This window comes from Triticum dicoccoides, chromosome 4B (genome assembly GCF_002162155.2).
Source record: "Triticum dicoccoides isolate Atlit2015 ecotype Zavitan chromosome 4B, WEW_v2.0, whole genome shotgun sequence".
Classification (NCBI taxonomy): Eukaryota; Viridiplantae; Streptophyta; class Magnoliopsida; order Poales; family Poaceae; genus Triticum; species Triticum dicoccoides.
This window is the reverse complement of record NC_041387.1, coordinates 285697305-285841483: the sequence shown is the minus strand read 5'-3', so window position 1 is coordinate 285841483 and position 144179 is coordinate 285697305. Positions and strand designations below refer to the sequence as shown.

The window sequence follows — 144179 nt, the reverse complement described above, 5'->3', positions numbered from 1 at the left end:
AGCTTCGGGCTCCGTCCCGGCTGCTCCTCCCCGGCGAGTGGGGTGGTGTGGCGACCCCCTTCCCACTTCCTGGAGTTTCGCCCCTGCGCGGTCATCCCGGTGACCATGGCGGGCGGCAGTGAAGCGGATGAGCCCAGTGGTGGTTCCTGTCGCCACGGCGCGGTTGCTATGCAGGGGTATGCGGGCCAGCTTCGGTCGGCTGGGTGAGGGTGTTCGTCAGATCTGCTCCGAGTGCAAGCGTTGCCCGACTTTGGCCGGCCGGCGGTAGCGGCGTATACGGGCGTCGTTCCCCTTCTTGAAGGCACCGCCGTGGAGTTCTTCAACCCGCTCCATCCTCGGATCTTGTCCTTCAGGCGAAAGCCTAGACCCATCTGGGTCGGGCAACGACGTCGTCTCAGCGTCGTTTTCGCCTTTGGGGCGTCGCTTTGAAGACCGGTGATCCTACCCCATGCTTCCCTTGGCCTGGACGTGCACGGCATCACGGTTGGCAGGTGCCCAACCTGTGATGCGAGTGGTTGGCGTTGCGACTTGTGTGGTGACGACGATGATGGCCTGCAAAGCTGGGTCGCGCCTTGTCCTTCTAATGTCGACGGTCCGGTTCGCCAACGAGTGTGCCTATGCTTGTTTCTCACCGTGTGACAGAGAAGTCAGAGCTACGTGCGGGAGGGCCCGTGCGACAACGATGACTCCATGAGGGTGGTTTGAGAGGATGGTGCTCTCCGGAGGTTGCGTTGGGTTAGGTTGGTGCGAGGCGTGCAACTTTCTCCTGTGAAGCGCATCAGCAAAATCATAGCTGCCGGTCCTCGACGTCTTCGGTCGATTGTTTGGCTTTGGCTGGCAAGGTCGTCATGTGTCGTTCGTTCGAAGGGGTCTTGACGGGCCATATGCGGCGAAGTCGGAGTCGCCTGCTTGGGGGGAGGTGATGACAATGACAATGCATGCAGCCTCAACGGTGTCCTCTTGGCGGTGTGTGTGGTCTTGTTGGTGCCAGGTCGGCCGGGTGCCCTTTCTTGAGGGCGTGTTGTAACGGTTTTCGCCTCGGTTTCCGTAAATTAACCGGGCAACTCTATTCTACATTTTTTAATGAATCGGGCCCGAAGGGATCGCGTTTCAAAAAATATATATTCAGATATCAATTGTAAGGTTCAATGAGCGTCTCTCAGCAGCATCTGCTATCAATACCAATCTAGAGCTGAAGGGCTACTTGGTATGTGACCAAATTTACAGTCTTAAGCAAATGCACAAAAACTGAAACAATACCATAGAACAGAAACTTTATCACAAAAGATTGAAAAGGAAATGACAATCTTGGAGCAATAGCTTAAATAACTTTAAGTAAAGAGTGGTATCATTTTCACGTGACAAACCTAAACAGTTACATGCATATTAGTGGTAAAGCTTTAAAGTGTTGATTGTGTGCTTTCTAGGTTATCTATTTTGGACTGGAAATGGTAATACTTTGATCCCAGATTGGATTGTTCTTATTCATTAATGCCTTCTCCAAAATCTATGTATTCTCGAACATTTTATGGCATGGCAGCCTAGGTCAGCACATATATAGCAGGACATATTCAGATAGGAAAATTGATAAATGAATTACAAAGTTCAAGGTGCACAAAATGAGTGTAATATCCGTGAAAAAAGGTCTAGCAGTGTTTCATTTGCACAAAAAAATATGTACTTTGGTGTTTCCAGTACCAATGAATACATTTCTAACTAAGCTGAAAGGGCTTTCCATAAGTATGGAGTACAAAAACTGATATATATTTTTAATGAAAGAGTCTATATTTACTTTGATATCTTCAGCCATCCTCTCACTGGTAGTAAGTTGCACTCCTCTCTTCAAAGCAATTTTTGCAATGGAACTTCTCTCCCATAACTTCACCATAGCAGCTGCTAATCCTTGGAGTTGTCTGCTTCGCCCTAACATTCATCAGTAAGGGGAAACATCACCAAATGATAGTAGAACTTGAGGAAGAAAAATAAGGAGCTAACTAAAACAACAAAGGTACCGAGAGAAAAGTGAGGAGGCAGTCCCCGACCAAGACGCCGCAAATTGGTAGTGTCCTTTCGGCTGAGTGACCGCCGTACTCCATATGGCAGAACTCTGAAAGGGGGTTTGTAACCAGGTACAGTTGAGGGAAGCAAATCTGCATCTACTGGTAATGGATTGGATCCAGGCCAGTCGCTGTATCTAGGGCCAAGCTCATCCAACAACCTGTCAATTTCTTCTTCATATTTGATTTCTGGAACTGTTTCAATTGTTTCCTCTTTCTCAGTATTAGATACCAAGCCTCCATTGCTATCTTGCATGCTATTAGCTTTCTCGTTAGGTAGCGAGGAAGGGATAGGAGGCCCTTTTATTGAGGACTTCATACCAACATCCTGCCAAGTCCTATTTGTTCCCTTAGTGGTCTCAGGCACGTCATAGGCTACTCCCCTGTACAGAGAAACAGAAGTTCCTGACCTCCATATTACCAATCCCCCTGTTTTTCTCTAATTAGGATCAAACAAAAGAAAACAGTTATTGCATTGGCAAGAACTACAACCCTAAAAATGTATTCACCAGAACTAGTAGGTCATGTGTAGAGATAACAAGTGAAGCTTTAGGCAAACTGTGGCACGAAGAAAACTAATCAACATACTGAATAAACATATGCTGCCTTCTCTACTTGCACTTCTTAACAGGTCCTAATTGACCATTGATTTGGTAAATCTTCTGGTAGTGAAATAACTGATTTTCTGTGCAATGAATTATTGGAGTTATATTATTGCACCAAAAGGAAAATATTTAATATCGCGTCTTCATTTGGACATAAATCAAACTCGACTTTGAACTCGTTAGCTAGCTTTTAACTCAGTTTAGTTCTACAAGTGACTTCACTCTAAGCTCAAGATTCAGGAAGTTTGGAAGCTTCTGCATGATTCTGGCAAAGAACAATTATTGTGCCCTAAAACTGATGTGATCGTTAAGTTACTTATTATGCCTTTTCTGAATAATATTATTAATAATTTTCAGTAAGTTTTTCCTACCGATTTTTCTCAACCAGGCTAGTATTTAACAAAGTTCTGGGACAGAAGTAAAATAAGTGAATAACAGTATCAATAACAAACACATCACAGGAATCAATAATGATAATTACTCTAAATATCCCAATACTAATTTGTCTTAGAAATGGCTTTTAAAGGATAGCTAGCACAACTAAGTAGTACTCCTATTACTTAGGGACAACTGCCGAGTGAAACACATATAAGATTCCAAGTCACATTTTGCAGCTAAACCTACAGCTCAAGTTTCGAACCAACACAGTTCAAAATACACACAACATTGTTAAGAATTCTACCAACAATCCCATCCTAAAACTAATTCACCTTGCAGTTGATACAAGTTACAAGCCGCAACCCGCCTCAAGCGTGAAGGAACTACTAAATTGGTAAGAACAGTACTAGTAATCCAGCATTTCCACCAATAAGAAACTAAACTAAACTACTGGAGTACCAAAGAAGCTTGATGCAAGCTAAGCTATTCTGTAAAAATCCAATACACACCTCTAGTATCTCGTGGAAGAGGCGCATGTTGAGCGCAGGTGTGCCGTTGACCTTGACCCTGACCACCTCATCCGTCCTCCACTTCTCCTTGATTTTTGCCACGATTTCCCGCGTCACCCCAGCGCCGCCCACCTGGGTCTTGGACTTGATCCTCATCGCCGCGTGCCGAAGGCGCCTAAGCTCGGGTTCAGGGAGCGTAAGCTCCGCCATCCACGCCGGCGACCTCGCGGCCCGCGCAGCCGCCTCGGGCGGTGGCATCGGCCGCTCCCACGGGAACCGCGCGTCCACGAGCGAGGACTCCGCGTCATCGTCGAATCCCCCGCGCGCGTTGGGAAGCACACCATCGTCCGCGCGGAACACGTCCTCCACGGAGCCCCGCCGCGGGTGCTGAGAGACGGTGGAGGGGGCGGTTTGGGCCTCGGGTGAATAGCCCGCGCGCTTGAGGCGGCGGAGAATGAGAGACATGGTCGAGCGTCCGGAATGGCGGCTAGTTCCTACGGCGTCCTCGTCGTCGGAGTCGGAGGTGGGGGAGGGCTCCGGGCGGAGGTCGAGAGCAGGGGCTGGCGGTCGGAGGCCGCGGAGGGGGCGGGACCAGGCGGAGAGCCATGGGTATTGAGCGCAGGAGGAGGACGGAAGAGGGTTGGAGGAGAGGAGGAGGTGATGGAGGCGAGGCGGGTGGTGGAGGTGGAGAGCGGGGGAGAAGGCCATGGAGGTGTGGTGGATGTGGGGAGTGCGGATTGTACAGGGAGGGTTTAGGGTAGTCCTGGCCATCTCACGCCCGATCCTGTCGGCCCACCCAGGCCCGGCCCTGAAATCCAGGGCCTAGGTCCGATGGACTTGCTTGTGGGCCGGGCTTGGGCCTAAGTTTTGAGCCCACCAACAGGGCCTGAACGGGCTTGGGCTTGGCATATTGGCATTTTAAGGAAGAGGTCCGGCCCACGGCCCTAAGCTCTAAGGGCTTTTGAGGCCTTTTAACCAGATGGGCCGGGCTTGGGCTTGAAAAATAGACCCGATGGTAGGATCCGGGAGGGCCTGAGCCTCAGTTTTCTGCCGTGGGCTTTTTTAGGCCCGGTCCGGCCCATGCCCAGATATAGTTTAGGGGATTGGTGGTATTTTTGCCCAGTCGACGTGTGTCTCGGTTTTTTCGACCATCGGATGAGATATGGACGCTTTTGATCACATGATCAATCTAATTTGTATAAGCGCATCTCTAGCCCTTCTCCAAATGTATTAATCTTCAAAAAATAATTGGTTTGGGCACCTAGCCCTTCCAGAAAACCACCAATAGGAGTACCTTTGTCAACTATAGGTAATGGCACATGCGGCATATTCTAAGAGCAACTTCAATGGGCGATCCATTTTGTTCGCCTGCGTCCGTTTGAGTCGGTGCGGACAAAAGTGAAGGCCCAACGCGACGACTCAAACCCAAATCGCGTCCGCCTAGCGTCCGCGCCGACCCATTTTCGGCCCAAAATTGCGCCTGAAATGCGTCGGCGCGGACGCGACGCTTCGCGTCTCCTCGGTGTTCGCCGCCGCCCCATTTGTAGGCCACCCAACTACCGCCCATCGTCTAATTTATGACGACCACTGACAGCAGGCCCACTAGTCAGCCAGTGGAAGCGCCCTTTTTAACCACGCGTACGGCGGGGGGCGGCCTCATCCACTTCCATCCACATCTGGGCCCCCCCCCACCCCTTGTGCTTCCTCATCGGTGACACCACCAAACCCTAGCAAGCAATGGGCCTCTTCGGCAGCAGCGGCGGCAAGGGCAAGTGCACCCCCGGCGCCTCATCCTCCCGTGCTCCTCCTCCCCCTCCTCCACCGTCGGCGTGTGTCCGCCAAGGTCGTCGGCGTCTGCACATCCCGATGCACCAAGCGCGGTGGCATTGGGAGTACAGGCAGTCGCTGCCCTACCCCGACGTCACGCTGACGCACCACTGGCACATGGATCCGCACCGGATCCCAGCGCCGGCGGTTCCGCGGACCCAGCGGGCGCACGAGGAGGAGGTGCGCAGGCGCCGGGCGCAGCTCACACCAGCGCAGCGGCGGATACCCGAGTACGCCGCCGACTCTCCCAACTGGAAGACTTGGTTTGCCCTCGAACACGAGGAGCAACAACGGCTAGGCGTCGACGCCAACCCGCCGCCGTTTCCATCGCCGCCCCCGCGGGTAGAGCCGGAGGAGATGAAGGCGGAGGCGGAGTACCAAGCCGCCCTCGAGGAGGCCCTGCAGCACGCGCTGGCGGCTGGCCGACTCGAGGAGGACGCACATTGGGATGGGGTGGAGCAAGCCCTTGCATTGTCGGCGGCGGGGGACTCCGTCCACACCCCGCTCTTCGTCCCGCCACCGCCTGTCCTCGAGCCCAAGCCGGATCCGGAGCCGATGCGGAAGCGCTCCCCGCCTCCACCCACTTGGTCGGAGGAGGCCTACACATGGACCGGCCAGTACCGCGAGTGGGTGAGTGCGCCTCCAATCCACTACGCCGCGACGCCGGAGCAGGAGGCGGCCCACCTTGAGCGCTGGAAGGCGCACTGGCTCACCCAGGAGGAGGCCGACGGCAGATGCGCTACGAGCAGCTACTGCAACGCGAGGTGGAGACACTACGGCTTGAGGAGGAGGAGCGCGCCCGGCGAGCCGCAATGTCGTCGCCCCAGCAGACGCTGGAGGAGGTTGCCCTGGCAGCATACCAAGCGGCGTTCTGGTGGGCTGGCCCTGCTCCCATCTTCATCGACCTCACCAGTGGCGATGGCGATGGCAACGTCAAGGGCAAGGGCAAGGCCGACGACGTCTAGGGTAGCGCGCAGACTTTTTTATGTTTTAATTAATGTTTAACTAGGTTTATGGACTTTGGATGACGATTGACCGGTCACTTAATGTTTAATTATGCTTATTTTTACGAGCTGTTTTTTTCTACACCGGCAGATTTGGGTCTGCCTTCCGTTGGGCGATCAAGCCGACCCATTTGAGAATGCGGACGCGCACGTCCGCCTGGCCGACCCAAACGGACGAAAAGCGGACAAAGCACGCGTCCGTTTGGGTCGCCCTATTTGAGTTGCTCTAATGGCTCAATCTCAATCGTGTCTAACATATACTAGAAGGGTTGGGCGCACTTTGTTGTGCCATTGGCGTAGTTGAGATTCTGAAGAGAAAAATTACTCTTAAAATATCAAGTGTATCACTTTTTTAAAAGTCCAACCTCTTTAAGTTTGATCAAATTTATGAAGAAATATATCAGAATTCTTAATATCAAATTGGTGTTATTAGATTCATAATGAAATGAATTTTCATAATTTTTTGGCTTAATATTTTGGGTGTCGATATTTTTGGCTCTAAACTTGGTCAAAGTTTAAAAAATGACTTTTGAAAGAACCAATACCCTTGTATTTTGGAACTGGTGGAATATTTAGTTTGGCGGATAGGGGAGACGATGGAGTGTGTCTTATGTTTATTTATAATACGGTTATTTGATGGGCTTTTCATGGTGTGATTCTATGTTATGTGCTAATCAACTCATATTTTTGTGGATAATTTTTTGCATCGGTGGCTACATATACTATATTGATTCTATAATATCACCACATGGTAGCGCTTCTTATTTCTAGGTGGGAAGAGGATGCACGGGGTTGATTGTTTTACTAGCCTGTTGGTGTTGATTGCTTTGAAAAATCGTTGACCCGATCAAAATCGTAAACTAAATTCAGAATTGAATATCTCAATCGAATAAAAGAGTTTCAAAATTAGGGAATATGGGGAATTAAAATAATTAAATGGGAGAGCTCCTTTAAAAATTATTGACCCAGTAAAAATCAGGTGACCAAGTTCTAAACTGAAGACCTCAATGAATTGTGAGGACTTAAAAATTAGGAAGTATAGTGTATAGTGTATAGTGTATAGTATAAAAGAATTGAATGAGAGCTTTAAGAAATTGTTGCCTTGATCAAAATTGGGTGACCCAATTCCAATTGAACACCTCAGTTGATTGTGAGGCTTTTTACCCCTAAGGAGTTTAGTGATATAGTAGATTTTTAGGATTCTCGTGCATAATAAGTGGAGGTATCAAGATTGACTCTTTTCTTATACGGTTATAAAGCAATTTTCTTTGTCATCCATCCACCATCTCCAAATTTAAACTCAAACACTTTTTTATTACACATCTCGTGCGCACTTTCACTTTCAAATCTCTCTCTCTCCCCCTTTGACATTGGAGAAGGGGACATACATGGATGTCGAGCTTGTCTAATGGGTCTGATTGGTGGGATCGAGAGGGGAATCGAGTACAAGAGTTATAGCAAGCCCGCCAGCTCCCTTAGTAGCTTCCAAGAATCCATATACAATTGTCACAAGGAAATAATGAATTTTGTTGGAACCTACACGTGAGTGGTAAATTCACGGTGGACTATATGTATAGAGCTATTACCCAGTCAGAGATACCAGTTGATAACAATAAAAAGATTTGAAAGATGAAGATGCCGCTTAAGAATAAAATATTTCAGTGGTACCTTCGTCGAGGAGTCATTCTTACCAAGGATAACTTTATTAAGAGGAATTGGCATGGCAGTCCAGAATGTGCTTTTTGTCATCAAGACGAAAGAACAAAACACTTGTTTTGCCAATGCAAATTTGCTTGTTCTATATGGTCAGTCATCCAAGTAGCTTCTGGCTTGTATCCTTCACGTAGTGTTGCTAATATATTTGGCATACGTGGGATTGATCACAGGTTTAGAATTATTCTCAAGGTGGGAGCGCTTGTTGTTATTTGGTCGTTTTGCTTATGTAGTAACGATAAGATTTTTAACAATAAAGTACTTGTCCTATGTAGGTTATCTACAGATGTACAAGTGCGCTCCACTTATGGTCATCTTTACAACGTGTGAAGAATCGAGACCTGTTTATGAAGATTTCTACATGCTTGGAGAACACGAGGAGGGATATTTTCCCCGACATGGATAGCAGCATGATCTTAGGATTGGCCCTCCCAAGGGTTAGGCGTCATATAGTCTTCATGATTACTTGTAGTTTGCCTTTTATTGTTTGAGGTTGGACTTGATTTGGCTGTGTGCATCTTAATTATGCAGAGGCTGGGTGTAATACTTAAAACTTTTAAGTAATAAAGCACCCTTTATCAAAAATATACATTAGACTTGTAGGAATGAAGTATGTCCATCAGAGGGGTGAAATGGGAAATTTAAATTTTCTTTCGGAAACTTCAAATCTCTCGGATCCCAATAGCAGAATGAAAGTAAACAGTGAACAGAGTCCGAATGAGAAATAGAGCATGCATCGAGAACAATCACTTGACCGAATTTAACATACAACATGCGGCCGACTATAAATTGAGTATAGAGGTAACCAGTGATGCTCGATGGGGTAGAGGATTTGGTAGACCAGTTTGCCCTTCTGCAAAACGACTATATCTGGTTAGAGGGACTTGTGATTGAACACAGAAGATAAACTCTCTTTGCCCTATTCTCCTTGACAACTAATTCGTCAATCTGTGTCGATCACTCGTGGTAGATGTTTGAGGTGATCTTCGAACCTTTACAGACTTTGTCTTTGTGAACCATAATTACTCTTGGTCACTGAAAGACTTGACACCTAATCGTCTAGGGAGTTCGCAACTCTCAAAAGTAATAGGCGAAGCATACTGGACTTAGATTCTAGTGATGCTAAACCACTATCTAATTTTTCGGCTTTAGTGTTTTTCTTTCGGTGGATTTTAAACTCAAATCACTCGGGGAAGAGGAGGCTCACACAATCTTCTCGGAATCACACGGAGCAGCCAACGGTGGACATTGGATGGGGTGGGCTATTTATAGTTGTGGTCTTCTCGAAGGGAAAAGACCATTTTGGACATGACCACTAACCAATGTCCAACCGACACGTATGTAAATGTTGGATTTCTGAGCACAATGGTGATGCGAAGCAAGTAGTGCTAACTCATTGGCCCGAATCAAATCTCTCGCAGCGAAGAAGAACCTTGTGTCTTGTTGGCAAGTATTTATTCTGAACACAAAGATATATCACCATAAGCTTCGAACATTGTACCCCTCTCAATAGTATGGTGGTCCTATGTATGACTCAAGAAAGAGAAACAAGAACAACGAAACAAATGCTACGTCTTCGCTTCGTCTTCAAACTTCTCGTTTGTAGTCAATTTTCTTCAGATAGTGACTGAATCAATTGCTTTAGGTCAACAATTTGGGAGGATGGGCTCACTTTCGACACACATAATCTTCAATGATAATCCTCACTGCTTTGCAGGAAATTATCTTCAGAAACGCCATATGACTTCAGGAAATTGTCACTCTGTGTGCACTACCAAACAAAGTAGTTCCACACTGTTTATGTCAACAATCTTCAAAACACAAGGAAGCAAATCATTGCACCAATAATCTCCTCCCTTTTGGATGATTATTGACAAATGGATAATCATCAAAGTAAGGATAGATAACTCAACAGAAGAAATCAAAAGTGAACAAGTGTTACTTGTCTCGAAGATTAAATGGGATCCCCCTAATGTATGCTGGTATATAAGAATTGAAGTTCAATTTCTTGCATGTGTTAGAATAAATTTGATGGAGAGACCATATCTTCCAGGATAATAAGTTTGCACCGATGAATAATTTCCAGTGGTAGTGCAGTGCAATCATTCAAAAACTTCTGATAAAATTTCCACTTGCAAAATAGATTCTTGAGAGACATATAATACAACATGAGGGGTTATTAACATTACATACCAGAAGTTTACGAGAGTTTTACAATAGAGTGAGTGTCAAAACAAAAGGTAAGTGTTGCAAGCTCGAGATAAAACACAATCAGACAAAAATCAAACAAGCAAATCTATCAGAACTCAATGTAATTCTCCCCCTTTTTGTCAACAAGTGGCAAAAAGGTGACGAATAATAGGAGTTAGGCAAGAGGCGTAGACGAATCAGAAGCATTTCCCAAAGTGTCTTCGCGGGAGCTTTTGGAATCATTTCACTAGCGCACTGGTGTATCCACACCCAAATCCTTCAAGTAGATGGCATTCGGATGAGGAGTGGTGTTCACATGTTGTTGCATGGTCACAGTGGTTGATGGAATCTTGCGAAGCTTTAGTTTCAGCGGGGCCTGAGGGGGAATGGGAACCCTCAAATTTGGCACAACAATTGATGTGGTGACATTAACATAATCGCACACATCAGCATCAACTTCTTCCTGTCGACAAGGAGGATCATCATCATCTGACTGATTTTCAGGGTCAAAATAGTCAATGGGTTGTTTCTTCTTACTGGGTGCGAGCTTCCTCTATTGGGAAACGTAGTAGAAAGCAAAAAATTGCCCTACTATCACCCAGGAACAATATGAAGATGCATAAAGTGTTTGGATCAACAATCGTTACCGACTCCGGAGTTGCAGCGGAATTAGACGGTCGGTGTAGATCATACTTGGAGTCCCTCGAACCGTTTATGATGATCCCGCAAACTGCCCTCAAATGATCCCTAGAACAGAAGACCAAAAGCACGTCTTCTCTACTTGGTTGCAAACGTACGGTCTTCACGATCTAGCAGCGCTTTGCCGTCCAGAGCTAATCATTGTTGGAGAATTAGAGGGAGGAGATTAGAACCACACTGGGCTTCTAATTATGATGATTAGAGGAACCAGGACAAGCTCTAATTATTCAACTAGGACCAACTAGAACTAGGGCTAGATGAACTAGAAATGGCTCCAAAACTTGTGTCTTCAAAGGGCCAAAGTCCTCAAGTATATATAGGTTGGAGGGAGGAGGAGAGGGGGCGCCACAAGAGAGGAAATCCTCTCCATTTGGCCGGCTAAGGAGAGGGAATCCCCCTCCAAATTCAGCATCCCCTTTCCTTCTACAAGGAGGAAGGGAGCGCCTTGATGACCAACAAGCATAGGGGATCAATCGTAGTCCTTTCGATAAGTAATAGTGTCAAACCCAACGAGGAGCAGAAGGAAATGGTAAGCGGTTTTCAGCAAGGTATTCTCTGTAAGTACTGAAAGTAGCGGTAACAGATAGTTTCGTAGCAAGATAATTCGTAACAAGTAGCAATAGTAACAAAGGAGCATCAAGATGGCCCAATCCTTTTTATAGCAAAGGACAAGCCGGAACGTTCTCTGGTACTAAGCAAATCGTTCTCGAGGATACATGGGAATTGTCGTCTAATCACGTTCATCATGTTTATTTGATTCATGTTCGTTACTTTGATAATTTGATATATGGGTGGACCGGTGCTTGGGTGTTGTCCTTACTTGAACAAGCATCCCACTTATGATTATCCCCTCTTGCAAGCATCCGCAACTACTATCAGCGTTCTGGGATCGGGGGTACCCAAACTTGCCTGCCTGCGACCAAGCGCATGGCCCCACCGACGGCCCGGTACGGCCTAGCTACAAGACCCCGAAGGGGAGACTGTCGCAAGGGCCCCAGCCTTGCAAGGCGAACGACACCAGACCTCCCGAGGAGCAGCTTCCCGAACCTGCCTCACAAGGAGCGGAGATCTCTATGCACGTACCCCACCTCACGAGGCTCGCGATGACGTGAGCCTTGACGACCAAGGCCAGGCGGGCGCCAGCAGGCGCAGAGGAGGATAGTTTCCTCTTTGGTGGTAAGGAGGCAAGGACGTACGCAAGTTCCCAAGGCATCCCCCAAAGGTTTGCATTCTGGTTCAACGATACCAAGACGAGGCCTCGGCAGGACGGAGGTCATCGCCGAGCCCACAACTGCGTCATGGCCAGAAGCTTTGCAGGCGAAGACCACCTTTTGTCAGGATAAGATGTACCTCATGTCCCCTTTCAAATTTGCCGTTGTGGGTTCCCTTCCTGCATAAGCTATGAGGGAAGAGGACCAAGGCCACAATAAATATAGGCTAGTCTCCACCATAGAGAGCGGTCGATTCATTCTCTCCTCTGAGCCCTCATGAGGCAACTCACGCATTGTACTAGTTCATCCTCATCCTCCTCACGAGGCAATCCACCACAAAGCAGGAGTAGGATTTTACACCGCAAGTGAAGGAAATATGCCCTAGAGGCAATAATAAAGTTATTATTTATTTCCTTATTTCATGATAAATGTTTATTATTCATGCTAGAATTGTATTAACCGGAAACTTAGTACATGTGTGAATACATAGACAAAATAAAGTGTCCCTAGTATGCCTCTACTAGACTAGCTTGTTAATCAAAGATGGTTATGTTTCCTAACCATAGACATGTGTTGTCATTTGATGAACGAGGTCACATCATTAGGAGAATGATGTGATGGACATGACCCATCCGTTAGCTTAGCATTATGATCGTTACAGTTTCATTGCTACTGCTTTCTTCATGACTTATACATGTTCCTCAGACTATGAGATTATGCAACTCCCCAATATCGGAGGAACACCTTGTGTGCTATAAAACGTCACAACGTAAATGGGTGATTATAAATATGCTCTACAGGTGTCTTCGAAGGTGTTTGTTGGGTTGGCATAGATCAAGATTAGGATTTGTCACTTCGTGTTTCGGAGAGATATCTCTGGGCCCTCTCGGTAATGCTCATCACTATAAGTCTTGCAAGCAATGTGACTAACGAGTTAGGTGCAGGATGTAGTATTACAGAATGAGTAAAGAGACTTGCTAACAAGATTGAACTAGGTATGATGATACCGATGATCGAATCTCGGGCAAGTAACATACCAATGACAAAGGGAACAACGTATGTGGTTATGCGGTTTGACCGATAAAGATCTTCGTAGAATATGTAGGAGCCAATATGAGCATCCAGGTTCCGCTATTGGTTATTGACCAGAGATGTGTCTCAGTCATGTCTACATAATTCTCGAACCCGTAGGGTCCGCACGCTTAACTTTCGATGACGATATGTATTATGAGTTATGTGTTTTTGATGACCAAAGTTTGTTCGGAGTCCCGAATGAGATCACAGACGTGACGGGGAGTCTCTAAATGGTCGAGACATAAAGATTGATATATTGGACCATGTTATTCGGACACAGGAAGTGTTCCAGATAGTTTCGGGTAAAAACGGAGTGCCGGAGGGGTTACCGGAACCCCGGGGGAACTAATGGGCCACCATGGGCCTTAGTGGAGAGAGAGGAGAGCCGCCTGAAGGAAATATGCCCTAGAGGCAATAATAAAGTTATTATTTATTTCCATATTTCATGATAAATGTTTATTATTCATGCTAGAATTGTATTAACCGGAAACATAATACATGTGTGAATACATAGACAAACAAAGTGTCACTAGTATGCCTCTACTTGACTAGCTCATTAATCAAAGATGGTTATGTTTCCTAACCATAGACATGAGTTGTCATTTGATTAACGGGATCGCATTATTAGTAGAATGATATGATTGACATGACCCATTCCGTTAGCTTAGCACTTGATCGTTTAGTATGTTGATACTGCTTTCTTCATGACTTATACATGTTCCTACAACTATGAGATTATGCAACTCCCGTTTACCGGAGGAACACTTTGTGTGCTACCAAATGTCACAACGTAACTGAGTGATTATAAAGGAGCTCTACAGATGTCTCCAAAGGTACATGTTGAGTTGGCGTATTTCAAGATTAGGATTTGTCACTCCGATTGTCGGAGAGGTATCTCTGGACCCTCTCAGTAATGCACATCACTATAAGCCTTGCAAGCAATGTGACTAATGAGTTAGTTATGGCATGATGCATTGCATAACGAGTAAAGAGACTTGCCGGTAACGAGATTAAACTAGGTATTGAGACACCGACGATCGAATCTCGGGCAAATAACATACCGATGACAAAGGGAACAACGTATGTTGTTATGTGGTTTGACCGATAAAGATCTTCCTAGAATATGTAGGAGCCAATATGAGCATCCAGGTTCCGCATTTGGTTATTGACCGGAGATGTGTCTCGGTCATGTCTACATTGTTCTCGAACCTATAGGGTCCGCACGCTTAAGGTTTCGATGACAGTTATATTATGAGTTTATGAGTTTTGATGTACCGAAGGAGTTCGGAGTCCTGGATGAGATCGGGGACATGACGAGGAGTCTCGAAATGGTCGAGACGTAAAGATCAATATATTGGACGACTATATTCGGACATCGGATGGGTTCCGAGTGATTCGGGTATTTTCGGGGGTATCGGGGAGTTACGGGAATACGAGGAAGAAGCAATGGGCCTCATGGGCCAAGTGGTGGAAGAGAGGAGGCAGGGCGCGCGGCCACCCTAGCCCAAACTGAATTGGACTAGGGGGCCAACCCCCCTTTCCTCCTTTTCCTCCCTCTCCTTCCTTCTCCTTCTCCTCCCCTTCCCCTCTCCTACTTGGACTAGGAAAGAGGGGGGGAATCCTACTTGGAGTAGGATTGCCCCCCTTGGGTGCACCTCCTCCCCTTGGCCGGCCCTCTCCTCCTCCCCCCCTTTATATACGGAGGGGGGGGCACCCCATAGACACAACAATTGATCTCTAGATCTCTTAACCGTGTGCGGTGCCCTCCTCCACCATAATCCTCCTCGATAATATTGTAGCGGTGCTTAGGCGAAGCCCTGCGACGGTAGAACATCAAGATCGTCACCACGCCGTTGTGTTGACGAAACTCTCCCTCGACACTCGGCTGGATCGTAGTTCGAGGGACGTCATCGAGCTGAACGTGTGCTAGAACTCGGAGGTGCAGTAGTTTCGGTGCTTGATCGGTCGGGCCGTGAAGACGTACGACTACATCAACCGCGTTGTTCTAACGCTTCTGCTTTCAGTCTACGAGGGTACGTGGACAACACTCTCCCCTCTCGTTGATATGCATCACCATGATCTTGTGTGTGCGTAGGAAAATTTTGAAATTACTACGTTACCCAACAGTGGCATCCGAGCCTGGTTTTATGCGTAGATGTTATATGCACGAGTAGAACACAAGTGAGTTGTGGGTGATACAAGTCATACTGCTTACCAACATGTCATACTTTGGTTCGGCGGTATTGTAGGATGAAGCGGCCCGGACCGACATTACGCGTACGCTTACGGGAGACTGGTTCTACCGACGTGCTTTGCACATAGGTGGCTGGCGGGTGTCTGTTTCTCTAACTTTAGTTGAACCGAGTGTGGCTACACCCGATCCTTGCGAAGATTAAAACATCACTAACTTGACAAACTATCATTGTGGTTTTGATGCGTAGGTAAGAACGGTTCTTGCTCAGCCCGTAGCAGCCACGTAAAATTTGAAACAACAAAGTAGAGGACGTCTAACTTGTTTTTGCAGGGCATGTTGTGATGTGATATGGTCAAGACGTGATGCTATATTTTATTGTATGAGATGATCATGTTTTGTAACCGAAGTTATCGGCAACTGGCAGGAGCCATATGGTTGTCGCTTTATTGTATGAAATGCAAACGCCCTGTAATTGCTTTACTTTATCACTAAGCGGTAGCAATAGTCATAGAAGCAATAGATAGCGTAACCACAATGATGCTACGATGGAGATCAAGGTGTCGCGCCGGTGACGATGGTGATCACGACGGTGCTTCGGAGATGAAGATCAAAAGCACAAAATGATAATGGCCATATCATATCACTTATATTGATTGCATGTTATGTTTATCCTTTATGCATCTTATCTTGATTTGATTGATGGTAGCATTTTAAGATGATCTCTCACTAATTATCAAGAAGTGTTCTCCCTGAGTATGCACCCTTGCGAAAGTTCTTCGTGCTAAGACACCACGTGATGATCGGGTGTGATAGGCTCTACGTTCAAATACAACGGGTGCAAAATAGTTGCACACGCGGAATACTCAGGTTAAACTTGACAAGCCTAGCATATACAGATATGGCCTCGGAACACGGAGACCGAAAGGTCGAGCGTGAATCATATAGTAGATATGATCAACATAGTGATGTTCACCATTGAAAACTACTCCATCTCACGTGATGATCGGACATGGTTTAGTTGATTTGGATCACGTGATCACTTAGACGACTAGAGAGATGTCTATATAAGTGGGAGTTCTTAAGTAATATGATTAATTGAACTTAAATTTATCATGAACTTAGTCCTGGTAGTATTTTGCAAATTATGTTGTAGATCAATAGCTCGCGTTGTTGCTTTCATATGTTTATTTTGATATGTTCCTAGAGAAAACTATGTTGAAAGATGTTAGTAGCAATGATGCGGATTGGATCCGTGATCTGAGGTTTATCCTCATTGCTGCATAGAAGAATTTTGTCCTTGATGCACCACTAGGTGACAAACCTATTACAGGAGCAGATGCAGACGTTATGAACGTTTGGCTAGCTCAAAATGGTGACTACTTGATAGTTTAGTGCACCATGCTTAAACGGCTTAGAATCGGGACTTCAAAGACGTTTTGAACGTCATGGACCATATGAGATGTTCCAGGAGTTGAAGTTAATATTTCCAACAAATACCCGAGTTGAGAGATATGAAGTCTTCAACAAGTTCTATAGCTAAAAGATGGAGGAGAATCGCTCAACTAGTGAGCATGTGCTCAGACTGTCTGGGTACTTCAATCGCTTGAATCAAGTGGGAGTTAATCTTCCAGATAAGATAGTGATTGACAGAATTCTCTAGTCACCATCACTAAGTTATTAGAACTTCATGATGAACTATAGCATGCAAGGGATGACGAAAAAGATTCCCGAGCTCTTCGTGATGTTGAAATCAACGAACGTAGAAATCAAGAAAGAGCATCAAGTGTTGATGATTGACAAGACCACTAGTTTCAAGAAAATGGCAAAGGGAAAGAAAGGGAAACTTCAAGTAGACTGGCAAACAACTTGTCACTCCCGTGAAGAAGACCAAAGCTGTACCAAATCCTAAAACTGAGTGCTTACACTGCAAAGGAAATGGTCACTGAAAGCGGAAATGCCCTGAATATTTGGTGGATAAGAAGGATGGCAAAGTGAACAAGGGTATATTTGATATACAGGTTATTGATGTGTACCTTACTGGTGTTTATAGTAGCCCCTGAGTATTTGATACTTGTTCAGTTGCTAAGATTAGTAACTCGAAACAGGAGTTACAGAATAAACAGAGACTAGTTGAAGGGGAAGTGACGATGAGTGTTGGAAGTAGTTCCAAGATTGATATGATCATCATCGCACACTCCCTATACTTTTGGGATTAGTGTTAAACCTAAATAAATGTTATTTGGCGTTTGCGTTGAGCATGAATATGATTTGATCATGTTTATTGCAATATGGTTATTCATTTAAAGTCAGAGATTAATTGTTGTTCTGTTTACATGAATAAAACCTTCAAATGGTCATACACCCAATGAAAATAGTTTGTTGGATCTCGATCGTAGTGATACACATATTCATAATATTGATGAAAAAAGATGCAAAGATAATAATGATAGTGCAACTTATTTGTGGCACTGCCGTTTGGGTCATATCGGTGTAAAGTGCATGAAGAAACTCCATAAAGATGGATTTTCAAAATCACTTGGTTATAAATCATTTGATGCTTGCGAACCGTGCCTTTTGGGCAAGATGACTAAAACTCCGTTCCCCGGAACAATGGAACAAGCTACTGACTTATTGGAAATAATACATACTGATGTATGCGATCCGATGAGTGTTAAGGCTCGTGGTGTGTATCATTATTTTCTGACCTTCACAGATGATTTGAGCAGATATGGGTATATCTACTTGATGAAACATAAGTCTGAAACATTTGAAAAGTTCAAAGAATTTCAGAGTGAAGTGGAAAATCATCGTAACAAGAAAAATAAAGTTTCTAAGATCTGATCGTGGAGACGAATATTTGAGTTACGAGTTTGGTCTTCATTTGAAACAATGTGAAATAGTTTCGCAACTCACGCCACCTGGAACACCACAATGTAATGGTGTGTCTGAACGTCGTAATCGTACTTTACTAGATATGGTGCGATCTATGATGTCTCTTATCAGTTTACCACTATCGTTTTGGGGTTATGCATGAGAGACAGCTGCATTCACGTTTAATAGGGCACCATCTAAATCCGTTGAGACGACACCGTATGAACTATGGTTTAGCAGTAAACCTAAGCTATTGTTTCTTAAAGTTTGGAGTTGTGATGCTTATATGAAAAAGGTTTTCAACCTGATAAGCTCGAACCCAAATTGGAGAAGTGCGTCTTCATAAAATACCCATAGGAAACTGTTGGGTACACCTTCTATCACAGATCTGAAGGCAAAACATTCGTTGCTAAGAATGGATCCTTTCTAGAGAAGGAGTTTCTCTCGAAAAGAAGTGAGTGGGAGGAAAGTAGAGCTTGATAAGGTAATTTGTACCTTCTCCCGAATTGGAAAGTAGTTCATCACAGAAATTAGTTCCAGTGATTCCTACACCAATTAGTGAGGAAGCTAATGATGATGATCATGAAACTTCAGATCAAGTTACTACAAAACCTCGTAGGTCTTCCAAAGTACAGTCCGCACCAGAGTGGTACGGTAATCTTGTTTTGAAAGTCATGTTACTAGACCATGATGAACCTACGAACTATGAGGAAGCGATGATGAGCCCAGATTCCATGAAATGGCTTGAGGCCATGAAATCTGAGATGGGATCCATGTATGAGAACAAAGTGTGGACTTTGGTGGAGTTGCCCGATGATCGGCAAGCCATATTGTATAAATGGATCTTCAAGAGGACGATAGATGCTGATAGTAGTGTTACTATCTACAAAGCTCGACTTGTCGCAAAAAGGTTTTCGACAAGTTCAATGTGTTGACTACAATGAGATTTTCTCAACTATAGCGATGCTTAAGTCTGTCCGAATCATGTTAGCAATTGCCACATTTTATGAAATCTGGCAAATGAATGTCAAAACTGCATTCCTTAATGGTTTTCTTAAAGAAGAGTTGTATATGATGCAACCAGAAGGTTTTGTCAATCCTAAAGGTGCTAACAAAATGTGCAAGCTCTAGTGATCCATCTATGGACTAGTGCAAGCATCTCGGAGTTGGAATATACGCTTTGATGAGTTGATCAAAGCATATAGTTTTATACAGACTTGCGGTGAAGCCTGTATTTACAATAAAGTGAGTGGGAGCACTACCGCCTTTCTGATAAATATATGTGAGTAACATATTGATCAAAAATGATGTAGAATTTTTTTGGAAAGCATAAAGGAGTATTTGAAAGGAGTTATTTAAAAGAAAGACCTCAGTAAAGCTACTTACATATTGAGCATCAAAATCTATTGAGATAGATCAAGACGCTTGATAAGTTTTTCAATAAGTACATACCTTGTCAAGTTTTTGAAGTAGTTCAAAATGGAATAGTCAAAGAAAGAGATCATGCCTGTGTTGCAAAGGTGTGAAATTGAGTAAGACTCAAATCCCGACCACGGCAGAAAATAGAAGACAGAATGAAAGTCATTCCCTATGCCTCAGTCATAGGTTCTATAAAGTATGCTATGCGATGTACCAGACCTATTGTATACCTTGTTCTGAATTTGGTAAGGGAATACAATAGTGATCTAGGAGTAGATCACTGGACATTGGTCAAGAATATCGTTAGTGAGGACTAAGGAAATATTTCTTGATTATGGAGGTGATAAAAGAGCCCGTCATAAAGAGTTACATCGGTGCAAGCTTTTACACCGATCCAGATGACTCTAAGTCTCAATCTGGATACATATTGAAAGTGGGAGCAATTAGCTAGAGTAGCTCCGTGTAGAGCATTGTAGACATAGAATATTTGCAAAATACATACGGCTCTGAATGTGACAGACCCGTTGACTAAGCTTCTCTCACGAGCAAAACATGATCACACCTTAGTACTCTTTGGGTGTTAATCACATAGCAATGTGAACCAGATTATTGACTCTAGTAAACTATTTGGGTGTTGGTCACATGACGATGTGAACTATGGTTGTTAATCATATACAGATATGAATATTGGTGTTAAATCACGTCGCGATATGAACTAGATTATTGACTCTAGTGCAAGTGGGAGACTGAAGGAAATATGCCCTAGAGGCAATAATAAAGTTATTATTTATTTCCTTATTTCATGATAAATGTTTATTATTCATGCTAGAATTGTATTAACCGGAAACATAATACATGTGTGAATACATAGACAAACAAAGTGTCACTAGTATGCCTCTACTTGACTAGCTCATTAATCAAAGATGGTTATGTTTCCTAACCATAGACATGAGTTGTCATTTGATTAACGGGATCACATCATTAGTAGAATGATGTGATTGACATGACCCATTCCGTTAGCTTAGCACTTGATCGTTTAGTATGTTGCTATTGCTTTCTTCATGACTTATACATGTTCCTACAACTATGAGATTATGCAACTCTCGTTTATCGGAGGAACACTTTGTGTGCTACCAAACGTCACAACGTAACTGGGTGATTATAAAGGAGCTCTACAGGTGTCTCCAAAGGTACATGTTGAGTTGGCGTATTTCAAGATTAGGATTTGTCACTCCGATTGTCGGAGAGGTATCTCTGGGCCCTCACGGTAATGCACATCACTATAAGCCTTGCAAGCAATGTGACTAATGAGTTAGTTACGGGATGATGCATTGCATAACGAGTAAAGAGACTTGCCGGTAACGAGATTGAACTAGGTATTGAGATACCGACGATTGAATCTCGGGCAAGTAACATACCGATGGCAAAGGGAACAACGTATGTTGTTATGCGGTTTGACCGATAAAGATCTTCGTAGAATATGTAGGAGCCAATATGAGCATCCAGGTTTCACTATTGGTTATTGACCGGAGACGTGTCTCGGTCATGTCTACATTGTTCTCGAACCCGTAGGGTCCGCACGCTTAAGGTTTCGATGAAAGTTATATTATGAGTTTATGAGTTTTGATGTACTGAAGGAGTTCAGAGTCCCGGATGAGATCGGGGACATGACGAGGAGTCTCGAAATGGTCAAGACGTAAAGATCGATATATTGGATGACTATATTCGGACATCGGATGGGTTCCGAGTGATTCGGATATTTTCGAGGGTACCGGGGAGTTACGGGAATACGAGGAAGATGCAATGGGCCTCATGGGCCAAGTGGTGGAAGAGAGGAGGCAGGGCGCGCGCCCCCCCTAGCCAAAACCGAATTGGACTAGGGGGCCAGCGCCCCTTTCCTCGTTTTCCTCCCTCTCCTTCCTTCTCCTTCTCCTTCCCTTCCTTCGCCTCTCCTACTTGGACTAGGAAAGAGGGGGGGAATCCTACTTGGAGTAGGGTTGCCCCCCTTGGGCGCACCTCCTCCCCTTGGCCGGCCCTCTCCTCCTCCCCCCCTTTATATACGGAGGAGGGGGGCACCCCATAGACACAACAATTGATCTCTATATCTCTTAACCGTGTGCGGTGCCCTCCTCCACCATAATCATCTTCGATAATATTGTAGCGGTGCTTAGGCGAAGCCCTGCGATGGTAGAACATCAAGATCGTCACCACGCCGTCGTGCTGACGAAACTCTCCGTCGACACTCGGCTGGATCGCAGTTCGAGGGACGTCATCGAGCTGAATGTGTGCTAGAACTCGGAGGTGCCGTAGTTTCGGTGCTTGATCGGTCGGGCCGTGAAGACGTACGACTACATCAACCGCGTTGTTCTAACGCTTCCGCTTTCGGTCTATGAGGGTACGTGGACAACACTCTCCCCTCTCGTTGATATGCATCACCATGATCTTGCGTGTGCGTAGGAAATTTTTGAAATTACTACGTTACCCAATAGTGGCATCCGAGCCTGGTTTTATGTGTAGATGTTATATGCACGAGTAGAACACAAGTGAGTTGTGGGCGATACAAGTCATACTGCTTACCAGCATGTCATACTTGATTCGGCGGTATTGTTGGATGAAGCGGCCCGGACCGACATTACGCGTACGCTTACGCGAGACTGGTTCTACCGACGTGCTTTGCAGACAGGTGGCTGGCGGGTATCTATTTCTCCAACTTTAGTTGAACCGAGTGTGGCTACGCCCGGTCCTTGCGAAGATTAAAACATCACTAACTTGACGAACTATCGTTGTGGTTTTGATGCGTAGGTAAGAACGGTTCTTGCTCAGCCCGTAGCAGCCACGTAAAATTTGCAACAACAAAGTAGAGGACGTCTAACTTGTTTTTGCAGGGCATGTTGTGATGTGATATGGTCAAGACGTGATGCTATATTTTATTGTATGAGATGATCATGTTTTGTAACCAAAGTTATCGGCAACTGGCAGGAGCCATATGGTTGTCGCTTTATTGTATGAAATGCAAATGCCCTGTAATTGCTTTACTTTATCACTAAGCGGTAGCGATAGTCGTAGAAGCAATAGATGGCGTAACGACAGCAATGCTATGATGGAGATCAAGGTGTCGCACCGGTGACGATGGTGATCACGAGGTGCTTCGGAGATGGAGATCAAAAGCACAAGATGATGATGGCCATATCATATCACTTATATTGTTTGCATGTGATGTTTATCCTTTATGCATCTTATCTTGCTTTGATTGATGGTAGCATTTTAACATGATCTCTCACTTATTATCAAGAAGTGTTCTCCCTGAGTATGCATCGTTGTGAAAGTTCTTCGTGCTGAGACACCACGTGATGATAGGGTGTGATAGGCTCTACATTCAAATACAATGGGTGCAAAACAGTTGCACACGCGGAATACTTAGGTTAAACTTGACAAGCCTAGCATATACAGATATGGCCTCGGAACACGGAGACCGAAAGGTCGAGCGTGAATCATATAGTAGATATGATCAACATAGTGATGTTCACCATTGAAAACTACTCCATCTCACGTGATGATCGGACATGGTTTAGTTGATTTGGATCATGTGATCACTTAGATGACTAGAGAGATGTCTGTCGAAGTGGGAGTTCTTAAGTAATATGATTAATTGAACTTAAATTTATCATGAACTTAGACCTAGTAGTATTTTGCAAATTATGTTGTAGATCAATAGCTCACGTTGTTGCTTTCATATGTTTATTTTGATATGTTCCTAGAGAAAACTATGTTGAAAGATGTTAGTAGCAATGATGCGGATTGGATCCATGATCTGAGGTTTATCCTCATTGCTGCACAGAAGAATTATGTCCTTGATGTACCGCTAGGTGACAAACCTATTGCAGGAGCAGATGCAGACGTTATGAACATTTGGCTAGCTCAAAATGATGACTACTTGATAGTTTAGTGCACCATGCTTAAACGGCTTAGAATCGGGACTTCAAAGACGTTTTGAACGTCATGGATGAGATGTTCCAGGAGTTGAAGTTAATATTTCCAACAAATACCCGAGTTGAGAGATATGAAGTCTCCAACAAGTTCTATAGCTAAAAGATGGAGGAGAATCGCTTAACTAGTGAGCATATGCTCAGATTGTCTGGGTACTTCAATTGCTTGAATCAAGTGGGAGTTAATCTTCCAGATAAGATAGTGATTGACAGAATTCTCTAGTCACCATCACTAAGTTATTAGAACTTCGTGATGAACTATAGCATGCAAGGGATGACGAAAACGATTCCCGAGCTCTTCGTGATGTTGAAATCAACGAACGTAGAAATCAAGAAAGAGCATCAAGTGTTGATGATTGACAAGACCACTAGTTTCAAGAAAAGGGCAAAGGGAAAGAAAGGGAAACTTCGAGTAGAATGGCAAACAACTTGTCACTCCCGTGAAGAAGACCAAAGCTGGACCAAAGCTTGAAACTGAGTGCTTACAATGCAAAGGAAATGGTCACTGAAAGCGGAAATGCCCTGAATATTTGGTGGATAAGAAGGATGGCAAAGTGAACAAGGGTACATTTGATATACAGGTTATTGATGTGTACCTTACTGGTGTTTATAGTAGCCCCTGAGTATTTGATACTTTTTCGGTTGCTAAGATTAGTAACTCGAAACAGGAGTTACAGAATAAACAGAGACTAGTTGAAGGGGAAGTGACGATGAGTGTTGGAAGTAGTTCCAAGATTAATATGATCATCATCGCACACTCCCTATACTTTTGGGATTAGTGTTAAACCTAAATAAATGTTATTTGGCATTTGCGTTGAGCATGAATATGATTTGATCATGTTTATTGCAATACGGTTATTCATTTAAAGTTAGAGATTAATTGTTGTTCTGTTTACATGAATAAAACCTTCAAATGGTCATACACCCAATGAAAATAGTTTGTTGGATCTCGATCGTAGTGGTACACATATTCATAATATTGATGACAAAAGATGCAAAGTTAATAATGATAGTGCAACTTATTTGTGGCACTGCTGTTTGGGTCATATCGGTGTAAAGCGCATGAAGAAACTCCATAAAGATGGATTTTTGGAATCACTTGGTTATGAATCATTTGATGCTTGCGAACCGTGCCTTTTGGGCAAGATGACTAAAACTCCGTTCCCTGGAACAATGGAACAAGCTACCGACTTATTGGAAATAATACATACCGATGTATGCGATCCAATGAGTATTAAGGCTCGCGGCATGTATCATTATTTTCTGACCTTCACAGATGATTGAGAAGATATGGGTATATCTACTTGATGAAACATAAGTCTGAAACATTTGAAAAGTTCAAAGAATTTCAGAGTGAAGTGGAAAATCATCGTAACAAGAAAAATAAAGTTTCTACGATCTGATCGTGGAGACGAATATTTGAGTTACGAGTTTGGTCTTCATTTGAAACAATGTGAAATAGTTTCGCAATTCACGCCACGTGGAACACCACAATGTAATGGTGTGTCTGAATGTCATAATCGTACTTTACTAGATATGGTGCGATCTATGATGTCTCTTATCAGTTTACCACTATCGTTTTGGGGTTATGCATTAGAGACAGCTGCATTCACGTTTAATAGGGCACCATCTAAATCCGTTGAGATGACACCATATGAACTATGGTTTAGCAGTAAACCTAAGCCGTTGTTTCTTAAAGTTTGGAGTTGCGATGCTTATATGAAAAAGGTTTTCAACCTGATAAGCTCGAACCCAAATCGGAGAAGTGCGTCTTCATAGAATACCCAAAGGAAACTGTTGGGTACACCTTCTATCACAGATCTGAAGGCAAAACATTCATTGCTAAGAATGGATCCTTTCTAGAGAAGGAGTTTCTCTCGAAAAGAAGTGAGTGGCAGGAAAGTAGAGCTTGATAAGGTAATTTGTACCTTCTCCCGAATTGGAAAGTAGTTCATCACAGAAATCAGTTCCAGTGATTCCTGCACCAATTAGTGAGGAAGCTAATGATGATGATCATGAAACTTCAGATCAAGTTACTACAAAACCTCGTAGGTCTTCCAAAGTACAGTTTGCACCAGAGTGGTACGGTAATCCTGTTCTGCAAGTCATGTTACTAGACCATGATGAACCTACGAACTATGAGGAAGCGATGATGAGCCCAGATTCCGCGAAATGGCTTGAGGCCATGAAATCTGAGATGGGATCCATGTATGAGAACAAAGTGTGGAATTTGGTGGAGTTGCCCGATGATCGGCAAGCCATATTGTATAAATGGATCTTCAAGAGGAAGACAGATGCTGATAGTAGTGTTACTATCTACAAAGCTCGACTTGTCGCAAAAAGGTTTTTGACAAGTTCAAGGTGTTGACTACAATGAGATTTTCTCAACTGTGGCGATGCTGAAGTCTGTCCGAATCATGTTAGCAATTGCCACATTTTATGAAATCTGGCAAATGGATGTCAAAACTGCATTCCTTAATGGTTTTCTTAAAGAAGAGTTGTATATGATGCAACCAGAAAGTTTTGTCAATCCTAAAGGTGCTAACAAAATGTGCAAGCTCTAGTGATCCATCTATGGACTAGTGCAAGCATCTCGGAGTTGGAATATACGCTTTGATGAGTTGATCAAAGCATATAGTTTTATACAGACTTGCGGTGAAGCCTGTATTTACAATAAAGTGAGTGGGAGCACTACCGCCTTTCTGATAAATATATGTGAGTAACATATTGATCAGAGATGATGTAGAATTTTTCTGGAAAGCATAAAGGAGTATTTGAAAGGAGTTATTTAAAACAAAGACCTTAGTAAAGCTACTTAGATATTGAGCATCAAAATCTATTGAGATAGATCAAGACGCTTGATAAGTTTTTCAATAAGTACATACCTTGTCAAGTTTTTGAAGTAGGTCAAAATGGAACAGTCAAAGAAAGAGTTCTTGCCTGTGTTGCAAAGGTGTGAAATTGAGTAAGACTCAAATCCCGACCACGACGGAAAATAGAAAAGAGAATGAAAGTCATTCCCTATGCCTCAATCATAGGTTCTATAAAGTATGCTATGCTATGTACCAGACCTATTGTATACCTTGTTCTGAATTTGGTAAAGGAATACAAAAGTGATCTAGGAGTAGATCACTGGACATTGGTCAAGAATATCCTTAGTGAGGACTAAGGAAATATTTCTCGATTATGGAGGTGATAAAAGAGCCTGTCGTAAAGAGTTACATCGGTGCAAGCTTTTACACCGATCCAGATGACTCTAAGTCTCAATCTGGATACATATTGAAAGTGGGAGCAATTAGCTAGAGTAGCTCCGTGTAGAGCATTGTAGACATAGAATATTTGCAAAATACATACGACTCTGAATGTGACAGACCCGTTGACTAAGCTTCTCTCACGAGCAAAACATGATCACACCTTAGTACTCTTTGGGTGTTAATCACATAGCGATGTGAACTAGATTATTGACTCTAGTAAACCATTTGGGTGTTGGTCACATGACGATGTGAACTATGAGTGTTAATCATATACAGATATGAATATTGGTGTTAAATCACATGGCGATATGAACTAGATTATTGACTCTAGTGCAAGTGGGAGACTGAAGGAAATATGCCCTAGAGGCAATAATAAAGTTATTATTTATTTCCTTATTTCATGATAAATGTTTATTATTCATGCTAGAATTGTATTAACCGGAAAAATAATACATGTGTGAACACATAGACAAACAAAGTGTCACTAGTATGCCTCTACTTGACTAGCTCATTAATCAAAGATGGTTATGTTTCCTAACCATAGACATGAGTTGTCATTTGACTAACGGGATCACATCATTAGTAGAATGATGTGATTGATATGACCCATTCAGTTAGCTTAGCACTTGATCGTTTAGTATGTTGCTATTGCTTTCTTCATGACTTATACATGTTCCTACAACTATGAGATTATGCAACTCTCGTTTATCGGAGGAACACTTTGTGTGCTACCAAACGTCACAACGTAACTGGGTGATTATAAAGGAGCTCTATAGGTGTCTCCAAAGGTACATGTTGAGTTGGCGTATTTCAAGATTAGGATTTGTCACTCCGATTGTCGGAGAGGTATCTCTGGGCCCTCTCGGTAATGCACATCACTATAAGCCTTGCAAGCAATGTGACTAATGAGTTAGTTACGGGATGACGCATTGCATAACGAGTAAAGAGACTTGCCGGTAACGAGATTGAACTAGGTATTGAGATACCGACGATTGAATCTCGGGCAAGTAACATACCGATGACAAAGGGAACAACGTATGTTGTTATGCGGTTTGACTGATAAAGATCTTCGTAGAATATGTAGGAGCCAATATGAGCATCCAGGTTCCGCTATTGGTTATTGACCGGATACGTGTCTCGGTCATGTCTACATTGTTCTCCAAGCCGTAGGGTCCGCACGCTTAAGGTTTCCATGACAGTTATATTATGAGTTTATGAGTTTTGATGTACCGAAGGAGTTCAGAGTCCCGGATGAGATCGGGGAGATGACGAGGAGTCTCGAAATGGTCGAGACGTAAAGATCGATATATTGGATGACTATATTCGGACATCGGAAGGGTTCCGAGGGATTCAGGTATTTTCGGGGGTACCGGGGAGTTACAGGAATACGAGGAAGAAGCAATGGGCCTCATGGGCCAAGTGGTGGAAGAGAGGAGGCAGGGCGCGCGACCCCCTAGCCCAAACCGAATTGGACTAGGGGGCCAGCCCCCCTTTCCTCCTTTTCCTCCCTCTCCTTCCTTCTCCTTCTCCTTCCCTTCCTTCCCCTCTCCTACTTGGACTAGGAAAGGGGGGGGGATCCTACTTGGAGTAGGATTGCCCCCCTTGGGCGCGCCTCCTCCCCTTGGCCGACCCTCTCCTCCTCCCCCCTTTATATACGGAGGAGGGGGGCACCCCATAGACACAACAATTGATTTCTAGAACTCTTAACCGTGTGCGGTGCCCTCCTCCACCATAATCCTCCTCGATAATATTGTAGCGGTGCTTAGGCAAAGCCCTACAACGGTAGAACATCAAGATCGTCATTACGCCGTCGTGCTGATGAAACTCTCCCTCGACACTCGGCTGGATCGGAGTTCGAGGGACGTCATCGAGCTGAACGTGTGCTAGAACTCGGAGGTGCCTTAGTTTCAGTGCTTGATCAGTCGAGCCGTGAAGACGTATGACTACATCAACGGCGTTATTCTAACGCTTCCGCTTTCGGTTTATGAGGGTACGTGGACAACACTCTCCCCTCTCGTTGCTATGCATCACCATGATCTTGCATGTGCGTAGGATTTTTTTTTAAATTACTACGTTACCCAACACCGCCAGGGCAGGCCCCCCCCCCTTAGCAGTCAGAATTGGACAAGGGAAGGGGGCGGCGCACCCTTTCCTACTCCCTCTCCCTCTCCTTCCTTCCCCCTCTCTTCCTTGTAGGAGAATCCTGCTAGGACTAGTAGTCCTAGTAGGACTCCTCCTCTTGGGTGCGCCCCCTAGGGCCTGCCTGCCTCCCCCTCCCTCCTTTATATACGGGGGCAGGGGGTCACCCTAGAAGATACAAGTTTCTCTTAACCGTGTGTGGTCCCCCCCTTCACAGTTAAACACCTTGATCATACCATCGTAGTGCTTAGGCGAAGCCCTGCGCTGGTAACATCATCATCACCGTTGCCACACCATCATGCTAATGGAACTCACCCTCGTCCTCAACTAGATCAAGAGCACGAGGGACGTCACTGAGCTGAACGTGTGCTAAACGCAGAGGTGCCGTACGTTCGGTACTTGGATCGGTTGGATCACGAAGAAGTTCGACTACATCAACCGCGTTACTAAACGCTTCCGCTTTTGGTATACGAGGGTACGTGGACTCACTCTCCCCTCTCGTTGTTATGCATCTCCTAGATAGATCTTGCGTGACCGTAGGATTATTTTTTTTGAAATTACCGCGTTCCCCAACAGCAAGGTGGCCTGAACCTGGGTAAACTGTTGTGTCCCCCTTTTCCCCCGCTCGCACGAACTCAACGAGGCCAAGCCCTGAGGTGTTGATCTTGAGGCTGTAGCTAGGTTGGATCTTCACACACGCCCCGGAGTTTGAACCTTTCTCGGGTCCGCGAAGCCCCGATTCCGACATTTGGCGAGCCAGGTAGGGGCATGTCAAGGTCCTTCCCTCTCTTCCCTCCTTCCCGCTTCATCACCTTCATGGCCGATGTCGTCCGCCTTCCGGCTCGACCTGTCGCCCCCAACATTGCTGCGGGTTGCCTGGCTTTCACTCCCGACCTACGCCGGGTCCGGTGGTCGAAGAGGTTTAGGCAAGCATTGCCCCCGCGATGTGACAGCATGGCCGACCCGGAGGAGTTCCTCCAGTTGTATGCCCAAGGTATCTTGGCGGCATGTGGTAACAACAAGGCCATGGCGAACTGGCTCCCTCCAGCCCTCACACAAGCCTCACGTTCATGGATGCACAGCCTCCCAGAGGCATTGGTGTCCTCCTAGGAGGAGCTCCGTGGCCAGTTCGTCGCACACTTCATGGTTCCAGGGCCCTAGGCAGTCGTGTGCATCCCCGGTGGGTCTCAAGCGCCTGTGTCCGATCGCCACACCAATCAGCTCTTCCGCCAGGCGAACGCCGCTCAGCTTCAGCCTGCGACCTCGCGGAGCCGTGCACGGCACGAGGTTGCCATCACCTTCGACTCCAGAGATCACCCTGAGTCTGTGGCCGCCGCTGGCGCGCTCCCCATGCTATGCACGCCCACCATCAACAACGTCTTCATCACCAAGACTCTTATCGATGGTAGCGCTGGTCTCAGTGTGCTCTTTGTCGATGTGACAACCCAAGACCGATGCTCCAGATGCCTTCCATGTATTTCGAGTTTTGCTGTGTGATTTATTTGTTTGTCACATTCATCATTGCATCATGCGTATTGCATCCACATGTTTTCATAAAACTTGCATCCGCTCGTACTTGCTGCTTCTTGCCTGTCTCTGTTGACCTTCTCTCAGATCAACCAGACCACTCTCTTCTCTCTCTTCTCTGAGCCCATCAAACCCCATTGCCTCCATGGCCTTTTATCAAACCCCTTGCGCGCGTCCGAAAGCTGTTCCGAACCCAAACCGGGCAGTTGTGACCGATGGATCCGGATCATCCCCAAACATCTCCAAAATATATTCAGTTTTTCTATTGGAATTCCCTAGCCTATTTATTTGACCGTCTGATCTAAATCAAAGGGCCTAAACCTATCTCTAATTCCTATATATAGACCACCTACTTGGCCAACCCAAAAATCTAGGGGAGTTGTCCCATCCTCCCTGTTCGCCACTCCACCTCCCTCAGGATCCCCTCACCCGATCACCCTCGATCCCCTGGCCCAACCAACCACAGCCGCCACAACTCCTTAGTTTATTCATCGAGCCAACCAACCACCTCCCTCGAGTTCCTCGCCATCCAACCACTGCCGCCGCTCAAATCCCGCATGAGCCAGTGCCTCCTCTGTGCCCTGGCCTCGTCTCGATCTGGAGCTCCCGAGCGAGGGCTCCGCCAGCCGCCGCCACCGACCACCACCATCAAAGACACCAGGGCCCCATCGACCAGGACTGGCCTCGTCCCTCTCCCTCCCTTCTTTCCCTCCTCTTGTCGTCTCCAAGTCCCTCTACTCGCCCGCGCCGAGTTTGTGCGCCAGTCACACCAAGCCGAGGACCTTCCCGCGTCCCTGCCCAAGGGCCACTCGGTCCGCCTCCTCCAGACACCTCCCCATCGCTCCATCCTTCTCCTGCTCACCCAAAGCCCCGCGTCCCTACCAATCGCCACGCTGGCGAGCACCAGGGCCGCCAGTAGGACCCCTGCCCCTGCCTTCCTTCCCTTCTCCTTCCTTCTTCTCTTGCCTTTTTTCTCTCCGTCTCTCGAATCCATCTCTCGTTTCTCTGAAACAGGAGATCACCACCGGCCAGAGTCACTGGAGCCGAGCCATCATCGTCCTGCTGGGCCCCACCGACCGGATCTGCTCGTCCCCACTGAGGGAGTCCTGGACTAAGGGGTCCTCGGACAGCCGGACTATATATTTGGGCCGAACTATTGGGCTATGAAGATACAAGATAGAAGACTTCTTCCCATGTCCGGATGGGACTCTCCTTTGCGTGGATGGCAAGCTTGGTGATTCAGATATGTAGATTCCTTTCTCTGTAACCGACTTTATGTAACCCTAGCCCCTCCTATGTCTATATAAATTGGAGGGTTTAGTCCGTAGGACAACAATCACAATCTCATAGGCTAGACTTCTAGGGTTTAGCCATTACGATCTCGTGGTAGATCAACTCCTGTAATATTCATATTCATCAAGATCAATCAAGCAGGAAGTAGGGTATTACCTCCATAGAGAGGGCCCGAACTTGGGTAAATATTGTGTCCCCCGCCTCCTGTTACCATTAGCCTTAGACGCACAGTTCGGGACCCCCTACCCAAGATCCGCCGGTTTTGACACCAACATTGGTGCTTTCATTGAGAGTTCTGCTGCGTCATCACCAGAAGGCTTGATGGCTCCATCAATCATCTACAACAATGCAGTCCAGAGGGAGATCTTCCTCCCCGGACAGATCTTCCTATTCGGCAGCTTCGCACTGCGGGCCAACTTGCTTGGCCGTCTGGAGTAGATCGATAGCTACGCCCCTAGCCATCAGGTCAGATTTGGAAGCCTGAATTTTGTGGCCGATATCCCGGAGACTTGATCTTCGATGGATTCGAGCCCATGACGTCTGTCCCCTACCACCGTGATGAACATGACCTAAATCTGTCATCTGGCCGCGCTCAGGAGATAGCATCTGTAACCGCTCTGGTCTTAGATCCGGAGCAGATTGCGTGGCCCCAAGACAGGAAGATTAATCCCGCCACGGAAGCCGCAGACTCAGCGGCGCTCGAGCCGCACACAGACCCAACATCGAGCTGGGCTTGTGTCACCGGAACCTCAGACTCGTCTCCGGCCATAGGTTCCGAACCGTGTGCATCTGCGTCCATCGAACCTGATTGGACGCCGATCTTGGAGTTCAGCTCCGCAGACATCTTCCAACAGTCACCTCTAGGCGATGTGTTAAACTCATTCAAATCCCTCTCCTTGTCGGGGAACTCTCGGCCGAACTATGTCCGACTCGAATGGGAAGCGGATGACGAAAAACTTCGTTTCCCATCCACCACCCACTTTATAGCCACTGTGGACGACTTAACCGACATGCTTGATTATGACGGTATGGACGACGATGCCGGAGAGGAGCAGGAACCACCGCATACAGGGCACTGGACAGTCACCTCCTCATACGACATATACATGGTGGATACACCCAAAGAAAACAATGGTGACAATGAAAATCCAGTCAAGGATAAACCTCCTGAGATACAGCCAAAGCGCCGGCGTCAGCGACGCCGCTCTATGCCACGCCGTAGTAAAAACAGCAACACCGTCACAGGAGAAAACAATACTCCGGACGACGCCGAAGACAATGAAGACCCCGTTGAGCCGACCTCTGAACAGGACGAACGGGAAGATGGGCAAGCTAGCCCTAATGAGCAGGCCATGAATGAAGATGCGAAGGACAATAATTACCTTCCGCTCTCCGAGGATGAGGTGAGCCTCAGCGACGAAGACTTTATCATGCCTGAGGAGCCCGCCGAGCAGGAGCGCTTTAAGCATCGGCTAATAGCCACTGCAAGGAGCCTGAAACAGAAGCATCAACAACTTCATGCTGATCAAGATCTGCTCAACGAAAGATGGACTGATGTCCTGGCAGCCGAGGAATACGGCCTCGAGTGACCAACCAAAGCCTACTCGAAGCGCAAACTGTTACCACAGTTCGATGACGAGGCAATGGAGCCCGCCCTACCAAGGCATAATGCGGCTGACCGACCACCACATGGCCGGGACAAAGCGGTACCTCAAGACGAACACCAGCCCGCACTACCTCGCCGAACAAACAGAAATACAACAGCTCGGGGATATACAAATGACCTGCGGCATGACTTGGAGAATAGAGAAGGTCAGACAAGATCAATTTATGGATCGTGGGGGCGTGCCCCAACGCATGACGACGGCCATCCGGCTGAGCATGACAAATATAACCACGTCCGGGCCGAAAACCGCAGACGAACTCCATCTAAGTTACATCACGACTTGGCCCGATATAGAGGCGCCGCACACCCCCTTTGCTTCACTGATGAAGTAATGGAACATGAATTCCCAGAGGGGTTTAAACCCATGAACATCGAATCATATGATGGCTCAACAGACCCCGCGGTATAGATTTAGGATTTTCTTCTCCATATTCACATGGCCCGCGGTGATGATCTTCACGCCATCAAAGTACCTCCCGCTCAAACTCAAGGGACCAGCCAGGTACTGGTTAAACAGCCTGCCCGAAAACTTCATCGACAGCTGGGAGGACTTGGAGGATGCCTTCCTCGAGAACTTTCAAGGCACATACGTCCGACCTCCGGATGCCGACGACTTAAGTCACATAGTTCAACAGCCCGAAGAGTCAGCCAGGAAATTCTGGACTAGGTTCTTAACTAAAAAGAACTAGATCGTCGACTTTCCGGATGCTGAAGCCTTAGCGGCCTTTAAACACAGCATCCGTGACGAATGGCTCGCCCGACACCTCGTCCATGGCAGCCCTTACGACGCTTATGACCCGTTTTTGCGCGGGCGAGGATAGCTGGCTAGCCCGTAGCAATAATTATGCAAGCAAACCTGGTACCTCTGAAGCCAGGAACAACAATGGCAAGCCACGACGCAATGACACAAGAGTCGAAGCAACGGTGACAACACCGAAGACACGGCTGTCAACGCCGGATTCAGCGGCTCTAAGTCCGGTCAGCGGAAGAAGCCATTTAAGAGAAACAATCCGGGGCCGTCCAGTTTGGACCACATACTCGATCGTCCATGTCAAATCCACAACATTCCTGATAAACCAGCCAATCATACCAACAGAGAGTGTTGGGTTTTTAAACAGGCCGGCAAGTTAAACACCAAGAACAAGGAGGAGGGGTCGCAAAGCGAGGATGATGACGAGAAACCCCAGCCACCGAACACAGGGGGACAGAAGAAGTTTCCTCCCCAAGTCAAAATGGTGAACATGATATATGCTACCCATATCCCCAAGAGGGAGCGCAAGCGCGCGCTAAGGGACGTCTACACGATGGAGCCAGTCGCCCCAAAGTACAACCCATGTTCGTCCTGTTCGATCACCTTCGATCGCAGGGATCATCCCCAGTATCCGTCATGGCGGTTCAGCCGCACTGGTCCTTGACCCAATCATTGATGGATTTCACCTTACACGAGTCCTCATGGACGGCGGTAGCAGCCTGAACCTGCTCTATCAGGATACAGTGCGCAAAATGGGTGTCGATCCCTCAAGGATCAAGCCCACAAAAACCACCTTTAAAGGTGTCATACCAGGTGTAGAGGACTGCTGTACGGGCTCAATCACACTGGAAGTGGTCTTCGGATCCCTGGATATTTTCCGAAGCAAAGAATTGATCTTTGATATCGTCCCCTTCCGTAGTGGCTATCACGCACTACTCGGACGAACCGCATTTGCTCGAGTCAATGCGGTGCTGCACTATGCTTACCTCAAGCTCAAGATGCCCGGACCACACAGTGTTATTACAGTCAATGGAAACACGAAACGTCTCTCTGTACCGAGGAGCACACCGCAGCCCTTGCAGCAGAAGTACAGAGCGGTCTTTTTAGGCATAACCGCAATTCAACAGCCAAGCTCTCGGACATCGTCAAGCGAGTCCGGACTACTCTACAGCAGGACAGTCCAGCTCGTCTAGAGCTTGACTAGCAATTTGGCCTCCGTCCCAGTCCCAACAAAGCGGTGATGCTTGTACCGCACGTACATAACTACGAACTCAAAATACCATGGGCAAGGATGGAGGCACAGCTAGACCCGCGGTCTGTAATGCGGCTCAACCGCTCCTGGACCCGCATACCTTCACTTTTTCTTTTTCTTTTTCTTTCAAGTTTTTCTCTTCTCGAGGCTTTTCTGATAACCTGATCATCGGACCTATCACGGGACGGATACACCGAGAAGGCAATGAACTTTGACGTACAAGGGAACCCCTAGGTGGTCTTTGCTAATGATCGTTATACCTGTTTTAAAAACCCACACGCAGCTCACCCTTGGTCGTGGCATGTCAAACAGCCTTATTTGCTTATCACATTACTTGTATAAGTACGCTTGGACATATTAATCAAATTACAATGGAAAATAATTTGTGGCTCAACATTTGCAGCGTCAGCTTATTACTTGTTTTTACCCTTGTCTTTATATTTTTTTATCAATTGCACCCGTACACTTTGGTACGCCTTAATTCGCCAGGGGCTTCACCATACCCCATAACACGGCAATAAAGTCCGAACACTTTTATAGTACAGTTCGGCACCCCAAACTTATAACATTATATGCATCGGCTCCGAATCATGTCTTTGGTCAATAGTTGGGTTGCCCGGCTCATGTGCTTACTATCTTATGTTCCGCTATATCGGCTAGGGTAGTAAAGGGAGAACTACTGCGATTGTGTCCCGGTTCTTCCTGACGAGCACCTCAATAGAGAAAGCCGAAAACTGACTGTCATGATGCGGCGAGAGCTGGTCAGCTGTTCGAGCGGTTTCAAATCCTTAGAGATTTTTTCCGCATTATGCGAGGGATCGGTTTTTCTCCGATCACGTATTTACAGCATCCCAAGTCTGGACTTCCGAACACTAGGGGCTGCACCGAAAATTTTGTTGTCAAACTCCTATGGCTAAGTGAGAGTGATAAAGCCGTATAGTCCGATTGCCTTGTTCGTTGCGCTAAACACCTCCTTTAAGGACCAAACTCTGGAGTAAAGAGTGTTTAGATTTATCCCGAACACCCCCGTACTACCTACATGGGGGTAGAAGCCGACGACTGGACAACTCTCGGATTTAATAAAACGGCCGCACAGGAGGTAAAATTTTAACAGACATTATATTACATAACGTATCAGTTTCATATTACAGGACAGGATGACATGAGTGTATTCATGGGAATATGACATCCCTAGCACATTGCTCCGCCACAAGGCGGCATCCCTCCAGGACACTGTCAAAATACAGTTGGGGTCTGTGGTGCTCCTTGCCCTCGGGCGGACCCTCGGTCATCAGCTTCGTGGCATCCATCTTCGCCCAGTGCATCTTGGCGCGGGCAAAGTCCATTCGCGCGCCTTCAATACAGATCGACCGCTTGATGGCATCAAGCCGAGGGCAGGCACTGACAAGCTGCTTCACGAGTCCGAAGTAGTCGCTGGGAAGGGCTTCGGCAGGCCATAGCCGGGTTATTAAGTCCTTCATGGCTAGTTCGGCTGCCCTATGCAGTTCGACCAGCTGTTTCAGCTGATCGCTAAAGGGCACTGGATGTTCTGGTCCAAGGTATTGTGACCAGAACAGCTTCTCCATAGAGCTCCCCTCCTCGGCTCGATAGAATTCCGCAGCATCCGACACGCTGCACGGCAGATCCGCAAACACCCCTAGAGAGCTCCAAATCCGGGTCAATAAAAGGAACCTTTCCTTCACATATCCGCTCTGCATAATAAAAGCCTTACCCGCCGCGATCTTCTTGGCCGCCTGGATTTCCTGGAGAGCGCCCTGGGCTTTGGCCTGGGCATCTTGTGCACTCTGGAGGGCCTTGGCAAGTTTGGACTCTTGCTCCTTAAAGTCGCGCTCCAAGGACTCACACTTCTTGATGGTGTCCTGGAGCTCTTGCTGGACCTCACTCACCCGGGCCTCCTGCTTCTCGCGCACGGCTCGTTCTTTGGCTACTTTGTCCTCGGCCTCGGCCAACGCCTTCTTGAGGGCCGCTACTTCGGTCGTTGCCTCTAATAAATTTCATGGCACTTTGGGCACGAATCACCTATCCTTCCTGAATATATACAAGGTTACTGCATACTTTGACTATCCTCCAGCTGCTTCTTCACGCGGCCGAGCGCTTCCTCGGCCTGCTTCAGACTCTGCCTCAGTCCGAAGACTTCCGTAGTATGAGCGGACGCAGCTAGCAGCGACGCCTGCTTGTTCACATTACTATAGAAAAAATACACTTCCGTGATGATACGTGTTTGTCATAGTAGGTCGTGTTTTTTGTCATGCATGTACATCCATGACTATTTTATGACAGAATCAAGATAGTCATACCTGTGCTGTGGTAGAAGTGTTCACGACCAAAATTATCATCATGGAAGTGTCCACTTCCATGACAATAAATCGCGCGTCACAAAAGTGCTTTCGTCAAGGGTGACCGACACGTGGCATCCACCGTAACGGAATGTTGTTAAGCTATCAGGTCGGGTTTTGCATCCACCGTAAAATCATCATTGGCTGGAGGAAACACGTGTCAGCTCTGCATTGGCACAAGTGTCGCTCATCCAATGGGCGAGACACGCCTATGATATGTTGACACATGGACCGGCCCATAAAGTTTAAATGGGCCGGCCCAACTAAAGGCCCACAAGATTTTGTGGACCATAATGGGCCGGCCCAGCTAAAGGCCCACGAGATTTTGCGGACCATAATGGGCTGGCCCAGCTAAAGGCCCACAAGATTTTGCGGGCCATAATGGGCCGGCCCAGGTAAAGGCCCACAAATTTTTTGTGTGCCATAATGGGCCGGCCCAGGTAAAGGCCCACAAGATTTTTTGCGGGTCATAATGGGCCGGCCCAGCTAAAGGCCCACGAGATTTCACCGACATAAATGGGTCAGCCCTGCTGTAGGCCCACAAGATTTTGAGGACCCTAGTAGGCCGACCCATTAACTGGCTGCCATGTTTTGGGCCAAATGCCGACCCATATTTGATCCGCTCCATTAATGGCCTACCACGTTCCGGGCCTAATAATGGCCCATATGAGATCCGGCCCATTAAAAGCCTACCACGTTCTGTGCCAAATTACGGCCCAGATCAGGTCCGACCCTTTAAGAGGCTTTGGGCTAAATTATGGCCCATATCATATTTAGCCCGTCAACTGGACGCTATGCTTTTGGGCCCACTTGCTAAAGGCCCATTTAGTAATTCGGCCTGATATTAGTTTCGGCCTATTAAGGGCGCGTTTAACATTTGGGCCCTATATTAATTTCGGCCTGTTAAAAGCCCGTCATATAGTTGGGTCTGACTACAGCCCGGTTTGCATCCGGCCTGCTCGCAGCCGATATCTGATTGGGCCAAACAAGGACCGAGACAATTTTGGCATGTTAAAAGCCCGTGATTTGATTCGCACAATCATGGGCCAGGGTCCATTTCGGGCTGTTGCTGGCCCGTGAGCTGTTCGGCACGTTTCAGGCCCAACCTACTTCTCAGCCTCCTAAAAGCCCATTGAGTTTTCTTGCGAAAAGAGGGCCGACGGTTACTCGGCCTATTAAAGTCCCGAATCTACTAGTGGGCCAGTTTACTTTTGGCCTTTTAACGGACCAAGATGACGGGGCCCATGATGCGGATCATACATCGTGATTGCATGACGGCCCAATTATGTACCGTAATTTTACGGTTTGGCCGGTTTACTGCAAAGAAAGGATATATATACGCTAAAATAACTACAACATCGTGAATAAGAAAAAACCTAGACTATACAATAAAGAAATTACGGCATATTACATCCACTGGGCATCAAAGTTTGCCACTATGATAATAAAGCACAAGCAGACAACAGATTACATACACTAGGCATCAAAGATCGCCACCAATGCAAATAAACACACCGACAAAATAATGTACAAAACCGACGTCACTTCAATAGAGTTCAAGAAAGGTTAGCCCTGCTGGGGAGTTGTGGCGCAAGCAGCTAAGCAAGCTGATGAGACTGCGCTTGTTTAACACTTATATCTTCCTCACTCTGAAAGATAAACAAGCAGACGGATGACAGGTTTTGCACATAAAAGTATGAGTGCTGACAATTCATCACATTTCTTACTGACGAATAAAGTGACACAGTTTAAAAATTGCATTAACACAATATGGTATTCTTCAGGTCAAGACATGGCAGGAAATGACATTGGGAAGGAGTTGGCAGCTTCACGACACCACTGGTTTCAGATCAAGAACTCATAAGTATCAATGGTTAGAGTGTTGTCAATTTATCCCATTTCAGATTGGCAAATAAAGAGACGGTTTAAATAATAGTAGAATGATATGACATTGTTCATAGTTAAGACATTACAGAATATGACATTGTGCTATAGTGGGTAGGTTCACCACACCACTTGATTACGAATGAAGAATAGAAGCATACATGCAGTGCAAAAGAAGATCACTTGCTCTGTATAGTTTAATTTACATGGTATGAAGAAGGAACTTGGTTGTACAACTGAAAACTTAAATTGAGAAGGACAAACTTTTGTTTATGAACTACATAATAAACTATAAACATGCAATTTGATGCAAACACCAAAAATAAATAGTTGTTGCAGTCATGCCTAACCAAATATACACAACAAAGTTTGAAGGCTTGAGAAGGACAAACTTACATTGTTGGTGAAGACAAGATCTATAAAGCCCTTGTCCATGCTGATGGGGGGGGGGCAATTCAAGAAGTTTACCACATAATCTTCTTCATAAGCATTGCCTTTATTCTACATTTTGTTAAGAGTAAATATAGATGTGATAATATACGAAAAAACGGAGAATATTTAAGATAAGATGAAGAGTGATGCTACATAACCAAGTAGCTATAAATGTAAGTGCAATGATACAGGCAAAAGGTATAGCCAAGAGTGAGGGAGTCCTGGATTAGGGGGTATCCGGACAGCAGGACTGTGTATAACGTCTGGATTATTGAAGCGTGAAGATACAAGACTCAAGACTTTGGCCCGTGTCCGGATGGGACTCTCCTTTGCGTGGAAGGCAAGCTTGGCGATCCGGATATTGTGTTTCCTTCCTTGTAACCGACTCAATGTAAACCCTAGCCCTCTCCGGTGTCTATATAAACCGGAGAGGTTGGTCCTTAGAAGGCCGATCACAATTACAATCATACCATCATAGGCTAGCTCTTAGGGTTTAGCCTCTACGATCTCGTGGTAGATCTACTCTTGTACTACCCATATCATCAATATTAATCAAGCAGGAAGTAGGGTTTTACCTCCATTGAGAGGGCCCGAACCTGGGTAAACATCCGTGTCCCTCGCTTCCTATTACCATCGGCCTTAACGCACAGATCGGGACCCCTTACCCTAGATCCGCCGGTTTTGACACCGACATTGGTGCTTCCATTGAGAGTTCCTCTGTGTCGTCGCCGCAAGGCTCGATGGCTCGTCTCGTCATCAAGGACGACATTACCTTGGAGGGAGCTCTGGCTGTAGGCCAGACACTCTGGATCGGCGGCTTTATCATGGCCGCCCCGTCGGCGGTAGCACCGACGATGGCCTCTCGGGTCATCAATCATGACCTTCGCGTCAGTTCGGAACTTGCCGAACAGATGGATCCAATGGAGCTCTCCTCCCTTAATGAACTCTTGGATCGCATCGCCGCTCTGGGAGTCGCTACGAACTATGACCGTATTGGGCTTAAACCCGACCAAAGGGACATCAGGTCCCCGCCGGCCACCCATGAGACAGCGATAGTGGAGGAACCACACGCGGATTACCCCTCAACCTTGAGGACGGATTATGTTCGGATCACTATACTCCTTGAGCCGAAAACCTGCTCAAAGGAAAACACGACCCAGGTCCCGGACTTAGAATCGGGCATTGGGCCGAAGAAATTGGGCAGCACTCCGGATTCTGAGCTGTTAAGCTCGGAACCGTCCGCGCCCTTGGGCGTTAGATCGGATCAAAATCCGGATTCTGCTAACAACACCTACCTGGACTTAAACCGTCTCTCCCGCATCAGGTAAGAGCCCCAGGAAACCGTACATCACTACTGGGCCAGATTCCTCCTTGCGCTTAACAAGGTCAAGGACTGCCGCGAGGAGAACATGGTCTCACTCTTCTGCAAAAAATGCACGGACGAAGGACTCCTCAATGCTATAAACCGCCGTGACATAGTACGCTTCGCGGACTTGGCAATCATGGTACGGTAGTACTATGCGATGGAGAGCACTTGGAAAACCCAAACAGAATTTTGGGATAGTACTGCTCTCACTAAGACCTTTGTCTGAACTAAACGGGCAAACTCTCGTAAGTCATCCGATCCAATCTCCAAGAAACCAAAGCCCACCCCAGGGCGGGGATCCGTATTGGAAGAATGGCTCGACGGGCCATGTAAGCTCCACAGTACTCCGGATACAATACCGACTCATAGCCTTAGGGCATGTTGGATACTCCGGCAGGTGGAAAAAAGTGGCGAGGATCTTCTTGTAGACCATAAAGCGGAACAACATCCTGCCAGCGAACACAATACAGTACTAACAGTCTTCAAGACTTTTGCCTCGAACAACAGGCGCAAGCAAGCTTGTCGAAGCTCCGTGGAAATTTGCCATGTGGCGAAGATAAACCCCTGGAACGACACTGCTATAACTTTCAATGCGAGTGATGAACCTTGATTCCAGACTGTCCGGGTACCGGCTGCTCTGGTCCTTAGCCCAATCGTGGACGACTTTCGGCTCACCAAAGTACTCATGGACGGCGGAAGCGGATTAAACTTGATCTATGAGGAAACGCTCGACAAGATGGAAATTGATAAAGGCCGCATCGAGCAAAGCGGCACCACCTTCAGGGGAATCATCCCTACTCGGGAAGCGCGGTGTGCGGGAAAAATCACACTCGATGTGGTATTCGGCACACCGGAGAATTACAAGTCCGAAGAAATCACATTCCAAGTGGCTCCCTTTAGCAGCGGATACCACACCCTTCTAGGGCGGGACGCGTTTACAAGCTTTCAAGCAGTACCTCACTACGGGTACATGAAGCTTCAAATGCCCGGACCCAACGGAATCATCACTCTAGCCAGTGATCCGGACATCGCACTTCGCGCTGAAAACAAAACCGCAGCACTAGCCCTGGAAGCATTATCTAAAGCCCTAGCAGCCGAAGAGTTAACAACACTGCGGGCCACCATGGACAGGGATGACGTGATACTCGACAAGCGAACCAAGTCCACCTCATTTAAACCTGCATATGAGATAGTCAAATTCCAAGTCCACCCAATGGACCCCACAAAGACAGCATCCCTCGGGACACAGTTGAGCCCCGCGATGGACGCCGCACTGCTACGCGAGAATTGGGACATTTTTGCCTGGCACCCTTCGGACATGCCAGGCATCCCATGCCAGTTGGCCGAACACAATCTCAATATACTAAAGGGATACAAACCGGTCAAACAGACTCTAAGGCGGGTTTCAGAACCCAAACGACAAGCCATGGGGGAAGAGCTAGCCAAGCTACTCGAGGCCGAATTCATCAGAGATATTAAACATCCGGATTGGCTGGCAACTTTGGTAATGGTACCAAAAAAGGACAAATCCTGGCGCCTATGCGTCGACTTGAAAGACCTCAACAAGGCTTGCCCCAAGGATCCCTTTCCCCTCCCTCGCATCGATCAAATCATCGATGCCACAGCTGGACATGACTCGCTGTGTTTTCTCGACGCATACTCTGGATACCACCAAATAAAGACGACAGAGTCTGACCAAACTGCGACCGCTTTTATAATGCCATATGGCCCTTTTTGATTCAACACTATGCCCTTCGGCTCAAGAATGCCGGCGCAACCTATCAACGCATGATTCAAACATGCCTGGAAAAACAAATCGGCAAAACAGTGGAAGCATATGTGGACGACGTGGTCATAAAAACTAGACACGTCGAAACCCTAATAAATGACTTGAGGCTTACATTCGATAACCTCCGGACATACGACATCAAGTTGAATCCAGAAAAATGCGTTTTCCGTGTCCCCTCGGGGAAGCTGCTGGGCTTCATTGTTTCCAATAGAGGAATCAAAGCGAATCTAGCAAAAATCCGAGCTTTGTCGCAGTTGGCTATACCAACAGACCTGAAGCACATCCAGAAGCTAGTTGGGTGCGTGGCCGCTTTGAGCCGCTTTATATCCAGGCTAGGAGAAAAGGCATTGCCTCTTTACCGCCTCCTTCGGCGCACCAAACACTTTTTATGGACGGATGCAGCCGCGGCCGGACTCGATGAGATAAAGACCTTATTGGCCAGTAATCCAGTCCTAACAGCGCCAAACATCGGCGAACCTGTGCTACTATACATAGCTGCAACACATCAAGTGGTAAGTGCAGTGCTTGTCGTCGAATGAGAGGTGGACGGATACAAATTCCCGCTTCAAAAGCCGGTTTATTACGTATCCACGATCCTCACCCCATGCAAATCCCGATACCCACACTATCAAAAAATAGCATACGCGGTCTTCATGGCATCCCGAAAGCTAAGACACTACCTTCAAGAGTGTTCGATTACCGTCGCCTCCGAAGTACCACTCAATGACATAATTAATAACCGCGACGCTACGGGCCGGATTGCTAAATGGGCTATCGAGCTCCTGCTGTTTGACATAATATACAAACCACGGCGAGCCATTAAGTTGCAAGTACTGGCTGACTTTGTCGCCGAATGGACAAAAGCCGAACTCCCTAAAGAGTACGACGCGTACTCCAACTGGATCATGCACTTTGACGGCTCCAAAATGCTGGCCGGACTAGGAGCAGGGGTAGTCCTGACATCTCCCACCAGGGACACGGTCCAGTATGTCCTACAAATATTATACACAGACTCCAACAATGCAGCCGACTATGAGGCTTTGTTGCATGGTCTTCAGATGGCAGTCTCTATGGGCATCCAACGCCTGGAAGTGCGCGGGGATTCGAACCTCGCAATATCACAAATAAATGGAGACTTTGATGCCAAGGATCTGAAAATGGTGGCCTATCATAATGTCGTCCTCAGAATGTCAGCTCGGTTCGAGGGGCTCGAATTCCACCATGTGGCTCGAGAAAACAATCAAGCGGTGGACGTCCTCGCCCGCATCGGCTCCAAATGCGACCCGGTCCCACCTAATATATTCCTGGAAAGGCTGTTCAAGCCATCCGTAGTATGGGAAGGGGAGTCCGGCAATACCAGCACGGATCCGAATACACCCCCAGACTCCTAACCATCAGACACAATCGGAGGCTCTGCCACCAAAATAACATCTTCGACCCATGAAATCATGGCCGTAATCGCCCCGTGGACCGAGCCTTTCTTGGCCTACCTAAATAGGCAGGAGCTCCCCAAGACCAAAATGAAGCACGCTGCATAGTTTGGTGTTCTAAAGCTTACAAAGTCCATGAAGGGGAACTCTACAAGAAAAGCGCGCCCGGAGTGCTCCAAAGGTGCATCTCAGAAGAGGAAGGGCGGCAACTCCTGGCTGAAATCCATGCCGGACTGGGCGGACACCACGCCACAGCTCGAGCGCTAGTCAGCAAAGCCTTCCGTACAGGCTTCTATTGGCCGACGGCCTGAGCAGACGCATATGACCTTGTCCAACATTGCGTCGGCTTCCAGCTCTTCGCCAATCAGAGTCATATGCCCCCTACCGCTCTCCAAACAATCCCCATAACTTGGCCCTTCGCAGTCTGGGGGCTGGATATGGTCGGACCTCTTAAAGGGTAAGCCATAAGAAAAAATACTTATTGGTCATGGTGGACAAATTCACCAAATGGATCAAAGCCAAACCAGTTAAACCGGTCGAATCCGGACCAGTAATAGACTTCATATCCAGGGTCGTACACCGGTACGGTGTCCCCCATAGCATCATCACTGATAATGGCTCAAATTTCATAGTCGACGAAGTGAAAACTTGGTGCGACAAAATGGGCATTAAGATGGACTACGCTTCCGTCTACCACCCCCAAACAAACGGCCAGGTCGAACGGGCAAATGGTCTCATCATGAGCGGCATAAAACCCAGACTAGTGCGATCTTTAACAGAATCGGATACGCACTGGGTAGAGGAGCTCGACTCCGTACTCTGGGGGCTGCGGACCACACCGAATCGAACCACCGGATATACACCATTTTTTATGGTGTACGGTGCGGAAGCAGTACTACCCTGCAACATAATACATGATTCGCCACGCGTACGCATGTACGAAGAGAAGGAAGCCGAGTTAGATCGGCAGGATAACTTGGATGCCCTGGAGGAGGAGCGCGATGTTGCAAAAGCCCGTTCCGCATTCTATCAGCAATAGGCTCGACGATATCAAAGCAGAGAAGTGCGGGCCAAGACTTACAATATTGGCGAGCTCGTTCTACGCCTACCGGAGAAGAAGAAGGACAAACTCAAACCCAAGTGGGAAGGTCCCTTCGTCATTGACAAAGTTCTCACCGGAGGAGCGTACCGTCTATGTAATGCATTCGATAACAGACTCGAGCCAAACCCATGGAACGCGGCCAGACTCCGGAGATTCTACGCCTAACGCCGGACTCAGTGTTCGTCTCCTTACCCCTCCTTTTTAATTATGCTCCACCCCTTTTCTCTCCTTTCTCAACCCTTTTTCTCTTTACACAAAGTATTTAATACAGTGCGGACTCCCGTACCATTCCGTCCGTACTATGTGTATAAGCTGTACTTGGGGGCTTCCTATTCGGAAGCTAGACATAATTACTTTAAAATGGCTTTTTGCCCATCGCATATGCGTTCCTTTTCCATATGTGCCTTTCTTCACCATTATATGCATCGATATGACTTAAGATGTGGCCAAGCTGGGTTGCCTGGCTCTTGTGTTTATGCCCTACATTCCCGTTAATTCGGCTAGGGCATAAGGGGAGCACCTCTGCGATTGTTACTGCCGGTTAAGCCGGATGTGTACCTCAGACTGGGTGAAGCCGAAAGCTAGTTTCCTTAAGAGAATATTCGATTGGTGAACAAAGGGTGTATTCGTTGGTTACAACAAAAAAAACTAGAAGCTTTGTATCCTGCGCCATCGCTCGCAGTCCGGACATGTGCATCGACACATGCATACCCAGGGAAAGGAACCCCTAATGGAACTATTCTCCCTGGAAGATGTTTCTTGCTATCCATGCAATATAACGTAATTAGTTGGGTACTTGTCTGTTCAAGCAATTATGACCCCTACGCCTGGTCTCCACGCATACCCCGGTTTTTGTATAACCGAGCGAGTATTCGGACACAACCCGGACTATAGGATCCGGGGGCTGAAGCGAAAAGGTTCGCCATGACAAATGATTTCAATCCGGCTAGGGGCTACTTATGCCAATTAAATTACACAGTCACTGAGACTGACTATATTCCTCCTCTATACCATCTAACAGGCTATCTAGCCTACAATCCTGTTGAGAATACTTAGCGGCTAACGCTACCTGGTCATATACCAGACTCACGGGAATTTCTTGCCCATCGGGCCCCGCCGGTCCTACTTCGGCCATATGGTTCGAGTCCAGCTTGGTGTAGCGCGTCTTCACCATTGCCCAGGCTTCTCTTGCTCCTTGCCGGCATGCTGATATCTTCCATAGATGGAAGCGCCGCCGGGCTCCTTGAAGCAGGTCCGCGAGCTCCCCCATGCCATTCGGCAGGAGGCTTGATGGCCACAAGGCCTGAGCAACACCGTGCATCACCTGCCGAGCACGCTCGTGCATCTGTGAAAGTTCTTGCAGCAAATCACCTGCAGATGAGGGCATCTCCTCTTCAGGGCGACCCGTTAACATTCCTGCAAGCAAAAAAAATTCAAAAAACTTCCTCGCTGAACTATCACACAGTTCGCTTGAGCTCTTAACATAAATGCCGCGTCGAAGCCTTTTGTTCTCCTTCACGGAGTCTGCTAGTTGGGCGCGGACGTCCTTTAATTCCACGTCCAGACGAATATTAGCATCTTGTAGCTTGTTCTTCTCTTGCGTCACCTGCGTAAGGATGCGCTCGCCAACCTTTAGCTGTCGTTGGAGATGCGAGTCGTCACCCATTACACCTTCCGGACTCACCTCGGGATTGTCTGCAGAATTTTCTATTAGATTAACCGCACCAGCCATTTTCTAACTGGTACATCTGTGTATAATAGAGACAAATATTACCAGAGGGGGCCTTTCGGGATCCCTCTAACTTGGCTACCGCATCAGTCAGCTGGGCCTTACATGCCTCCAGCTCCCGAGCCAATTGTTCATTCTTGTCCACGAGGACCTGTACATAAGTTGATCCTTCAAACAGTTGTCCCAACTATTTGAAGTCTCAGGGGCTACTGCTATATATACTTATCAAAATTTCTTACCCGTATATATTTGGTGTACTGGTTCATCGCCTGGGCCAGCCCACCTCGAGCGGCTCGGATGTATGCGTCCGCCGAATTGAAGGCATTAAAAGCCTCTTCGGAAAAGATGTTGTTCCGGAGCACGACCCTCCGGCGCCGGTGATTCATGGAGCTCTCCACTTCGGAGTTCGTGGCCAAACACATATCCGCATCCTCCATCGGGGAGCTTTGCGGTGCTGGCCCCGTGTCCGCCTCCGCCCCCGAAGCCGGTTCTGGAACCCGGCTGGTGGAGGCGTGATTGGTGGGGTCTCCGAACATAGTCCGGTTATTCCTCTTCCTGCCAGACACAAAGGGCGCTATCATATTTCAAATTCTATAATTTCTTGAGAGGTTATTACTTTACCTCTGTAGCGGTGTGTCAACCCTCACCGCCTTCCTCTTGAGCCTGCCCAATCCGGACACCCGTGGTTGACGAGTCCCTAGGGGCTCGGCCCCTCACTCCAGCCGTCGTTTCTACAAATAGAACGACGCCTCAAGGGTAAATTATAGTACCTGGGGGAGTCCTCTTCAGAGGATAGGGTTTTTTTAGCTTGGCTTACACGTGACGCGAGGAGCAGTCCAGGGTAGTCGGCCGTAATGGCCACCAGGGCGCCATCCCAGCTCGCTTGATAAAATACCCCGTTGACAAGCTCCACAGTAATATCCGGATCTACTTTGAGTCCCGGATCTAGGGCCCTTCCAGGGTCCTCTGGTTGCGGGGAGGGGCTGAAGATTCCTTCTACGACCCTCCTCAGTTCCTGCTCAGAAGCATTAATGCAAGTAATCTTAGTAGAAGAACGCTAGAGTAAGTGAAGCAGGGAAAAGGATGGCAACTTACCCACTCTGGGGGGTTGTACATGGAGAATCCGTCCCACGTTTTTATGCGAAGGAATTCCTCCTCCTCCCCCTTGTACAAATCGGACAATATCCTTGCCAAAGCGGCAGCGGAGTCCGGACCCTTACGGCCGCAGCGGGTGGCGTCGTCTTCCCCGTTGAAATGCCACATGGGCTTCCCCTGATATTGGAGCGGTTGCACTCCTCGCCTTATGCATATCGCCATGACCTCAACTATCGTCAGTCCAGATTTGGCCAGCAACTTTATCCTGTTCTTCAGGAGGTATATTTCCCTTGTGTCCTCTTCTTGAGGGCCCCGGGGGCGCCAGCTTGAGCGTGGCCTCGGCGGGGCGTTGCTGAACTTTGGGAGACCTGGCCGGACTGGATCCAGAAGGGGAACGCCATCTATATAGAACCACTCTGAAGGCCAGTTTTCTGGTGCCTTCTGAGGAGTGCCGGACAGATATCCGGTCTCGGCGATGTGCCATACTTCGGCCCCGCCCACTTGACATAGGGATTCTCCCTGGTGCGGGGGACAAGGCAGAACAACTTCCTCCATAATCCGAAGTGTGGTTCGCAGCCTAAAAATAGCTCGCAAAGGGCGACATACCCCGCTATGTGCAGAATAGAGGCAGGGGTAAGATTGTGTAACTGGAGGCCGTAGAACTCCAGGAGCCCGTGAAGAAACAGGTGGATAGGAAACCCGATGCCCCTCAGCAGATGCGGGATGAGGCATATCCGCTCCTTCGGAGATGGGTTAGGAGATCCCTCAGCTTGTTCCCCTCCGTCATAAGTGGCTATTCCAGCTCGGATGGGGACCATGAACACCGGTGGGAGAAACCCTTGGGTTTGTAACTTTACCAAACGGCTATGAGGAACTGAGCACTCTCCCCAATCCCCCGACTTAGAGCGAGGAGGGCAAGCAGAAGAGCTGCGACAGCCGGCCATGTTGGAATGGTTTTTCGTGGAGCGCTCTAGGATGCTATCTCAAGGAAGGAGAGTGAGGTTTGGATCTGAGAATCCATGTCCCTTAAAATAGATGGTTGGCCCGGAGGATCGAGGGTGAATGCAAAAATGCCTCGACTCCTCACATTCGCTCGACACGTGGACATGGTCATTACTGAGGCGCTGAAGCCGAGGAGCACAACATTGATTAGAGGTCGGACACTATTCGTCGTAACAGGTACTTTGGAGTATTCGGAGAAGGAACCCGCCTTGCAATGCCGAAGACAATACTGCGCACCAGACTCATCGTCATTGAAGCCTGGTTCAGGGGCTACTGAGGGAGTCCTGGATTAGGGGGTATCCGGACAGCCGGACTGTGTATAACGTCCGGACTATTGAAGCGTGAAGATACAAGACTCAAGACTTCGGCCCTTGTCCGGATGGGACTCTCCTTTGCGTGGAATGCAAGCTTGGCGATCCGGATATTGTGTTTCCTTCCTTGTAATCGACTCCATGTAAACCCTAGCCCTCTCCGGTGTCTATATAAACCGGAGAGGTTGGTCCTTAGAAGGCCGATCACAATTACAATCATACCATCATAGGCTAGCTCTAAGGGTTTAGCCTCTACGATCTCGTTGTATATCTACTCTTGTACTACCCATATCATCAATATTAATCAAGCAGGAGGTAGGGTTTTACCTCCATCGAGAGGGCCCGAACCTGGGTAAACATCTGTGTCCCTCGCTTCCTGTTACCATCGGCCTTGACGCATAGATCGGGACCCCCTACCCGAGATCCGCCGGTTTTGACACCGACAAAGAGCAATGCACAACTAAACTTCTTCAGTACCATCGGTGTTATCCAACCTTATGGTGAGAGTAAATATAGATCTGATGTGTAGAAAATAGAGGGCAAAGGAAAATAAGCTGCAGAGTGATGGTACATGAACAACTACCTGTCAATATAAGTACACTGATAAAGGATAGCATGTACTTACAAGAACAACGCAGAGCTAAAAGAATTCATTGGCATTGGATATATTCTACACTAATGTAACCATTCATACAAATCAGATAATTTGGAGCGAACAATTGATAAGCAAGCTATCATGCATACTGCTGTCACATAATGAACCAGGTATGCATGCAAGTACAGCGATATAGGACAACAAGTACTAACAAGAGCAAAGCAGTGGGCAGCATATTTGTGATATCCTGTCGTTCTTTTCAAATCGGAATTCTTCTTCGAGCAGATTTCCTACAAAAAAGATCCCTAAGGCACATGCGGAAAAATAGAAGTTCAGATTGTCATGTGATGTCATAGACAGTACCTCATCCTGGGAATGAGACCAATGCATAACAAGGTTTTTCCATTCAATGTCTTCTAAATTTAGCACATGAGACTTCACCGGAAATTCGTTTATAGACTTGCCATCAAAGTGTGATTTCCTCAGGTAACACCGTTATTGCTACAATGCTTCCTTGAAAAGCACAAGCAAGCTTTGCTCGTCATGACTATCCAGATTGACCCTCGCCTAGTTACAACAATGTAATGTAAATCATTGATGTGTTCAGTCAGCAGAAAACAGGAAAAAAATAAGCATGAAGAATAGCACTTACACGTAAGTTGGACAGGAAGATGTGAAAATGATGTTTGTCTTCACTATAATCTTCCCATGATGGGAATATATGCACATAGTCCCTAACAACATTGAAAGCATTGTCTTTTAAACTATGAGTAAATGGAATGGGGTTCCAATCTGCAGGAATTGGCCGTCTCTGCAGCTGGGATAGGTCTTCGGCCGGTGGACTTGCTGTACTTTTTGCTGGAGTGGGATTTTTCTGTGGTACGGCTGGTGCTATGGCAAATGACATCGGTATACCTTTTGCTGGAGTGCAGGTCCTGTGTGGTGGGGCTAGTGGTGTGGCCAGTGAAGTATGGGTACAGTCTGCTCGAGTCGGTCCTACGTTTTGTCTCACTGGTTGTACAACCAATATAAGTGGGATGCTGTCTGATTTCTCCGGCACCACCACGTTTTTCAAGGACTTTGCTGGTGCTCCTTCAGGTTCGGCAATCACCCTCTTCCTTTTTGATGTCTGATGCACAAGAACATCATTTGAGTGGAAAAACATGGTATGATGACAGATGGAATATGTATTGATAATGGATGGCATGGCATCTCGACATATATGATAAGTAAACTAAGCAGATGGCGGTGCAACAAACTAGAAGAAATGCAAGACAACATATGCAAGATACATGCAATCAATAAAACCTTGTCAAATTAGAACAGACACCTTAATGGGTGAATAGGACATGCCATCTGCCTTTGACTCCTCGAGGTTAGAATAGTCATTAGGATCATATTCTGAACAAGAATCAATAGGTGGGGAGCGTATGAGTTTCATTGCATCCAGAATGGCACTCAATGCCTTGGTGCCAATTTTGTAAGTCATTGCAGTGTTTAGCTTCAAGAGTGGGCTACTACTAGTGCGACACAAAGCAGCTACACAGATCATAGTGTAGATATAACGGGAAAACCGTAAGCATTAGAGTAAAATCAGCAAAGTGGAACTTGCTGGAATATATGTGCTAGTATTGCCGGTACGGCTAGAAAGGCTTCGGATACCAGCTCTCTTCAAGTGAAGGTGCGGTACTGTTAATATCAGTGTAACTCTCAAAGGCGACACAGCTCCCCGCATTTCCTTGCTATTCTTATAGGATTCAAGTGGGCAGGCCACTACAAATCCTATTCTTATGTTTACAAAATCCTACGAATCAAAGAGGCTCAAAGTGTCCATCACAACCGACCGTATAAACCTCTACACTGCAAATGTCCCTGCTCATCTTTAGTACAAGGAACATACTGTACTACTATCATACTCCTGCTGTTCCAAAATATAAGTCTTGGTAGAGATTTCCACTATGTATCACATACAGATGTATCCAGATACATTTAGAGTGTAGATTCACTCACTTTGATCCATATGTAGTCCATGGTGGAATCTATACAAAGACTTGTATTTAGGAACAGAGAGAGTACATATTAAAGAAGAATGGAAGTGGAACATGCTAAAGAAGAGCAAGCAGATTTTGGATAATAAAATGTTGGTTGCGCAGTGCCCACACATGATGAACCAAAGCGCATTAACAATGCAACTCCCTGCTGTCTCTCGACCATTTCACGTGGTTGGATGAAGATCCTATGTCTCCTAACCCTTCTTCTTCCTCGTCTCTGATTCTTCCCATACAGAACACCGCACGGGCCGCCGGCCGGACCACCGGCCCCCACCGCATGTGTTCCTTCGCCACCCCCACCCCCACCCGCGTCGAGTTTTCTTCGTTCGGCGAGGCCCCACCACCGCCCCCCACAACCACCCGAGCCCCTTCGTTCACACCGGCGAACTCCGGCGAGTTCTGAAAAATCGACTGACCCAATTTTGAAATTTAGTCTACTGTGATTTAACTAGTGTGGAATATAAAAGGGGAAAACCATAAGCATTGAGAGTATAGTGTTGAGCGTGCCATGGCGGATCTGAAGGTGCAAACCGGACAAAGGCAACTTCGCAACCAAGACAAGAAACCAGAGTAAAGCAGTGGCGATCTATTTCTTGCTGCGATAAATAAGTTGAGCAGATGCGAAAGAGTACCGCCTCTAGTGCGGCGCCGTGTATGCATCTACTGAGAATTTGACGGTGCTGCGGTAGAGATGGCTGTCGGCGGCGTGGAAGAAGATCTAGGAGGGTAGACGGTGGTGGCGGGGCGCGGTGGACGAGACGGTCGTAGGAGCATCGCCGACAAGGTGGACGGCGATGGGGATGAAGCGAGAGGACGGGATGCAAGGATCCCGGTCCGAAGCCGTGGATGAGAAGGTCGATCTCTTGTAATGGACGGCGACATCGGGGTATCAGCTCCAACATGGTGGAGGAGGATGGCGGTGGATGGGGTGGCGGACGGAGGAGGTTGGGGTGGAGAGGGTGTTTTGGCGCCCACGAAGTACGAATGGGGAAAAGGGAGGTAGAGAGGAAGGGGGGACCCATGTATTCAGGGCGCGCTTGTCTCGCGAGGAAATTTACAAACTTAGGCCCCATTTCAAATTTCCTACAACACAACAAAATATTAGTCGGTTGGGGATAGGACGGTAATCTCGCATACACCGAATATTTGCCGACGAGAGTTTGTTTTTGGCGCCCACCGTGTATGAATCAGGGAAGAAGTCGATTTCGGCAGAGGACACACTGTGTTTTGGCGCCCCCCGTGTATGAATCCGTGTGGGAGGCGGTTATGTCACGTTTGGGTGAAATTACAAACCTACCCCTATCGAAACCTATAGAAATCCAGCAGATAGGCTTTGCGTGGCAGCGATAGGCAGCAGTAATTTCCATCCTGCAGATTTTGGTTTCGGACGGTTATTGCGACTTTCCCCGCTTCGTTCAAATTTTGCAGAGTGCACGTTTACCGTGCCAACTCAATTCGAATCCCGTTTGTATTCCATTTTTTCGGGCGGGATCCATTTTCAATTGGAATTATATTCTATATACATCATTTTTTTATATATACTTTGAAAAGCACAACAAAGAATTCTGCTCCTTTATATGTATAATATGATTTACAAATACAATGATCTCAAAATCTTAAGGTTGAATTCAAAAAATTTAAACCAAATTATGTTCTACTAAAATGTATGGATCATTATTATCTACATATTAAATAACATAAATGCGCGTGAATTCATATGAGTATGCATGTTTGATAGATCAATTTTGGTTCGAGTATGGATTACATGTATCATCATCTCAAATTCAAATATTTGAATCCCTTTTATGTTCACTCCTTTCACGCCCATCTCTCTCATATGCATGCTCCTTCATGTAGCTATCACTCTCTTTTCTCCAGCCCACCCGTATGCTCACTTCATGTTTCTCCTATCCTCGCAAACATGGTCTCTCGACGTCTCCCTTGAGTAGTGTCACACTCTCCCTATCATTATACATTACACATTTTTCATTATCTCTCACGTCTCTACTGTTCTCTAGTATCACTCGGTACTTAAGCTTTCTTTTTCACCGCCACACACACAGTCTCCACTCGTCTTTCACTTTGTCTTTCTCTCTATGGGATTCTCTCACACACCCTATATGTCTCTAGATATGACTCATACCACTAAAATTACTCTCTCCCTTTCTCTCTCTCTCCTGTAGACACAACATTTGTTGTGGTCTCCTTTTCGTCTCCATCCCAACTGACATTATTCATTTGTTTACCGATCAAACAACCCCCCTCTCTCTCTCTCACACACACAACTCCTGCTTCCACTCCCCTTCCCAACTACCGTCTCTCTCTCACACACAAAACTCTTGCTTTCGCACCCCGACTCGTATTTCTCTCACAAACATTTATCGACTAGCCTCTAGATAGGTTTATACACCCGCACACTCGTGCTTCCACTATCGCATACATGTCTCTCTCCCGCTCCTTTTATCTATGTAGATTTTTCTTCCCTTCTTGAGACATGCCCTCTCGATCGTGCACACACACACTATCGCCTCATTTTAAGTTGATACCTCTCGCACACACACTCTTTGTGTCTTTGTCACACATGCACTCCGTCCTCCTCCACTCTCCCTCTCTCTCACACACACATGGGCTTTTTGCAACAACTAGCAAGATGCCAATGCATTGCACGGAACATCAAGATGCATTTGTATGAGTAGTTTATCTTGTGGGGAAAAAGGATGAACGAGGGAAGGCCTTATTTGCAAATGTGGAGAGGGGTGTGGGTATCTTTTTGCAAAATTGCCATAGTTTCCTTCCTATCCCTCAGATATAGATCGGACGACTTATATTGCAGGATGGCAGGCACATGATCATCACCGACAATGCTTTTTACAAGAGTAGGGATAAAAAACAGAGTTGGTGATGATGGTGGGCCTGCCATCCTGCAATGTAGGTCGTCCGATTTATATCTGACAGATAGGAAGGAAAATATGGCAATTTACCCGCACTCCTCACCACATTTGCAGATAAGGCCTTCCCTCGTTCATCCTTTTCTCCCACAAGATCTTGATGTTCCGTGCAACGCACGGGCATCTTGCTAGTAAGAGTAGAAATTAGACATATACCACTTCTTAATCTTGAAACCAACAACATTCCTCCCTTATCTCATCAAAACCGCCAAAGGAATATATTTTGAGTGAAACATAACATATTTTTAGTGATATATGTATTTCAAAACTAGACTTTTTTTCTATCAAATAGGTGAATATGTATTAATCTACTTTGAACGTGTGGCAACGCATTGGCACATTGCTAGTAGTTGTTATAATATTTTGGACACCAGACAAACGGTGGAGTACATATGCGAAGAGAAGAGGCGCACACACGTAGTCGGTCTCTCGCTGTCTCGCACACATGAGTGTTATGTAAAGGAAACATCAACAAATAAACCCTAAAACCCTAGGTGCACGATTGCTGCATTCGCGGGTACCGGGTACGTGGTGGAGCACCTTTGTAGGAATAGTCAGCTCGCATGATAATTTGATCCGTAGGAGTTGATGGTCGGGACCACAGGTGAACGACTTGGAGGCGATGGCTCGCTAGTTGCCACAGATCGAGTAGCCATGTTTAAAATATCATTTTTTAGCGGGGTTAAGAGGTTCCGATTTTCAATGGCGCGTTATAAGTACTAAGTAGTTTTTAGAACGATTGGTATGGAGCGAAAATGGAATTTATAGTACTACGTACCTCCTTGGCGTATGGTTGTATGAGTTTATGTTGCGAGATCTTGAACCTGGTATTTCTAGGGCAAATACTATGGTTTAGATTTAGATGCTGGTTTTTAGTAATGAAAATCAGAAGGGGGAAACCCTTCTTTGATTAAAAATAAAACTACCACCTCCATTCTGGTTTACTAGTCCCCATCATATTTTGGGTCAAAGTTTGTCCACGAATTTTACTTGTAAAATGTGAATGGAAAACGAGATTTTGTTATACCCCAAAAAGGACTGGAGGGAGTGATTGCTCTGACACGGACGCGACCTCTCGTAGCGTAGGCATTGAACCGGCACGCCGGCCAAGAGGGCCCCACTTGCTGCAGGCCCGGCTGAGCACGCCTCCTCGCCGCGTGCAACTAGCTTCAGACTGCCCCGCCTGCCTTCATTGAATCTGCGCGTGTGCCGGCAACACGTCCTTCCGCAAGCTAGCCGGCATCCCATCCATCCTCCTGCCCGCCGCCTCTCTCTACCAAATCCTCCCTCATTTTCTTCACCCGACCAACTAGCCGCAGCCTCCTCCATCCTCAATCTTCCCTGCCACCCAGTCCCGTCGATCCACCCATCTATCGATCCCCACCAAACAGAGATCCCCACGGCCCTCCTCGACCAGCAGCAACCAGGAGCTCGAGCTCCTTCTCCCATGCCCGCGCGCCCGAGGAAACGCACGAGGCTGTGCCTCCTTGTCCCCGCGCCTCTGCCTCGCCGGCGGTTGCCAGCCACCAAAGCAGCAGCAGCAGTCCGGAGCTCCGCTTCCTCTCACGAGCGCCCAGGCCCGTGCTCCACCTCCCTCGCAACGACCTCTTCCTCCCTTGCCTCTCTTACTTTCTCTTGGTTCTCTCTCTCTCCAGGGAATAACCATGGCGCGTTTCTTCGAGCTCCAAGACCAGGCCAGACCTCGCCGCCCTGCTCCCTTTTCTTCTCCTTCCTCCCCGTACTCCTCTCTCCTTTTCCCCTGATCTCTTTCCCTCTCTGTCCCAGGATCGAGGAGCTTCCCTCCATCGACCCATCGCCGCCCGTGCTCGGATCCTTGAGGCTCTCGTCTCCGGAGTCCCATCCTCACCCCGCGGGATCCCGCCGGTCGTCTTCCTCGCCGTTTGAATGACCAGCGCCGCCCCTGCTTCAGGTCGAGCAGTGCTCGCTGCCTCTCTCATCACCTCGGTCCAGCCGCGCGTTGACCATGCTAGTCAGCTGCGTGGGCTGCCAGCCGCGCAAGGCCCAGTGAGCGCCTCCTCAGCCGGCCTACCTCACCACCGAACCGGGCCTTGGCCCAGGGTGAGCAGCCTCTAGCCCCTCTCCTGTACACTGTTGGACCTGCTCCAGTTCCAGTTTCGTCCCGATAGTGGTTTTTTCTCGTTCTGCGAATTTAGCTAACTTCCAGAGACTGCAGTTTTGCAGAAAACCCCCTGTTGTTCATGCATATAATAACTCCTCAACCATGCATCATATTAAAATGATTTAAACATGTAAAATGCTTAGAATTTTGTGTAGATTAATAATATGCCACTTTCATCCATGTTAAATATGTTTAAACTTGCTGTCTGTTTAATTTGCATAAATGCCATGCTAAAATGATTTTTTTCATAACTAAATAACCGTAGCTCGGTTTTAAATAAACTTTATATGTAAATGGGGTGGAAAAATGCCTAGTTTAACATGGTGGCATTATTTTGCATGTCTAACAACTCTAAAATATGGTTTAGGGCAGAACAGTACCGAATCTAAAATATGCATATGGGGATTTTCCGGAATTGTTGTTTGTTGTTTCCGGCCTCATTTAAACTTGCCTAGATAGTTAGTTTACTTATGCTTCACCCCTTGCCATGTTTAACAACATTTAATATTATTGGGTAGCCTAAACAAGATCGAACTAAATAAATGTTGTGAAGTTTCGCCAATATGCAACTCGTTGCATATGGAGCTCCACTTAACTTGTAGTATTGCTTGTTGCATTTTGCCATTCCATGCCATGCTATTTAAACCGGACATGCATCATACTTGTTTGTGCATCATGCCATGTTTATGCTTGTGCATTTACCTTGTTGTTTGTTGTTTCCGGTGTTGCTTCTTAGTTCCGGTAATGTTGCGGTTGTGAGGATTCGTTCGACTACTCCAGTTCATCTTCTTCATGGACTCGTTCTTCTTCCTAGCGGGATTTCGGGCAAGATGACCGTCACCTTGGATCTCACTACTATCATTGCTATGCTAGTTGCTTCGTTCTATCGCTATGCTGCGCTACCTATCACTTGTTCCTCAAGCCTCCCAAATTGCCATGTCAGCCCCTAACCTTTTTCACCCTTCCTAGCAAACCATTGCTTGGCTATGTTACCGCTTTTGCTCAGCCCCTCTTATAGCGTTGTTAGTTGTAGGTGAAGTTGAAGATTTCTCCATGGTGGACAGGATTATGTTGGGATATCACAATATCTCTTATATTATTAATGCATCTATATACTTGGTAAAGGTTGGAAGACTCGGCCTTATGCCTGGTGTTTTGTTCCACTCTTGCCGCCCTAGTTTCCGTCATACCGGTGTTATGTTCCCGGATTTTTGCGTTCCTTACGCGGTTGGGTGATTTATGGGACCCCCTTGACAGTTTGCTTTGAATAAAACTCCTCCAGCAAGGCCCAACCTTGGTTTTACCATTTGCCTCACCTAGCCCTTTTTCCCTTGGGTTTCTGGAGCCCGAGGGTCATCTTTATTTACCCCCCCCCTCCCGGGCCAGTGCTTGTCTAAGTGTTGGTCCGAACCGAGTAGACTGCGGGGCCCCCTCGGGGAAACTCGAGATCTGGTTTTACTCGTAGGATGTCTCATCCGGTGTTGCCCTAAGAACGAGATATGTGCAGCTCTTATCGGGATTGTCGGCGCATCGGGCGGCTTTGCTGGTCTTGTTTTACCATTGTTGAAATGTCTTGTAAACCGGGATTCCGAGTCTGATCGGGTCTTCCTGGGAGAAGGTATATCCTTCGTTGATTGCGAGAGCTTATCATGGGCTAAGTTGGGACACCCCTGCAGGGTATAATCTTTCGAAAGCCGTGCCTGCGGTTATAGGCAGATGGGAATTTGTTAATGTCCGGTTGTAGATAACTTGACACCAGATCTGAATTAAAACGCATCAACCGCGTGTGTAGCCGTGATGGTCTCTTTTCGGCGGAGTCCGGGAAGTGAACACGGTTTTGGGTTATGTTTGACGTAAGTAGGAGTTCAGGATCACTTCTGATCATTGCTAGTTTCACGACCATTCCGCTTGCTCTCTTCTCACTCTTATTTGCGTATGTGAGCCACCATATTATGCTTAGTCGCTGCTGCAACCTCACCACTTTACCCCTTCCTTTCCGTTTAAGCTTTGCTAGTCTTGATACCCATGGTAATGGGATTGCTGAGTCCTCGTGGCTCATAGATTACTACAACAACAGTTGCAGGTACAGGTTATGCGATGATCATGACGCGAGAGCGATGTTACTTGTTTGGAGTGCTTCTTCTGTTTTTTCTCGATCAGGGGATAGGTTCCAGGTTGGCAGCCTGGGCTAGCAGGGTGGATGTCAGTTGAGTTTCTGTTTGTGTTTCATCCCTAGTCGGATGGTGCTCTTATGTATGATGATGTTGTATTCATGTGGCATTGTATGCCCCTTGTATGTATCCCCATCTATTATGTAATGTTGATGTAATTATATCCACCTTGCAAAAGCGTTTCAATATGTGGTTCTATCCTTGGTGGGACCTTCGAGTCTCTTTAGGATAGTATCGCATATTGGGCGTGACAAGTTGGTAATCAGAGCCTCGACCGACCCTAGGATCCCCCCTTGATTGTTGGCCGTTGTTGAGTCTAGAAGAAAACTATTTTGAGTCTTAGGATTATATATATCGGAGAGTAGGATTCTTTTTACTCCTCATCCCCCTTCGTCGCTCTGGTGAGGTCTCCTGACGTAGATGTTTTGACTTTCCTCTCCTCAAATTTCACTAAAAAAAATTAGGATCACGCGGGTATCTTGGAATCATTCCGATGGTTTTGTAACGAGAACATTGTTCTTGGTGCCTCCTGTCTATTATGTGGCATTGACCCGGGGAGTTGAGCTCCGAGGTGTTGTCGTCACAATTTTATCATTGCAGTTCTGGAATATTTGAGTTTTGCCGACATCGAAAATCTCTTTTATGCAGTTGTTGGTGAGATAACCTCGACGTCACCCAGTACTGGGGAGTTCGGGAGTATTGCCATAAATCGTATAACGGATGCTTTTCGAAGGTTGAGGTACATGATTTCCGAAGTTTTCTTGGTTATGTGTTGATGGATGGATACAGCTGGATATATGGATTGTTAGTTTGGGTGAGATATATTGCTTCCCCTGTATCCCCAACACCAGATTGCATAACCAGAAAGTTTCGGGAGTTTATAGGTGGGAATTCAAGTAGCTCCTAGAATATCTTTCCGACAGATGCATGATATGAGATGGGGTAAATCTCTATCATATGTATTTGTTCCGGCTTATTTTGCAAGCCAAATCCTTTGTTTTGTTTTATTTGTGGTATTCGAGTTGCTTCGAAGTCAAGTGTTGATTCCATACCTATCAAGCGGTGTTCTCATATTTCTATGGGAGTGCTAATCCTTCTTGATCATTGAGGTTGTCATGTCAATTCTTTCCAACCGGTGTGCTTCTCTTCAAGTGGATCCGATCATTTTCAACATCCGCAAGATCAACTCTAAGTTTTCTCACCGGTGTTTGTTTCATCCATCCCAAGTTGTCTTTCTTTTCCCCGCCCTCCCACCCTTTTATTCAAGGACTCAGATTTCTTAATCATGTATCCTTTTATCTGTGAGAAGTCTCTTCATTCGTTTCTTTCAATGATTCTTATCCGGTGATTTCCCATGAAGATGCTCAACAGTTTCAAGTTCATCATCCTTCATTGTTGTTTCTTCTCCGGTGGATCCAATTCAAGCTTTCGATATTCATCATATTCCTTTCCTCGTTTCTAATGCTTCCTCATGCCGATGCACCTCTCAATCACTCACCTCTTGCTATTCATTTGTTCCAGAGTGTTGAAGATATCTCACAAGATTTGTGTTTCCATTCTTAATCCGTTCAAGCTATTTAGAGATTTATTATCTCATTCAAGCTATTTAATTCAACCGGTGCAATCTCTCTTTAAAATCATTTCCAACGGTGTTTTCTTTTGAGTGGACCCTAACCCATAGGTCTTTTCCCAGGATCTTACCTGACTCTTCTAATTTCCCGCAGCTATTCTCAAATCCGTTTTGAAGATTGACGTAAGTACGAATTTCATCAGTCAGATGCTTTTCCAAGATCGATTTCAAATCATTTTCATTGTTGGCTCAACCTTTTCGGTTTTCATTCTCCCGGAGTATCTCAGTAATTTTGGTGGTGTTTTCCGTCGTCATTTGAAGACCGAAGAAGAGTTCCTCTTAAATCCTTACCCTTTTTCTAAAGATGCGTAGTTCAAGCTTGATGCCATCCTCTCATAATTGTTTTTGATTGTGACAATTCTTTTCACCCATCCGGAGCATTTCATGAGTTGTTTCCATTTCTTTCCTCTGAAGGCCATCATGTCATAATTCTTCATTCTTAGCGTGTAGCTATCATTCTCCAAATCTTACCGGTGAATCGTTCAAATATCCTCTAATCAGTTCATGTTCTCTTCGTTCTCATGTATCTAAATCCCTTCAAGTATCTTCATTCATTTTCAAATTCTTTCCGGTGAATTGTGCCTTTGCTACTTTCATTTTCAATTCTTACGGCGATTTGTTCAAGATTCCTCTTCCTTTGTTCTCATATTAATTTATTCGTTGTTTCAATCCCACCGGTGGTTCCATCAATACCTTCTCAAGTTTACGCTATATCCCTCTTAATCCTTTCTACGAGAATAGGTAGTATGCCAAATCCGTTGCTTGTCATCAATTTAAATTGGTGAAGGATAGGCATAACGTAATTCTTATTATTGTTTCATCCAAGTAATCTAGTTTCTTCTTTCCGGAGTTGTTCATCATGTCACATTTCCCGGTTCGAGATGTTTCATCTTTTCGTTTCCGGAGTTCCAAGTTTTCTCGGTTATATCGTCGCAAAGCTCCATCTAAATCATCGCAAGGCTTCACCTTGTGTTTTCAACTTCTCTTTCTTTCTATCATCCTTTCATTACCGGAGTTCTTCATGGAGGCTCTACATGGTGGTTCATCAAGGATTCTTTTCATTCTTCAATTGTTCTTCAAGATTTCTCTCGAAGTTATGACCCGCCAAGCTATACTCAAAAGTAAACATGGTGCTCAACACATGTTTTGTTTTGAGGCGTTCAAGCATTCTTCATCTTGCATTCCGAAGTGCAATCCTTTCTACCTTATCTTTTGAGATGGTGTTATGTCATCCTTGGCAATTTCTCCTCGTGCTTCATGATTCACAAGTTGTCAGGAATGAGTTAATTAAATCCATCATTTTCTCTTCGTTCAAGGTATCTTTTCGACCAATCAATCTCTTTGTTGGAGTTATCTTGGGTTAGTTTTCACCTAAAGCCTTCCCTAAGGAATGCCGCTCATTGTGGTGACTATCAATGATCCAAGTTTTTCTCCCATCCTCTCGGCGAAAGGAGTTGTCATCTCCTTGTTGACCTCAATCCAATCTATTGTTTCCATTAGTGGCAGAATTTTGCCTCAATTTTGAGAAGTTTTCCATAAGCCCACTACAAGCTTATTCGTTTGGTTGTTGGTTTTCCAACAACCCCGTTGTAACCTTCTTGGAAGGGTGCTTTCCAAGTTCATTTGTGGCAAAAGTTGTCATTTTCTTCTCCCTCCTTTTATCCCAACAATCTAGCTCCTATTTTTTCGATCCGGAGGCATTGTGATGTTGCTCTCTTCACCCATCACCTCGTTTTGTCAAGATCACGTTATTATCTTGCTTATCCATTTAACCGGCGTGTCGTGCCCTCCATTCAAGTTCTTTTCATCTTATAAAGTCTTGCATCTCTTTTCAACCGGAGTGCCGCCCAAGTTCTGGCATTCGTGTTCTTTGGCTATCTCATGATATCGGTGTGTCTCCATATTCCTTTCGTTCGTTAAGCCCTTGTTTCATGTCTTTGCAACCTTCAAGGTTCTCCAATGTTCCTTGTTCCTCTTTGCTAACGGAGTGTTTGCAATCTTGTTCATCTCCAGTGTACTCTTTCTTTCAATTTGTTCAACCTCTCAAGGTTCTTTGGTTTCACTCGTTTGTCGAAGAAGCAACTTAGTTTTACCTCTTATCTTCCTCTTTCTTTTCCTTCCGGTGCCATCCTAGATCTCGGGACGAGATCCTCTCGTAGTGGTGGAGTGTTGTAACGCCCCGGATGTAACTTTCCATATTCGTAACTCCAGCTCTTGCCTTTTCCGGAGATGCAATATGTTATTTTCCTTCATGGTTGGGTTTGTGTCTTTTGTTTTGCATTTTGTTCTTGTCATGCATCTCATCTCATAACATCATGTGCATTGCATCATATGTTTTCATAAAACCCGTATCGGCTCGTAGTTGCCGCGTCACCCCGTGCTTTCGTTGACCGTTCCAGACCAATCGGGGTTTCGCTTCCCTCTTGACCGTGACCACCTAACCTCTCTTGCCATCTCACAGCCCCCTCGCGTGCGCGTCCGAAACTCTCCCGAACCCGACCCGAGCTGTCATGACCAATGAGTCCGGATCATCCCCTAACATCTATAAAACATCTCCGGTTTCTTATTTGGGCCACCTAACCTATTTTTCTCGACCGCCCGATTTCGATCGAACGGATCACGTTAACCCTGCCTTAATCCCCTACCTATATAAATAGTCCAACCCTAGAACAATCCCTAAAATCTAGCCCCCTTGTACCATCCATCCTCCTGCCCGCCGCCACTCTCTACCAAATCCTCCCTCGTTTTCTTCACCCGACCAACCAGCCGCAGCCTCCTCCTTCCTCAATCTTCCCTGCCACCCAGTCCCGTCGATCCACCCATCTATTGATCCCCACCAACTAGAGATCCCCACGACCCTCCTCGACCAGCAGCAACCAGGAGCTCGAGCTCCTTCTCCCAAGCCCGCATGCCCGAGGAAACGCACGAGGCTGTGCCTCCTTGTCCCCGCGCCTCTGCCTCGCTGGCGGTTGCCAGCCACCAAAGCAGCAGCAGCAGTCCGGAGCTCCGCTTCCTCTCACGAGCGCCCAGGCCCGTGCTCCACCTCCCTCGTGACTACCTCTTCCTCCCTTGCCTCTCTTACTTTCTCTCAGTTCTCTCTCTCTCCAGGGAACAACCATGGCGCGTTTCTCCGAGCTCCAAGACCAGGCTAGACCTCGCCGCCCTGCTCCCTTTTCTTCTCCTTCCTCCCCGTACTCCTCTCTCTTTTTACCCTGATCTCTTTCCCTCTCTGTCCCAGGATCGAGGAGCTTCCCTCCGTCGACCCATCGCCGCCCGTGCTCGGATCCTTGAGGCTCTCGTCTCCGGAGTCCCATCCTCACCCCGCGGGATCCTGCCGGTCGTCTTCCTCGCCGTTTGGACGACCAGTGCCGCCCCTGCTTCAGGTCGAGCAGTGCTCGCTGCCTCGCTCATCGCCCTGGTCCAGCCGCGCGTTGACCGTGCTGGTCAGCTGCGTGGGCTGCCAGTCGCGCAAGGCCAAGTGAGCGCCTCCTCAGCCGGCCTACCTCACCACCGAACCGGGCCTTGGCCCAGGGTGAGCAGCCTCTAGCCCCTCTCCTGTACACTGTTGGACCTGCTCCGGTTCCAGTTTCGGCTCGATAGTGGTTTTTTTCTCGTTCTGCGAATTTAGCTAATTTCCAGAGACTGCAGTTTTGCAGAAAACCCCCTGTTGTTCATGCATATAATAACTCCTCAACCGTGCATCATATTAAAATGATTTAAACATGTAAAATGCTTAGAATTTTGTGTAGATTAATAATATGCTACTTTCATCCATGTTAAATATGTTTAAACTTGCTGTTTGTTTAATTTGCATAAATGCCATGCTAAAATGATTTTTTTTCATAACTAAATAACCGTAGCTCGGTTTTAAATAAACTTTATATGTAAATGGGGTGGAAAATGCCTAGTTTAACATGGTGGCATTGTTTTGCATGTCTAACAACTCTAAAATATGGTTTAGGGCAGAACAGTACCGAATCTAAAATATGCATATGGGGATTTTCCGGAATTGTTGTTTGTTGTTTCCGGCCTCATTTAAACTTGCCTAGATAGTTAGTTTACTTATGCTTCACCCCTTGCCATGTTTAACAACATTTAATATTATTGGGTAGCCTAAACAAGATCGAACTAAATAAATGTTGTGAAGTTTCGCCAATATGCAACTCGTTGCATATGGAGCTCCACTTAACTTGTAGTATTGCTTGTTGCATTTTGCCATTCCATGCCATGCTATTTAAACCAGACATGCATCATACTTGTTTGTGCATCATGCCATGTTTATGCTTGTGCATTTACCATGTTGTTTGTTGTTTCCGGTGTTGCTTCTTAGTTCCGGTAATGTTGCGGTTGTGAGGATTCGTTTGACTACTCCCGTTCATCTTCTTCATGGACTCGTTCTTCTTCCTAGCGGGATTTCAGGCAAGATGACCGTCACCTTGGATCTCACTACTATCATTGCTATGCTAGTTGCTTCGTTCTATCGCTATGCTGCGCTACCTATCACTTGTTCCTCAAGCCTCCCAAATTGCCATGTCAGCCCCTAACCTTTTTCACCCTTCCTAGCAAACCATTGCTTGGCTATGTTACCGCTTTTGCTCAGCCCCTCTTATAGCGTTGTTAGTTGCAGGTGAAGTTGAAGATTTCTCCATGGTGGACAGGATTATGTTGGGATATCACAATATCTCTTATATTATTAATGCATCTATATACTTGGTAAAGGGTGGAAGACTCGGCCTTATGCCTGGTGTTTTGTTCCACTCTTGCCGCCCTAGTTTCCGTCATACCGGTGTTATGTTCCCGGATTTTGCGTTCCTTACGCGGTTGGGTGATTTATGGGACCCCCTTGACAGTTCGCTTTGAATAAAACTCCTCCAGCAAGGCCCAACCTTGGTTTTACCATTTGCCTCACCTAGCCCTTTTTCCCTTGGGTTTCCGGAGCCCGAGGGTCATCTTTATTTACCCCCCCGGGCCAGTGCTTGTCTAAGTGTTGGTCCGAACTGAATAGACTGCGGGCCCCTCTCGGGGAAACTCGAGGTCTGGTTTTACTCGTAGGATGTCTCATCCGGTGTTGCCCTGAGAACGAGATATGTGCAGCTCCTATCGGGATTGTCGGCGCATCAGGCGACTTTGCTCGTCTTGTTTTACCATTGTCGAAATGTCTTGTAAACCGGGATTCCGAGTCTGATCGGGTCTTCTTGGGAGAAGGTATATCCTTCGTTGATCGCGAGAGCTTATCATGGGCTAAGTTGGGACACCCCTGCAGGGTATAATCTTTCGAAAGCCGTGCCTGCGGTTATAGGCAGATGGGAATTTGTTAAAGTCCGGTTGTAGATAACTTGACACCAGATCCGAATTAAAACGCATCAACCGCGTGTGTAGCCGCGATGGTCTCTTTTTGGCGGAGTCCGGGAAGTGAACACGGTTTTGGGTTATGTTTGACGTAAGTAGGAGTTCAGGATCACTTCTTGATCATTGCTAGTTTCACGACCGTTCCGCTTGCTCTCTTCTCGCTCTTATTTGCGTATGTTAGCCACCATATTATGCTTAGTCGCTGCTGCAACCTCACCACTTTACCCCTTCCTTTCCCTTTAAGCTTTGCTAGTCTTGATACCCATGGTAATGGGATTGTTGAGTCCTCGTGGCTCACAGATTACTACAACAATAGTTGCAGGTACAGGTTATGCGATGATCATGACGCGAGAGCGATGTTACTTGTTTGGAGTGCTTCTTCTGTTTTTTCTCGATCAGGGGATAGGTTCCAGGTCGGCAGCCTGGGCCAGCAGGGTGGATGTCAGTTGAGTTTCTGTTTGTGTTTCATCCGTAGTCGGATGGTGCTCTTATGTATGATGATGTTGTATTCATGTGGCATTGTATGCCCCTTGTATGTATCCCCATCTATTATGTAATGTTGATGTAATGATATCCACCTTGCAAAAGCGTTTCAATATGCGGTTCTATCCTTGGTGGGACCTTCGAGTCTCTTTAGGATAGTATCGCATATTGGGCGTGACACCCACGTAGCTGTTATGTTAATGATGCAACATATCTTCCGGGATGCTGCTTCAGTTACTTAACTATAGGTGCATTGGGTCACTGACATATGGGCCCAACAAGGGCCTGGCCCACATGTCAGTGACACAACTGGACCTGTAGTTAAGTCGGTGCAGCTCAGTCCATATCTTACGTAGGTGTGCCAATTCTCGCTATAAATACTACGCCTCCGACGGCATTCGGAAGAACGCTCATGTTCATTGCTATCTCCTCCCCCTCCCTCTCACGTTGACCCCACGGCATCACCCCTCCCAAGCCCTAGGCGCCCCTCGCTGCACCGCCCAGACAGTCACACATCGCCGTTCCATTCCTCGCCGCCACTAGTCCAGGAGGACGCGTCGGTGTTCCACTCCTCGCCACGATGCGTCGGTGTTCCCAATCTCGCCAGCATGCGTGTCGGAGGACGCGTCGACTCCCTGCTACGAGGAGAACGCCGCACCGCCTGCCGAGCCCCCCCAGCCTTGAGGAGCTTTGGAAAGAAATGGATGTCGCCATGTGGGAGGCTTTGCCGCTGGCGGAGCACGCCAAAATAGAGGCGGAGAAGAAGGCCGAGGAAGAGAAGCCCGCCGCAGGGCAAGCTGCCTGGCAGGTCTATGTCGCGTCCGAGAGAGTCAGGCAATTGGCTCTTTGGCAGAAGGCTCATGCAAGGGCCATGAGGGTGGCGGAGGACGCCCATGCCAAAGCCCTGAGTGCAGGCGGGCCCAAGCGCCTCATCTACGCTTGGCGGTATGTGGACCGGGTGCATGCTTCCAGCAAGGAGGAGTACCTGCTAGCACTGGATCACCACACCGGTGAGATCGCGCTCGCCTGCTGGCAAGCCGCCAATCAGCACCTCGCGAGTTGCGAGGCTGAGGAAGAGGCGTTGTGTCGGCCGCTGGGAAACGGCCGCACACCGGGGCACTCGTGGCGCGCCGCAAGCGCTCCTGCGAGCGTCGTGGCTTTTAGTAGGAGTATAATTTAGTTTCTTAAGGTGATCTCATTAGTTTTGGGACGCAAATGATAAATCCCGAACGTTTGGGAATTATTAGCGTCCTTAATTAAGTATGTAAGAGGGAAAGTTTGGAAACCTTGTGTATCTGTACGCATTTTGTAAGTAGGTGCATACAACACAAACTTTAGTACTATATACTATCGCACTACACGTCTCTCTCTCTATATGCTTGCAGACTGTGCTACTCCCTCCATCCAGGTGAATAAGTCATCTTTGGTTGTGCACCGTGACCAAGAAGGAGGGAGGACTTTATACACCTACGAAGGGAGTACTACTATTACTTATGTATGGGCAAATGCACGTTTTAACATTACGATGTGATTTTTGTAAAAGTAGAAAAACATCACTAGTCAAGCTTGTGAAACGATTCAATGCAAAACAAATGCAAAAATGCTTGTTTGATTGTTTTCTTTTAGCTTCCTTCTCTGTGGTTATTTCTCTGTCGTACTTTGTACGGAGTATCTCACTGGTCGAAAAGGCATGCAAATTCCCAAACCACTTCCTACACCCTGTATTGAATTTTTTGCCTAACAAGTTGTGGCGTGCAATTGGAATTCCAACTTGAGTACTAGTACTACTAGTAGGAGTACCAGGGGCCAGTTCGTTTAGGCTTCTAGATTAGTAGTAATCCCATTACTACTAGCTCCGTCCTGGTTTATTGGTACCTGATACGTCCATTTTGCATCATGCTTTTATATCAATATTTATTGCATTATGGGCTGTTATTACACATTATATCTCAATACTTATGGCTATTCTCTCTTATTTTACAAGGTTTACCATGAAGAGGGGGAATGCCGACAGCTGGAATTCTGGCTGGAAAAGGAGCAAACGTTGGAAACCTATTCTGCACAACTCCAAAAGACCCGAGACTCCACGAAACAAATTTTTAGATTTAATAAGAATTTTTGGGAAAAAGAGATAGGCCAGGGGGCCCACACCCTGTCTAGGAGACAGGGGGCGTGCCCCCCCTGGGGCGCGCCCCCTATCCCCTGGGCCCCCTGGCGGGCTTCCGGCGTCCATCTTCTGCTATATGAAGGGTTTTGTCCTGGAAAAAATCGTGGGCAAGCTTACGGGACAAAACTCCGCCGCCACGAGGAGGAACCTTGGCAGAGTCAATCTAGGGCTCTGGCAGAGCTGTTCTACCGGGGACACTTCCCTCTGGGAGGAGGAAATCATCACCAACATCATCACCAACGATCCTCTCATCGGGAGGGGGTCAATCTCCATCAACATCTTCACCAGCACCATCTCATCTCAAAACCCTAGTTCATCTCTTGTATCCAATCTTGTATCAAAACCACAAATTGGTACCCGTGGGTTGCTAGTAGTGTTGATTACTCCTTGTAGTTGATGCTATTTGGTTTACTTGGTGGAAGATCATATGTTCAAATCCTTTATGCATATTATTACTCCTCTGATTATGACATGAATATGCTTTGTGAGTAGTTACGTTTGTTCTTGAGGACATGGGTGAAGTCTTGCTATTAGTAGTCATGTGAATTTGGTATTCGTTCGATATTTTGCTGAGATGTATGTTGTCTTTCCTCTAGTGGTGTTATGTGAACGTCGACTACATGACACTTCACCATTATTTGGGCCTAGAGGAAGGCATAGGGAAGTAATAAGTAGATGATGGGTTTCTAGAGTGACCGAAGCTTAAGCCCTAGTTTATGCGTTGCTTTGTTAGGGGTTGATATGGACCCATCTGTTTAATGATGTGGTTAGGTTTACCTTAATACTCCTTTTTGTAGTTGCGGATGCTTGCAATAGGGGTTAATCATAAGTGGGATGCTTGTCCATGTTAGGGCAGTACCCAAGTGCCGGTCCACCCACATATCAAATTATCAAAGTACCGAACGCGAATCTTACGAACGTGATGAAAACTAGCTTGACGATAATTCCCAATGTGTCCTCGGGAGCTTCTTCTTCATTATTAGAATTTGTCTAGGCTTATCCTTTGCTACATAAAGGATTGGGCCACCTTGCTGCACTTTATTTACTTTATTTACTTTTGCTCGTTACTATTTATCTTATCACAAAACTATCTATCACCTACTATTTCAGTGCTTGCAGAGAAAACCTTACTGAAAACCGCTTATCATTTCCTTCCGCTCCTCGTTGGGTTCGACACTCTTACTTATCGAAAGGACTACGGTAGATCCCCTATACTTGTGGGTCATCAAGACTCTTTTTTGGCGCCGTTGCCGGGGAGCGTAGCGCTCTTGGTGAGTGGAACTTGATAAGGAAATATTTATATAGTGTGCTGAAATTTTCTGTTACTTGTCACTATGGAAACTAATCCTTTGAGGGGCTTGTTTGGGGTATCTTCACCCCAACCAGCAGAGCAAAGAGATGCTCCTCAACCTACTGAACTTTATGAAAATATTCACTTTGAGATTCCTTAAGGGTATGATAGAAAACTGCTAGCTAATCTTTTTGCAGGAGACGGAACATTGCATCCTGACTTACACCTTATCTTTGTGGATGAAGTTTGTGGATTATTTAAGCTTGCAGGTATTACCGATGATGTTGTCAAAAGGAAGGTCTTCCCTTTATCTTTGAAGGGAGATGCAATGACATGGTATAGGCTATGTGATGATACGAGATATTGGAATTATAAGCGATTGAAATTGGAATTTCACCAGAAGTTCTATCCTATGCATCTTGTTCATCATGATCGTAATTACATATATAATTTCTGGCCTCACGATGGAGAAAGCATTGCTCAAGATTGGGGGAGGCTTAAGTCGATGTTGTGTTCATGCCCCAATCATGAGCTCTCTCGGGAAATGATTATTCAGAATTTTTATGCTCGGCTTTCTCTTGATAATCGCAACTTGCTCGATACTTCATGTGCTGGTTCCTATATGCTGAAGACTATTGATTTCAAATGGGACTTATTGGAAATAATTAAACGCAACTCTGAAGATTGGGGTTCCGACGATGGTAAGGAGTCAGGTATGACACCTAAGTTTGATTGTGTTAAATCTTTTATGGATACCGATGCTTTCCGTGGATTTAGCTCTAAGTATGGACTTGACTCTGAGATAGTAGCTACTTTTTGTGAAACTTTTGCTACTCACGTTGATCTCCCTAAAGAGAAGTGGTTTAAATATAATCCTCATGTTGAAGTTAAAGTAGTTGCACCTATTACAGTCGAAGAAAAGACTATTACATATAGTGATCCTATTATTCCTACTGCTTATGTTGAAAAACCTCCTTTTCCTATTAGGATAAAAGATCATGTTAAAGCTTCGACTGTTGTTCGTAAGAGTAATACTAGGACCTATACACCTCCTGAGCAAATTAATGTTGAACCTGGTATTTCTATGATTAAAGATCTTTTGGATGAGGACTTAGATGGGCATGTTATCTCTTTCTTGGGTGAAACTGCCAATATTGCTAGACCCCATACTAAGACACGTAGACCTGTTGTAGGCACGTCTGTTATTTCTGTTAGAATAGGAGATCATTGTTATCATGGTTTATGTGATATGGGTGCTAGTGCTAATGCGATACCTTATGATCTTTATAAAGAAATATACATGATATTGCACCTGTTGAATTAGAAGACATTGATGTTACTATTAAGCTTGCTAATAGGGACACCATTAAACCTATTGGGATTGTTAGAGATGTTGAAGTCTTATGTGGGAAGATTAAATACCCTGCTGATTTTCTTGTTCTTGGTTCCCCACAAGATGATTTTTGTCCCATTATTTTTGGTAGACCCTTCTTGAATACTGCTGGTGCTAAGATTGATTGTAACAGGAAGGTTGTCATTGTTGGCATAGATGGTATATCTCATGATTTTAATTTTGCCAAGTTTAGTAGACAACCTCGTGAAAGGGAACCACCTAGTAAGGATGAAATCATTGGCCTTGCTTCCATTGCTGTTCCTCCAACTGATCCGTTAGAACAATATTTGCTAGACCATGAAAACGATATGTTTATGAAGGAAAGGGAAGAAATAGATGAAGTGTTCCTTAAACAAGAACCTATGCTAAAACATAACCTTCCCGTTGAAATTCTTGGGGATCCCCCTCCACCCAAGGGTGATCCCGTGTTTGAACTCAAACCATTACCTGATAATCTTAAGTATGCTTATCTTGATGAAAAAGAAATATATCCTGTTATTATTAGTGCTAACCTTTCAGAGAAAGAAGAAGAAATATTATTGAAAACTCTGAAGAAGCACCGAGCTGCTATCGGATATACTCTGGATGATCTTAAGGGCATTAGTCCCACATTATGCCAACACAAAATTTCAATGGAGAAAGATGCCAAACCAGTTAGAGATCCTCAAAGACGATTAAATCCCAAAATGAAGGAAGTGATAAGAAAGGAGACACTAAAACTCCTTGAGGCAGGTATTATTTATCCTGTTGCTGACAGTGAATGGGTAAGCCCTGTCCATTGTGTTCCTAAAAAGGGAGGTATTACCGTTGTTCCTAATGATAAAGATGAATTGATCCCGCAAAGAATTATTACAGGTTATAGGATGGTAATTGATTTCCGTAAGTTAAATAAAGCTACTAAGAAAGATCATTACCCTTTACCTTTTATTGATTAAATGCTAGAAAGGCTATCCAAACACACACATTTTTGCTTTCTAGATGGTTATTCTGGCTTCTCTCAGATACCTGTATCAGCGGGGGATCAATCTAAACTACTTTTACTTGCCCTTTTGGTACTTCTGCTTATAGACGTATGCCTTTTGGTTTATGTAATGCACCTGCTACCTTTCAAAGATGCATGATGGCTATATTTTCTGATTTTTGTGAAAATATTTGTGAGGTATTCATGGATGACTTCTCCGTATATGGATCCTCTTTTGATGATTGTTTGAGCAACCTTGATTGAGTTTTGCAGAGATGCGAAGACACTACTCTCATCCTCAATTGGGAAAAGTGTCACTTTATGGTTAATGAAGGCATTGTCTTGGGGCACAAGATCTCCGAGAGAGGTATTGAAGTTGATAAAGCCAAAGTTGATGCTATTGAAAAGATGCCATGTCCCAAGGACATAAAAGGTATAAGAAGTTTCCTTGGTCATGCCGGCTTTTATAGGAGGTTCATTAAGGAATTTTTCTAAAATCTCTAGGCCTCTGACTAATTTATTGCAAAAAGATATTCCTTTTGTCTTTGATTATGGTTGTGTAGAAGCATTTGAAACACTCAAGAAAGCTTTGATCACTGCACCTATTGGTCAGCCACCTGATTGGAATTTACCTTTTGAGATTATGTGCGATGCTAGTGATTATGCTGTAGGTGCTGTTTTAGGGCAAAGAGTCGATAAGAAATTGAATGTTATCCATTATGCTAGCAAGACTCTTGATACTGCCCAGAGAAATTATGCTACCACTGAAAAAGAATTCTTAGCAGTTATGTTTGCATGTGATAAGTTTAGACCTTATATTGTTGATTCCAAAGTTACTATTCACACTGATCATGCTGCTGTTAAATATCTTATGGAAAAGAAAGATGCTAAGCCTAGACTCATTAGATGGGTTCTCTTGCTCCAAGAATTTGAATTGCATATTATTGATAGAAAGGGAGCTGAGAACCCCATTGCAGACAACTTGTCTAGGTTAGAGAATGTTTTTGATGACCCATTGCCTATTAATGATAGCTTTCCTGATGAACAATTAGCGGTCGTCAATGCTTCTTGTACTGCTCCTTGGTATGCTGATTATGCTAATTACATTGTTGCTAAATATATACCGCCTAGTTTCACATACCAGCAAAAGAAAAAGTTCTTTTATGATTTAAGACATTACTTCTGGGATGATCCACACCTTTATAAAGAAGGAGTAGATGGTATTATTAGATGTTGTGTGCCTGAGCATGAAGAGGAACAAATCCTACGCAAGTGTCATTCTGAATCCTATGGAGGACACCACGCTGGAGATAGAACTGCACACAAGGTATTACAATCCGGTTTTTATTGGCCTACTCTTTTCAAAGATGCTCGTAAGTTTGTCTTATCTTGTGATGAATGTCAAAGCATAGGTAACATCAGTAGACGTCAAGAAATGCCTGTGAATTATTCTCTTGTTATTGAACCGTTTGATGTTTGGGGCTTTGGTTATATGAGACCTTTTCCTGCCTCCAATGGTTATACACATATTTTAGTTGCTGTTGATTACGTTACTAAGTGGGGAGAAGCTATTCCAACTAGTAGTGCTGATCATAACACTTCTATTAAAATGCTTAAAGAAGTTATTTTTCTGAGGTTTGGAGTCCCTAGATATCTTATGACTGATGGTGGTTCACACTTTATTCATGGTGCTTTCCGTAATATGCTTGCTAAGTATGATGTCAATCATAGAATCACATCTCCTTATCAACCGCAGTCTAGTGGTCAGGTAGAGTTGAGTAATAGAGAGCTCAAATTAATTTTGCAAAAGACTGTGAATAGATCTAGAAAGAATTGGTCCAAAAAACTTGATGATGCATTATGGGCCTATAGAACTGCATACAAAAATCCTATGGGTATGTCTCCATATAAGATGGTTTATGGAAAAGCATGTCATTTACCTCTTGAACTTGAACATAAAGCATATTGGGATATTAAAGAGCTCAATTATGACTTCAAACTTGTCAGTGAGAAGAGGTTGTTTGATATTAGCTCACTTGAGGAATGGAGAACCCAAGCATATGAGAATGCCAAGCTTTTCAAAGAAAAAGTCAAACGCTGGCATGATAAGAGGATACAAAAGCGTGAGTTTAACGTAGGAGATTATGTGTTATTGTTCAACTCTTGTTTAGGATTTTTTGCAGGAAAACTTTTCTCAAAATGGGAAGGTCCCTACGTTATTGAGGAGGTCTATCGTTCTGGTGCTATAAAATCAACAACTTCGAAGGCACAAATCCGAGGGTGGTGAACGGTCAAAGAATTAAACATTATATTTTAGGTAATCCTATCAATGGTGAAACTAATATTATTGAAACCATAACCCCTAAGGAATACATAAGAGACACTTTCCTGAATGTTCCAGACTCCGAAAAGGCATAGGTACATGGTACGATAAGTAAACCGACTCCAAAACAACTCTAATGGCAGTTTTTATCAGTTTCGGATTATTTAAAGATTTTAGGAAGAAAGAAGTAGTCCGAAAGGGACACGAGGCTCCCACGAGAGAGGAGGATGCGCCCCCCTGTAGGGCGCCCCCCTGTCTCATGGGTACCTCGTGTGCCTCCCAGACTCCGTTTTCTTGTATGTTACATATTTTCGTCGGTAAAAATTCATTATATATACTTCCGAAGGTTTTGACCACCGTATCACGCAAATATCCCCTGTTTTCATTTCGAGTTGTTTCTGTTTCACATCTAGAGCATCATGTCGTCTCCAAGTGCTCCCAAGGACAAATTTTTCGAGAGGGTTATCAACCCCTATCTTGCGGAGGTGCTGCATCACCCTCAGACCATTGAGATGTGTGAGGGGGTGTTGCACATCCGCGATGTGGAGGGACCAAGGCGTACCGGGAGCGTGGAGACAAAGCTCGAAGCTATGGAGCAAGAAGTTTTCAAGTGTCAAGGGATGGTGGAGTGTGGACTCAACGCCAACCAGATGATGATCACGGAGTTCACCAACAACCACAAGCTGGATGCCAAAGTCATTGGGGAGACCATCTTCATGCTTCAAGAGAAAATCGAGAACCTCCAAGCCCAGATTTATGACCTGCAAAACCAAAACTATGAGTATGAATATAGATTCAAAAGGATGAGTTTGGCTGCAGATTTAAGGATCTCGGAGACTCGATCATCCTTTTATGATGGAGAGCCTATGCCTTGGAAGACGGACGACAAGCCTGCATCATCAACAACTCCTACTTCACCACCTCCGAAGAAATAATCACATGGGTATGGGCACTCCCCTTGGCAACTGCCAAGCTTGGGGGAGGTGCCCCAGTATCGTATCACCATCACACTCCTATCTTTACCGCTTTATTTAGTTCGATCCTTTTAGTAGTATCTTGATCTATTAGTTCGAAGTTTTGATATCAAGTAGTTTTGAGTTTTTCATTGTGATCTCTTTATGTAATCGAGTCCGTGTGCTATCTATAATAAAGATTAGTGTTGAGTCAAGGGCTTTGCTATGTTGCTATGATCTTGAGAAAGTAGAAAGAACAAAAGAGTTCATATTGATCTTATGGATAGTGATAACTTCACACATAAAAAGTATGAGGCATAAAAATTGTTGAGAGTTGATGAACGTAGCCTTGGTCATCGTTGCAATTAATAGGAAGTGATAAGGAAAGAGGGGTTCACATATACATATATTATCTTGGACATCTTTTATGATTGTGAAGCACTCATTAAGTATGACATGCTAAAAGAGTTGACGTTGGACAAGGAAGACAATGTAATGGTTTATGTTTTCCGACATCTCAGTTAAAGTATATTGTCATTGACCTTACAAACATGTTGAGCTTGCCTTTCCCTCTCATGCTAGCCAAATTCCTTGCACCAAGTAGAGATACTACTTGTGCTTCCAAATATCCTTAAACCCAGTTTTGCCATGAGAGTCCATCATACCTACCTATGGATTGAGTAAGATCCTTCAAGTAAGTTGTCATCGGTACAAGCAATAAAACTTGCTCTCTAAATATGTATGACTTATTAGTGCAGAGAAAATAAGCTTTGTACGAATTTGTTGTGGAAGTAATAAAAGCGACAGATTGCATAATAAAGGTCAACATACAAGGGGTAATATAAAGTGACGTTCTTTTGCATTAAGATTTCGTGCATCAACCCTAAATGCACATGACAACCTCTGCTTCCCTCTGCGTAGGGCCTATCTTTTACTTTATGTTTTACTTTATGCTTGAGTCAAGGTGATACTCACCTCTCCCTTTTTATTTTTATCCTTTGGCAAGATCGTCATGTTTGAAAGATCATGATACATATATCCAATTGGATGTAAGTTGGCATAGGCTATTATTGTTGACATCACCTAAAGGTGAATATGTTGGGAGGCAACACAATAAGCCCCTATCTTTCTCAGTGTCCGACTGAAACTCTATAACCACAAGTATTGCGTGAGTGTTAACAATTATAGGGGACTACGAGATAGTTGAGTATGTTAGCTTGCTAAAAAGCTCTATTGTTGACTCTTTCTGATGTTACGATAAATTGTAATTGCTTCAATGACTGAGATTATAGTTTGTTAGTTCCCAATGAAGTTTTTGAACCATACTTGACATTGTGAATTGCTTATTACTTGAACATAAGAAATCATATGACAAAATCCGTATATGTTGCTGTTATTAGAATGATCATGATGCCCTCATGTCCGTATTTTATTTTTATCGACACCTCTATCTCTAAACATGTGGACATATTTTTCGATTTCGTCTTCCGCTTGAGGACAAGCGAGATCTAAGCTTGGGGGAGTTGATACGTCCATTTTGCATCATGCTTTTATATCAATATTTATTGCATTGTGGGCTGTTATTACACATTATATCTCAATACTTATGGTTATTCTCTCTTATTTTACAAGGTTTACCATGAAGAGGGGGAATGCCGGTAGCTGGAATTCTGGCTGGAAAAGGAGCAAACGTTGGAAACCTATTCTGCACAACTCCAAAAGACCTGAGACTCCATGAAACAACCTTTTAGATTTAATAAGAATTTTTGGGCAAAATAAATTGGCCAGGGGGCCCACACCCTGTCTAGGAGACAGGGGGCGCGCCCCCTATCTCCTGGGCCCCCTGGTGGGCTTCCGGCGTCCATCTTCTGCTATATGAAGGGTTTTGTCCTGGAAAAAATCGTGTGCAAGCTTACGGGACGAAACTCCGCCGCCACGAGGCGAAACCTTGGCGGAATCAATCTAGGGCTCTGGCGGAGCTGTTCTGCCGGGGATACTTCCCTCCGGGAGGGGGAAATCATCACCAACGTCATCACCAACGATCCTCTCATCGGGAGGGGGTCAATCTCCATCAACATCTTCACCAGCACCATCTCATCTCAAAACCCTAGTTCATCTCTTGTATCCAATCTTGTATCAAAACCACAAATTGGTACCTGTGGGTTGCTAGTAGTGTTGATTACTCCTTGTAGTTGATGCTATTTGGTTTACTTGGTGGAAGATCATATGTTCAAATCCTTTATGCATATTATTACTCCTCTGATTATGAACATGAATATGCTTTATGAGTAGTTACGTTTGTTCCTGAGGACATGGGTGAAGTCTTGCTATTAGTAGTCATGTGAATTTGGTATTCGTTCGATATTTTGATGAGATGTATGTTGTCTTTCCTCTAGTGGTGTTATGTGAACGTCGACTACATGACACTTCACCATTATTTGGGCCTAGAGGAAGGCATAGGGAAGTAATAAGTAGATGATGGGTTGCTAGAGTGACAGAAGCTTAAACCCTAGTTCATGCGTTGCTTCGTTAGGGGTTGATATGGACCCTTATGTTTAATGCTGTGGTTAGGTTTACCTTATTACTCCTTTTTGTAGTTGCGCATGCTTGCAATAGGGGTTAATCATAAGTGGGATGCTTGTCCATGTTAGGGCAGTACCCAAGTGCCGGTCCACCCACATATCAAATTATCAAAGTACCGAACGCGAATCTTACAAACGTGATGAAAACTAGCTTGACGATAATTCCCAATGTGTCCTCGGGAGCTTATTCTTCATTATTAGAATTTGTCCAGGCTTATTTTTTGCTACATAAAGGATCGGGCCACCTTGCTGCACTTTATTTACATTATTTACTTTTGCTCGTTACTATTTATCTTATCACAAAACTATCTATCACCTACTATTTCAGTGCTTGCAGAGAAAACCTTACTGAAAACCGCTTATCATTTCCTTCTACTCCTTGTTGGGTTCGACACTCTTACTTATTGAAAGGACTACGATAGATCCCCTATACTTGTGGGTCATCAGTCCCCATTGTAATCTGTGTCAAATTTTGATCATAAATTTAACTAATGAAATGTTTGTGATGTCACATGCACTAACATTTTGTCAGTTAAATCTTTGTCCAAAATTTACCACAAATTACAATAGTGACGAATAAACCAGACCACTATAAAAAATACAAGGCCACCAATAGTAATCGAGACAAATGTTAATGATGTTTCCTCGTACTAGTAACCCATGGCTTAATTACTAGCATGCATGTAGTGGTTGATAATGACAAACTCATCTACTTCCTCTCTCACGGCCACTCAATTTCTTCTAATGTGTATGCACCCTATTAATTAACCTGGTAAACAAGAAAATAAACTGATTTATAAAGCACACATTCATTTTTATCTTGGTACCTGTAATTTGAGTTTGTGGCCTTGTATATAAAAATGAAGGGAGTACTAGTAGTAGTTTAGAAGCCCAAATAAATGAGTGATGCGCCTTAATGTTACTCTCGACTGTGACTAGTCCTCTGGGAAAAGCTGGGGAAGAGACGGCTTATTTTTTAAGCCGCCAAAATAACTGGCCCTAGGAGTAGTCACTACTAGGGAAAACCTTATACACATAATCTTACCAGTAGCGTGTGTTAAAATGAGGCGCTACTGCTAGTTAGCAGTAGCGCATTGGCATAAAGGGCGCTACTGTTATCCACTTAGCAGTAGCGCGACAGGAACAAAATGCGCTACTACTATAATTGCCACACCGTTCCCGACGTGCTAGGTATAGTAGTAGCACCCTTCTACAAACCGCGCTACTACTACAAAATTAGTAGAAGCGCACTTTTAGGGTTGGGCGCTACTGCTAAGTTTGAACACACCACAGGACGGCCCCATCTTAGTAGTAGCGAGTTTGTGAGGGCGCCCTACTGCTACAGATTTTAGCAGCAACGCGTTTTCGCTCCCCACGCTACTGTTAAAGTTATTTTCACCCAACCCCCCACGCAGGCTTCCCTATCCTCTGCTTCCTTCCCCAATTCCCCACTCTCTCCTCTCCCCCTTGTCGCCTCCGCCGGAGCCCCTGCCCTCACCCTCGCCGGAGGCCCTGCCCTCGCTCTCCGCCGGAGTCTGCCCTCGATGTCGTCACGCGCCTGTGCCTCCTCCTCCTCGACCTCGACCTTGCCGGAGCCCCTGCCCTCGCTCTTCGCTGCCGTCTCCCTCGACCCGCCTCACCGCCGTCTCCCCCGACCCCGCCTCACCGCCGTCTCCCCCGACCCCGCCTCGCTGCGCCTCGGTGCCGCCGTCTCCCCCGACCCCATCTCTCTCCCCGCCCTTTGTAAGCACTCTCCCCTTCCCTCTTCTCTACTCTCTGTTAGTATGAACCCTAGCTATTTAGTGCTAGTTAGTATGAACCCTAGGCTATTTTTAGTGCTAGTTAGTTAATTACAATTAGTATTAACCTTATTTAATTAGGTAGTACGAACCCTAGTTAAAAATGGATACTTATATGGTAATTAGGGCAGTAGTTCCTAGGTACTAATTAGTTAGTAAGAACTAGGTACTAATTAGGTACTAGTTTATTTTTATTTATAGTAAGTCTATTTTTAGTAAGAACTAGTTGAATTAATAGAACTAGTTAGTAAGAACTTGTTGTTATTTTTTTAGTTAAAGCAATTTTTCCCGCATCGACGTGGATGATGCCTATCCCGCATCCTCGTCGTCGAGTCGGCGGAGGACACCTACGTCACCAGATGGGCCATGTCCGGGAATGGGCTCCGTCGGGGTGGTACTGGGAGGCGCTACCTACCGGGGGGCGCAGGTTGGTGAGGAGCCAGCCTGTCATTGACCCGAACCTTCTTTGGTGGCGGTCGCATGGGCCAGTGATGGTCCAGAGGCTCGAGGACCCCGCGGAGGTGGTGCGTCACCGTGTCAGTGAGGAGGACACGCACGTCTGTCGCTACGTGTTTGCGTTGGAGCACAGGTTCTCCAATACCTGACAGGTTCTCCAGGGATCTCACTGGAGCTATGATCCTGTGATGGTTCCTTCTCTGTGGGTGTCCACCGCCCGCGCCGATACCCTTCGTGCACTCGGGTTTTAGTTGTATTAGTGATGTTATATGTATGATACTATTCGGGAAAGTGGTAATATTCGACGATGTACGGATGCATGAGATGATTTACTTTTGCTTATTGAATGCATGCTAATTTGAGTCCTATAAGATATTTTGAAATGTATATCTTGTGTTGCTCAAATAGGATATGTGCTTGCCCAAGTGGCCAGTCATGTTTGCAGGTTACACCTCCGAGTGGCCTATGTTTTGCCGGAGTGTTGATTCATTTCCGTTCCGGCAAATTTCAGGCGCTCGATATGTCCTATTTTAGCAAAGGTCATGCCGGATTTTTCCGTGAATTTTGGCATGACTTGTGCCAAAATATGTAGGAAATAGTGCCCCGGATTTGTGTGTTGAGTATCCTGGTAGTTGTCTTCGATCGATTTTCAATTAATGTTTCAACTATGAACATAGGAAATGTTTGACAACAAAAAGGATTTCGGTATTTGCAAATACTGTGAAGACGAGCGCGGCCTGTGCGACGGAATCTTCCTAGATGATGATAGGCGCTTCAGCATCAAGCTGGACGAGAACTTCGAAGTGGATATAGTATGTCACAATGACAAGTCTTTTTTCGTAGTTAAGCATGACATCTGCTTCATTTGCTTCAACTTATAATTTTTTTACTATTCTACTAGCGTATCCCCTGCCATGCAAGAATTTTTGTATTGGATAAGATAGGTTTCAGTCGTACTATGGAGGTAAAGAAAGTTTACTTGAAGACCGAGCATGGTTATATTTTCCATGCAAAATTATACAATGCAGACGACTACACCTATTTTGGATGCAAAACATGGCGAGCACTATGCAAGACTTATGCATTTGAGCCTGATATGGTTATCACCTTTGATATTCGTCTGGAACATGACATTGAAGGTAATACCGACATCTGGGTCGATGTGCAGACGCCTCCAGTTATACCATTATGTGAGTTTGCCAACCATATTTATGTCTTTGATATTGTTTATTCAAAAATAGTTGACAACTAATTTCTATTGTTAGCTTATTTCTGTTCAAGCAAACATGTCCAGCGCTTGGTAGACATGACCTACTACTGTCCCGGGGCTGAACTAAACTGCGAGGAGCTAAGTCATTATGTTTCATGGCTTGCGGATCTTGATACTGTCAAGACAAATTTTCTTCCTGCACTTAGAAATGTAGTACTGAAAATGTGCGACCAATAGTGTTCGTAATCAACTACGGTCACATCTATTTAGGAAAGATGGTAAGATTTTTACTATTTGTCCTCAGTGCATCTTTTCCATACATTATTTTTTAAGCTAAACTTCATTGCTAAATATGTTACCATACGATGTTCTTCAACAGAGACTCCCGATGAATGTTGTGCCTCATGGGATCGAGACTAAAGGTACCATGAGTATTGTTAGCTTACGGCCAAGATATCCTACAATGCACTTTAGTGCATTCAAGATTAGCGGCGAACTCTTACAAGTACAATATTGGACCAAATTTGTGATGGAGGAGCGCAGAGAAGTACTAGGGGGCAGCAATCAGAAGCGCCGCCCACGATTAGGAGCAGGTGCATCCGCATGCTCCAACTTGATGAAGGAGGAGAGCTACACGTGTTTTATGTTATTTTACCTGAGAGAGAGCAGCAGGAGTGATTAACTAGCTAGATCTAGAAATGAGTTTGAAGATGATGATGTGCTACACTATGAGTGATGATTAAATAGCTAGTATTGGTGGTAATGACTATGATGATTATTATTAGCTAGTGTTAGTGGTGATTAGATAGCTACCGCATCTAGTGTTGGTGGTGATTAGCCAGCTAGAATGAGTTTGAAGATGATTATGTGCTACACTATGACTATGGTGATTAAATAAATACTGTTGGTGGTAATGACTATGATGATGATTAAATAGCTTGTGCTGGCGGATTAAATTCAAGTGGAGGCAACATGTGGTGGACATCGAAAGTACTACTAGTCCAAACTAGATCAAGTTTGGATTAGTAGTATACTTTTGACATGCACCACATATTGCCTCCACTTGTACCTAATCCACCTTCATTTGACACACTGTTATGGACATAATGATATAAACCTCATAATTGGTATTGTACCAAAATTTGTATAACGGCGTATAAATACACTAAAAAGAAAAAAAAAGAAAAAAAGAATACTAGTAGCGGTGGATAGTAAACACGCTGCAACTAGCTAGATTAGCAGCAACACGGGAGAGAAGAAGCGCTACCGCTATGTGTCTTAGCAGTAGTGCGTGTCACACGCGCTACTGCTAAGTAATAGCTGTAGCGCCTTATTAGTAGCGCGGCAGCACGCGCTACTAGTGGGCCTTAAACCCGCTCTACTACTAGGGTTTTCCCTAGTAGTGAGTAGCTAGGGATACTAGGAGTACTAGCTAGGGATCGAGTGTGCGAGATGAACCAGAGAAAGTAAATGCAGAGAGATGAAATGCAAAAAAGACGGAGGGATGTGATGGTTGCTTGTCTGTTTATTTTACCAGGCCACTTATTACTAGCAGTGGTTGGGTTTTGTGATATGACGGCTTTACTGCCGTGCCACGAGCGGGGTGAGACTCCCATGCAGCGCCGCCCTCTACACTTGTACTACATCGGTCGTGGTTTATTAGTCCCCCATTGAATTTAACTGAAGATTTAACTAACAAAATGTTAGTGCATGTCAACAAAAACTATATCGTTGGGTTCGTATTTGAACATAGTTTTCAATGATATAATTTTAGGTGACATGCATCAACATTTATCGTACTATATATAATGTTAGTTCAATTTTTGGTCGTACTAATCTATAGTAGTAAGGTGCCCGTGCATTGCACGGAAGAGTAAAATGCATTGATCGGGGAGTTGTTTCTTTTGACAAAGGATGTGGGGGTCATCTCATGTGTAACGGGTATCGATAGGTTTCTTCCGATATTATTTCATCTCTAGAGCTCACAAACATGCGGGTGAAATAGATAAAAAGATATCTTTTGCAAACAAAAGCGTTCAACTGTTCAACCTACATCCAAAACTTGTGAAGAAATAACACTTATTGTGCTTTGCAAGAAGTGATCTTTAAGAATTAGTTTTTGAGTATCGATTGTTATACATGTTGGCTACAGATGACATGGCACTTCCTTGTAGTCAATCGTTGGCTATACTATTAAGTATTAGCCATGCCCTTATACAGCTAGACTGAGGGATTAAATCAGGATGACTTGGAAGGGGCAGAGGAGATGTAAGAAATGGTTCATAGTAAGTCTTTCACCAGTACTATAGTAAAAGTTCATACATGGAAGATTCTAGACTAAACCATAAACGGACACACTTTTATTCATGCGCGATACTCCAATAGATCAAGATCATGCATGGAAGTCTCCACATGCTTAAACAGCAGATTACATTGAGCGAAGACTAATGATCAACATTTAACTTGATAATGCATATGTCCAGGTGAACCTCCTTGGAGTCCCCGTGCACCGCGTTGGCGGGTAAATAAGACCATGGGTTTTCCAAGTCCACATCAGCGGGACGGTCCCAGCTCCGCAGAGTCCAAGTGCGCTCAATGTAGCCGGTGTCGCCGCCCACGTGACCCGGAGGGGTAGTAACACTGAGCACGCACCCGTACATCGGCCCCGTGTCAGTGTCAGCGTCAGCGGCGTCGCCCTGACGCACACTACAGAGACGGGGCGGCGGCCTGCGCGGGCCTCACCAGTGCCCACGATCAAGAGGAAGACGCTGTCGTCCTCCTCCGAGACTAGCAGGCGGCGGTGATCCTCCAGCGACTCCGACATGGTGAACGGGTAGCACGTCTCATACTTGATGTTCTCCGCCAAGGGCCAGTACTGACTGCTGCATGCATCCGTGAGGTGATGCACCATGTCCGCCGGCGAGCCCCAAAACGGCATCGGGCACTCATAGCAATAGACGAAGGGCTCCTTGGAGGCATCGACCAGGCCGTCCATGAAATGGGAGTGGCTGTAGGGGACGTTGCACCAGTTGAATATATGAGCAAGTTACTACGAGATTTAATCCGAATAAGCACAAAATAAATCATGACGGCTATAACAGAGATGAAACTAATCATGTGGACTAGCATAGTAGTAGGATACAGAGTAGAAACATGAATTCTACCACGATTTCGAATAGGAAGGACAGAAACACATACGGTGCAACGGGATCAGCACCGTTGGCGTTGAGGTTGTCGCCCATGTCATTGAGGAAGAGGTTGCCGAGGTCGGGGAAGAAGTCGTCGTCGGTGAAGTCGTAGCTGCCAGCAGTCGCGAGAGTGCGCTCCCCAAATTTGAACAGCGCCCGCCGAATGGGTTGCAGGAGGGAGTGGCTGTAGGGGATGTTGCGCCCGCCGAATGGAGCGCAGGAGTAGCACATGAAGCAGTAGATGGTGTCCTTACTAGTACTCCCTAGTCTCTACTCTTATAGAAACCGAGTTGGTGATGATGGTGTGCCTGCCATCTTGTAATATAGACCGTCCGATCTATATCTGACGGATAGAAAGCCAACTATGACAATTTTACAAAAGATACCCGCACCTCTCTCCACATTTATAGATAAGGCCTTGCCTCGTTCATCCTTATCTCCCACAACCTCGTGTTCCTCCCTAAGTCTCTATCTCTACTCTTATCTCTATCTCTACTACCCTTCTTTGTTTTTTATAACAAATCGAATAGTACTGCGCCGTCCGCTGCACGCCCGCCTGAACACGCCTCTTCACCTCCATCTTCACGAACTGAGTCTTTTATAGGAGTAGGAGTAGAGAAAAAACCGAGTTGGTGATGATGGTGTGCCGTGCAATGCAAAGGCATCTTGCTATTTTTTGCATATAATTCCAAACACCACGTAGACACGTTCTTTGACCATTTTACAACTATGTTAGTATCATTGTTTTTTTTGACGGGATGTTAGTATCATTGTTAGTGTTCAGCCGGTGCAAGTTATTTCCCCGGGTGTTTTAACCTTTTTTTAGTAATTATATCCGGCGATTGTTCGGCACGAGCTCAATCCTGGCGAATCCCATGTAACCGTCAGATTTCCATCCGACGGTGGCCTATTTTTAAGCCATACACACGTACTGTAACTGCGTTGCGGGCGTTTGCAACTGCCATGTCTCTCAGTGAACGTTTGCTGGGGATTGGAGTTAGCACGGTTCGTAGTCGTTCCACGCTTGGGCATTGAAGTTTGTAACTATTTTAGATTAGAATATACTACTCCTTCGATGCAAGTAGTAGAGCAGAGTCCTACTCTACTACTCTACTCAAGCAAGTTAGGGTATAGTAGTAGGTACTGTAGGGAGTACTAGTACTGTGATCACTCAAGCAAGTTGTCTGGCATCGATATCACCCTACACTGCTGGTATGTGTCTCGTAAGTCAAGCGGCGTGCTGTAGTCATCATCACCTGTCCACTTCCCGCATTCGCTTCTCCATCTTTGTCTGCACATAATCTCATCCAATCTTTCATCCCCTCTAAGGCGCCTCCCCCCTCGTCCGAAACCCAAGAACTAACAATGGCAGAACCGAGCAGCGTCCATCGAAAGAGTGGCCGGAATTCGCTCCCCATAGAGGTAATCAAGCTCATTGTTTCGCGTGTGGACAATCTCAATACCATGCCACTCACCACGTGCTCGTCAGGGCTGTACCGTTTACTCAAAGCCCTCAGGACGGAGCTTTTTAAGCCAGCTCCTTGCTTGCTGATGCCGCCTGATCTTCAGAAACGGCATCTCACGCAACATAACGATCATAGGGTGTCGAGCATCAACCCCCTTGACTGCGATCCGATCCCCGTCACCCTCAACTACAATAACGGTATGTACTGGGTCGGCATGAACACGTCTTGGATGGTGCTCATCGGCGGTCGCGACAGCTGGATGCTCGTGTAGGTCTACACCCGGCGATTGACCCCCCTTCCTTCGATTAACACTGCACTGCTTTGGCACCACGGCCCAGAATACTCAGAATCTTACAATAGCCAACATGATACCAAGTTTGATTTGCTCAAGGTTGTAATCTGCCAAGTGCCCACAAGATCTACGAATTATAAAGACATCAGGCTAATTGCGTTCTTCAACCGCGGTCTTGCCTATCTGACAGGTCACTGCGGTAAGTGGATAAATCTGCACGTCCATCGCAGGATCATACATCCTCCATGGTTCTTTGATGCCATTGAACACAAGGGCTTCATTTACGCTGTCGACTCCTTCTATGGCTGGACGTATTGCCGGCCTACTCTAGTCATCGCTACAATCGACTGTTATAGCAGTATGTTACTTTCCTATGATATCATGATGGCTTGCTTATATTACTGTCAACATTTACTGAAAAAATATTCATGCTCATAACATGCTGTTCTTAAGATTGACTCCAACTTGATATGGTGTTGTAGGCCGCCTGGTGTCCCTACCCTTCCTAATCCTAGAACCTTTCAAAGAAAAGTGGCATGGCAGTTGCAAGTGGTTCCCGGCTCGATCAGACGACGGCGAATGATTGATGATCGTTCGCACGTATCGGACGTGTTGTTTCGCGGAATACAATCACAGTCACTGCAAGGTCTTTGAGCAGGATCCCAGCTTCTCTGGGCCTTCAGGAATTTTTGACTGGAGGCTGGTAAGTAGCCTTGGTACACGCTCTCTGTTTGTCGGACTGAATTATCCGATTAACCAGGAGATAACTAATACGTCTCCAACGTATCTATAATTTTTTATTGTTCCATGCTATTATATTACCCCTTTTGGATGTTTATGGGCTTTATTTTACACATTTATATCATTTTTGGGACTAACCAACTAACCGGAGGCCCAGCCCATATTGCTGTATTTTTGCCTATTTCAGTATTTCGAAGAAAAGGAATATCAAACGAAGTCCAAACGGAATGACACCTTCGGGAGCGTGATTTTTGGAACGAACATGATCTAGAGGACTTGGAGTGCAAGTCAAGAAGCAGCCAAGGCTCCCACGAGATAGGAGGGCGCCCCCCTATAGGGTGCGCCCCCCTGTCTCGTGGGCCCCTCGGGCGTCCACCGACATACTTCTTCCTCCTATATATACCTACATACCCCGAAAACATCCAAGAGCAGGACGAAACATAGTTTCCACCACCGTAACCTTATCTATCCGCGAGATCTTATCTTGGAGCCTTCGCCGGCACTTTGCCGGGGCTTCTACATCAACATCCTTGCCCCTCCGATGAGTTGTGAGTAGTTTACCACAGACCTACGGATCCATAGTTATTAGCTAGATGGCTTCTTCTCTCTTTTTGGATCTCAATACAATGTTCTCCCCCTCTCTTGTGGAGATCTATTCGATGTAAACTCTTTTTGCGGTGTGTTTGTCGAGATTCGATGAATTGTGGGTTTATGATCAAGTTTATCTATGAATAATATTTGAATCTTCTCTGAATTCTTTTATGTATGATTGAGTTATCTTTGCAAGTCTCTTCGAATTATCAGTTTGGTTTGGCCTACTAGATTGATCTTTCTTGCCATGGGAGAAGTGCTTAGCTTTGGGTTCAATCTTGCGGTGTCCTTACCCAGTGACAGAAAGGGTTCCAAGGCACATATTGTATAGTTGCCATCGAGGATAACAAGATGGGTTTTATATCATATTGCTTGAGTTTATCCCTCTACATCATGTCATATTGCTTAATGCGTTACTCTGTTCTTATGAACTTAATACTCTAGATGTAGGCAGGAGTCGGTCGATGTGTGGAGTAATAGTAGTAGATGCAGGCAGGAGTCGGTCTACTTGTCACGGACGTGATGCCTATATACATGATCATGCCTAGATAATCTCATAATTATTCGCTTTTCTATCAATTGCTCGACAAAAATTTGTTCACCCACCGTAATACTTATGCTATCTTGAGAGAAGCTACTAGTGAAACCTATGGCCCCCGGGTCTATCTCTTATCATATTTGCTTCCAATCTACCTTTATTTGCATCTTTACTTTTTGCATCTATATTATAAAATACCAAAAATATATTTATCTTATCATACTATCTTTATTAGATCTCACTTTCACAAGTGGCCGTGAAGGGATTGACAACCCCTTTATTGCGTTGGTTGCGAGTTTTTTGTTTGTTTGTGTAGGTGCATGGGACTTTTGAGGAGCCTCCTACTGGATTGATACCTTGGTTCTCAAAAACTGAGGGAAATACTTACGCTACTATTGCTGCATCACCCTCTCCTCTTCAAGGAAAACCAACGCAAGCTCAAGACGTAGCAAGAAGGATTTCTGGCGCCGTTGCCGGGGATGTCTTCGCTCAAGTCAAGACATACCAAGTATCCATCACAAACCCATCTCCCTTGCATTTACATTATTTGCCATTTGCCTCTCGTTTTCCTCTCCCCCACTTCACGCTTTCCGTTTTATTCACCCTCTCTTTCCCAATCTCCTCCGCTCCCTTTTGCTTGCCCTTTCGTTTACTCATTTGGTTGGAATAGATGCTTATTTATTGCTAAACAGAGAACCTAAGATCTATGGATCCTCATCCGCTTGCTAATATTTTCAAGAGATCCAATTATGATGAACCAATTGCTAGTGAGTTTTGTGCACTAGATTATCTTTATGAAGCTTTGCTCAAAATTTGTGAATCTGAAAATTATGATGAAGAAATTTATGAAGAGATTCACAATAACTCCTTGAATAAAAAGCATGACTGCAATGATTTTCCTATAAATTCTCTTGATGTCAATTGTGCTAATAATATGCAAAACCCTAAGCTTGGGGATGCTAGTTTTGCTATGTCTACTACTTGTTTCAATGATCATGATTGGGGTAATTCTTCTTATAACCTTGAAAATTTATTTAACCCCCATGATGAATATGAGATTGATAATAGTGTTTGCAATATTATTAAAAGTGGGTTTGGAGAGTTCATGACTTTAGTTAATGTTAATCCCACTTTCTTGGAAGAGTGTCAACTCTGTATGCATGTGGATCGTGTTGAGAATATATTATGTGATAGCTATTTTGTTGAATTTTCCTATGATCCTACATGTAGTTATTATGAGAGAGGAAAATATGGTTGTAGAAATTTTTATCTTACTAAATTACATTTCGTCATGTTGAGATTGCTATCGTCTCTTTCTTATTCCTTGCATATGCTAGCTTTTGCTTGCCTTGCAAATTTGTTTTCTTATAATATGCCTATGCATAGGAAGTATGTTAGACTTAGATGTGTTTGTCACATGTTTCATGATGCTCTCTTTGCGCTTCAATTCTTGTCTTTCATGTGAGCATCATTGAAATTATCAATGCCTAGCTAAAAGGCTTTAAAGAAAAGCGCTTGTTGGGAGACAACCCAATATTTATCCTTGCTGTTATCAATAAATCTTGAATCTACCTTCTGTTTAGATGTGTTTTTATCTTTTAATTAGTGTTTGTGCCAAGTAGAACCTATAGGATAACCTATGATGATAGTTGATTTGATTCTGCTGAAAAACAGAAACTTTGCACGCATGAATATAATTTTGTTAAATCATAGGAACGTGATTTTGCGTTGATTCTTTTTTGCTTCTAATCAATAAACAAATTGTCCAGGACTTCCTGTTCTGGTAGGATTTTTAGAGTTCCAGAAGTTTGCGTTAGTTACAGATTGCTACAGACTGTTCTGTTTTTGATAGATTCTGTTTTTCGTGTGTTGTTTGCTTATTTTGATGCATCTATGGCTAGTAAAATCGTTTATAAACCATAGAGAAGCTGGAATACAGTAGGTTTAACACCAAAATAAATAAAGAATGAGTTCATTACAGTACCTTATGTGGTGGTTTTGTTTTCTTTCACTAACGGAGCTTATAAGATTTCCTGTTGAGTTTTGTGTTGTGAAGTTATCAAGTTTTGGTTAAAGCTTTTATGGACTATGGAATAAAGGGTGGCAAGAGCCTAAGCTTGGGGATGCCCAAGGCACCCCAAGATATTCAAGGATAGCCAAAAGCCTAAGCTTGGGGATTCCCCGGGAACGCATCCCCTCTTTCGTCTTCGTTCATTGGTAACTTTACTTGGAGCTATATTTTTATTCGCCACATGATATGTGTTTTGCTTGGAGCGTCGTGTATTATATTAGTCTTTACTTTTTAGTTTACCACAATCATCCTTGCTGTACACACCTTTTGTGAGAAACCTTTTTGATTAGATTTTGCTAGAATACTCTATGTGCTTCACTTATATCTTTTGAGCTTGATAGTTTTTGCTCTAGTGCTTCACTTATATCTTTTAGAGCATGGTGGTGTCTTAATTTTGAAGAAATTATTAGTCTCTCATGCTTCACTTATATTATTTTGAGAGTCTTTTATAACAGCATGGTATTTGCTATGGTTATAAAATTGGTCCTAGAATGGTAGGCATCCAAGTTGGGTATAATAAAAACTATCATAGGAAGTGATTTGGATGCTATGATCAATTTGATACTTGACAACTGTTTTGAGATATGGACGTAGTGATATTAAAGTCATGCTAGTTGGGTGATTATGAATTTGAAGAATGCTTGTGTTGAAGTTAGCAAGTCACGTAGCATGCACGTATGGTTAAAGTTGTGTAACAAATTTGAAACATGAAGTGTACCTGGCTTGTGCATCCTTATGAGTGGCGGTCGGGGACGAGCGATGGTCTTTTCCTACCAATCTATCCCCCTAGGAGCATGCGCGTAGTACTTGATTTTTGATGACTTCTAAATTTTTGCAATAAGTATATGAGTTCTTTTGACTAATGTTGAGTCCATGGATTATACGCACTTTTACCTTTCCACCATTGCTAGCCTCTTCGGTACCATGCATTGCCCTTTCTCACCTTGAGAGTTCGTGCAAACTTCGCCGGTGCATCCAAACCCCGTGATACGATACACTCTATCACACATAAACCTCCTTATATCTTCCTCAAAACAGCCACCATACCTACCAATTATGGCATTTCCATAGCCATTCCGAGATATATTGCCATGCAACTTTCCACCGTTCTGTTCCGTTCAGCATGGCATACTTTACGTTTGTCACATTGCCATTGCATGATCATGTAGTTGACATCGTATTTGTGGCAAAGTCACTATGCATTATTTTTCATACATGTCACTCTTGATTCATTGCACCATCCCGGTACACCGCCGGAGGCATTCATATAGAGTCATATCTTATTCTAGTTTCGAGTTGTAATTCATATGTTGTAATCAATAGAAGTGTGATGATCATCATTATTAGAACATTGCCCAAAGAAAAAAATGAAGAAAGGCAAAAAAAGGCCCAAAAAAGAAAAAGAAAAAAAGAAAAAAAATATAAAATATATAAAAGGGGCAATGTTACTATCTTTTTTTCCACACTTGTGCTTCAAAGTAGCACCTTGTTCTTCATGTAGTGAGTCTCATATTTTTATGCTTCAAAGTAGCACCATGTTTTTCATATAGTGAGTCTCATAAGTTGTCTTTTTCATACTAGTGGGAATTTTTCATTATAGAACTTGGCTTGTATATTCCTACGATGGGCTTCCTCAAATGCCCTAGGTCTTCGTGAGCAAGCAAGTTGGATGCACACCCACTAGTTTTCTTTTGTTGAGCATTCATTCATAGCCCTAGTGCATCCGTTGCATGGCAATCCCTACTCCTCATGTTGACATCAATTGATGGGCATCTCCATAGCCCTTTGATTATCCTCGTCAATGTGAGACTTTCTCTTTTTTTGTCTTCTCCACACAATCCCATCATCGTATTCTATTCCACCCATAGTGCTATATCCATGGCTCACGCTCATGTATTGCGTGAAGGTTGAAGAAGTTTGAGATTATTTAAGTATGAAACAATTGCTTGGCTTTTCATCAGGGGTATAGAAGTTGGGAACATCTTTGTGTGACGAAAATGAAGCATAGCCTAACTATATGATTTTGTAGGGATGAACTTTCTTTTGTCATGTTATTTTGAGAAGACATGATTACTTTGATTAGTATGCTTGAAGTGTTACTATTTCTTTTATCAATATGAACTTTTATTTTGAATCATTTGGATCTGAACATTCATGCCACAATAAAGAAAATTACATTATGAATTATGCTAGGTAGCATTCCACATCAAAAGTTCTCTTTTTATCATTTACCTACTCAAGGACGAGCAGGAATTAAGCTTGGGGATGCTTGATACGTCTCCAATGTATCTACAATTTTTGATTGTTCCATGCTATTACATTACCCCTTTTGGATGTTTATTGGCTTTATTTTACACATTTATATCATTTTTGGGACTAACCTACTAACCGGAGGCCCAGCCCATATTGCTGTTTTTTTGCCTATTTCAGTATTTTGAAGAAAAGGAATATCAAACGGAGTCCAAACGGAATAAAACCTTCAGGAGCGTGATTTTTGGGACAAACGTGATCCAGAGGACTTGGATTGCAAGTCAAGAAGCAGCCGAGGCTCCCACGAGATAGGAGGGCGCCCCCCCTATAGGGCGCGCCCCTTGTCTCGTGGGCCCCTCGGGCGGCCACCGACGTACTTCTTCCTCCTATATATACCTACGTACCTCGAATACATCCAGGAGCAGGACAAAACACAATTTCCACCACCGTAACCTTTTGTATCCGCGAGATCTTATCTTGGAGCCATCGCCGGCACTCTGCCGGAGGGGGAATCGACCATGGAGGGCTTCTACATCAACATCCTTGCCCCTCCAATGAGTTGTGAGTAGTTTACCATAGACCAACGGGTCCATAGTTATTAGCTAGATGGTTTCTTCTCTCTTTTTGGATCTCAATACAATGTTCTCCCCCTCTCTTGTGGAGATCTATTCGATGTAAACTCTTTTTGCGGTGTGTTTGTCGAGATCTGTTGAATTGTGGGTTTATGATCAAGTTTATCTATGAATAATATTTGAATCTTCTCTGAATTCTTTTATGTATGATTGAGTTATCTTTGCAAGTTTCTTTGAATTATCAGTTTGGTTTGGCCTACTAGATTGATCTTTCTTGCCATGGGAGAAGTGCTTACCTTTGGGTTCAATCTTGCGGTATCCTTACCCAGTGATAGAAAGGGTTGCAAGGCACGTATTGTATAGTTGCCATCGAGGATAACAAGATGGGGTTTATATCATATTGCTTGAGTTTATCCCTCTACATCATGTCATCTCGCTTAATGCATTACTCTGTTCTTATGAACTTAATACTCTAGATGCAGGCAGGAGTCGGTCGATGTGTGGAGTGATAGTAGTAGATGCAGGCAGGAGTCAGTCTACTTGTCACAGACGTGATGCCTATATACATGATCATGCCTAGATAATATCATAATTATTCGCTTTTCTATCAATTGCTCGACAATAATTTGTTCACCCACTGTAATACTTATGCTATCTTGAGAGAAGCCACTAGTGAAACCTATGGCCCCCAGGTCTATCTCTTATCATATTTGCTTCCAATCTACCTTTATTTGCATCTTTACTTTTTGCATCTATATTATAAAATACCAAAAATTTATTTATCTTATCATACTATCTTTATTAGATCTCACTTTCGCAAGTGGCCACGAAGGGATTGGCAACCCCTTTATTGCATTGGTTGCGAGTTCTTTGTTTGTTTGTGTAGGTGCGTGGGACTTTTGAGGAGCCTCCTACTGGATTGATACCTTGGTTCTCAAAAACTGAGGGAAATACTTACGCTACTATTGCTGCATCACCCTCTCCTCTTCGAGGAAAACCAGCACAAGCTCAAGATGTAGCAATAACCGACGACAAGGATCATGATGGCAGCGCGGTTTCGCTCATCAGGCAAAACTGTGTGTACACAGCGTACCATGCGTCTCTGCATGCACCATACCCTGATATGTGCCGCCACGCTCTATAGCCCAAAGTAGGAGAGAGGGTCGCAAGTATCAGACTTCGACCTGCTGGCTGGAGTTTCCCCCGTCAGGCACCCATCTGGTTCAAGCCGTCAGCCAATCTCCACAGCTTAATAAATAGTAACGTCTAACTGAGCCAGTTAGTTAGATGCATACTCTTGGTGTATTAGGATCTTTATTTAGTTTGATGCGTACACTTGTTCTTTTTGGTAGCCCTTTTGTAATAATGGCTGATGTTTGGTTTGGAAGAGAGAGCTGCATCTTCACTCTTCTGTCCTGCTTACTGTTTCTGTTGCACCCCCAACCCTGGTTGTTGCTGCTGCTGTTTTCAATGTACAATCAGTAGTATACTGATGGTTGAATAAATGTGTTGTTAGAACGACAAACACAATGTTTTGGAAGTCGTTACACGGTTCGATCCTTAGTGCCCCGTACCGTACGTAACGCATACCATTTTTCATACGGAACACATTTTCCACTTGTTGATAACATGCAGCCCACTGATGAAGGCCCAATAGAGGAGCCCATAATTAACTAGAAGGGAGGCTCTCACATGAATCTGGCCCAGGTACTTGCCCATGGTCCCCTAAACATAAATAGGTAAATAAATAAATAAAGCTAAATGCTCATGCACCAGTTCTTTAAAGTCATGATTTAACTGGAGGATATTATTTCCTATGATAGTGTCGTTACATTCAGTCAATATTATTCTTAGGCAAAGATAGCGACCAGTCTTCTTTCTGCCAGCATTTTCTTCCTGCAACCAGCGGACCCATGCAAATCGTAGTCAACATAGTAAATAGTTCCGGTTGAGGGAGTCCTGGATTAGGGGGTATCCGGACAGCCGGACTGTATACATCATCCGGACTATTGAAGCGTGGAGATACAAGACTCAAGACTTCGGCCCGTGTCCGGATGGGACTCTCCTTTGCGTGGAAGACAAGCTTGGCGATTCGGATATTGTGTTTTCTTCCTTGTAACCGACTCCATGTAAACCCTAGCCCTCTCCAGTGTCTATATAAACCGGAGGGGTTGGTCCTTAGAAGGACGATCACAATTACAATCATACCATCATAGGCTAGCTTCTAGGGTTTAGCCTCTACGATCTCGTGGTAGATCTACTCTTGTACTACTCATACCTTCAGTATTAATCAAGTAGGAAGTAGGGTTTTACCTCCATCGAGAGGGCCCGAACCTGGGTAAACATTGTGTCCCTTGCTTCCTGGTACCATCAGCCTAGACACACAGATCGGGACCCCCTACCCGAGATCCGTCGGTTTTGACACCGACATTGGTGCTTTCATTGAGAGTTCCTCTGTGTCGTCGCTGCAAGGCTCGATGGCTCATGTCGTTGTCAAGGACAACATTACCTCGGGGGGAGCTCTAGCTGTAGGCCAAACTCTCCGACTTGGCGGCTTTATCATGGCCGCCCCATCGGCGGTAGTGCCGATGATGGCCTCTCGGGTCATCAATCGTAACCTTCGCGTCAGTTCGGAACTCGCCGAACAGATAGATCTGATGGAGCTCTCCTCCCTTAATGAGCTCTTGGATTGCACCGCCGCTCTGGGAGTCACTACGGACTATGACCGGATCGGGCTTAAACCCGACCAAAGGGACATCAGATCCCCGCCGGCCACCCATGAGATAGCGGTAGTGGAGGAACCACATACGGATCGCCCCTCGACTTTGAGGACAAATTATGTCCGGATCACCGAACTCCTTGAGCCGAATACCAGCTCAAAGGAAGACATGACCCAGGTCCCGGACTTAGAACGGGGCATTGGGCCGAAGGAATTGGGCAGCACTCCGGATCCCGAGCTGTCAGGCTCAGAACCTCCCACGCCCCTGGGTGTTAGATCAGATCAGAATCCGGATTCAGCTAACAACACCCACCAGGACTTAAACAGTCTCTCCCGCATCAGGCAAGAGCCCCAGGAGACTGTACATCGCTACTGGGCCAGGTTCCTCCTTGCGCTTAACAAGGTCAAGGACTGCCGCGAGGAGGACGTAGTCTTACTCTTCTGCAAAAACTGCACGGACAAAGGGCTCCTTAATGTTATAAGGCGCTGTGACATAGTAGACTTCGCGGATTTGGCAATCATAGTACAGAAGTACTGTGCGATGGAAAGCGCCTGGAAAACCCAAACAGAATTTTGGGATAGTACGGCTCTCACCAAGACCTTTGTCCCGACTAAACGAGCGAACTCTCGTAAGTCGGCCGATCCTGTTCCCAAGAAACCAAAGCGCACCCCAGGGCGGGGAACCGTATTGGAAGAATGGCTCAATGGACCATGTAAACTCCACAGCACTCCGGACACGACACCAACTCATAGCCTTAGAGCATGTTGGATACTCCGGCAGGTTGCAAAAAGTGGCGAGGATCTTCTTGCAAGCCATAAAGCAGAACAACATCCCGCCAACGAACATAATGCGGTATTAACAGTCTTCGAGACTTTTGCCTCAAACAATAGGCGCAAGCGAGCTCATTGAAGCTCCGCTGAAATTTGCCATGTGGCAAAGATAAACCCCTGGAACGACACTGCTATAACTTTCAACGCCAGTGATGAACCTCGATTCCAGACTGTCTAGGCACCGGCCGCTCTGGTCCTTAGCCCAATCATGGACGGCTTCCGGCTCACTAAAGTACTCATGGACGGCGGAAGCGGATTAAACTTGATCTATGAAGAAACGCTCAACAAGATGGAAATTGATAAAGGCCGCATTAAGCAAAGCGGCACCACCTTCAGGGGAATCATCCCTAGTCGGGAAGCGCGGTGTGCTGGAAAAATCACACTCGATGTGGTATTCAGCACCCCGGAAAATTACAGGTCTGAAGAAATCACATTCCAAGTGGCTCCTTTTAGCAGCGGATACCACACCCTTTTAGGGCGGGACGTGTTTACAAGCTTTCAAGCCATACCCCATTACGGGTACATGAAGCTTAAAATGCTCGGGCCCAATGGAATCATCACTCTAGCCAGTGATCCGTACGTTGCACTTAGCGCCGAAAACAAAACCGCAGCACTGGCCCTGGAAGCATTATCCGAAGCCCTAGCAGCCGAAGAATTAACAACGCTATGGGCCACCGTGGACAGGGACGATGTGATACTCGACAAGCGACCCAAGTCCACCTCATTCAAACCCGCAGACGAGATAGTCAAATTCCAAGTCCATCCAACGGACCCCACGAAGGCAGCTTCCATCGGGACACAACTGAGCCCCGCGATGGACGCCGCACTATGAGACTTCTTACACGAGAATTGGGACATTTTCGCCTGGCACCCATCGGACATGCCGGGCATCCCACACAGATTGGCTGAACACAACCTCAATATACTAAAAGGATACAAACCGGTCAAGCAAACTCTAAGACGGTTTTCAGAGCCCAAAAGGCAAGCCATGGGGGAAGAGCTAGCCAAACTACTCGAGGCCGGATTCATCAGAGATATTAAACATCCGGATTGGCTGGAAAACTTGGTAATGGTACCAAAGAAGGACAAATCTTGGCGCCTATGCGTCGACTTCAAAGACCTCAACAAGGCTTGCCCCAAGGATCCCTTTCCCCTCCCTTGCATCGATCAGATTATCGATGCCACAACTGGACATGACTCGCTGTGCTTTCTCGACGCATACTCTGGATACCATCAAATAAAGATGGTAGAGTCTAACCAGGCTGCAACAGCTTTTATAACGCCATATGGCCCTTTTTGCTTCAACACTATGCCTTTCGGGCTTAAGAATGCCGGTGCAACCTATCAACGCATGATTCAAACATGCTTGGAAAAACAAATCGGCAAAACAGTGGAAGCATATGTGGACGACGTAGTCATAAAAACTAGACACGTCGAAACCCTAATAGATGACTTGAGGCTTACATTCGATAACCTCCGGACATACGACATCAAGGTGAATCCAAAAAAATGCGTCTTCGGCGTCCCCTCGGGAAAACTGCTGGGCTTCATTGTTTCCAATAGAGGAATTGAAGGGAATCCGGCAAAAATCCGAGCTCTGTCGCAGTTGGCTATACCAACAGACCTCAAGCACATCCAGAAACTAGCTGGATGCGTGGCCGCTTTGAGCCACTTTATCTCCAGGTTAGGAGAAAAGGCATTACCTCTTTACCGCCTCCTTCGGCGCACCGAACACTTCATATGGACGGATGCAGCCGCGGCCGGACTCGATGAAATAAAAACCTTACTGGCCAGTAATCCAGTCCTAACAGCGCCAAAATATCGGCGAACCTATGCTATTGTACATAGCTGCAACACATCAAGTGGTAAGCGCAGTGCTCGTCGTCGAACGAGAGGTTGACGGATACAAATTCTCGCTCCAAAAGCTGGTTTATTATGTATCCACGGTCCTCACCCCATGCAAATCCCGATACCCACACTATCAAAAAATAGCATACATGATCTTCATGGCATCCGCAAGCTGCAACACTACTTTCAAGAGTGTTCGATTACAGGGGCCTCCGAAGTACCACTCAATGACATAATAAATAACCGCGACGCTACGGGTCGGATTGCCAAATGGGCTATCGAGCTCCTTCCGTTCGACATAATATACAAACCACGACGGGCCATCAAGTCGCAAGTACTGGCTGACTTTGTCGCCGAATGGACGGAAGCGGAACTCCGTAAAGAGTACGGCGCGTACTCCAACTAGATCATGCACTTCGACGACTCTAAAATGCTGGCCGGATTGGGAGCAGGTGTAGTCCTGACGTCTCCCACCGGAGACACGGTCCAGTACATCCTCCAAATATTATACACAGACTCCAACAATGCAGCCGAATATGAGGCTCTGTTGCATGGTCTTCGGATGGCAGTCTCTATGGGCATTGAACGCTTGGAGGTGCGCGGGGATTCGAACCTCGCAATATCACAAATAAACGGAGACTTTGATGCCAAGGATCCAAAAATGGCGGCCTACCGTAATGCCTTCCTCAAAATGTCAGCTCGGTTCGAGGGCTCGAATTCCACCATGTGGCTCGAGAAAACAATCAAGCGGCGGACGTCCTCGCCCGCATCGGCGCTAAACGCGACCCTGTCCCACCTAACATATTCCTGGAAAGGTTGTTCAAGCCATCCGTAGTATGGGAAGGGGAGTCCGGCCATACTAGCACGGATCCGAACACACCCCCAGATTCTGAACTATCAGACACAATCGGAGGCTCTGCCACCGAAATAACATCTTCGGCCCATGAAATCATGGCCGTAATCGCCTCGTGGACTGAGCCTTTCTTGGCCTACCTAAATAGGCAGGAGCTCCCCGAAGACCAAAATGAAGCACGCTGCATTGTCCGGCGTTCTAAAGCTTACAAAGTCCATGAAGGGGAACTCTATAAGAAAAGCGCGACCGGAGTGCTCCAAAGGTGCATCTCCAAAGAGGAAGGGCGGCAACTCTTGGCTGAAATCCATGACGGACTGGGCGGACACCATGCCGCGGCTCGAGCGCTAGTCAGCAAGGCCTTCCGTACAGGCTTCTATTGGCCGACGGCCCGAGCAGACGTATAGGACCTTGTCCAACATTGCGTCGGCTGCCAGCTCTTCGCCAATCAGAGTCATATGCCCCCTACCGCTCTCCAAACAATCCCCATAACTTGGCCCTTCGCGGTCTGTGGGCTCGATATGGTCGGACCTCTTAAAGCGGGAAGCCATAAGAAAAAATACTTATTGGTCATGGTAGACAAGTTCACCAAATGGATAGAAGCCAAACTAGTCAAAACGGCCGAATCCGGACCAGTAATAGACTTCATATCCAGGGTCGCATACTGATACGGTGTCCCCCACAGCATCATCACTGATAATGGCTCAAATTTCACAGCCGATGAAGTGAAAACTTGGTGCGGTAAAATGGGCATTAAGCTCGACTACGCTTCCGTCTACCATCCCCAAACAAACGGCCAGGTCGAACGGGCAAACGGTCTCATCATGAGTGGCATCAAACCCAGACTAGTGCGATCTTTGACAGAATCGGATACGCACTAGGTCGAGGAGCTCGACTCCGTACTCTGGGGGCTGCGGACCACACCGAATCGCACCACCGAATATAAACCATTTTTTATGGTGTACGGTGCGGAAGCAGTACTACCCTGTGACATAATACATGATTGGCCACGCGTACGCATGTACGAAGAGAAGGAAGCCGAGTTAGATCGGCAGGACAATTTGGATGCCCTGGAGGAAGAGCGCGATGTCGCAAAAGTCCGTTCCGCATTCTATCAGCAGCAGACTCGACAATATCAAAGCAGAGAAGTGCGGGCCAAAACTTACAATATTGGCGAGCTCGTTCTACGCCTACCGGAGAAGAAGAAGGACAAACTCAAACCCAAGTGGGAAGGCCTCTTTGTCATTGACAAAGTTCTCACCGGAGGAGCGTACCACTTACGTAATGCATCCGATAACAGACTCGAGCCGAACCCATGGAACGCGGCCAGACTCCGGAGATTCTACGCCTAACACCGAACTCATTGTTCGTCTCCTTACTCCCTTCCTTTTATTTATGCTGCACCCCCCTTTTTTCCTTTCTCGACCTTTTTTTCTCTTCACACAAAGTACTTAACACAGTGCGGACTCCCGGACTACTCCGGCCGCACTATGTGTGTAAGCAATACCTGGGGGCTTCCTATACGGAAGCTAAAAATAATTACTCAAACGGCTTTCTGCCCATCACATATGAGTTTCTTTTTCATATGTGCCTTTTCTTCACCATTATATGCATCGATATGACTTAAGATGTGGCCAAGCTGGGTTGCCTGGCTCTTGTGTTTATGCCCTATGTTCTCGTTAATTCGGCTAGGGCATAAGGGGAGCACCTCTGCGATTCTTACTGCCGGTTCAGCCGGATGTGTACCTCAGACTGGGTGAAGCCGAAAGCTAGTTTCCTTAAGAGAATATTTGATCGGTGAACAAAAGATGTATTCGTTTATTACAACGTAAATCCCCAGAAGTCTTGTATCCTACGCCATCGTTCGCAGTCTGGACATGTGCATTGTCGCATGCGTACCCAGGGAAAGGAACCCCTAACGGAACTATTCTCCCTGGAAGATGTTTCTTACTATCCATGTAATATAACATAACTAGTTGGGTACTTGTCTGTTCAAGCACTTATGACCCCTACGCCTTGTCTCCACGCATACCCCGGTCTTGTATAACTGAGCGAGTATTCGGACACACCCCGGACTATAGGATCCGGGGGCTGAAGCGAAAAGGTCCGCCATGACAAATGATTTTAATCCGTCTAGGGACTAATTATGTCCATTAAATTACATAGCCACTTGGACTGACTATATTCTTCCTCTATACCATCCAATAGGTTATCTAGCTTACAATCCTATTGAGAATACTTGGCAGCTAACGCTACCTGGTCATATGCCAAGCTCATGGGAATTTCTTGCCATCGGGCCCCGCCGGTCCTACTTCGGCCATATGGTTCGGGTCCAGCTTGGTGTAGCACGTCTTCACCATAGCCCAGGCTTCTCTTGCACCTTGCTGGCAAGCTGACATCTTCCAGAATTGGAAGCACCGCCGTGCTCCTTGAAGTATATCCACAAGCTCCCCCATGCCGTTCGGCAATAAGCTTGATGGGCACAAGGCCTGAGCAACACCCTGCATCACTTGCCGAGCTCGCTCGTGCAGTTGCGAGAGGTCTTGCAGTAAATCGCTTGCAGATGAGGGCATCTCCTCTTCAGGGCGACCCGTTAACATTCCTGCAAGCAAAATTCTTTCAATATACTTCCTCGTTGAACAATCATACAGTTCGTCTGGGCACTCACCATAAATGCCGCGTCGAAGCCTTTTGTTCTCCTTCACGGAGTCCGCCAATTGAGTGCGGACGTCTTTTAATTCCACGTCCAGCCGAATATTGGCATCTTGAAGATTGTTCTTCTCTTGCTTAACTTGCGTAAGGATGCGCTCGCCCGCCTTTAGCTGCCTCTTAAGATGTGAGTCGTCATCCGTTACGCCCTCCGGATTCACCCTGGGATTGTCTGCAGAATTTTCTGTTACACTAGTCATACCAGCCATTTACTAACTGGTGAATCTTCGTACAATTGAGACAAATGTTACCAGATGAGGCCTTCTGGGATTCCTCTAACTTGGCAACCGTGTCCCTTAGCTGGGCCTTGCATTCCTCCAGCTCCCGAGACAATTGTTCATTCTTCTCCACAAGGACCTGTGCATAAATTGATCCTTCAAACAGTTGTTCCAACTATTTCAAGTCTCAGGGGCTACTGTTATACATACTTATCAAAGCTTCTTACCCGTATATCATTGGTATACTGGTTCGTCGCTCGGGCAAGCCCGCCTTGAGGAGCTCGGATGTATGCATCTGCCGGATTGAAGGCATTAAATGCCTCTTCAAAAAGATGTTCTTACAAAGCACGGCCCTCCGGCGCCGGTGATTCATGGCGCTCTCCACTTTGGAGTTTGTGGCCGAAAACATATCCACATCCTTTGTCGGAGAACTATGTGGAACTGGCCCCGTGTCCGCGTCCGCCCTCGAAGCTGGTTCTGGAACCCGGTTGGTGGAGGCATGATTGGCGGGATCCCCGGATATAGTCCGACTGCTTCTTTTCCTGCCAGACACAAAGGGCGCTGTTATATTTCAAATACTATAATCGCAGGACAGATTATTACTTTACCTCTGCAGCGGTGTGTCGACCCTCACCGCCTTCCTCTCGAGCCTGCCTGATCCGGACGCCCGTGGTTGACGAGTCCCTAGGGGCTCGGCCCCACGCTCCAATCATCATCTCTGCAAACAGCACGACACCTCAAGGGTAAAGCATAATACCTGAGGGAAGTCCTCTTCGGAGGATAGGGTTTTTAGTTTGGCTTACACGCAACACAGGGAGCAGTCCGGGATAGTCGGCCATAATGGCCACTGAGGCACCATCCCAGCTCGCTTGATAAAATACCCCATTGACAAGCTCCACGGTAATATCCGGATCTTCTTTGAGTCCTGGATCTAGGGCCCTTCCGGGGTCCTCGGGCTGCGGGGAGGGGCTGAAGATTCCTTCTATGGCCCTCCTTAGTTCCTGCTCGGAAACATCGATGCAGGTAATCTTAGCAGAAGAACGCTAAAGTAAGTAAAACAGGGAAAGGAATGACGACTTACCCACTCTGGGGGGTTGCACATGGAGAATCCGTCTCGCGGTTTAATGCAAAGGAATTTCTCCTCTTCCCCTTTGTATAAATCAGACAATATCCTTGCCAAAGCAGTTGCGGAGTCCGGACCCTTATGGCCGCAGCGGGTGGCGTCGTCTTCCCCGTTGAAGTGCCTCATGGGCTTCCTCGATATTGAAGCAGTTGCACTCCCCGCATTATGCATATCGCCATGACCTCGACTATCGTCAGTCCGGATTTGGCCAGTAACTTTATCCTTCTCATCAGGAAGTGTATTTCCCTCGTATCCTCTTATTGAGGGCCCCGGGGGCGCCAGCTTAGGCGTGCCCTCGGCGGGACGTTACTGAACTTGGGGAGACCTGTGTGGACTAGATCTGGGAGGGGAACGTCATCAATGTAAAACCACTCTGAAGGCCAGTTTTCTGGTGCCTTCTTAGGAGTGCCGGACAGGTATCCGGTCTCGGCAATGCGCCATACTTCGGCCCTGCCCACTTGACATAGGGATTCTCCCTGGGTGCGGGGGACAAGGTAGAATAGCTTCCTCCATAATCTGAAGTGAGGTTTGCAGCCTAAAAACAGCTCGCAAAGGGCGACGTACCCCGCTATATGCAGAATGGAGGCAGGGGTAAGGTTGTGCACACTGGAGGCCGTAGAACTCCAGGAGCCTGCGGAGAAACAGGTGGATGGGAAACCCAATGCCCCTTAGCAGATGCGGGATGAGGCATATATGCTCCTCTGGAGATGGATTTGGAGATCCCTCCGCTTGTTCCCCTCCGTCATAAGTGGCTATTCCGGCTCGGACAAGGACCATGAACGCCGGTGGGAGAAACCCTTGGGTTTGTAACTTTATCAAATGGCTATGAGGAACTGAACACTCTCCCCAATTCCCCGACTTGGAACGAGGAGGGCGAGCATAAGAGCTGCGACGGCCGGCCATGTTGGAATGGTTTTTCACGGAAGCGCTTTGTTGATGCTAGCTCAGGGAGGGAGAGTGAGGTTTGGATCTGAGAATCCCCGTCCCTTCAAATAGATGGTCAACCCGGAGGATTGAGGGTGGCAAATGCAAAAATGCCTCGGCTCCTCGCATTCGCTCGACACGTGGAGATGGTTATTATTGAGGCACTCAAGCCGAGGAGTACAACATTGATGGGAAGCTGGACACTATTTGTCGTAACAGATACTTTGGAGTATTCGGAGATGGAACCCGCCTTGCAATGCCAAAGACATGACTACGCGCCGGACTCATCATCATTGAAGCTTGGTTCAGGGGCTACTAAGGGAGTCCTGGATTAGGGGGTATCCGGACAGCCGGACTGCATACATCATCCGAACTATTGAAGCGTGGAGATACAAGACTCAAGACTTCGGCCCGTGTCCGGATGGGACTCTCCTTTGCGTGGAAGACAAGCTTGGCTATCCGGATATTGTGTTTCCTTCCTTGTAATCGACTCCATGTAAACCCTAGCCCTCTCCGGTGTCTATATAAACCGGAGGGGTTGGTCCTTAGAAGGCCGATCACAATTACAATCATACCATCATAGGCTAGCTTCTAGGGTTTAGCCTCTAGGATCTCGTGGTAGATCTACTCTTGTACTACTCATACCTTCAGTATTAATCAAGCAGGAAGTAGGGTTTTACCTCCATCGAGAGGGCCCGAACCTGGGTAAACATTGTGTCCCTTGCTTCCTGGTACCATCAGCCTAGACACACAGATCGGGACCCCCTACCCGAGATCTGCCGGTTTTGACACCGACACCGGTCCATTTTTATTTTTCAATAAGAATGTCCAACCCAGCCCAGCACATTGGCGACATCACTTTATCCTCCGCCTTGGTGCGCTCGCTGCGGTGCCGCTGTCCGGCCCTGTCAACATAGTTTTTTTCAAAACGGTCCCTGTCAACATAGTGAATCGGGAGAGAACTGGAGTTGTGAGTATGACAGTACGGACCCACCAGGTCCACTCCCAAACACAAGCAATCGCCTCTTTTACTACTCAGATGCACCATTCGTTTTTTACTCTAATCCACCCTGCTGATATCCGGGACCCACATCATTTTTAACGTATAGTCAATTAATGACAAAATTGCATAACTTTTTTTTGAGTAGTAATTCGGAGGAGCAGGCTATAAACTGGGTTGTGCGGTCTCTGTGGCCCGTCTAACAACATGACCAGCCCAACAGGTTTTTGTTTGGGAAAATAGGTAGCCGAGTATTTCTTTTTGAAGAATACCCAAGCTAGGACTATTTGTTTTCTTCGATGTACTGGGCTGCAAATCTTTCAAGACGAGGAGGGATGCATTCCGGCCTGGCCAAAGAGTATGGTCAGTGTCTGTTAAAAGTAATACCAAAGGGGTTAAAAATTCCAAAAAAATTATAGCAAATGGGATATTTGTTTTTGTTTTTGTTTTTGTATTTCATTGGATTTAACATGACATAGTACTAATTTATTTTTAAATTTGTTTTAGTATGGCTACTAATTTTTGGATTAAGAATATTTTGTTCCCCAACAAAAATTTGCGAAGTTTCAAAATTTCACACATATGTAGTTAATTTTTTTAACCCTGGTACTGACCAGAAAATGGGCAGCAATTCTAAAAATGGAAAATGGGCTGCAATAAATTCCATATGAATTAGAAAATGAGTAAAAATTATAAAAATAATAGCAAATGGGCTGTACACGCCAGAGATTTCGAGGGTGACTTGTTTATGCAAGACTTTGTCAGTCAACACACGATTCTAGCAGTAGTGACTATTGGATGTCCATCCAACGGCTGACGTGCTTCTTCAATCTCTGATCTTCCTGCTCCAGCCGCCTAAACTAGCGCCGACGGGACTGCCTGCTCCCTCCTCTTGTGGCCCGCTGTGATGCCGTGCAGGGTTCCCCGGCCCACCCTACTCCCTCCACTGGCCTAGCCCCATGCAATTAACTGCCTCCTTATTACGTGAAAAAAATGATTCCTCCCACTGACATCTGGGGCGCACTGGTTGGGAGGCTGACCTGTGGGCCTACTAAGTTGACGCGTATGCAAGGCGTGTCAAGTTAGTTAACAAACGATTGTAGCAGCAGTAACCGTTGGAATTGAATCAAACGGTTCTGCTACTTCTTCAAGTGCTGCTCTTCTTGCACCAGCCGCCCAAACCAGCGCCGGCGAGACCACCTGCTCCTGCCTCCAGTGGCCGGCTGTGCTGCCGTTGAGGCCTCAGCACCCCCTACTACTCCCACCGCTAGCCAGGCCCTGCGGCGATGACAACCTCACACCGCAGCCGAACCAGTGAACTGATACGTCTCCAACGTATCTACTTTTCCCAACACTTTTGCCCTTGTTTTGGACTCTAACTTGCATGATTTGAATGAAACTAACCCGGACTGACGATGTTTTCGGCAGAACTGCCATGATGTTGTTTTATGTGTAGAAAAGAAAAGTTCTTGGAATGTCCTGGAAATCCACAGAGGCACTTTTCAGATTTAATAAGAATTTTTGGCGAAAGAATTAGTGCCAGGGGGCCCATGGCCTGTCCACGAGACAGGGGGCGCCCCCCTATCTCATGGGCCCCCTGGACCTCCTCCGACCTCAACTCCAACTCCATATATTCCGTCTCGGGGAGAAAAAAAATCAAGGAGAAAGTTTTATCGCGTTTTACGACACGGAACCGCCGCCAAGCCCTAATCTCTCTCGGGAGGGCTGATCTGGAGTCCGTTCGGGGCTCCGGAGAGGGGGATTCGTCGCTGTCGTCATCATCAACCATCCTCCATCACCAATTTCATGATGCTCACCGCCGTGCGTGAGTAATTACATCGTAGGCTTGATGGACGGTGATGGTTTGGATGAGATTTACCATGTAATCAAGTTAGTTTTGTTAGGGTTTGATCCCTAGTATCCACTATGTTCTGAGATTGATGCTGCTATGACTTTGCTATGCTTAATGCTTGTCACTAGGGCCCGAGTGCCATGATTTCAGATATGAACCTATTATGTTTTCATGAATATATGTGTGTTCTTGATCCTATCTTGCAAGTCTATAGTCACCTATTATGTGTTATGATCCGACAACCCCGAAGTGACAATAATCGGCATACTTCTCGGTGATGACCGTAGTTTGAGGAGTTCATGTATTCACTATGTGCTAATGCTTTGTTCCGGTTCTCTATTAAAAGGAGGCCTTAATATCCCTTAGTTTCCGTAGGGACCCTGCTGTAGCGGGAGGGTAGGGCAAAAGATGTCATGCAAGTTCTTTTCCATAAGCACGTATGACTATTTACGGAATACATGCCTACATTACATTGATGAACTAGAGCTAGTTCTATATCACCCTATGTTATAACTATTGCATGAGGAATCACATCTGGCATAATTATCCATTTCTGATCCATTGCCTACGAGCTTTTCACATATTGTTCTTCGCTTATTTACTTTTCCGTTGCTACTGTTACAACTACTACAAAAAACCCAAAAACATTTATCTTTACTTTTGCTACTATTACCTTTATTATCATACCACTTTTGGTACTAAACACTTTGCTGCAGATACTAAGTTATCCAGGTGTGGTTGAATTGACAACTCAACTACTAATACTCAAGAATATTCTTTGGCTCCCCTTGTGTCGAATCAATAAATTTGGGTTGAATACTCTACCCTCGAAAGTTGTTGCGATCCCCTATACTTGTGGGTTATCAAGACTAATTTCTGGCGCCATTGCCGGGGAACATAGCTCTATTCTCCGAGTCACTTGGGATTTATATCTGTTGATCACCATGAAGAACTTGAAAGACGATCGAACTACTATTTTGCCCTCAACTATGAGGGGAGGTAAGGAACTGCCATCTAGCTCTGCACTAGATTCTCCTTCCGTTATTAGTAGGCTTGCGACACCTAAACCTGCTACTGCTATGAATTCTGATACGTCGCATGTTATTGATGATGCCACTTCTGCTATGCATGATGAAACTACTTCTGTGCGTGATACTACTTTGCCATTATGTGAATTTCTTGATGAACAACTTGCAAGATTTAGGGGGAATGAAATTACTGAAGATCCTATTACTAATGATAGTGATGATGAAGGTCCCCCCAATGATTATGTTTTACCTGTGTTCCTAAGTGTTATGTTATGAATGAAAAGGTTTCTATGGAAATTCTTGATTGCAACGATAGAAATGATCTTAAGAAATTATTAGCTAAATGGAAGCAACAGTCTCTTAATGCTAGAATGAAACCCGATCCTACTTTTGCTACTTCACCTATCTGTGTTACTGATAAGGATTATGAATTCTTTGTTGATCCATATATTATTACTTTAGTTGAATCTGATCCTTTTTATGGCCTTGAATCTGAAACTGTTGTGGCACATCTTACCAAGTTGAATGATATAGCTACCCTGTTTACTAATGATGAGAAGTCTTGCTATTTATATATCCTTAAGATATTTCCGTTCTCATTAAAGGGTGATGCTAAGACTTGGTATAATTCTCTTGCTCCTGGTTGTGTGCGTAGTCCCCAGGATATGATTTATTACTTCTCTGCTAAATATTTCCCTGCTCATAAGAAACAAGCTGTCTTGCGGGAAATATATATTTTGTGCAAATCAACAAAGAGAGTCTCCCACAAGCTTGGGGGAGGCTTCTTCGGTTACTTAATGCTTTGCCTAATCATCCTCTTAAGAAAAATGAAATACTTGATATCTTTTATAATGGACTAACTGATGCTTCCAAGGACTACTTGGATATTTGTGCTGGTTGTGTTTTCAGGGAAAGAACAGTCGACGAAGCTGAAATACTATTGAATAATATGTTGACTAATGAAAATAATTGGACTCTTCCCGAGCCAGTTCCTGAAGTAATTCCTGAACCAATTGAGCCAACTCCTGAGCCTATTCCTAAACCCACTCCAAAGAAGAGAGGTGTTTTATTTCTTAGTCTTGAAGATATGCAAGAGGCAAAGAAATCAATGAAAGAAAAAGGTATTAAAGCTGAAGATGTTAAGAATTTACCTCCTATTGAAGAAATACATGGTCTTAATTTACCGCCTGAAGAACCACATTGTCTTGATAACCCGACACAGGTAGTAAAGGTAAATTCTCTCTATAGATACGATAAAGTTGAAATACCCTCTACTAAATTTCATAGCCCATGCATGAATTTGATGACTTTATGGCTAGACAAGAAAGTTTTAATGCTTATGTTGGTAGAGAGTTAAAGAATAATGCTTTCGAGATAGGACGCGTAGGTGATAATCTGGCTAGAGTTAAAGATGAACTTCACCGCGTTAGCAAATATACTTCTATGGTTGCTACTCAAGCTGAGCAAGTACTCAAAGCTCAAAATGATTTGCTTGATGAATTAAATAATAAAAATGACTTTGTTGTTAGAGTTGTTACTAGAACTGGTAGAATGACTCAGGAACCTTTGTATCCTGAAGGCCACCCTAAGAGAATCGAGCAAGATTCTCAGAGAAATAATTTAGAGGCACCTAGTTCTTCTAAAAACAACAAGAAGAAAAACGATAGAACTTTGCATGCTTCTAGTGAACCTACTGTAGACACACCTGAGAATCCCAATGATATTTCTATTTCTGATGCTGAAACACAATCAGGTGATGAACATGAACCTAGAGATAATGTTAATGATAATGTTCATGTTGATGCTCAACCTAGCAAAGACAATGATGTAGAGATTGAACCTGTTGTTGATCTTGATAACCCACAATCAAAGAATCAACGATATGATAAGAGAAATTTTGTTGCTAGGAAGCACGGTAAAGAAAGAGAACCATGGGTTCAGAAACCCATGCCCTTTCCTCCTAAACGATCCAAGTCAAAGGATGATGAGGATTTTGAGCGCTTTGCTGAAATGATTAGACCTATTTTCTTATGTATGCGCTTAACTGATATGCTGAAAGTAAATCCCTATGCCAAGTATATGAAGGATATCATCACAAATAAAAGAAAGATAACGGAAGCTGAAATTTCCACCATGCTCGCTAATTACACTTTTAAGGGTGGAATACCAAAGAAACTTGGAGATTCGGGTGTACCAACTATACCATGCTCTATTAAAAGAAATTATGTTAGAACTGCTTTATGTGATCTTGGAGCCGGTGTTAGTGTTATGCCTCTATCTTTATATCATAGACTTGAATTGAATAAGTTGACACCTACTGAAATATCTTTGCAAATGGCTGATAAATCAACTGCTATACCTGTCGGTATTTGTGAGGATGTTCCTGTTGTGGTTGCAAACGTCACTATCTTAACGGACTTTGTTATTCTTGATATTCCCGAGGACGATAGTATGTCTATTATCCTTGGTAGACCTTTTCTTAATACTGCAGGGGCTGTTATTGATTGCAACAAAGGCAATGTCACTTTTCATGTTAATGGTAATGAGCACACGGTACACTTTCTGAGGAAACAATCTCAAGTTCATAGCATCAATTCTATTGAAAAAATTCCAACTATCATTTTTGGAGGTTTTGAATTTCCTCTCCCTAGTGTCAAGAAAAATTATGATATTCTTACTGTTGGGGATTTTCATATCCCCGTCGAGGTAACTTAGTGTTATTCGAAATTTCTCTGGTTCCGTGTTATTCGGAATGAGTTTGTTAACAAGACTTGATCAACCTTGTTAGTGGATTCATTGTGATGATCACGAGATGGATGAAACTAGAAGGCACAACCTTCTGTACCCTCTTTTTACTTTCTGTTATTTAGAATAAATAAAGCAAAAATAGTATTATCCGTCTGTTTTCTGAATTATTCGTGCATTAAAAAATAGTCCAAAAATAAAAGTGCTCCAAATGCCCTGCAAATTTAGTATGATTTTTTCTGGAATATCTGAGGATTTTAGGCAGTGAAAACACTGCAGGAGGGGCAAGCACCAGGCCACGAGAGAGGAGGGCGCCCCCCTGTAGGGCACGCCCCTTGTCTCGTGGGCCCCTCCACTTATGCCAGCACCCACACACTTCATCTTCTACCCAAAAAACCCCCATCCAGCTCAAGCCCGAGTTCTAGCTCGTTTTCCTGCGATTTTCGATCTGTTAGCTCAAAGCTCCATTCGCAAAACTGCTTTGGGAGATTGTTGCTTGGTATGTGACTCCTCCATTGGTCCAATTAGTTTTTGTTCTAGTGCTTTATTCATTGCAAATTTTTGCTGCATAGGTGACCATGTTCTTGAGCTTACATGTTAAAATTTTGAGGTCCCAAGCAATTCCAATGCACGATATAGGCTCTAGGCACTTGTAGGAGTAGTTGCTATAAATCTTGTTTAGTTTTATTCACTTTTATTTTGAAGTTACTAAAATTTCAGAAATTTTCAGAAAAAGAAATATGCTTAGAAGAATGTACCAAGGTGGTTCCTCGGCAAAGAAGGGGCCAAGGATTGCTATACGTGAACAAGATGTTAATTTTCCAAGGGACGCAAATGTACGGGCTTGTGAGTGGCCATCCGATGATTTTATGGTCGAAGCAGGCCTTCAAGGAGGAATTTGACGCGTATGTGCGTAATGCCGAGCTGGAGGACTTCTTACAAGATAAGTGTCCTCAATATTATCAATTGACTGATTCCTTTGTGCGTAGGTTCGAATATATTTCTGCGCGTAATTCTCCTAGTGTTATGTTTGATATTTTTGATACATCTTATACCATGGATTTAGAGGATTTCACAACTGCTTGCAAACTCCCGCAGTGGGGTAATATTAATGATCCTCCCAAATATGAAGTTAGAGATTTCCTTGCCAGTATTACTGTGGGAGAATCTAGGGACGTAACACAAGCTACCATAGGGAGCATTCATTTTCCTGCTATACACTATTTTGCTATCTTTATTGGTAGATGCATTAACGGTAAGGACGAGGTATGTCACATGTGTGCTCCTGATCTTTGTGTCCTCAAGAGTGCTGTGTCAAGTTATAGAGGTTATAACTTGGGGGCAATAGTTGCACGTAGGTTGTAGAATAATAGTAGAAGGGGTGATATCTTTGGAGGAATTTATGCAACCCGTGTGGCTAATTTTCTTAATATAGCTCCATGAGAGGGGGATATGATTGTACCTCCTGTTTATTTGGATAAAGAAGCTATGTTTGATCATCATTTTCTTGAGAAGAATGAACAATTCCTCCATTATCGACTAACCTATAACAGACACAACGTCGTCCCTGTTACTCTTCCTGCCCCCTACCTTTTTGATTATCAGACAAAAGGAAGATATGTTGTCACCAGGGAAGAAGCCACTGAATATGAGAGGGGAATGGAGGCAGCTCGCCAACACGCTGCTGCTCAGGAGGCGGTCGCCTCTTCATCTCAGTACTGCCCCAGTTTCACTTATGGATATCAGCCAGGCGGCCATTGGTATTAGACCAACTTAGGCCAAAAGCCTAAGCTTGGGGGAGTACGTATTTCTCACCAACTTTACATTCATGTTCACACACTAGTCGTCGGTGCTCATACTCTTTCATTGTATTATCCATGCTAGTTTAAATTTCTTTTTCTAGTTCTCTTCTTGTGTGTTTGATAAACCTTAAGAAAAACCAAAAAAATAGTTAGTTTAATTTCTATGCTTGTAGTAGAAATTAAAATGAAAACCCAAAAAGATTACTCATTCTTCTTTTACTTGTTGGGAGCTTTCCCGTGTAAATAGTTTTATTTTATTTTCTTTCTTTTGGGGGTCGAGAAGACCATATTGAAAATGCTTAGTGGCTCTTATATGCATGATTGTTTATTTAATTTAGAGTCCATATTACTTGTCTTCTCTCTTGAGTTGAATGCTTGCAGATTCCAGCTTAGTCCAATGCATGTGCACTCTTATTATTATACACATCGTTCATTCGTGCAAGTGAAAGGCAATAATGACGATATATGATGGACTTAATGGGATGAGAAAAGCTGGTATGAACTCGACCTCTCTTGTTTTTGTAAATATGATGATTCATCATTCCCGAGTCAGCTATTATGAAGTAAACATATTTTCAATGACATTTAGAGATTATAGTTGCTTGTGCCATGCTTGATTAGCTATGAGTTATAATGGTTTACCTTGCGTGCCAACATGCTATTAGAATGATTATGATGTGGTATGATGGGATGGTATCCTCCTTTGAATGAATTAAGTGACTCGACTTGGCACATGTTCACGCATGTAGCTGAATCCAATCAACATAGCCTTCATGATATTTATGTTCATGGTAGATTATATACTACTCATGCTTGTACTCGGTGTAAATTAATTTTAGTGCATGTTTATGACTGTTGTCGCTCTCTCAGTTGGTCGCTTCCCAGTCTTTTGCTAGCCTTCACCTGTACTAAGCGGGAATACTGCTTGTGCATCCAAACTCCTTAAACCCCAAAGTTGTTCCATATGAGTCCACTATACCTTCCTATATGCGGTATTTACCTGCCGTTCCAAGTAAATTTGTATGTGCCAAACTCCAAACCTTCAAATAAAATTCTGTTTTGTATGCTCGAGCAGCTCATGTTTCAACTAGGGCTGCCTATATCTTCCATGCTAGGTGGGTTATTCTCAAGAGGAGTGGACTCCGATCGTCATTCACAGGAAAGGGCCGGTAACCAGGATGCCGAGTCCCATGATCCAAAAAGATCAAAGCAAATCAAAATAATTAAACAAAACTCCCCCAGGGTTGTTGTATGTTGGAGGCACTCGTTGTTTCGAGCAAGCCATGGATTGATGCTTGTTGGTGTTTGGGGGAGTATAAACCTTTACCATTCTGTTTGGGAACTGCCTATAATGCATGTAGTATGGAAGATACAACCATCTCATAGTTGTTGCATTGACAACAAAAGTATGCCGCTCAAAATGTTATTCAATCTCTATGTTAAAATCGAGCTCTGGCACCTCTACAAGTCCCTGCTTCCCTCTGCGAAGGGCCTATCTATTTACTTTTATGTTGAGTCATCACCCTTCTTATTAAAAAGCACCCGCTGGAGAGCACACTGTCATTTGCATTCATTGTTATTGGTTTATATTGGGTATGACTTGACTAGATCTCTTTTACCATGAATTACAATGTTTAGTCAGTCCTTGATATTTAAAGGTGCTCTGCATTTATGTTTTGCGGTCTCAAATAGGGCTAGCGAGATACCATTTTGTTATATCATGTTATGATTCTTTTGAGAAAGTGTTGTCATCCGAGTTTTATTATTATGGCTCGCTAGGCGATTATGTTATTGATATGAGTAATTGTGAGACCTTTGTGTTATTGTTAGTATGGTTAGTTCATAATATTTGCTGAAACTTGAATGCTGGCTTTTCATGTTACAACAACAAGAGCAAACAGAGTTTGTAAAAGTTTTTCTTTATCACTTTCAGTTTATCAACTAAATTGCTTGAGGACAGGCAAAGGTTTAAGCTTGGGGGAGTTGATACGTCTCCAACGTATCTACTTTTCCAAACACTTTTGCCCTTGTTTTGGACACTAACTTGCATGATTTGAATGAAACTAACCCGGACTGACGCTATTTTCAGCAGAACTGCCATGATGTTGTTTTATGTGTAGAAAAGAAAAGTTCTCGGAATGTCCTGGAAATCCATGGAGGCACTTTTCAGATTTAATAATAATTTTTGGCGAAAGAATTAGTGCCAGGGGCCCCACGGCCTGTCCACGAGAGAGGGGGCGCGCCGCCCCCTAGGGGCGCGGCCCCTATCTCATGGGCCCCCTGGACCTCCTCCGACCTCAACTCCAACTCGATATATTCCGTCTCGGGGAGAAAAAAATCAAGGAGAAAGTTTCATCGCGTTTTACGACATGGAGCCGCCGCCAAGCCCTAATCTCTCTCGGGAGGGCTGATCTGGAGTCCGTTTGGGGCTCCGGAGAGGGGGATTCATCGCCGTCGTCATCATCAACCATCCTCCATCACTAATTTCATGATGCTCACCGCCGTGCGTGAGTAATTCCATTGCAGGCTTGCTGGACGGTGATGGGTTGGATGAGATTTACCATGTAATCAAGTTAGTTTTGTTAGGGTTTGATCCCTAGTATCCACTATGTTCTGAGATTGATGTTGCTATGACTTTGCTATGCTTAATGCTTGTCACTAGGGCCCGAGCGCTATGATTTCAGATCTGAACCTATTATGTTTTCATGAATATATGTGTGTTCTTGATCCTATCTTGCAAGTCTATAGTCACCTATTATGTGTTATGATCCGACAACCCCGAAGTGACAATAATCGGGATACTTCTCGGTGATGACCGTAATTTGAGGAGTTCATGTATTCACTTCCTCCATTCCTAAATATAAGTCTTTGTAAAGATTTCACCATGAACCACATGCGGATGTATATAGATGCATTTTAAGTCTAGATTCATTCATATTGTTCCGTATGTAGTTCACCTAGTGGAATCTCTACAAAGACTTATCTACTAGTAATAGCTAGCCCCCACTACTAGGAATTCTCTATCCTCTACTTGAGCCACATCATCAAAATTAATGTAGTCGTTAGATGAACTAAATCAGTCCATAATAGCTGTCTGATCTAGACATTGAGAGGCTCCGCACTAAGCCACATGCAAGCATGCAGAAATACCGTGGCATGCATGTGAGTGGGTTTTAAATCACAATAACATGTCTGCATGCAAGCATGCACCGGTAGCATGCATGTAAGTGAGCTTTTAAGTCCCATTAACATGTCAAAAAGAAAAATATAATCCAATTATGCAGTAGGAGTTGGCTGATCTTTTTTCCTTACGTGGGATGATCTAAATGACGATGGGAGTTTTTTTAGTTTGGCTACCACATTTGTCATGCGGTTATAGAGTTTTTTTAGTTCTATGAAATCGATAATTTTACGCAGAGAGATATACGGTTGTTCCGCGACAACGCGCCAGGACTGATCTAGTATTTAGGAACGAAGTGAGTACCGTGTAAAGAGTTAGGTATCGCACGATGTCCAGAAAATATGGTGATAGTGTGAGGTGGGCCATGTAATCACTGAGCCTGTGTGTTTTCACTGCTCTTGCACTCCTCCGCTGTAAGAATGGAGAAAATTGTAATCTAGTAGTACCTCCTTTCGCCGAAAGTGTGGGACATCCAGCAGTCCTACCACCTCAGTAATAAAGACAAATGAGCCATCAAATCACATAGACCCAGCAGTAAGTTGGACGGACGAAGCAACCATCACTCTTGAATCCGCTTCTCCCTTCAACGCAGGCGCCAGTGAGTGGTCGCGTCCGCTCTGCCCGGGCATGAATGCGGCACCGATTCTTTGGAGCGGCGTTGACCGTTTCGGGCGGGAAGCGCGCACGGGCGATGGAGGGGCTTTGGGTGGGCCAGGCTGGTCAGGAGCGGGCGTGGCAGCTGCCCGCCTGTCCCTACCGGACGCCCGGAAATGAGAGGATGCACCGATTCTCGCGGCTAAAATCGTACACTACACACCATCTCTCTATAGGAGTAGGTCGATCTGTCGCTCTGTCTAACACACACATTATGTTAAACACACACACACACACACACACACACACGCACACACAGGTTCATAAAATAGGAAAATCATGCGAGTGAGAAGCCACAGGAAGTGAGATACAAATGGAATATGTACAAGAAGAGAAGAGGTGACGAATATTCCATCAAACCTGGACTTAGGAGTAGTACTCCCTCCGACTAGGTGTTAAGTCATCTTACGGAAATCAGATATTCCCAAAATGTTTAGGTGTCGTCGATTAACTTTGCATCTCAATCCCCTCCTGGCCTTGTTGCTAGCGAGCCTTGTTACTTAGGGAGCATTTGGATCCTTAGCAAGAACAATTTATAGCATAGCCGGGCAAGGTTAGGCGTTTGGAACTGTTAAAATATATTAGATTTTGTGGGCCAGCTAGCTTGGGTGGGCTAGAAAAACCTTGCTAGCTCAGGAGATCCAGATCGGCTCGCTTCCGACGGCAAACTTCGCGTAGTAGTGCCATAGACTAGTAACATATACATGTTACTAGTCCAAGTTACTCACCACTATGACCAGCCTAAGCAATGTAACCAAACGCTCCTTACTCTGCCTTGTTATCTCTCCCGGAAAACCAATGCATGGAGCGCAACTACGCGTTGACCAGTCAAGAAATCAAAGTCGGCTTGCATGCTAGTTAATACGTGGCCCTGCATGGTATCTAAAATGGCATCTCTTAGTTGTTTGGATTAATTGTTGCGTTTAGAGACATAAATCAGGGCTTTGATTGGAGGAATGACCGGTCAAGTTTCTCCTTCTCCTCCAATCTTCTTGCACCTTGGTCCCGCTGCACCTTCTAACGTGACTTATTACACCTAGACGAAGGGTGTAGTAAGTACGAGATGCGGTGGCACACTTACTTAGGTCGAATACAAGTGCCCAAAATTGTGTGCATGTTATAATAAGGATTCACTTAAAATAGTACTCCCTCCATCCGGGTTTATTGGGCCCGTGAGCCACCAGAAGGTGTACACATTTCTTAGGCCGCTGCACTAATTGATCTCCTATATTCATTCCTTCCGGCATTGGTAGATGGAAGCCAGCTCCCACGCCTGGCTGATTGGGTATGCATGCACGCTGCATGCGCGAGGTAGCCAATGCATGCGTGCGGTTAGTTAATTAGGCTGATTAATAGGGGCTATTAAGGAGTAAATATAGGATATTTATTCCCGGATCCTGCTTTTCCTTGGTCACTGTGATGCGGCTTTTGGGCCCAATAAATCCGGACGGAGGGAGTACGTGAGCGAATAGAGGGATCAATTGGACAGTGTTCCCGAGCAGTAGCGAGATGTGTGAGGTAAGATACACTGCTCGTGCTTTTAATTTTTCTTATTAATTTGTTTGTTACACCCTCTGACTGGTGGGACCCAACGTACTACATGGAGAGAGGTAAGGTGACTAAGGCTGCATTATTTCTGCACCACTGTGGATATATATGACTATGGATAGTCTTACCACGAAAGCCACATGACACGATTATGATTTAAATCCCAATGACTCCCACACAAAAAAAATACGGCATGCTTGTCACACGAATGCAGGAATGTATAAAAGGTTATTTTCCTCTCGTTGAACATAACGGGAGGGTTGTGTAGCTGGTTAGCCTATTCGGTCATCAAACTTGAGGTCTCGGGTTCGATAACTACACTTGAGCATAATTCGTTCCAGGAGGATTCTTTGAATGGCCAAAATGGATGGATATGGAGCTATACGATCTCGTAGTGACCGTATAATCACCTCATCACGTATAAGCTGCAGCCTCGGCGCTTGTTTTCTAGGGTTTGGACGCTTCGCACTCTCTCTCCAGTATATATATATACACGCTGGAGCCTCAGTGTTTGTAGTTTCTCTCTTCACACTCTCTCACCCTCTCCAGATCTAAACAAGACTTCGTTGGCCTCTCTCTCCCCTCACTACTAGTCAAAGATCCGGCAGGATCCGTCCGCCGGGAAGGGAAGGAGCCTTAACACTGTCGCCGTCGGCGAGGGAGGGAATCCACTACCGACGCAGCTGTTCACTTTCACCCAACGGTGGCGCGGGAGGACCTCTGATGCGGAGCATCCCACATTCATCCCCATGTACACTCCGACTACTCTCCAAGCCCCAAGGATACATAAGATGATACCTTGACTATGCGCCATTGGACACAAGGTGAACCCGTTCCTAAATTCTTCCCCTTTCCATTCGTGTGAGACATGGTTGCTACTTCAAGCACGGACCTTGTGCATACTCAGGTACACCCAAGGAGACCATGGAGAGCCCAAGGACCAAGGACAAGTGTGCGCGAGAGCAAAGGAAGAAGAAGGAAGAAGAGTCTGCTGCTACAGCAGCCGGACATCCGGCCATGTCCCGGACATCCGGCCCAGCTCGGACATCCGGCCAACCACTGGAAATCCGGCCTCCATCACAGAATGCATCTGGAGGCGACCCCGACAACCCGGACATCCGGTCCCGTGCCCCGGACATCCGGCCCTCCTCACCGAAAATCCGGCCCCTGGTATCCAGAGAGCAACCGCGGGGCACCAAGGACAGCCCGGACATCCGACCTTCCTGCCCGGACATCCGGCCCGTCGCAAAGCCCCGGACATCCGGCCCCCAGCCCGGACATCCGGCGCCTGTCTGCGCACAGTGAACGGGCCCAGGGCCCATGTATCCCTCTCACTTACCCCTTCGTGGCTAAGACCTATATATACTCCACCACCTCCTCCTAGTTAGGGTTAGCATTGGTTTAGCTCATATTTTGTGTGAGAGCCTTGCTCATCCACTTGGTTACTTCTCCTTGGAGCTCACGACCTCTTCGGAGAAGATCCCCCAAGCGGATTCAAGACCCCTTCAAGGGAAGACAAACAAGACCACCTCATGGAGAAGAACGGCTACCTTTGTATCTTTCCTTTGTTGATTTTGAATCTTGTGCTACCTTATGTGTTCGGTGATCTAGCCCTTGTGTGATTGATACTTTTCGGTTGAGTGATTCTCTTGTTTCTCCCCGTGTTTCCCCTTGTGTTTTCCGCGCGTTCTTCGTGTTTCCCCCGTAGGATCCACTCCAAACGTGAATGATCGCCCCTAGGGTTCCGCCCTACATCATCTTGGATCAGAGCAAGGTTGATCACGTTTTTGGAGCCCCTACCCTTTGTTATCTAGCTTGATTTTGTTGATTTCGTCCTAAATCCGAAAATCCCCACCAAAAATAGCCCCCAAATTTTTTTGTGATTTGTTGGTTTGATGATGTTTTGTTGACTTTGATCCATGGATTTCCTTGGTTTGGAGTGGATCTAGCATCTCCCCAAGTTTCCGCACTTTCCATCCATGAAATCTCTCCAATTTTGCCATCGAAATCATTAATTTCCGCCCCAAAATCGAGTTCCTCGAGTTCATCCTCGGATTTGGAGCCCGGACATCCGGCCCGACCCCCGGACATCCGGCCATCCCGGAAATCAGGCCAATAGCCCAGACATCCGACTCCTGGAGCGCATTTTCACGCAAGGTTCTGGACATCAGGTCTCGAACATCCGGCCAAACCCCCGGATGTCCGCCCGCTGTCATTTCACCTTTTCCCGTTTCACCGTTTTGACCATAACTAATTCATCCAGAGTCCGATTTTGACGTTCTTTAGCTCGTTTTGAAGCTATTGACATCCCCCATCCCACAAAAATACCACCAACACCATTTGAATCCATCAAATTTTTGAAAATTTGGCAAGTTTGCCTAGGCCCTCCACCATATCATCCGCATTACCACCACCGACTTCCGCAACCTAACCCATTTTGCTTGCCATAGCATTAGTGGTTGCTTGAGTAGTGATTTGTGTCTCCTAAGGTGTTTCGGCTACTTAGGGACGGTTGCTTCTTCATCAACCACCACCACCATTTCCGCATAACCTTGCCCACAATACACTTCCGACAACCCATGTTAACCCAATTTTGTTTGAGTTGTGGCTTGTGTCTCCTAAGGTGTTTTGGCTACTTAGGGACGGCAACTTCAACTCCGACACGTGTATAGCCCATCATCCCACTTCCGCATTGCCAAGTGCAAACCACCACCGCTCTCCGCTACCACCATTTTGACATTTGACGTTTGAGATTTTGAGTTCGCGGTTTTTTGGTTTCCTAATGTGTTTCGGCTACTTAGGGACGAGTCTCCATAATCTTGGTTCCTACATCAAGAACACCGCTACTCATCATCGCCGGACGGTAACCTCCATATCATCTTGGTATCGTGGTATCCCTCCATTGTATATTGCCCTTGCCATTGCATTGTTAACCCCTAACCCATTTTGCGTTACTTGCCTATCGAGACTAGCCATTTGAGTATTGCCGGCAATGTTACTTGTGCAAATTAGTGATCATACTTCCCATAGCATACCTACCATATCATTGTGGTGCATATATTGTTATCATATCTTATGTCACAAGTTTGTTCCCGCATATACACAATTGCTATCTTGGTTTGTGCATTGTGCAAAGTTGCCATACAAAAAAAGAGAATAAAGCTTTACAGCAAAAGAAAAAGAGAATAAAGCTTTTAAGCAAAAGAAAAAGAGAGAGCAAATAGCTTGTAAGAAAGTGCCATAGCATCATACCACATTGCATATAAGATTGTCATATCCGATCATCTTGGATCATCTTGAGAGAAACACCGGGAACCATACATACATAGCATACTTGGGATAAAAGTCCATATATTTGGCATCTTATAGGTTGTGCACAAGTGTCGTATCCGCCAATAGAGCAATCGTGCTAGCGTCTCTCTTGAGTTGTGCAACACGAGCGTTTTTTGTGGATTCCACATTTTGTGCTCATTCCTTGGTTGCACGACCCCATTTATCTAGCCGTGTGTGTGTTTCTGTCTGCCACATTGCTATTGGTCCATTTGTTTCACTTGCGAATTTGTGAATCTCTTTCAACATTATTGACTCTTGCTAACATTTTGTATCAAATTTTTGTGCTACTATCCTCATCGAGCTCCACCATAAGCTTTTACTTGTGTAGGTGTGAGAACCGACAAGGATTGGTACCAATAGTGCTATTTCATTGTTCGCATTTGAGTGAACTTGATTCATTGTCAACATCGGTCAAGGTACATTGGTATAAGTTATTCTCTTTCTCCCATTAATATTTGCTCGAGTCTTGTGATGGATAGGCAAGGCATTTCCTCTCCGGTCTATGACAACAACGATGGCGTGAACAACTACATCTCCAAAGCGTCTATCTTCGATCTACAACGACAAATACAAGGCGCACAATCAAGATTGTGAGAGCGCATCGAGAACATGTCCATCGACATTCGTCACTCCGAAGCAAGGAAAAGGGACTACATCGACAAGAAGCTTTCCGCACATAAAGAGGAGCAAGATGCAAGGATGGAGGAGATTAGAGCCTTGATCAAGTCTTCTTCCCCTTTGTCATCTTCTAGGCGGCGACGTTCCAGCCACAAGTCTTCGGAGCGCGAAAAAGATGCAAGTGCAAATCGTCCTCGTCCACATCTACATGGCGACCACCATCACTGATGAGGACATCAATACCATTGTTACACCCACAGCCCCTGCTGCTATACATATGGACCAATTACTAGAGCTCGCGCACGCCAACTAAATTACCAGGTACTTTTGTTTCTTGGTGATGATTCTAATGTTCATGAGAATATGATGCTGCCTAAATTGGATACATTTGTTTTGCTTACAAATGAAGGGCCTAGCTTGGAGAAGGATGAACATTGGAGCAAGAACAAGCATGGAGATGATGGCATGCGCAAGGGGAACAAGAATGGAGTTACAAGTGATGATTTCAGGACTTTGAAGCCACCATAAAGGGTGCATGAAGCCTTGGACAAAATATACAAGATGCCACTTCATAAATTTCGTCCCGAGGCTATTCTAGGTGCTGCGTCACCTTATTATTGGGCCAGGCCCATGTAATTTCGAAATACATAAGTATAGGCTATTTTTAGAGTCCGTATGTGTGGGGAAACAAGAGATAGGGTTGATTTCGGACCCCTCCACCAAGGGCCACGAAATTCCCCCCTCTTCCTCCATATATACAGCCCTTATGGCATCATTTAGACTTTGGGGTTTTGTTTAGATTAAAGTTCGCCATAGCTGCAACTTCGCGTACTTCGTTTGTGTTCAACGACCAGACAAAGGCGTCACAGAACCCCACCTTGATCAATAAAGCTTTCCTCTTATATTCACAATATCCAGATTGCAATCTTAGTTTCTTGCTTGTTCTTCGTTTGCCTGCAGGAAACAGACCTTCGTGGTCAGGTTGATCGTGCTCCGGCATGGTCAATAACCTCTCGGAGATGGTTTAGCGATTGCTAAGGCGTGACGTCCTCACACGTTCGTAGTCGGATCGTCAAAGTCGACTTCCTCCGAAATGATAGCCACCATCTCATCGAAAGATGGGACACCTTTGCCTCTATCAAGTGGTATCAGATTTCCAGGTTGCTCGGTGAGATTTTTCAGTTTTTCGTAGGTTAGATCGAGTCTGTTCTTCATACCTACAGTCCACAAAAAAGACACAAAAAAATTAGGGTTAGTTCATCATATCCAAACCAATCTGAGCCTTTGCATAATCTTTTTAGGGTTTTGCTTTGTTGAATTTGCGGTTGCATCGTCGTGTTTAGTTGCTGGTCTTAGCGTCTAGTCTTTTAGAGTTTCGAGTTCTGGTCATAAGTTGTCACGCCGCCACCGCACCATCATCATCGCCCCTGCCACCAACCACCACCGCTCTGAATCCGTATCCATATATCACCACAAATCTGTATCCATATACCACCACCGATCTATATCCATATACTACCACCGCTAACACCACCATTGCCATATACCACCACCGCTGCCATATACCACCACCATATATCCACCACCAATCCGAGTTCCTAGCATATTAGGTTTGTTTTCGAGATCCATCTAATTTCCGATTCGTTTTTCCTTGCCTGAGTAGGTTCCGAAAAAAACGCACTTGACAAAAAAATTTCTGGCTATCCTATTTTTAGGTGTTTCTAAGCGTATTGAGATAGTTGCTGCTATAGAAAGTTTTTTTGACCCGTTTCCAGTTTTTGGGTCCGGGCGGTCGGAAAAAAATGGTCGAAAAAATTTCATGCCTATCCTGTTATCTTGACTTGGGAAGAGTTTTCAGACACTCGCCTTTATAGTGATTTTTGAAAAAAAGGAGCGCAAAAACAAAAAAAAGGGCGCAAAAAAAGAGTGAATTTTTTTTCAGAGTGTGCTTCTCCCTTGTTTCCGTGCAGCGTCATGATTTTGTTAGTGTTCTAGGCTTGCGTCTCTAGCACAGTCTAGCCTAGGACCAGCACAGTATCGTCGTTGAGCGTTTATTCAACTTTGCATCTCTGAATTGATTATTGCTGACCCTTTTTGCTACCATATTATAAGCCTTCCCAGCTCCACATACATCTACGTCGTGCGTTTGACTCTCCCTGGTAATTGCTCTATCCAAGCTTTGAGAGTTTTGACTACAACGGTTGCCGATCACCGCCTGCTGCTGGGTAAGAACTGGTAAGAATTTGAGATTTGCTTGACAGATTTGTGACACCCACCACCACCTCTTGTTCGTAGTCTGTAGGATCATATTCTTGTGTGTTTCTATTACTGCTAACCATGCCAGGATCACAAGCCGATGAGATTGACTGGGAGAACATGACGAATAAGGAGTTGCATGATAAATTTCAGCAAATGATGAGTGGACAGGTGCAAGATGTGAGAAGATAGATGGCATGGAGAAGGCGTTCGAAACAAAGCTCGATAACAAGTTTAATGAATTGCTCGTGCGTCTTCCAGCACCACCACCCGCTGCACCTAACGCACCTCTACAACAAAAACAACAACAACAACGACTACCTCCACATCGCGAAACAGCCCTCCGCCGAGCGAGCCGTGTCCCTCTTGCATTTGGCCAAATTGTTGGTGCTGCTGTTGATACTTCTGTGGCTCCTGCCGCTGATGCGAAGGAGGATGATTATGTGGGAGATTACGAGGATGAGGTTGATCAAAATCAAAACTACGTGTAACCACCTGCGACACAACCACCAGGTCATCCACATGCAAATAATCACAATGGTAGGGCTCTCCCTCAGGTACGAGATCATGACCATCTTCCTAAACTGAAATTGAATATTCCACCACTTGAGGGTAGATATGTTCCTGATATATATCTTACTTGGGAGTTAGAAACTGAACAACGATTTACATGTTTACAATATCCCGAGGAGAGACGGGTTGCCGTTGTTGTTTGTGCTTTCACTAGTTTTGCATGTGTATGGTGGTCTGAAAAATGTAGATTATATCCTATTCCATGGGCTGCTTTGAAAACTGCTATGCGCACTCGTTGGGTTCCACCATATTATCAACGTGAATTGCTTCAAAAATTGCAACGCTTAAGACAAAGGAAATATTCTATAGAAGAATATTATCAGGAATTATAAACTGGCATGATTAGATGTGGTATTGTTGAGGAGAATGAAGCTATGCTTGCATGTTTTCTGGGTGGATTAAATAGAGGGATTCAGACCATTCTAGACTATAAGGAGTATACTAATATCACTCGTTTATTTCATCTTGCTTGTAAAGCTGAACGTGAAGTGCAGGATCGACAAGCATTGGCGCGAACTAACTTTTCTGCAGGCCGACCTTCATCATGGACACCGCGTGCATCTTCTATTTCAACTGCACCAGCACCTCCATCAGTTGCCACCTCCAGCCGTGATACAAGAAAGCAGGCACAACCACCATTATCTGCCAAGAGCGCACCTGCCGGGCCTCCACAGAGTTCTTCTTCTTCCATGGCATCAACAGGGCACACAAGTGATATTATTTGTCGTCGCTGTAAGGGAAGAGGTCATTATGCGAGAGAATGTAAATCTCAGCGTGTGATGATTGCTACCGAGGATGGTGGGTATGAGTCCGCTAGTGACTATGATGAGGAGACTTTGGCTCTTATTACACGTGAAGAATATGGTGGAGATGATTCTGATCATGAGACGCAATACATGGCTCCTGAAGATGCTGACAGGTATGAATGTTTAGTTGCTCAACGTGTTTTGAGTGTGCAGGTCACACAAGCTGAGCAAAATCAGAGGCACAATTTGTTCCATACCAAGGGAGTTGTGAAGGAACGTTTTGTGCGCGTCATCATAGATGGAGGTAGCTGCAACAACTTGGCTAGCATGGAGATGGTGGAGAAGCTATCTCTCACCACAAGACCACATCCACATCCTTACTACATCCAATGGTTCAACAACAGCGGCAAGGTTAAGGTAACACGTACTATTCGTGTGCATTTTAGTATCTCTACATATGCTGGTTATGTTGATTGTGATGTGGTACCTATACAAGCATGTTCCTTATTACTTGGTCGACCATGGCAATTTGATAAAAATTCTGTACACCATGGTAGAAACAATCAGTATACTCTTGTTCATAAGGATAAAAATATTACTTTGCTTCATATGACTCCTGATTCCATTTTGAAAGATGATATTAATAGAGCTAATAAAGCAAAACAGGAGAAAAATAAGAGTGAAAATCAGATTGTGGCAAAAGAATTTGAGCAACGAATGAAGCCTAATAGTAAACCATCTAGTGTTGCTTCTGAAATTTAATTGAAAAGTGCATGTTTACTTGCCACTAAATCTGATATTGATGAGTTAGATTTCCGCAAATCTGTTTGCTATGCTTTTGTGTGCAAAGAGGCATTATTTTCATTCGAGGACGTGCCTTCCTCTTTGCCTCCTGCTGTCACTAACATTTTGCAGGAGTTCGCTGATGTCTTTCCACAAGACGTGCCACCGTGATTACCTCCCATTCGAGGGATTGAGCATCAGATTGACTTAATTCCTGGTGCATCATTACTCAACCGTGCTCCATACAATACCAATCCAGAGGAGACGAAGGAGATTATGCGTCAAGTACAGGAGCTGCTCGACAAAGGTTATATACGCGAGTCCCTTAGTCCTTGTGTTGTTCCTATTACTTTAGTGCCGAAAAAGGATGGTACATTGCGTATGTGTGTTGATTGTAGAGGTATTAATAATATTACTATTCGTTATCGTCAACCTATTCCTAGGCTAAATGATATGCTTGATGAATTGAGTGGCTCTACAATATTCTCCAAAGTTGATTTGCATAGTGGATACCATCAAATTCGTATGAAATTGGGGGATGAATGGAAAACAACATTTAAAACTAAGTTTGGATTATATGAGTGGTTAGTCATGCCATTTGGGTTAACTAATGGACCTAGTACTTTCATGAGATTAATGAATGAAGTTTTATGTGCTTTCATTGGACGATTTGTGGTAGTTTACTTTGATGAAATATTGATTTATAGCAGATCTTTGGAAGAACATTTGGAACATTTACGTGCTATTTTTATTGCTCTACGTGATGCATGTTTGTTTGGTAACCTTGGGAAGTGCACCTTTTACACCTACCGAGTATCTTTTCTTGGCTATGTTGTTACTCCACAGGGAATTGAAGTTGATAAAGCCAACATTGACGCTATTGAGAGTTGGCCACAGCCCAAAACGGTCACACAAGTGAGGAGTTTTCTTGGCCTCGCTGGATTCTATAGGCGTTTTGTGAGATATTTCAGCACCATTGCTGCACCTCTCAATGAGCTTACAAAGAAAGATGTGCCTTTTCTTTGGGGTACCGCACAGGAAGAAGCCTTCACGGTATTGAAAGATAAGTTGACACATGCTCCTTTACTCCAACTTCCTGATTTTAATAAGACTTTTGAGCTTGAATGTGATGCTAGTGGAATTGGATTAGGAGGTGTGTTATTACAAGATGGCAAACCTGTTGCATATTTTTCTGAAAAATTGAGTGGGCCTAGTCTGAATTATTCTACTTATGATAAAGAATTATATGCTCTTGTTCGGACTTTAGAAACATGGCAACATTATTTATGGCCCAAAGAATTTGTTATACATTCTGATCATGAATCTTTGAAACATATTAAAAGTCAAGCTAAACTGAATCGTAGACATGCTAAATGGGTTGAAGTCATTGAGACTTTCCCTTATGTCATTAAACACAAGAAGGGAAAAGAAAATGTTATTGCTGATGCATTGTCTCGTCGCTATACTATTCTTTCACAACTTGACTTCAAAATATTTGGTTTGGAGACCATCAAAGATCAATATGTGCATGATGCTGATTTTAAAGATGTAATGCAGAATTTTAAAGAAGGAAGAATGTGGAACAAGTTCGTCGTTAATGATGGATTTGTGTTTCGTGCTAACAAGCTATGCATTCCAGCTAGCTCTGTTCGTCTTTTGTTGTTGCAGGAGGCGCATGGAGGAGGATTAATGGGACACTTTGGCGTGAAGAAGACGGAGGACGTACTTGCTACACATTTCTTTTGGCCAAAGATGAGACGGGATGTTGAGCGTTTTATTGCTCGCTGCACTACATGTCAAAAAGCTAAGTCACGACTCAATCCTCATGGTTTATAAATGCCTTTGCATGTACCTAGTGTTCCTTGGGAGGATATATCTATGGACTTTGTTTTAGGTTTACCTCGAACAAAGAAGGGGGGGATAGCATATTTGTTGTCGTGGATAGATTCTCGAAAATGGCACACTTTATACCATGTCATAAAAGCGATGATGCTGTTAATGTTGCTGATTTGTTCTTTCGTGAAATTATTCGCTTACATGGTGTGCCAAATATTATTGTTTCAGATCGTGATACTAAATTTCTTAGCCACTTTTGGAGATGTTTATGGGCTAAGTTGGGGACTAAACTGCTTTTTAGTACTACTTGTCGCCCCCAAACTGATGGACAAACTGAAGTAGTCAATAGAACATTGTCTACTATGCTTAGGGCTGTTTTGAAGAATAATAAGAAAATGTGGGAGGAATGCTTGCCTCATATTGAATTTGCTTATAATCGTTCATTGCATTCTACTACTAAGATGTGCCCTTTTGAAGTTGTGTATGGTTTCCTACCTCGTGCACCTATTGATTTGTTGCCTCTTCCATCTTCGGAGAAGGTTCATTTTGATGCTAAACAACGTGTTGAATTGATTTTAAAAATGCACGAGTTAACTAAGGAAAACATTGAGCGTATGAATGCTAAATATAAACTTGCTGGAGAAAAGGGTAGAAAACATGTTGTGTTTGCACCTGGAGATCTTGTTTGGTTACATTTGCGTAAGGATAGATTTCCTGATTTGCGCAAATCAAAGCTAATGCCACGTGCTGATGGTCCCTTTAAGGTGTTGGACAAAATAAATGATAATGCATATAAACTTGAGCTGCCTGCAGATTTTAGGGTTAGTCCCACTTTTAACATTGCAGATTTGAAGCCTTATTTGGGTGAGGAAGATGCACTTCCGTCGAGGACGACTACATTTCAAGAAGGGGAGGATGATGAGGACATCAATACAATTGTTACACCCACAGCTCCTGCTGCTATACATACTGGACCAATTACTAGAGCTCGCGCACGCCAACTAAATTACCAGGTACTTTCGTTTCTTGGTAATGATTCTAATGTTCATGAGAATATGATGCTGCCTAAATTGGATACATTTGTTTTGCTTACAAATGAAGGGCTTAGCTTGGAGAAGGATGAACATTGGAGCAAGAACAAGCATGGAGATGATGGCATGCACAAGGGGAACAAGAACGGAGTTACAAGTGATGATTTCAGGACTTTGAAGCCACCATAATGGGTGCATAAAGCCTTGAACGAAATATACAAGATGCCACTTCATAAATTTCGTCCCGAGGCTATTCTTGGTGCTGGGTCACCTTATTATTGGGCCAGGCCCATGTAATTTCGAAATACATAAGTATAGGCTATTTTTAGAGTCCGTATGCGTGGGGAAACAAGAGATAGGGTTGATTTCGGACCCCTCCACCAAGGGCCACGAAATTCCCCCCTCTTCCTCCATATATACAGCCCTTAGGGCATCGTTTAGACTTTGGGTTTTGTTTAGATTAAAAGTTCGCCATAGCTGCAACTTCGCGTAATTCGTTTGTGTTCAACGACCAGACAAAGGCGTCACAGAACCCCACCTTGATCAATAAAGCTTTCATCTTATATTCGCAATATCCAGATTGCAATCTCAGTTTCTTGCTTGTTCTTCGTTTGCTCGCAGGAAACAGACCCTCGTGGTCAGGTTGATCGTGCTCCGGCGTGGTCATTAACCTCTCGGAGTTGGTTTAGCGATTGCTAAGGCGCGACGTCCTCGCACGTTCATAGTCGGATCATCAAACTCGACTTCCACCAAAGTGAAATCCATCATTTCATCGAAAGACGGGACACCTTTGCCTCTATCACTTGTGCATACTCAGGTACACCCAAGGAGAGCATCGAGAGCCCAAGGACCAAAGCCAAGTGTGTGCGGGAGAAAAGGAAGAAGAAGGAAGAAGAGTCTGCTGCTACAGCAGCCGGACATCCGGCCATGTCCCGGACATCCGGCCCAGCCCGGACATCCGGCCCAACCACCGGAAATCCGGCCTCCATCACAGAATGCATCTGGAGGCGACCCCGACAACCCGGATATCCGGTCCCGTGCCCCGGACATCCGGGTCCTCCCGAAGCCCCGGACATCCGGCCCTCCTCGCCGGAAATCCGGCCCCTGGTATACAGAGAGCAACCGCAGGGCACCAAGGCCAGCCCAGACATCCGGCCTTCCCGCCCAGACATCCGGCCCGTCGCGAAGCCGCGGACATCCGGCCCCCAGCCCGGACATCCGGCGCCTGTCTGCGCACAGTGAACAGGCCCAGGGCCCATGTATCCCTCTCACTTACCCCTTCGTGGCTAAGACCTATATATACTCCACCACCTCGTCCTAGTTAGGGTTAGCATTGGTTTAGCTCATATTTTGTGTGAGAGCCTTGCTCATCCACTTGGTTACTTCTCCTCGGAGCTCACGACCTCTTCGGAGAAGATCCCCCAAGCGGATTCAAGACCCCTTCAAGGGAAGACAATCGAGACCTCCTCACGGAGAAGAACGGCTACCTTTGTATCTTTCCTTTGTTGATTTTGAATCTTGTGCTACCTTATGTGTTCGGTGATCTAGCCCTTGTGTGATCGATACTTGTTGGTTGAGTGATTCTCTTGTTTCTCCCCGTGTTTCCCCTTGTGTTTTCTGCGCGTTCTTCGTGTTTCCCCGTAGGATCCACTCCAAACGTCAAAGATCGGCCCCTAGGGTTCCGCCCTACATCAACCTCCGACCACTTCTTCTTCGCCGCCGTCCCTTCGCCCACCGGACCATGCCCCAAGAACCTTAAGGTATAATTTACTTATTCCACATGCATTGCTCTTACTGCATGTGGGCTTTTTCCACTTCTGCACTCGAATCTAGGTGTTGGATCAAAAAGGAAAGTAGTGGGGAAAGTTGTATACCATGAATCTAGGACGTGGTTCAAAGAGGAAAGGAGTGGGGGAAAGTAGTGGGAAAAGTTGTATAGCATGAATCTTGGACGTGGTTCAAAAAGGAAAGGAAGGGCAAAAGTAGTGGGGAAAGTTGTATCGCATGAATCTAAGACGTGGTTCAAAGAGGAAAGGAATGGGGGAAGTAGTGGGGAAAGTTGTATAGCATAAATCTAGGACATGGTTCAAAGAGGAAAGGAAGGGCAAAAGTACTAGTACAGACTGGCTATCCAGCACCTACATTGGTCGAAAAGGGAATACAATGACAAATGTAGTATGCACATCTATAACGAACTGATCTTTTGTTTTGGGGGATAAGGCAGTAGAGTTTGAGCAGGACTAGATTTGTTGCGCTCACATAGGGAAAGGTGTCTAAAGATAAGAAAACTGGGACCAACACAAATATGCTCCTTGGTTGTTTGGTCTTTGTTGCAACAGACTGTGCATGACCACAGTACATCGGTAGATGCACATGGTGCTGGTGCGTCCACTGTCCTGTGAAACTCCTTAGCTGTTGTTAATATAAGGCCCTGTTTGGTTAAAAACTCCCTAGTCCCTACCTGCTTGGTTCCAGGGACTAAACATAGACTAGAGGTTATTAAATGACATGCTAAAAGACCATGTTACCCCTAGTAATGAACTAATAGAGACAAGGTGCGATGCGTGGCAGGGGCAACTGTTGGAAAAAGTCCCAAAAAGACTCCCTCGGGGTCTTCTTTCATTAGTCCCAAATGCCCACTTTTAGTCCCTAAAAGTCCCCCCTGTTTGGTTTAGATGGGACTGACACGGAGTTTTTTTAGTCCCTACAACAAAATGTCCCTGTAAACAAACACCCTCTAATAATGCCACTGGAAAATTCATGTAATGCCACAGTTAAAAGCAAATGACATGTTTAACAAATTTTATTGTTAATATAATCGTTATGTTAATATTAATCAATGCCACCGTTTGAGAAATGCTATTGTCTTGCTTTCTTTCCCATTTAGATAAGGTATATGCTTCTTTTTGTTGGCTTCTGTGTCGTCCACCGTTATTGACTACTAGTTGTTTCCTTTGCACCTCTGTGTAAACAGGGTTATCTACTTCACCTCGTTGCCATTGTGACCTTTTGTTGCACTGCACAAACACTTTCGTTTTAAGAGTGTTTTGTGTAGTTCAACCAAAATGTCACACCGACAATGTTGCTTGATTGCTTGATCTTAGTGGAAGTGCACAAGAGGAGATCTTACTTCCTATCCATGTTGGCAATTTGGTTCAGATCTTCTTCTTGTGAGTTGTTTGAATTCCGCATCATGAGAGGTCAGTACTAGCCTTCTTTCACATGATTCTGCAGTGTGCTTTCATATGTTGTGCTACTTGTACGCTAATGTTCCTTGATCTTAGTGAACTGCACAAATGGAGACAAGACTTCCAATCTGTATGTGTACCGTAATATCCCAGTGAGGTAAGATAAGGATATTTCACAACTGTTGGCCTGTATTTTGCCACTTCCATCAGAAAATTAATGTCATCGTTTAGTGCTATACTTGTGCTCCCTAATTGACATGCCAAATCTTACATTGAAGGCGAAGCTTGTCAGTTATTGAACCAAGTGATGAAGGGGAAAAACAAGCGGAAGAAAAACAAAAATCAACTCCCGGTGTTGTAATGAAGCACTGGAACTGTGATGACACAAGTAATGATATAGTTATGCATCTTAATTTATTGCTATGGCTGGAACGAGCAATTCTTTTGTCACTGATTTGATGCCACTCTTAATATAATACGTAATTATCTCTACTTGTGCAAACAGGGATCTTCTTTGTAGATACCATATATTTTAGTGGAACTGCACAAGAAGATGTTGGAAACATTAAACTAATCGAGGAGTATACAGTAAGCATGGCCACCACAGTAGATAGCAACAGATGGTTCCAGAGAACTGCTTCATCTGTATGCTCTACACAATAAGCCTCCTGACAAAGGTTGGTACTCGCCCACTGATTTCATCCATATGATTGAGCTTTGTCATCTCTATTGGTGTTGTGCTACTGTTTAGATACTGTCATGAAAAAGTGGTATTGTCCTTGAGAAGTGGTTCATCTGTGCAGTTTTAAATATTTCCTTTCCTTTTTTCGAGCAAACAGGGATGCTAGCATTTAGTTGTCCTCTTGTCTTTGCACAAGAGGATCATCCTCCACTGAAGAAGAATATGGAGTACGTGAAGTGACTAGTTCCGATTATGCCAGGATGAAGAAACCCTATGTATCTTCTCATTAGAAGGAGCAGTTGAAGGATGGTTACATTACTCCCCACAAGACCAAACTAACTTTAGCTCAGAAGGACTGACAAATCTCCATTTTCTTGCTGTGATGCGCGAGTACAATGTTGTTCTAGGATTCTTTCTGGCGAGTTACATTTTTCTAAAAGTGTGCTCTATATGGTCCATGTAGGTGCCTTTTTAAACTATCAATTCATAGTACGGTTTGCTTTATACTAATCACTTTTTTGTGCAAACAGGGGTGCTCAGCTTGATTTCAATGGGAACTGCACGAAATGTTCATGAATACATCGAATCATTCATTTCCACCACAAGAAAGGAGGTGCCGATAAGTTCAAAGCATTGCAACATATAAGGGCGAAATCATACAAGCTACGTGCGAATTTGGTTGATTTTGGTGGAACTGCACAAAAAGAACAGCTGGTTTATTTAGCACGAGGTGCCATGTCAATGTCCAAACTGATGGCAAACCCTGCCCATTCCACAATCGTAGGCATTTGATATTTTGGAATGGGATAACCTTGTCAATTTTGCTCATTGATTTTAGCAAGAAGACATGCGTTTGATATTTTCGAATGGGATGCCCTTTGCTGTCAGCAGCGTCGATCATTTTTTTCTTTATTCTTTAGTTGTGAAGTAAATATTGGCTCTGACATGTGAGTCGCTGAGATGCATAATCATCAATTGTTTTGAATGTTCTCTATGAATTGTCAGCCCTGTGTGTTTGATTGCAATGCAAAGAAACGCTAAAAAGTTGCTCAAACTCTTTGTACTACTTCTGTTCCTTTTTACTTCGCACATTGTGAAAGTGCATACTTTTTTCTATAAAATTGGTCAAAGTAGAGATACTTTGACTGCACACAAACCTTGTATGCAGACTAGAAAGGACCGAAGGGAGTACATGTGAAACTGATGCAAACGAGGTGATCACCCTAGAAATAATGCTAGTACGTATTGTTTTGCATGTTCATCCAATGCCAGTGATACAGGAATTTGAACTAATTGAAATAAATTCATTCATACATGGTCGGATTTCATATAAACATGCCGGATTTCATTACATTTCATACATTCTTCAACTAAAAAGGGGTGCGCTGGAGGTATAATTAATTAACCAAAGCTACCCACATGTGTCCAGCTGAGCCGAACAGAAGCTTCAGTGACTTAACTGCAGGTGCAGTTGCATAACTTGTCCTGTTGGGCCCACGTGTCAGTCAGCCAACTGCACTGATAGAGGCAAAGGTGTCCCATCTTTCGATGAGATGATGGATATCGCTTTGGTGGAAGTCGACTTTGACGATCCGACTACGAACGTGCGAGGACGTCGCGCCTTAGCAATCGCTAAACCATCTCCGAGAGGTTATTGACCACGCCGGAGCACGATCAACCTGACCACGAGGGTCTGTTTCCTGCGAGCAAACGAAGAACAAGCAAGAAACTGAGATTGCAATCCGGATATTGCGAATATAAGATGAAAGCTTTATTGATCACGGTGGGGTTCTATGACGCCTTTGTCTGGTCGTTGAACACAAATGAAGTACGCGAAGTTGCAGCTATGGCGAACTTTTAATCTAAACAAAACCCAAAGTCTAAATGATGCCTTAAGGGCTGTATATATGGAGGAAGAGGGGGGAATTTCGTGGCCCTTGGTGGATGGGTCCGAAATCAACCCTATCTCTTGTTTCCCCACACATACGGACTCTAAAAATAGCCTATACTTATGTATTTCGAAATTACATGGGCCTGGCCCAATAATAAGGTGACGCAGCACCTAGAATAGCCTCGGGACGAAATTTATGAAGTGGCATCTTGTATATTTCGTCCAAGGCTTCATGCACCCATTATGGTGGCTTCAAAGTCCTGAAATCATCACTTGTAACTCCGTTCTTGTTCCCCTTGCGCATGCCATCATCTCCATGCTTGTTCTTGCTCCAATGTTCAGCCTTCTCCAAGCTAGGCCCTTCATTTGTAAGCAAAACAAATGTATCCAATTTAGGCAGCATCATATTCTCATGAACATTAGAATCATTACCAAGAAACGAAAGTACCTGGTAATTTAGTTGGTGTGCGCAAGCTCTAGTAATTGGTCCAGTATGTATAGCAGCAGGGGCTGTGGGTGTAACAATTGTATTGATGTCCTCATCATCCTCCCCTTCTTGAAATGAAGTCGTCCTCGACGGAAGTTCATCTTCCTCACCCAAATAAGGCTTCAAATCTGCAATGTTAAAAGTGGGACTAACCCCAAAATCTGCAGGCAGCTCAAGTTTATATGCATTATCATTTATTTTCTCCAACACCTTAAAGAGACCATCAGCACGTGGCATTAGCTTTGATTTGCGCAAATCAGGAAATCTATCCTTACGCAAATGTAACCAAACAAGATCTCCAGGTGCAAACACAACATGTTTTCTACCCTTATCTCCAGCAAGTTTATATTTAGCATTCATATGCTCAATGTTTTCCTTAGTTAACTCATGCATTTTTAAAATCAATTCAGCACGTTGTTTAGCATCAAAATTAACCTTCTCCGAAGATGGAAGAGGCAACAAATTAATAGGTGCACGAGGTAGGAAACCATACACAACTTCAAAAGGGCACATCTTAGTAGTAGAATGCAATGAACGATTATAAGCAAATTCAATATGAGGCAAGCATTCCTCCCACATTTTCTTATTATTCTTCAAAACAGCCCTAAGCATAGTAGACAATGTTCTATTGACTACTTCAGTTTGTCCATCAGTTTGGGGGTGACAAGTAGTACTAAAAAGCAGTTTAGTCCCCAGCTTAGCCCATAAACATCTCCAAAAGTGGCTAAGAAATTTAGTATCACGATGTGAAACAATAGTATTTGGCACACCATGCAAGCAAATAATTTCACGAAAGAACAAATCAGCAACATTAATAGCATCATCGCTTTTATGACATGGTATAAAGTGTGCCATTTTCGAGAATCTATCCACGACAACAAATATGATATCCCTCCCCTTCTTTGTTCGAGGTAAACCTAAAACAAAGTCCATAGATATATCCTCCCAAGGAACACTAGGTACAGGCAAAGGCATATATAAACCATGAGGATTGAGTCGTGACTTAGCTTTTTGACATGTAGTGTAGCGAGCAATAAAACACTCAACATCCCGTCTCATCTTTGGCCAAAAGAAATGTGTAGCAAGTACGTCCTCCGTCTTCTTCACGCCAAAGTGTCCCATTAATCCTCCTCCATGCGCCTCCCGCAACAACAAAAGACGAACAGAGCTAGCTGGAATGCATAGCTTGTTAGCACGAAACACAAATCCATCGTTAACGACGAACTTGTTCCACATTCTTCCTTCTTTACAATTCTGCATTACATCTTTAAAATCAGCATCATGCACATATTGATCTTTGATGGTCTCCAAACCAAATATTTTGAAGTCAAGTTGTGAAAGCATAGTATAGCGACGAGACAATGCATCAGCAATAACATTTTCTTTTCCCTTCTTGTGTTTAATGACATAAGGGAAAGTCTCAATGAATTCAACCCATTTAGCATTTCTACGATTCAGTTTAGCTTGACTTTTAATATGTTTCAAAGATTCATGATCAGAATGTATAACAAATTCTTTGGGCCATAAATAATGTTGCCATGTTTCTAAAGTCCGAACAAGAGCATATAATTCTTTATCATAAGTAGAATAATTCAGACTAGGCCCACTCAATTTTTCAGAAAAATATACAACAGGTTTGCCATCTTGTAATAACACACCTCCTAATCCAATTCCCCTAGCATCACATTCAAGCTCAAAAGTCTTATTAAAATCAGGAAGTTGGAGTAAAGGAGCATGTGTCAACTTATCTTTCAATATCGTGAAGGCTTCTTCCTGTGCGGTACCCCAAAGAAAAGGCACATCTTTCTTTGTAAGCTCATTGAGAGGTGCAGCAATGGTGCTGAAATCTCTCACAAAACGCCTATAGAATCCAGCGAGGCCAAGAAAACTCCTCACTTGTGTGACCGTTTTGGGCTGTGGCCAACTCTCAATAGTGTCAATCTTGGCTTTATCAACTTCAATTCCTTGTGGAGTAACAACATAGCCAAGAAAAGATGCTCGGTCAGTGTAAAAGGTGCACTTGCCAAGGTTACCAAACAAACGTGCATCACGTAGAGCAATAAAAACAGCATGTAAATGTTCCAAATGTTCTTCCAAAGATTGCTATAAATCAATATGTCATCAAAGTAAACTACCACAAATCGTCCAATGAAAGCACGTAAAACTTCGTTCATTAATCTCATGAAAGTACTAGGTGCATTAGTTAACCCGAAAGGCATGACTAACCACTCATATAATCCAAACTTAGTTTTAAATGCTGTTTTCCATTCATCTCCCAATTTCATACGAATTTGATGGTATCCACTACGCAAATCAACTTTGGAGAATATTGTAGAGCCACTCAATTCATCAAGCGTATCATCTAGCCTAGGAATAGGATGACAATAACGAATAGTAATATTATTAATGCCTCTACAATCAACACACATACGTGATGTACCATCCTTTTTCGGCACTAGAATAATAGGAACAACACAAGGACTAAGGGATTCGCGTATATAACCTTTGTCGAGAAGCTCTTGTACTTGACGCATAATCTCCTTCGTCTCCTCTGGATTGGTACGGTATGGCGCATGGTTTGCCAGTGAAGTACTGGGAATTAAGTCAATCTGATGCTCAATCCCTCGAATAGGCGGTAATCTCGGTGGCACGTCTTGTGGAAAGACGTCAGCGAACTCCTACAAAATGTTAGTGACAGCAGGAGGCAAAGAAGAAGGCACGTCCTCGAATGAAAATAATGCCTCTTTGCACACAAAAGCATAGCAAACAGATTTGCTGAAATCTAGCTCATCAATATCATATTTGGTGGCAAATAAAAATGCACTTTTCAATTTAATTTCAGAAGCAACACTAGATGGTTTATTATTAGGCTTCATTTGTTGCTCAAATTCTTTTGCCACAATCTGATTTTCACTCTTATTCTTCTCCTGCTTTGCTTTATTAGCTCTATTAATATCATCTTTCAAAATAGAATCAGGAGTCATAGGAAGCAAAGTAATATTTTTATCCTTATGAACAAGAGTATACTGATTGTTTCTACCATGGTGTACAGAATTTTTTATCAAATTGCCATGGTCTACCAAGTAATAAGGAACATGCTTGCATAGGTACCACATCACAATCAACATAATCAGCATATGTAGAGATACTAAAATGCACACGAACAGTACGTGTTACCTTAACCTTGCCGCTGTTGTTGAACCATTGGATGTAGTAAGGATGTGGATGTGGTCTTGTGGTGAGAGAAAGCTTCTCCACCATCTCCATGCTAGCCAAGTTGTTGCAGCTCCCTCCGTCTATGAAGACGCTCACAGAACGTTCCTTCACAACTCCCTTGGTATGGAACAAATTGTGCCTCTGATTTTGCTCAGCTTGTGTGACCTGCACACTCAAAACACGTTGAGCAACTAAACATTCATACATGTCAGCGTCTTCAGGAGCCATGTATTGCGTCTCATGATCAGAATCATCTCCACCATGTTCTTCACGTGTAATAAGAGCCAAAGAGCCATGTTTTGTACATCATAGTCACTAGCGGACTCATACCCACCATCCTCAGTAGCAATCATCACACGCTGAGATTTGCATTCTCTCGCATAATGACCTCTTCCCTTACAACAACGACAAATAATATCACTTGTGTGCCCTGTTGATGCCATGGAAGAAGAACTCTGCGCAGGCCCGGCAGGTGCGCTCTTGGCAGATAATGGTGGTTGTGCCTGTTTTCTTGTATCACGGCTGGAGGTGCTGGTGTAGTTGAAGTAGAAGATGCACGCGGTGTCCATGATGAAGGTCGGCCTGCAGAAAAGTTAGTTCGCGCCAATGCTTGTCGATCCTGCAATTCACGTTCAGCTTTACAAGCAAGATGGAATAAACGAGTGATATTAGTATACTCCTTATAATCTAGAATGGTCTGAATCTCTCTATTTAATCCACCCAGAAAACGTGCAAGCATAGCTTCATTCTCCTCAACAATACCACATCTAATCATGCCAGTTTGTAATTCCTGATAATATTCTTCTACAGAATTTTTTCCTTGTCTTAAGCGCTGCAATTTTTGAAGCAATTCACGTTGATAATATGGTGGAACCCAACGAGTACGCATAGCAGTTTTCAAAGCAGCCCAAGTAGTTGGAATAGGATATAATCTACAATGTTCAGACCACCATACACATGCAAAACTAGTGAAAGCACAAACAGCAGCGACAACCCGTCTCTCCTCGGGATATTGTAAACATGTAAATCGTTGTTTAGTTTCTAACTCCCAAGTAAGATATATATCAGGAACATATCTACCCTCAAATGATGGAATATTCAATTTCAGTTTAGGAAGATGGTCATGATCTCGTACCTGAGGGATGGCCCTACCATTGTGATTCTTTGCATGTGGACGACCTGGTGGTTGTGGTGCAGGTGGTTGCACGTAGTTCTGATTTTGATCAACCTCATCCTCGTAATCTCCCACATAATCATCCTCCTCCGCATCAGCAGCAGGAGCCACAGAAGTATCAACAACAGCACCAACAGTTTGGCCAAATGCAAGAGGGACACGGCTCGCTCGGCGGAGGGCTGTTTCGCGACGTGGAGGTAGTCGTTGTTGTTGTTGGAGAGGTGCGTTAGGTGCAACGGGTGGTGGTGGTGGAAGACGCGCGAGCAATTCATTAAACTTGTTATCGAGCTTTGTTTCGAACGTCTTCTCCATGCCATCTATCTTCTCCATGGCCTCTTCAAATCTGTTTAGCACATCTTGCACCTGTCCACTCATCATTTGCTGAAATTTATCATGCAAATCCTTATTCGTCATGTTCTCCCAGTCAGTCTCGTCGGCTTGTGATCCTGGCATGGTTAGCAGCAATAGAAACACACAAGAATATGATCCTACAGACTACTAACAAGAGGTGGTGGTGGGTGTCACAAATCCTTCATGCAAATCTCAAATTCTTACCAGTTCTTACCCAGCAGCAGGCGGTGATCGGCAATCGTTGTAGTCAAAACTCGCAAAGCTTGGATAGAGCAATTACGAGGGAGAGTCAAACGCACAACGTAGATGTATGTGGAGCTGGGAAGGCTTATAATATGGTAGCAAAAAGGGTCAGCAATAATCAATTCAGAGATGCAAAGTTGAATAAACGCTCAATGACGGTACTGTGCTGGTCCTAGGCTAGACTGTGCTAGAGACGCGAGCCTAGAACACCAACAAAATCACGGCGCGGCACGTAAACAAGGGAGGAGCACACTCTGAATTTTTTTCCCTCTTTCTTTTTCCTCTTTTTTTTGCACTTTTTTTCCTCTTTTTTTTGCTCCGCAACAAAATATTTTCGAAAAAGTCTACAAATGGTCTAAAAACTGCCTAGTCTACAAATGGGTAGCACGGAAGTTGGGGAGTCCTTATCTGTCATGACTCGGAGTATTGCATGATCTGGAAATCCAAAATAGAGTAACAAAATACTGGACTCAGAATAGGACTGGTGGCGGAGGTGAAACTGGTGGGACTCGGACTGCTGGCGGAGATGAATCTGGTGGAACTCGGACTGGTGGCGGATATATGTTGCAGGTGGACTCGGATTGGCGTGATGGCGGTGGATATGTGGTGGCGTATATGGAGTCGTATTCGCGGTGAATATGTGGTGGTGGTATATGGCAGCAGCAACGATGATGATGCGACGGTGATATATGGCAGCGACGACGTGACAACCTATGAACAAAACTCGAAACTCTAAAGGACTAGATGCTAAGACCAGCAACTTGACACGACGATGCAACCGCAAATTCAACAAAGCAAATACAGAAAAGATTATGCAAAGGCTCAAATTGTTTTGGATGGGATGAACTAACCGTAATTTTTTTTGGCTTTTTCGTGGACTATAGGTATGAAAAACAGACTCGATCTAAACTATGAAAAACTATAAAATCTCACCGAGCAACCTGGAAATCTGATACCACTTGATAGAGGCAAAGGTGTCCCGTCGTTCGATGAGATGATGGATATCGCTTTGGTGGAAGTCGACTTTGATGATCCGACTAAGAATGTGCGAGGACGTCGCGCCTTAGCAATCACTAAACCAACTCCGTGAGGTTATTGACCATGCCGGAGCACGATCAACCTGACCACAAGGGTCTGTTTCCTGCGAGCAAACGAAGAACAAGCAAGAAACTGAGATTGCAATCTGGATATTGCGAATATAAGATGAAAGCTTTATTGATCAAGGTGGGGTTCTGTGACGCCTTTGTCTGGTCGTTGAACACAAATGAAGTACGCGAAGTTGCTGCTATGGCGAACTTTTAATCTAAACAAAACCCAAATTCTAAACGATGCCCTAAGGGCTGTATATATGGAGGAAGAGGGAGGAATTTCGTGGCCCTTGGTGGAGGGGTCCGAAATCAACCCTATCTCTTGTTTCCCCACACATACGGACTCTAAAAATAGCCTATACTTATGTATTTCGAAATTACATGGGCCTGGCCCAATAATAAGGTGACACAGCACCTGGAATAGCCTCGGGACGAAATTTATGAAGTGGCATCTTGTATATTTCGTTCAAGGCTTCATGCACCCATTATGGTGGCTTCAAAGTCCTGAAATCATCACTTGTAACTCCGTTCTTGTTCCCCTTGCGCATGCCATCATCTCCATGCTTGTTCTTGCTCCAATGTTCATCCTTCTCCAAGCTAGGCCCTTCATTTGTAAGCAAAACAAATGTATCCAATTTAGGCAGCATCATATTCTCATGAACGTTAGAATCATTACCAAGAAACGAAAGTACCTGGTAATTTAGTTGGCGTGCGCGAGCTCTAGTAATTGGTCCAGTATGTATAGCAGCAGGGGCTGTGGGTGTAACAATTGTATTGATGTCCTCATCATGCACCAGCAGTTAAGTAGAAGCAGCGTCCTTCTCCAACACAGCTCTCCCACTCCACGTCGCCGCCAAGAAGCTAACCAGCCATCAATGGTCAACCCACCTAGCTTGGCTTCAACCGGAGGGTAGCAGCGGTGGCCTTACTTGGACCCGAGCGGCGGCAACCTACCGTGTTCTACTCTTCCTCATTTTCTATGTGGCGCGGCCTCGTTGGCAGTGGGGCGGGGCCTCGGCGGAGCCGGTGATGTCCTCTGTCTCGTTGCCGGTGGGCGGCGCCTCTGCGGAGCGATGGAAATCCTCCCCCTTGTTGCCAGCAGGGTGGGGCCTCGGCTGAGCCAGCGATGACCTCTGCCTCGTTGTTGGCGGGGCAGGGCCTTGACGGAGCCGGCGGTGTCCTCTGCCTCTTTGTTGGCGCCGGCGGGCCTCGGCGGAGTAGGTCCTCATCGATGCCAGTGGAGCGAGGACTCGACGGAGCCGGCATTGTCCTCTCCCTCGTCCTCGGTCTTGCCAAATAGCGCCTCGCCCGCTTCATCGCCCTC

At 45.0% G+C, this 144179-nt stretch overlaps 1 protein-coding gene across 2 annotated transcripts in view; it reads right to left on the bottom strand.

The window, feature by feature from the left end:
- The window catches only part of LOC119295983 (CRM-domain containing factor CFM3, chloroplastic/mitochondrial-like), a 10706-nt gene extending 6429 nt beyond the window's left edge, over positions 1 to 4277 (bottom strand). The window contains exons 1-3 of one of the 2 annotated variants that reach the window (XM_037574405.1): positions 3550 to 4277; positions 2013 to 2496; positions 1793 to 1923 (exon numbers count right to left, since the gene is read on the bottom strand). In XM_037574405.1, the coding sequence (XP_037430302.1) occupies positions 1793 to 1923; positions 2013 to 2496; positions 3550 to 4257 (1323 nt within the window). In that variant the 5' untranslated portion in view covers positions 4258 to 4277. The remainder of the gene's footprint in view (positions 1 to 1792; positions 1924 to 2012; positions 2497 to 3549) is intronic. The other variant, XM_037574406.1, reaches the window with a different exon arrangement.
- Between the last annotated feature and the right edge of the window lie 139902 nt (positions 4278 to 144179).